The sequence below is a fragment of the Triturus cristatus genome, chromosome 7 (assembly GCF_964204655.1).
Source record: "Triturus cristatus chromosome 7, aTriCri1.1, whole genome shotgun sequence".
NCBI lineage: Eukaryota > Metazoa > Chordata > Amphibia > Caudata > Salamandridae > Triturus > Triturus cristatus.
This window is the reverse complement of record NC_140590.1, coordinates 1,861,131,735-1,861,275,913: the sequence shown is the minus strand read 5'-3', so window position 1 is coordinate 1,861,275,913 and position 144,179 is coordinate 1,861,131,735. Positions and strand designations below refer to the sequence as shown.

The 144,179-nt window shown below is 50.5% G+C and overlaps 1 protein-coding gene across 1 annotated transcript; it reads left to right on the top strand.

The window, feature by feature from the left end:
- The first annotated feature begins 74,607 nt into the window (after positions 1-74,607).
- LOC146813504 (uncharacterized) lies at positions 74,608-143,377 on the top strand. The gene is made up of 3 exons (XM_085620291.1): positions 74,608-74,736; positions 77,693-77,792; positions 138,857-143,377. Exon 3 carries the CDS (start codon positions 139,480-139,482, stop codon positions 141,823-141,825), a length of 2,346 nt encoding a protein of 781 aa, XP_085476417.1. The 5' UTR covers positions 74,608-74,736; positions 77,693-77,792; positions 138,857-139,479; the 3' UTR covers positions 141,826-143,377.
- Positions 143,378-144,179: the final 802 nt, after the last annotated feature.

The following is a 144,179-nucleotide window of genomic DNA, read 5'->3' as shown; positions in this document are numbered from 1 at the left end:
GTCCTTCCCGACCTGGCTCAGTGGCGTCAAGAAGGGGGGCCCACCCAAGAACAGTTCCGCCAAGAGCAGAAGACCTGTCCCTCCCTCGAGGGACTCCGCCAGCAAGCCCTCGCCCAGAGCGCAGGGGACACCACCGGTGCTCACTGGATCTATTGGGACAACGACCTGTTATACAGTGAACAGAGAATCGCGGAGTTAGGGGCCAGTCGAGTGCTGGTGGTGCCCCTCCGTTTTAGAGACTTCCTGCTAAGTTTGGCCCGCGATGTCCCTCTGGCTGGACACCTGGGCCAGGACAAAACCTACAGTCGCCTGGTGACCCACTTTTTCTGGCCGAAGATGAGGAACGACGTCCTCCACCACTGCCGGTCCTGCCCCACGTGCCAGGCCAGCGGGAAGAGCGGCCGCAAACTCAAAGCACCTCTGCAACCCTTCCCAGTTGTCACCACCCCGTTCGAGAGGGTGGGAATAGACATTGTGGGGCCCCTGGACCCCCGTACAGCACAAGGACATCGGTTCATCCTGGTACTGGTGGACCACGCCACCCGCTACCCCGAGGCTGTGCCCCTGCGAACTGTAACAGCCCCGGTGGTCGGCCGGGCCTTAATGGGGATCTTCTCCCGGGTGGGCTTCCCCCGAGAAGTCGTCAGCGACAGAGGCACAAACTTTATTTCGAAATATATGAAGTCCCTCTGGCAACAGTGCGGGGTCACCTACCGATTCACGAGCCCCTATCACCCTCAAGGAAACGGACTAGTTGAACGATTCAACCGCACGCTCAAGGGAATGATTGGGGGATTGGAAGAGCCCCTCCGTCGCCAGTGGGATGTACTCCTTCCGTGTCTCCTCTTCGCCTATCGAGAAGTTCCCCAGAAGTCCCTCGGCTTTAGCCCTTTCGAACTCTTGTACGGGCACCCTGTGCGAGGACCCCTCAGCCTAGTCAGAGAAGGTTGGGAGATGGCCCCCCTCAAAACCCCTCCAGACGTCTTCAAGTACCTCCTGACACTACGCAATCAGACCCGGCGGTTCAGGGAAATTGCAAAAGCGAATCTTGACGCCAGTCAGGAGGACATGAAAAAATGGTACGATCAAAATGCCTCCTCCGTCGAATTCGAACCTGGTCAACAAGTGTGGGTGATGTCCCCCACCGAACCATGTGCCTTGCAGGACAAGTGGACGGGGCCCTTCAAAGTGGTCGAACGCAAGAGCCCCGTCACCTATCTCATCGATATGGAATCTCCCTGGAACCCCCTCCGGGTCCTCCACGCTAACAGACTCAAGCCCCACTTTGTGCGCTCGGAGCTCAGCCTCCTGATGGCTACGGACAGTGGGGCGGAAGAAGACTCCGAGCCTCCATCTGATCTCCTAAGGACTCAGGAGAAAGATGGTTCCGTGGACGGGGTCCGGCTCTCCGATGCCCTCACCCCAGAGCAGCGCCAAGGCTGCCGGGACCTCCTGCTGCAGTTTGCTACCTTGTTCTCCCTCACCCCAGGGGTCACCCCCTGGTGCTTGCACGACGTGGACACTGGGGACAGTCCCCCTATCAGACACCGGGCATACCGCGTACCAGATCGGGTGCGGGCCTGTATCCAAGAAGAAGTATCTAAGATGCTCACGCTCGGGGTCATCGAGCCCTCGGATAGCCCCTGGGCCAGCCCGGTCGTGCTGGTCCCCAAGGCTGCTGCCCCCGGCACCACTCCTGAACTCCGATTCTGCGTTGACTATCGGGGTTTGAATGCTGTCACCAGGACCGACGCTCACCCCATCCCCCGAGCGGATGAACTGATCGACCGCATGGGGGCTGCCCGCTACCTCAGCATCTTCGACCTGACAGCGGGCTACTGGCAGATCGGTCTCACACCCCGGGCCCAAGAACGGTCCGCCTTTTCTACCCCCGATGGCCACTACCACTTCAAGGTCATGCCCTTCGGCATGAAGAACGCCCCCGCTACTTTTCAGCGACTAGTGAACCAGGTCTTGGCGGGGCTCGAGGAGTTCAGCGCCGCCTACCTGGACGATATTGCTGTATACAGCCGCCACTGGTCCGACTACCTCCACCACCTCCGAGAGGTCCTGCAGGCCCTCCAGCGGGCCGGCCTCACAATCAAGGCCGGCAAATGCCAAATTGGTCAGGGATCAGTGACCTACCTCGGACACCAGGTGGGAAGCGGCCTGGTGGCCCCTCTGCAACTCAAAATCGCTGCCATCCAGTCCTGGCAGCCCCCAGTCACGCAGACCGAGGTCCGAGCCTTCTTGGGGCTCACCGGCTACTACCGGCGGTTCGTGAGGGACTATGGCAGCATTGTGGGGCCCCTCACGGAACCCACATCCAAAAACCACCCGAAGAAGGTCAACTGGACCCCAGACTGTCAAGCGGCCTTCGAGAAGCTGAAGGCCGCCCTGTGCACTGCCCCTGTGCTCCAGGCCCCCGATTACAGTCGGGAATTCATTGTGCAAACGGATGCCTCCGACCATGGCATCGGGGCGGTCCTCTCCCAGCTGAACTCCGAGGGCCTTGACCAACCGGTGGCCTTCATCAGCAGACGCCTCCTGGCCCGAGAACAGCGCTGGAGCACAATCGAGAGGGAGGCCTTCGCCGTGGTGTGGGCACTCAAAAAGCTCCGGCCCTATCTCTTCGGTACCCACTTCTGGGTGCAAACAGATCATCGACCCCTGCAGTGGCTAATGCAGATGCGGGGGGAAAACCCCAAATTATTGCGCTGGTCCATCTCCCTGCAGGGGATGGACTTCACTGTGGAACATCGACCGGGCCAAGACCACGCCAACGCAGATGGCCTGTCACGCTTTTTCCGCCTCGACGAGGAGAGTCCCCAAGAGGATGGGTGACTCTCCCCGCCTTCAGCTGGGGGGGACGCATGTTGGACAGGCCACATGAAGGGCTTGCTCCCTCCCCGCATGACAGGGCCCAAGCCCCGGCCCTCCAGGTGTTACCCACGGAAATCACCCGCACCCCGTCTCCCGACGGAACTCCTGCCCCCGGACATCTATGTATCATGGGGCCGAACCACTACCGGCTTCCCCGGCCGGACCAGCCGCCATCTTGGACACTGCACCACGAGGCCGCATGGCCTCAGCTCGACCCTAACCCTGGGCCTGGCCAGGCCCCGACATCCCGGCACCACCATCCACCCAGGAGCTGAACGGACCACTTGGCAGGTCGATGGGAGAAAGAAGTGTCGATGGCTCTCCCCCGCCAGGTGCCGATCGCCCTCCAGCTCCCCCGGGCGCTGGCTCCACCCCCCTGCTGGGTGTCTGGACTCCCTCAACCCGGACCTCCCGACCTCCAAGTGCGAGGGTCCGGACATCAAAGGGCGCCAGACCTATAACTAGGGCAGCTCCAGAGCAGGAAGGCAGTTGTATCCTGGAGTCGAGAGACACCGAGAAGAACTCATCCTTGACGGACTACCGGCGCTGCCGTAGCCCTGCCTTGTGAAACTGACGTCCTGCCTGCTGGCGCTGCCGCGGCCTTCTACATCCTCCATCCTCGTTGGGACCTGCTGGCGCTGCCGCGGCCCGTTGTAACTACTACCTTTGTCGGGACCTGCTGGCGCTGCCGCGGACCGTGTAACCACCACCTTCATCGGGACCTGCTGGCGCTGCCGCGGACCGTGTACCGACCACCTTCATCGGGACCTGCTGGCGCTGCCGCGGACCGTGTAACGACCATCTTCACCGGGACCTGCTGGCGCTGCCGCGGCCCATCCCAGCTAGAACACCGAGCTCGAGGATTGTGAGCTATCCATCATCGCATCTACCAGATTGGTAACCAGACTGTCCCGCTACCCCCTTTCCCAAACCAAGAGACTAGAATCGAGGGGACCCCTGAGTCCAGACCTCCTTGTACCATTCCATCGTATGTACATCTGTGGGGGGGAAGTTACTTGTCTGTACGATCGCTGGAGACGGCTCTCCCCGGAGACCTCTCCCCTTGTCCTCGGCCGACCCTCCCGGTCCGTCTAACACCGTCCGTGGCCTTCCTCCCTTCGGCCACACCGGGCCCGCGTGCCCACTCCATGCACCATGATGGCCGCCCGGCCCCAGCGCGACCCTGGCCTAGAGGCGCCACTCCGGCTGGAGGACATCGCGCTCCCCTTGGGATGAGAGAGGGAGGAGCAGTTTCCATCGCACCTCTGAGCTCCCCTGGGAAGGTGGGTTTCGATCGGCCCTCCGGCCTCCCCGAGGGCTGGCTCCACGCCTGCTGGGTGTCTGGGACTCCTCCCGACCCGGCCCTGAAAGGATCAAAAGACAATGGCAGGAAACCCCGACAAGCGACCCCCAGGTGACAAGACCCCCGCCTGCACAGACTCCAGACATCAAAGAGGAGTCGTCTTATAACAAGGGGTGCTCTGGGACTGTCCGGCAGATTCGCCTTTGGAAACACCTGAGCCCTGCTGAGTGATTCGTGGCTCCCTGAAGATCGTAAGACCTCCGAACCTGTGCTTGAGCCCTGCTGAGTGACTCGCGGCTCCCTGAAGATCGTAAGACCTCCGAACTTGTGCTTGAGCCCTGCTGAGTGACTCGCGGCTCCCTGAAAGATCGTAAGACCTCTGACTTGTGCTTGAGCCCTGCTGAGTGACTCGCGGCTCCCACAGACTCTCTTGGTCCCGCCGGACCCCGACAACGACCGGCGTATCCCCCAGCTCGAGGATTGTGAGCTGTGCGCCGGGTACGCTCCTGCATTTGATCCATATCCCCAAAGACTGTCCCGCTACCTCCTACCCCCCTCCAAGACTCTGTGAGCCCGCGCTCCACTTGTATGCATTTGCCTTGCTGATCATAAAGATCCTACAACTCCTATCTGATAAAGATTTGCTCTTAAGAACTCCCGGTGTGGTGTCTCTTTGTCGTGTGGTGCCGAGTGTACGATCCTAGATACGAGATTCCTCCCCTGAGGAGTCTCCCGCCAGTGCCCGGCTACGATACCTCGAGGGTTGGTCTCAGGATAGCCAGGACCCCCTCCGGGCTCCTCTGAGGTCGCCTTCTAACACCCCGGCCACCTTCCAGCGACTGGTAAATAGAGTCCTGGCCGGGCTGGAAAAGTTCAGCGCCGCATATTTAGACGATATCGCGGTTTTCAGTTCCGAATGGAGTGAGCACCACCAGCACCTCCGGAGGGTGCTAACGGCCCTGCGCCAGGCAGGCCTCACAGTAAAAGCCAGTAAGTGTCAGATTGGGCAAGGTTCGGTAGTCTACCTGGGACACCGGGTCGGAAGCGGGCAGGTCGCCCCCCTACAGCCCAAGATCGACGCCATCCTAGCCAGGGAACCATCCACTACCCAAATGGAGGTCCGAGCCTTTCTGGGCCTCACTGTCTACTACCGGAGATTCATCCGGGGGTACGGCAGCCTGGTCGGTCCCCTCACGGAACTCACGTCCAAGAAACAGCCCCCGTACTCCAGGCCCCCGACTACTCCAAGGAATTTTTGGTACAAACTGATGCCTCCGAGCATGGCATTGGAGCAGTCCTGTCACAGGTGAATGACCAAGGCCTAGACCAGCCCGTAGCCTTCCTCAGCCGAAGGCTGTTACCCAGAGAACAGAGATAGAGCACCATCGAGCGCGAGGCGTTCTCTGTAGTCTGGGCCCTCAAGAAATTACGACCCTATCTGTGCGGCACCCATTTCAAAGTCCAAACCGACCATCGCCCCTCGCGATGGCTCATGCAGATGCGAGGAGAAAACCCCAAACAACTGCGGTGGTCAATCTCCCTCCAGGGGATGGATTTCACCGTGGAACATCGCCCTGGTACTGACCACGCCAACGCCGACGGCATCTCCCGGTTCTTCCGCCTCAGCGAAGAGAACCCCCAAGAGGATGGGTAGTTCTCTCCAGCTTTCAGCTGGGGGGGACGCATGTTAGACCCGGCCTCGTGGCATGGCCATTCCTGTCCCCGCGCCACACACCCTGACCCATGCACATCATTCAGCCCCGAGTACACGGCCTAGCCGGTCCTTCCCGCCAGCACACACACACACCCACCCCGGACTTCCCTGTCCAGGCCCTTCATCTTCCCCCAGTACCACAGAACCCGCGTGCCCACTTCGTGCACCTACAATGGCTGCCCGACCCCAGCGCGACCCAGGCCTAGAGGCGCCGCCCCGGCTGGAGGACATCGCGCTCCCATGGAGTGGGAGAGGGAGGAGCAGTTTCCATCGCACCTCTGACCTCCCCTGGGAAGGTGGGTTTCGATCGTCCCTCCGGTCCCCCTGAGGACTGGCTCCACGCCTGCTGTGTGTCTGGGACTCCTCCCGACCCGGCCCTGAAAGGATCAAAAGACGATATGGCAGGAAACGCCGACAAGCGACCCCCAGGTGACAAGACCCCTGCCTGCACAGACTCCGGACATCAAAGGGGAGTCGACCTATAACAAGGGGTGCTCTGGGACTATCTGGCGGATTCGATTCTGGAACGAGGAGAGCCCTGCTGACGTGGTCGCGGCTCCCCTGCACCCTTAGAACACCTGAGCCCTGCTGAGTGACTCGCGGCTCCGTGAAGATCGTAGGACCTCCGAACTTGTGCTTGTGCCCTGCTGAGTGACTCGCGGCTCCTTGAAGATCGTAAGACCTCCGAACTTGTGCTTGAGCCCTGCTGAGTGACTCGCGGCTCCTTGAAGATCGTAAGACCTCCGAACTTGTGCTTGAGCCCTGCTGAGTGACTCGCGGCTCCTTGAAGATCGTAAGACCTCCGAACTTGTTCTTGAGCACTGCTGAGTGACTCGCGGCTCCTACAGACTCTCTCGGTCCTGCCGGACCCCAACGACTACAGCTTATCCCCCAGCTCGAGGATTGTGAGCTGTGCGCCGGGTACACCCCTGCCTGGATTCATATCCCCCAAAGACTGTCCCGCTACCTCCTAACCCTACCGAGACTCTTTGAGCCCGTGCTCTACTTGTATATATCTACCTTGCTGATCATTAAGAACCTACAAAGCTGATTAGATAAAGATTTGTTCCTAAGAACATACGGTGTGGTGCCGTGTGTACGATCCTAGATACGAGACTCTTCCCCTGAGGAGTCTCCCGCCAGTGCCCGGCTACGATACCCCGAGGGTGGGTCTCAGGGTGGTCAGGTACCCCTCCGGGCTCCTCTGAGGTCGCCTTCTAACAGTCTGCACCCCTAAGTTTGGACTATGATGATTGTTAGACGACGACCTCAGAGGAGCCCGGAAAGGGGGTCCTGACTACCCTGAGACCCACCCTCAAAGTATCGTAGCCGGGCACTGGCGGGAGACTCCTCAGGAGGAGAAATCTCGTATCAAGGATCGTACTTCTGGCACCACACGACACAGAAACACCACACCGTGCGTTCTTAGGAACCAATCTTTATCAAACAGGTTAGCACTGCAAATATGTACAAGGAGAGCACGGGCTCAATGAGTCTCGGAAAGGATAGGGGGTAGCGGGACAGTCTCTGGCAAAAGGTTCAAGGCAAGGACGTACCCGGCGCACAGCTCACAATCCTCGAGCTGGGGGGTAGGCTGGTTGTCGTGGGGTCCGGCGGGACCGGTGGAGTCTGTGGAAGCCGCGAGTCACTCAGCGGGCTCAGGTACAAGTTCGGAGGTCTTACGATCTTCAGGGAGCCGCGAATCACTCAGCAGGGCTCAGGTACAGTTCGGAGGTCTTACGATCTTCAGGTAGCCGCGAGTCACTCAGCAGGGCTCAGGTACAGTTCGGAGGTCTTACGATCTTCAGGGAGCCGCGAGTCACTCAGCAGGGCTCAGGTACAGTTCGGAGGTCTTACGATCTTCAGGGAGCCGCGAGTCACTCAGCAGGGCTCAGGTGGTCTAAGTTCCAGGAGCCGCGACCGCGTCAGCAGGCTCTCGTTGTTCCAGCGTCTAATCTGCCGGACAGCCCCAGAGCACCCCTTGTTATAGGTCGACCCCTCTTTGATGTCCGGAGTCTGTGCAGGCAGGGGTCTTGTCACCTGGGGGTCGCTTGTCGGGGTTTCCTGCCATTGTCTTGTGATCTTTTCAGGGCCGGGTCGGGGAGGAGTCCCAGACACCCAGCAGGCGTGGAGCCAGCCCTCAGGGAGGCCGGAGGGCCGATCGAAACCCATCGTCCCAGGGGAGTTCAGAGGTGCGATAGAAACTGCTCCTCCCTCGCTCATCCCCTGGAAGCGTGATGTCCTCCAGCCGGAGTGGCGCCTCTAGGCCCGGGTCGCGCAGGGGCCGGGCGGCCATCTTGGTGCACGAAGTGGGCACGCGGACCCAGGGTGGCCGAAGGGAGAGAGGCCATGGACGAGGATGTCCGGGTCGGGTGCGTGTGTTCTGGTGGAAAGGATCGGTTAGGCCGGGGGGATTGGGGCTGCCGGCACCAGGTTAGGTGGTGTGGGGACCAGTAGAGCCATGTTACGAGGCCGGGTCCAACACGCGTCCCCCCCAGCTGAAAGCCGGAGAGAACTGCCCATCATCTTGGGGGGTTCACTTCGCTGAGGCGGAAAAACCGGGAGAGGCCATCGGCGTTGGCGTGGTCAGTCCCAGGGCGGTGTTCCACGGTGAAATCCATCCCCTGGAGGGAGATTGACCACCGCAGTAGCTTGGGGTTTTCTCCCCGCATCTGCATGAGCCATCGCAAGGGCCGATGGTCGGTTTGTACTTTGAAATGGGTGCCGAACAGGTAAGGGCGTAGTTTCTTGAGCGCCCAGACCACGGCAAAGGCTTCGCGCTCAATCGTGCTCCATCGCTGTTCTCTGGGCAACACCTGCCGGCTGAGGAAGGCGACGGGCTGGTCTAGGCCTTGGTCATTCATCTGGGACAGGACGGCCCCAATGCCATGCTCGGAGGCATCGGTTTGGACTACAAACTCCTTGGAGTAGTCGGGAGCCTGGAGGACGGGGGCCGTGCACATGGCCTTCTTTAGGGCGTCGAACGCCTCCTGGCAGGCGGTCGTCCACTGAACCTTCTTTGGCTGTTTTTTGGATGTGAGTTCTGTGAGGGGGCCGACAAGGCTGCCATACCCCTTGATGAATCTTCTGTAGTAGCCAGTGAGGCCCAGAAAGGCTCGGACCTCCGTTTGGGTGGTGGGGGGTTCCCAGGCCACGATTGCGTCGATCTTTGGCTGTAGAGGGGCGACTTGGCCACTCCCGACCTGGTGCCCCAGGTAGACTACTGATCCTTGCCCAATTTGGCACTTGCTGGCTTTTACTGTGAGGCCTGCCTGGTGCAGGGCGGTTAGCACCCTCCGGAGGTGCTGGAGGTGCTCACTCCATTCGGAACTAAAAAAGGCGATGTCGTCTAGATAGGCCGCGCTGAACTGTTCCAGCCCGGCCAGGACTCTATTCACCAGGCGCTGGAAGGTGGCCGGGGCATTTTTCATTCCAAAGGGCATTACGCGGAAGCGGTAATGCCCATCTGGGGTGGAGAAGGCGGACCGCTCCTTGGCCCCCTCGGTGAGCGCAATCTGCCAGTATCCGCAGGTGAGGTCGAAGGTGCTGAGGAACCGGGCTGCCCCGAGTCGGTCAATGAGCTCGTCGGCTCGTGGAATGGGGTGGGCATCGGCTCGGGTGAAGTCATTGAGCCCCCGGTAGTCCACACAGAACCGGAGCTCGGGGGCGACACCGGGGGCCGCTGCCTTCGGGACCAGGACCACTGGGCTGGCCCAGGGACTTTCAGATGGCTCGATCACCCCCATGGTCAACATCTTTGAGACTTCTGGGACCCGGTATGCTCGGTGTCTCACTGGCGGGCTGTCCCCGGTGTCCACGTCATGGACACACCAGTCGGTGACTCGGGGGATCAGGGAGAAGAGGTCGGCAAATTGTCCTAGTAGCTGGCGGCAGTCCTCTTGTTGCTGGGCAGTGAGAGCTGGGGAGAGGTTCACTCCCTCCACGGAGCCATCCTGCTCCTTGACACACAGGAGGTCCGGGAGGGGATCGGTCTCATCTTCGGCCCCGTCATCGGTGGCCAGCAGGAGGCTCAGTTCTGTCCGCACGAAGTGAGGCTTGAGGCGGTTCACGTGCAGGACCCGGAGGGGATCCCGAGGCGACTGGACGTCCACCAAGTATGTGACTGGACTCTTCCACTCAATCACTTTGTAGGGCCCGGTCCACCTGTCCTGGTGGGCGCCCGGCTTCACGGGGGCCATGACCCATACTTGTTGGCCCGGCTGGAACTCGACCAGAGTGGCATTCTGGTCGTACCAGCGCTTCATCTCTTCTTGGCTTGTCTCTAGGTTGGCCTCGGCCAGTGCTCGGAACTTCCTGGTCTGGTTCCGGAGGGTCAGAACATAGTGGAACACATCTCGTGGGGTGGTCTGGGGGGCCGCCTCCCACCCTTCCTTAACCAAGCTGAGGGGACCTCGGACGGGGTGTCCATAGAGCAACTCAAACGGGCTGAACCCTAGGGACTTCTGGGGGACCTCTCGGTAAGCGAACAAGAGGCAGGGGAGCAGGACGTCCCACTTACGCCGGAGGGGCTCTTCTAGGCCGGTGATCATCCCTTTCAGAGTCCTGTTAAACCTCTCTACTAGGCCGTTCCCTTGGGGATGGTACGGGGTGGTGAATTTGTAGGACACTCCACATTGTGGCCACAGGGACGTCATGTACTTCGAGATAAAATTAGTGCCGCGATCGCTCACGACCTCGCGGGGAAAACCTACCCGGGAAAAGATCCCCATCAGGGCCCGGCCCACTACGGGGGCCGTGACGATGCGTAGGGGGATCGCCTCAGGGTATCGGGTGGCGTGATCCACCAGGACCAGGATGAAACGGTGACCTTGGGAGGTGGGGGGGTCCAGGGGCCCCACGATGTCGATCCCGACTTGTTCAAAGGGGGTACTGACGACCAGGAAGGGTTGGAGGGGAGCCTTGCGCTTCCCCCCACTCTTCCCGCTAGCTTGGCACGTGGGACAGGACTTGCAGTGGGCTTCTACAGCTGCTCTCATTCTAGGCCAGTAAAAATGGGTCACGAGACGGCTGTAGGTCTTGTCTTGACCCAGGTGGCCGGCAAGGGGGACGTCGTGGGCTAAGCCCAGGAGGAAGTCTCGGAAGCGGAGGGGTACCACCAGCACCCGTCCGGATCCCAGCTCCACCGACTTCTGCTCACTGTACAAAATGCTATTCTCCCAATAAATTCGGTGCGTTCCAGTTTGGTCGCCTGCGGCTTGGCCCTCGGCCTGGCGCCGTAGTCCGACCAGGGAAGGACAAGTGGCTTGCTCCCGGCAAAACTCCTCCCGGGTGGGCCCGCCCTCGTGGCGCCATTGGGCCAACTCGGGTAGATCGCCTAACTCAGGGACTGGGGCGGTGTCGGACAGTGAGGGCTCGTCGCTGGCGGCGGGCCCTTCCGATGGGGGGACGGGAGGACCCTCGGGGGCTACTGCTCTGACTTCTTCGGTCGGGGCGTCTTCGACTTCTCCCAGGGGGGGAAGTCGAGCTGACATGGATCGGGTGGTGGCGCACACCCACTCGGGGAGCCCCATCATCTCTAGGTGGGCCTTACGCTCGACGTGCTTCCAGGGAGAACTCTCCAGGTCGTTCCCTAAGAGGCAGTCGACCGGCTGGGAGGTTCTTACGGCAACCCTCAGTTTACCTATCACTCCACCCCACTCAAACGGCACCAGAGCTACCTGACACATACTCTCTCTATTATCTGCGGAAATTACTGGGCAAAAAACGTTGGGGAGGATCTGCTCCTCGGGGACTAGGTGCCTAAGGACACCGGTGATGCTGGCCCCGGTGTCCCGCAGGGCCTCTATTTGGTGGCCATTGATCTTGACGAGCTGCCCGTATTTCTTCGTGTTGGAGGGCAGGAGGCTACCAGGGACCATCTCCCTATCTCCCAGGGATACTAGGGCCATGGCTGCGGGTTCCCACTCCCCGGTTTCCTCAACCTCCTCCCCCAGAGCTATGTTGGCTATCTGTCTTGCAGGGGTGGTTTGGGTGGCCATGGGGCATTCTGGGTCATTGGCGTAGTGCCCGGGCTTCTGGCAACGGAAACAAGTGACGGTTACCCTGTGTCCCCGACTCCCGGGGGGTCCGGACACTGGTGGGGGGGGGGTGCTGGGAAAGGTGGAGGTTGGGTCTTTGGGGGACTAGGCTGGGACTCTCTCTGGCCTCCCTGGTTCCCCCCTCCTCTCTGGCGGGGTGGTCCCTGACTGGCTCGGGGGTATTCTCCTACCATGCCCCGGGTGACCCGGGTGTTGGTCCAGCGGTCTGCTTCCACCGCCAGCTTCCTGGGATCGGTGAGTTTGCTGTCAAGCAGATGCTGGCGTAGTTCCACAAAGCAGTTCGCAGCCAGGTGTTCCCACAACAGGAGGTCGGTGAGTTCCTCAAGGGTGGTGACTTTGCTGCCCTTGACCCACCCATCGAAGGCCCGACTAAAAAAGTTTACATATTCCACCCAGGTGGTGCCCGGGATTTTCCTGCAGTCCCGGAATCGCTGACGGTACATCTCGGGGGTGAGACCGTACCTTGTGAGTAGAGCCTCTTTCATGTGGCTGTAGGAGGTCTGCAGAGAGAGGGGTAGGTCGAGCAGGGTGTCTCTTCCTTCGCTCAGAAACCGTCCCCACAACCCTGCCCCCCAGTCCTTCTGCGGGACCCGATGGGAGGTCATGGCGACCTCGTAGGCCCTGAACCATTGTTGAATGTCATCGTTTTTATAATATTCCTTGACCACGTCCTTGGGGATGTGGACCTTCTGCTCCGCTGGGGAGGTCTCCTCTCGGTTTCCCGGGGGCCTCCCTTCCTCACTTCTGGCCTTGTGCTCGATTTCTTTCAAGCTGCGTTCGTGTTCTAGTTGGAGCTTCCTTCCTTCGTGTTCCCGTTGGAGCTTCTTCTCTTCTAGCTCGCCTTGCACGCGCATTTGCTCTACTGCTAGCTTTTTCTCCGCTAACTTTAATTCGCCTTCGATTTTGAGTTTAGCTAACTCGAGTTCGTGATTGCGGCTTCTCTCTCTGTCCCCGAGTTCTTCCGGGGATAGGCCCCCGTCTGGTACGATGCCTCGCACCTGATTGCTGCTGCTTTCGCCTTGGGGGGTTCGGCCTCGTCGGGGCGCTCCCCCGTGTCTTCCGGGCGGGTGGCCCCTGTATCCACCCAGGCTTTCAGTGCTTTCTGCAAATCTTCCTTGGTGTTGAGACCGGTGGTAGCGATTCTAAGTTCTTTGCAGAATTGCTTTAGTTCTTTGTGTGTGTATTCTTCTAGTTGTTCCACCTGGAACACCCTGTTGGCGTTGGTTTCTGCGGGGATCATGGCGTTTCCTTCTGCCATCTTTGTCGGTAGTGCGTCCGTCGTTCACGGTACGATCTCTCGGTGATGGGCCCGAATCCCGTCGCTTGCCACCAATGTTAGACGGCGACCTCAGAGGAGCCCGGAAAGGGGGTCCTGACTACCCTGAGACCCACCCTCAAAGTATCATAGCCGGGCACTGGCGGGAGACTCCTCAGGAGGAGAAATCTCGTATCGAGGATCGTACTTCTGGCACCACACGACACAGAAACACCACACCGTGCGTTCTTAGGAACCAATCTTTATCAAACAGGTTAGCACTGCAAATATGTACAAGGAGAGCACGGGCTCAATGAGTCTCCGAAAGGATAGGGGGTAGCGGGACAGTCTCTGGCAAAAGGTTCAAGGCAAGGACGTACCCGGCGCACAGCTCACAATCCTCGAGCTGGGGGGTAGGCTGGTTGTCGTGGGGTCCGGCGGGACCGGTGGAGTCTGTGGAAGCCACGAGTCACTCAGCGGGCTCAGGTACAAGTTCGGAGGTCTTACGATCTTCAGGGAGCCGCGAGTCACTCAGCAGGGCTCAGGTACAGTTCGGAGGTCTTACGATCTTCAGGTAGCCGCGAGTCACTCAGCAGGGCTCAGGTACAGTTCGGAGGTCTTACGATCTTCAGGGAGCCGCGAGTCACTCAGCAGGGCTCAGGTACAGTTCGGAGGTCTTACGATCTTCAGGGAGCCGCGAGTCACTCAGCAGGGCTCAGGTGGTCTAAGTTCCAGGAGCCGCGACCGCGTCAGCAGGCTCTCGTTGTTCCAGCGTCGAATCTGCCGGACAGCCCCAGAGCACCCCTTGTTATAGGTCGACCCCTCTTTGATGTCCGGAGTCTGTGCAGGCAGGGGTCTTGTCACCTGGGGGTCGCTTGTCGGGGTTTCCTGCCATTGTCTTGTGATCTTTTCAGGGCCGGGTCGGGGAGGAGTCCCAGACACCCAGCAGGCGTGGAGCCAGCCCTCAGGGAGGCCGGAGGGCCGATCGAAACCCATCGTCCCAGGGGAGTTCAGAGGTGCGATAGAAACTGCTCCTCCCTCGCTCATCCCCTGGAAGCGTGATGTCCACCAGCCGGAGTGGCGCCTCTAGGCCCGGGTCGCGCTGGGGCCGGGCGGCCATCTTGGTGCACGAAGTAGGCACGCGGACCCGGGGTGGCCGAAGGAAGAGAGGCCATGGACGAGGATGTCCGGGTCGGGTGCGTGTGTTCTGGTGGAAAGGATCGGTTAGGCCGGGGGGATTGGGGCTGCCGGCACCAGGTTAGGTGGTGTGGGGACCAGTAGAGCCATGTTACGAGGCCGGGTCCAACAATGATAGTGCCGTAAAAACACATCACTGACAGCAGGGTCCCACTCCCAGGAAGATAGATGTCTTTCCCCCAATGCATGACACACCACATGTGGATGTGAGGACAAATAACACATGCATACCCACCCATGGTAGATGCAGCACAATACACACCCTGAGATCAGGCCACAAGACTGTATAGTCATGGAACTGCCCACAAAACTAAGAGAGCCAAAGGGAACACACAGTCATGCACATCCCAGGACTCATAGGAATGTACAGGTGCTGGGCCAGCCACCAAGATGTTGTCTCTCATGGAAGAAATAGGGTGGAATTCCCCTAGATACAATGCCCACAATTGTCAGTCAGGTGCCCAAATACCCTGCATAAAAAGTACCATTTGTGTGCTAGGCCGGGATTACACACATGCATAGTGCTGAAAAGGGAGAATTTTCACAATGAATGCATTTCGACATACTCAATACACAAGTACAGTGACTACCAAGGATGGCACAGACGATGCAGCCGGAGACATCGGTGAGCAGGCTTGGCCATAGTTGAAGGGATCCGTCATCCAACAAAGGAAATGTAGATACAGGTCAGCACAACAATTGGGCAACTCTTTCCAGGGAAGATGTCAGGTGCCACAGAGGAAGGAACACTCCTTGGGACAATGTCTCCAATCCAAAGTAACACACACTAACAATGATTCTTAGCAGAGACATTGTAATGGCACGCAGATACCATGGTCCACCTCATGACCATCAGACTAAAACATTTCTCAGAACCATAATACATCACCACAACCCCAATTCATGGAGCCTCCGCACCCACATTAATAACCTGCAATGCAATAGTGTCCAAAAGAAAATAAAATGCTTTTATCAGCAGGAAAAACAAGTGGATTTAAATAAAACTATGTACAAATGCCATATGGCAAGTCCATCACTGAAGTCCATGGGGGGGAAAACATGGGAGACTTTCCCCCTAGCTTGCCTGCACACTGGATCCCTCAGGATCGTCGACCGGAGGGGGGGGGCATCATGTGGGGAAGGCACAGGCACCGCAGGGGCAGGAGGGGGAAGGGTAGGTGTGGTGGGTGCAGGGGTGGACGTATCCAACACAGGGGGGGTGGCAGCGCCAAAGGTGGTGGTCAGCTCTGCGCTGCACACCACACCAGTGTGTCCAGGGGAGCCCCTGCACCACAGGATTGCCCAGGGTCAAGGGAGGGTGTGGTGGGTGCGGGATAGGGCGCAGCGCTCATGGGGGAGGTGGGTGAGGTGGTGGTGGACTCAACTCCCCTGCCTGGGGACTTCCTCGCCCACTTGTGTGGTGGTGGCTCAGCAGGGGCGAGATCCAGCCCAGCCTGAAACAGCTGCTGGGGGGACTGTTTGGCAGGGGATCCAAGGGGAGTTGTTGTGGAGGGACAGGGTTGTGAGGCCTGCGGACTCAGACTGTGGCTGCGTGTTTGCCTTTTAGTGCCCGACCCTGTGAGTGTGCCTACCTCCCCCTGAGTGTGCGTGCCAAGAGGTGTGCGCTTGCCCTTCATTGGTGTTGTGCTGCCTGTGTCTGATGGGGTGCGTGTGTGGGAATGTCTGGGTGTGCTTGGGACAGGTATGGGAGAGGGAAGTGTGGATGGGTCTGGGGTAGGGGGGGGACGGAGCGCTGCAGGAGACTCACTGCTGCCGTCAGTGAAGAGTCTATGGAACGCAGAATCCTGCGTTTGTCAGCCATCGTTGATGACATGCCCTCCATGAACGACACCATCTGTGTCAGCAGATTAGTGTGCCCATGGAGGACAGTCAGCACCGATGCCTGACCAACCTGCAACTGCCGCAGTAAGTCCACAGACTCTTCGCTGAGGCCAGCGATCGTACAGATGAATAACTTCCCCCCCCCCACAGACAGACACCACACAAGGATAAGATTTAGCGTTCTTTATAGGTAATTTCTTAAGGTACGATGAAATGGTACAAGGAGGTCTGGACTCAGGGGTCCCCTCGATTCGAGTCTCTTGGTTTGGGGAAAGGGGGTAGCGGGACAGTCTGGTTACCAGTCGGGTAGCTGAGATGGTATGGTGGATAGCTCACAATCCTCGAGCTCGGTGTTCTAGCTTGGACGGGCCGCGGCAGCGCCAGCAGGTCCCGGTGGAGATGGTCGTTACACGGTCCGCGGCAGCGCCAGCAGGTCCCGGTGAAGATGGTCGTTACACGGTCCGCGGCAGCGCCAGCAGGTCCCGATGAAGGTGGCCGTTACAACGGTCCGCGGCAGCGCCAGCAGGTCCCGACGAGGATGGATGTTGCAGAAGGCCGCGGCAGCGCCAGCAGGCAGGACGATAGTTCACAAGGCAGGGCTACGGCAGCGCCAGTAGTCCGTCAAGGCTGAGTTCTCTCGGTGTCTCTCGACTCCAGGATACAACTGCCTTCCTGCTCTGGAGCTGCCCTAGTTATAGGTCTGGCGCCCTTTGATGTCTGGACCCTCGCACTTGGAGGTCGGGGGGTCCGGGATGAGGGAGTCCAGACACCCAGCAGGGGGTGGAGCCAGCGCCTGGGGGAGCTGGAGGGTGATCGGCACCTGGCGGGGGAGAGCCCTCGACGCTTCTTTCTCCCATTGACCTGCCAAGTGGTCCGTTCACCTCCTGGGTGGATGGTGGTGCTGGGATGTCGGGGCCGGCCAGGCCCAGGGTTAGGGTCGGGTTGAGGCCACGCGGCCTCGTGGCGCAGTGTCCAAGATGGCGGCTGATCCGGCCGGGGGAGCCGGTAGTGGTTCGGTCCCTTGATTCATGGATGTCCGGGGGCAGGAGTTCCGTTGGGAGACGGGGTGCGGGTTGCCCTTGGGGGTAACACCTGGGAGTCCGGTGTTTGGGCCCTGTCGTGCGGGGGGGAAGCAAGCCCTTCATGTGGCCTGTCCAACATGCGTCCCCCCCAGCTGAAGGCGGGGAGAGTCACCCATCCTCTTGGGGACTCTCCTCGTCGAGGCGGAAAAAGCGTGACAGGCCATCTGCGTTGCGTGGTCTTGACCTGGTCGATGTTCCACAGTGAAGTCCATTCCCTGCAGGGAGATGGACCAGCGCAATAGTTTTGGGTTTTCCCCCCGCATCTGCATCAGCCACTGCAGGGGTCGATGGTCGGTTTGCACCCGGAAATGGGTACCGAAGAGATAGGGCCGGAGCTTTTTGAGGGCCCACACTACTGCGAAGGCCTCCCTCTCGATTGTGCTCCAGCGCTGTTCTCGGGCCAGGAGGCGTCTGCTGATGAAGGCCACCGGCTGGTCAAGACCCTCGGGGTTCAGCTGGGAAAGAACCGCCCCGATGCCGTGGTCGGAGGCGTCTGTTTGTACAATGAATTCCCGACTGTAATCGGGGGCCTGGAGCACAGGGGCGGTGCACAGGGCGGCCTTCAGCTTCTCGAAGGCCGCTTGACAGTCGGGGGTCCAGTTAATCCTCTTCGGGTGGTTTTTGGACGTGAGACCCGTGAGGGGCCCCACAATGCTGCCATAGTCCCTCACGAACCGCCGGTAGTAGCCGGTGAGTCCCAAGAAGGCTCGGACCTCGGTCTGCGTGACGGGGGGTTGCCAGGACTGGATGGCAGCAATTTTGAGTTGCAGAGGGGCCACCAGACCGCTTCCCACCTGGTGTCCGAGGTAGGTCACGGACCCTTGACCAATTTGGCACTTGCCGGCCTTAATCGTGAGGCCGGCCCGCTGGAGGGCCTGCAGGACCTCTTGGAGGTGGTGGAGGTGGTCGGACCAGTGGCGGCTGTACACAGCGATATCGTCCAGGTAGGCGGCGCTGAACTCTTCGAGCCCCGCCAAGACCTGGTTCACTAGACGTTGAAAAGTAGCGGGGGCATTCTTCATGCCGAAGGGCATGACCTTGAAGTGGTAGTGGCCATCGGGGGTAGAAAAGGCGGACCGTTCCTGGGCCCGGGGTGTGAGACCGATCTGCCAGTAGCCCGCTGTCAGGTCGAAGATGCTGAGGTAGCGGGCGGCCCCCAGGCGGTCGATCAATTCATCCGCTCGGGGGATAGGATGAGCGTCGGTCCGGGTGACAGCGTTCAAGCCCCGATAGTCGACGCAGAATCGGAGTTCAGGAGTGGTGCCGGGGGCAGCGGCTTTGGGGACCAGCACGACCGGGCTGGCCCAGGGGCTGTCTGAGGGCTCGATGACCCCGAGCGTGAATATCTTGGATACTTCCTCTTGGATGCAGGCCCGCACCCGATCTGGCACGCGGTAGGCCCGGTGTCGGATAGGGGGACTGTCCCCGGTGTCCACGTCGTGCAGGCACCAAGGGGTGATCACTGGGGTGAGGGAAAACAGTGTAGAAAACCGCAGCAGGAGGTCCCGGCAGCCCTGGCGTTGCTCTGGGGTGAGGGCATCGGAGAGCCGGACCCCGTCCATGGAACCGTCGTTCTCCTGGGTCTTCAGGAGATCAGGGAGGGGCTCGGAGTCTTCTTCCGCCCCACTGTCTGTAGCCATCAGGAGGCTGAGTTCCGAGCGCACAAAGTGGGGTTTGAGTCTGTTGGTGTGGAGGACCCGGAGGGGGTTCCGGGGGGACTCCATGTCGATGAGGTAGGTGACGGGGCTCTTGCGTTCGACCACTTTGAAGGGCCCCGTCCACTTATCTTGCAAGGCACATGGTTCGGTGGGGGACATCACCCACACTTGTTGACCAGGTTCGAATTCGACAGAGGAGGCATTCTGATCGTACCATTTTTTCATGTCCTCCTGGCTGGCCTCGAGGTTCGCTTTTGCCATCTCCCTGAAGCGCCGGGTCTGATTGCGTAGTGCCAGGAGGTACTTGAAGACGTCTGGAGGGGTCTTTAGGGGGGCCATCTCCCAACCTTCTTTGACTAGGCTGAGGGGCCCTCGCACAGGGTGCCCGTACAGGAGTTCGAAAGGGCTAAAGCCGAGGGACTTCTGGGGAACTTCTCGATAGGCGAAGAGGAGGCACGGGAGTAGTACATCCCACTGGCGACGGAGGGGCTCTTCCAATCTCCCAATCATTCCCTTGAGTGTGCGGTTGAATCGCTCAACTAGTCCGTTCCCTTGAGGGTGATAGGGGGTCGTGAATCGGTAGGTGACCCCGCACTGTTGCCAGAGGGACTTCATATATTTCGAGATAAAGTTTGTGCCTCGGTCGCTGACGACTTCTCGGGGGAAGCCCACCCGGGAGAAGATCCCCATTAGGGCCCGGCCGACCACCGGAGCTGTTACAGTTCGCAGGGGCACAGCCTCGGGGTAGCGGGTGGCGTGGTCCACCAGTACCAGGATGAACCGATGTCCTTGTGCCGTGCGGGGGTCCAGGGGCCCCACAATGTCTATTCCTACCCTCTCGAACGGGGTGGTGACCACTGGGAAGGGTTGCAGAGGGGCTTTGAGCTTACGGCCGCTCTTCCCACTGGCCTGGCACGTGGGGCAGGACCGGCAGTGGTTAAGGACGTCGTTCCGCATCTTCGGCCAGAAAAAGTGGGTCACTAGGCGACTGTAGGTTTTGTCCTGGCCCAGGTGTCCAGCCAGGGGAACATCGTGGGCCAAAGTTAGTAGGAAGTCTCTGAAACGGAGGGGCACCACCAGCACTCGACTGGCCCCTAACTCCGCGATTCTTTGTTCACTGTATAGCAGGTCGTTATCCCAATAGACCCAATGGGTTCCGGTGGAGTCCCCTGCGCTCTGGGCGCGGGCTTGCTGGCGGAGTCCCTCGAGGGAGGGGCAGGTCTTCTGCTCCTGGCGGAACTGTTCCTGGGTGGGCCCCCCTTCTTGACGCCACTGAGCCAGGCCGGGAAGGTCCTGGGGCTGGGCGACCCCTTCGGGCGTTGGCTCTGGGGGGTCGGTATAGTCGTTGTCCTCTACTGGAGCGACCGGGGGAGGAGGTGCTGGCCATTCTGGTTCTTCTGGTCGGGGGACGGCACAGGCGGCCATGGACCGGGTGGTTACGCAGGCCCAGTCCGGGAGGCCCAGCATCCCCAGGTGCTCTCTTCTTTCGACGGCGGCCCACGGGGAACTCTCAAGGTCATTCCCCAGGAGGCAGTCCACGGGGGCATCATCCCGGACCGTCACCTTCAACAGGCCGGAGACCCCTCCCCATTCGAAGGGGACGCAGGCCATCCGACACAGACTTTCGGAATTGTCGGCTGAGCGGACGGGGCAGAGAATGTTCGGCAGGATCTGCTCTGGTTTCACCAGGTGACAGCGGACGGCCGTCACACTGGCCCCTGTGTCACGTAGGGCTTCGGCCCGACGCCCATTAATGTTCACCCACTGGCCATATTTCCGGGTGTTGGCGGGGAGGGGAGCCCGCGGGACCATGTCTTTTCCCCCTAGGCACGCTAGAACCATGGCGGCCGGTTCCCACTCTTGTTGGGCCTGCTCATATTCTTCCTGTTCCTCGGAGATTTGTTCTCCCCCCAGGGCGGCGGCAGCTACCTGGCGGGGCTTTGGCGTTTGGTTCTGCGGGCAGCTCGGGTCATTGGCGTAGTGGCCGACTCGCTGGCATCGGTGACATGTGACGTTGGCTCGGAACCCCGGGCGCATCGGGGGGTTGCCCCGGCCGGCCGGGGGCGGGGTGCTGGCCGCGGGAGTGGCCGGGATGGTGTCTCTCCCTCGCCCCTGGCCTCCTCCTCCTCCTCGGGGACGGTGCTGACCTTGGTTGTTTCGGTTTTGCTCGTGTGGCCCTCTCCGGCCCACTCGGGTGCTTTCCCATCGGTCAGCTTCGGCGGCGAGTTGCCGTGGGTCAGTCAATTTACTGTCGAGGAGGTGCTGCCTGAGCTCGACGAAGCAGTTGTTAGACAGGTGCTCCCACACCATAAGATTAAAGAGTTGCTCGTAGGTCGTTACGTGGCTTCCCTTGATCCAACCCTCGAAGGCTCGGCTGAAATAGTTGACGTATTCCACCCAAGTTGTACCCGGGATCCGGGTGCAGTCTCGGAACCTCTGGCGGTACATTTCGGGTGTGAGCCCATATCGGGTGAGGAGGGCAGCCTTCATGTGGTCATAGGATGACATCTGGTGATCTGGGAGCTGCAGTAGGGCATCGCGGCCTTCGTTGACGAACCTCCCCCATAGGCCGGCTCCCCAGTCACTCCGATCGATCCGGTGGGAGGTCATGGCGATCTCGTAGGCTTTGAACCACTGTTGTATGTCGTCCTCTCGGACATACTCTCGGACAACATCCTTGGGGATGTGGACTTTCTTCTCGGTTGCTCCCGGGGTGTGCGGTCGCTCAGGCACCCCCGGTTCTTTATTCTGTTTCCGAAGTTCTATTTCCGCCAGTTTGCGCTCGTGTTCGAATGTTATTCTTTTTTCTTCGAGCTCTCTCTGCCTCTGTTTTTCTTCCCGTTCTTCTCGGAGCCGCAGATGTTCTAGATTTAGTTTTTGTTTTTTTTTAAAAAAGAATTTTATTGTTTTGTAAAACAGTGAAAACAGTAGGACATTGAAGCGAGCCTTGTATACATATCCATAAGAAGAGCATCACCCCCTTGCACAGTCCCTCAACCACCCCAAGTTCTAATGCATTTCGAAATACCCTAAGGCCCCATCCCCCCACCGCCCCCCAGGTTCCCCTAGCCATCAGAGTCAGAGGAGTCCTCATCGGAGAGAGGTGGCGGTTCGCATATTTCTCCCCTGTACTTGTTCCATGCCCCCCAGACCTTGGCCCACTTGCGGGGACACCCCCGTCTAAGGAACACAGAGCGTTCCGCAAACATGGCTGCGTCCATGTCTTTGTGCCACTTGGACAGCAGCGGCACCTCCTCTGCACCCCATTTTTGGGCTATATTTCTTTTGGCCGTTATGATGCCCAGCGTCACCCAACCCTGCGTCTGACGATTAAGGTCGTTGGGCTCCCACACATTTATCAAGCAGCGTCTGGGTTCCGGTAGCAGTGATATCCCACACGCCTGTGACATTGTACGCAGCACTCGTTTCCAGAAGTCTTGAATGAATGGGCAGTCCCAGATAGTGTGATAAAAGGTGCCCTCCTCCCCGCAACCCCGCAGGCAGAAGGGATGTGGCGCCCTGCCCAGCTTGTGTAGTAAGCATCTGGTGTAGTAGGAGCGATGCAATATACGAAGTTGCACCAGTCGCAGCCTCGAGGGTATACCCGCCTCGCGCGGCGAGGCCAGTGCCTCACGCCACTCTGGGTCATCAAGGTCGCCAAGTTCGTCAGCCCACCGCTCCCGCAGAGTCCCCATAGGGTCCGGGAGATTGTTGACCAGCTTGCGGTATGTGAAGGAGGTGGCCCTCTTTGGCATATATTCCGTCAGCAACCTGTCCTCCAGCGGGGACGCCTCCGGAACCTTCGCTCCAGGCGCCAACTGTGTCATTAAGGCATGCTTCATTTGGAGGTAGCGGAACCATTCCGAGGGGGCCAGCTCGTACTGCTGCTGTAAGCTCGCAAACCGAACAACCTCCCCCTTGTGCCACACATCGCCTATCGTCGATATTCCAATGGTATCCCAAGCGTCGAAGCCCTTGCTGTCTCTCAGACGTCCCAGCTTCCTGGCATCCCACAGAGGTGTTAGCTGAGTCAGGACTCCTCGCCATCCCAACTTGGCCTGAGCGGCATGCCAGATTGATATAGTCTTACAACAAACAAATGATGGACGGAATGCTGACAATGCATACATTCTCCCCCAGTCAAGAGATCTGGGTTAAATCCATCGTTCTTTTGCCCACTACACCACCCCAGTTTAGACATGGCCATATGCAAATCAGTCTTGACCCTGTGCCTCATGGGAACAGTCCAGCCCGAACTGCCAAGCCATGTCTTCCCTGGACCGGAATCAAGCATCCTAGGACCGGTTTCTGGCTATCAGCCGTCATCAGCCAGGATAGCTTGACTCCAGTGGCGTAGTGAGCACGGGTCCCACGTCTGGGAATACCCATCCCACTTAGGGCGAAAAGCGTTACAACAAACAAATGATGGACGGAATGCTGACAATGCATACATTCTCCCCCAGTCAAGAGATCTGGGTTAAATCCATCGTTCTTTTGCCCACTACACCACCCCAGTTTAGACATGGCCATATGCAAATCAGTCTTGACCCTGTGCCTCATGGGAACAGTCCAGCCCGAACTGCCAAGCCATGTCTTCCCTGGACCGGAATCAAGCATCCTAGGACCGGTTTCTGGCTATCAGCCGTCATCAGCCAGGATAGCTTGACTCCAGTGGCGTAGTGAGCACGGGTCCCACGTCTGGGAATACCCATCCCACTTAGGGCGAAAAGCGTTACAACAAACAAATGATGGACGGAATGCTGACAATGCATACATTCTCCCCCAGTCAAGAGATCTGGGTTAAATCCATCGTTCTTTTGCCCACTACACCACCCCAATTTAGACATGGCCATATGCAAATCAGTCTTGACCCTGTGCCTCATGGGAACAGTCCAGCCCGAACTGCCAAGCCATGTCTTCCCTGGACCGGAATCAAGCATCCTAGGACCGGTTTCTGGCTATCAGCCGTCATCAGCCAGGATAGCTTGACTCCAGTGGCGTAGTGAGCACGGGTCCCACGTCTGGGAATACCCATCCCACTTAGGGCGAAAAGCGTTACAACAAACAAATGATGGACGGAATGCTGACAATGCATACATTCTCCCCCAGTCAAGAGATCTGGGTTAAATCCATCGTTCTTTTGCCCACTACACCACCCCAGTTTAGACATGGCCATATGCAAATCAGTCTTGACCCTGTGCCTCATGGGAACAGTCCAGCCCGAACTGCCAAGCCATGTCTTCCCTGGACCGGAATCAAGCATCCTAGGACCGGTTTCTGGCTATCAGCCGTCATCAGCCAGGATAGCTTGACTCCAGTGGCGTAGTGAGCACGGGTCCCACGTCTGGGAATACCCATCCCACTTAGGGCGAAAAGCGTTACAACAAACAAATGATGGACGGAATGCTGACAATGCATACATTCTCCCCCAGTCAAGAGATCTGGGTTAAATCCATCGTTCTTTTGCCCACTACACCACCCCAGTTTAGACATGGCCATATGCAAATCAGTCTTGACCCTGTGCCTCATGGGAACAGTCCAGCCCGAACTGCCAAGCCATGTCTTCCCTGGACCGGAATCAAGCATCCTAGGACCGGTTTCTGGCTATCAGCCGTCATCAGCCAGGATAGCTTGACTCCAGTGGCGTAGTGAGCACGGGTCCCACGTCTGGGAATACCCATCCCACTTAGGGCGAAAAGCGTTACAACAAACAAATGATGGACGGAATGCTGACAATGCATACATTCTCCCCCAGTCAAGAGATCTGGGTTAAATCCATCGTTCTTTTGCCCACTACACCACCCCAGTTTAGACATGGCCATATGCAAATCAGTCTTGACCCTGTGCCTCATGGGAACAGTCCAGCCCGAACTGCCAAGCCATGTCTTCCCTGGACCGGAATCAAGCATCCTAGGACCGGTTTCTGGCTATCAGCCGTCATCAGCCAGGATAGCTTGACTCCAGTGGCGTAGTGAGCACGGGTCCCACGTCTGGGAATACCCATCCCACTTAGGGCGAAAAGCGTTACAACAAACAAATGATGGACGGAATGCTGACAATGCATACATTCTCCCCCAGTCAAGAGATCTGGGTTAAATCCATCGTTCTTTTGCCCACTACACCACCCCAGTTTAGACATGGCCATATGCAAATCAGTCTTGACCCTGTGCCTCATGGGAACAGTCCAGCCCGAACTGCCAAGCCATGTCTTCCCTGGACCGGAATCAAGCATCCTAGGACCGGTTTCTGGCTATCAGCCGTCATCAGCCAGGATAGCTTGACTCCAGTGGCGTAGTGAGCACGGGTCCCACGTCTGGGAATACCCATCCCACTTAGGGCGAAAAGCGTTACAACAAACAAATGATGGACGGAATGCTGACAATGCATACATTCTCCCCCAGTCAAGAGATCTGGGTTAAATCCATCGTTCTTTTGCCCACTACACCACCCCAGTTTAGACATGGCCATATGCAAATCAGTCTTGACCCTGTGCCTCATGGGAACAGTCCAGCCCGAACTGCCAAGCCATGTCTTCCCTGGACCGGAATCAAGCATCCTAGGACCGGTTTCTGGCTATCAGCCGTCATCAGCCAGGATAGCTTGACTCCAGTGGCGTAGTGAGCACGGGTCCCACGTCTGGGAATACCCATCCCACTTAGGGCGAAAAGCGTTACAACAAACAAATGATGGACGGAATGCTGACAATGCATACATTCTCCCCCAGTCAAGAGATCTGGGTTAAATCCATCGTTCTTTTGCCCACTACACCACCCCAGTTTAGACATGGCCATATGCAAATCAGTCTTGACCCTGTGCCTCATGGGAACAGTCCAGCCCGAACTGCCAAGCCATGTCTTCCCTGGACCGGAATCAAGCATCCTAGGACCGGTTTCTGGCTATCAGCCGTCATCAGCCAGGATAGCTTGACTCCAGTGGCGTAGTGAGCACGGGTCCCACGTCTGGGAATACCCATCCCACTTAGGGCGAAAAGCGTTACAACAAACAAATGATGGACGGAATGCTGACAATGCATACATTCTCCCCCAGTCAAGAGATCTGGGTTAAATCCATCGTTCTTTTGCCCACTACACCACCCCAGTTTAGACATGGCCATATGCAAATCAGTCTTGACCCTGTGCCTCATGGGAACAGTCCAGCCCGAACTGCCAAGCCATGTCTTCCCTGGACCGGAATCAAGCATCCTAGGACCGGTTTCTGGCTATCAGCCGTCATCAGCCAGGATAGCTTGACTCCAGTGGCGTAGTGAGCACGGGTCCCACGTCTGGGAATACCCATCCCACTTAGGGCGAAAAGCGTTACAACAAACAAATGATGGACGGAATGCTGACAATGCATACATTCTCCCCCAGTCAAGAGATCTGGGTTAAATCCATCGTTCTTTTGCCCACTACACCACCCCAGTTTAGACATGGCCATATGCAAATCAGTCTTGACCCTGTGCCTCATGGGAACAGTCCAGCCCGAACTGCCAAGCCATGTCTTCCCTGGACCGGAATCAAGCATCCTAGGACCGGTTTCTGGCTATCAGCCGTCATCAGCCAGGATAGCTTGACTCCAGTGGCGTAGTGAGCACGGGTCCCACGTCTGGGAAATGTATGCATTGTCAGCATTCCGTCCATCATTTGTTTGTTGTAACGCTTTTCGCCCTAAGTGGGATGGGTATTCCCAGACGTGGGACCCGTGCTCACTACGCCACTGGAGTCAAGCTATCCTGGCTGATGACGGCTGATAGCCAGAAACCGGTCCTAGGATGCTTGATTCTGGTCCAGAGAAGACATGGCTTGGCAGTTCGGGCTGGACTGTTCCCATGAGGCACAGGGTCAAGACTGATTTGCATATGGCCATGTCTAAACTGGGGTGGTGTAGTGGGCAAAAGAACGATGGATTTAACCCAGATCTCTTGACTGGGGGAGAATGTATGCATTGTCAGCATTCCGTCCATCATTTGTTTGTTGTAACGCTTTTCGCCCTAAGTGGGATGGGTATTCCCAGACGTGGGACCCGTGCTCACTACGCCACTGGAGTCAAGCTATCCTGGCTGATGACGGCTGATAGCCAGAAACCGGTCCTAGGATGCTTGATTCTGGTCCAGAGAAGACATGGCTTGGCAGTTCGGGCTGGACTGTTCCCATGAGGCACAGGGTCAAGACTGATTTGCATATGGCCATGTCTAAACTGGGGTGGTGTAGTGGGCAAAAGAACGATGGATTTAACCCAGATCTCTTGACTGGGGGAGAATGTATGCATTGTCAGCATTCCGTCCATCATTTGTTTGTTGTAACGCTTTTCGCCCTAAGTGGGATGGGTATTCCCAGACGTGGGACCCGTGCTCACTACGCCACTGGAGTCAAGCTATCCTGGCTGATGACGGCTGATAGCCAGAAACCGGTCCTAGGATGCTTGATTCTGGTCCAGAGAAGACATGGCTTGGCAGTTCGGGCTGGACTGTTCCCATGAGGCACAGGGTCAAGACTGATTTGCATATGGCCATGTCTAAACTGGGGTGGTGTAGTGGGCAAAAGAACGATGGATTTAACCCAGATCTCTTGACTGGGGGAGAATGTATGCATTGTCAGCATTCCGTCCATCATTTGTTTGTTGTAACGCTTTTCGCCCTAAGTGGGATGGGTATTCCCAGACGTGGGACCCGTGCTCACTACGCCACTGGAGTCAAGCTATCCTGGCTGATGACGGCTGATAGCCAGAAACCGGTCCTAGGATGCTTGATTCTGGTCCAGAGAAGACATGGCTTGGCAGTTCGGGCTGGACTGTTCCCATGAGGCACAGGGTCAAGACTGATTTGCATATGGCCATGTCTAAACTGGGGTGGTGTAGTGGGCAAAAGAACGATGGATTTAACCCAGATCTCTTGACTGGGGGAGAATGTATGCATTGTCAGCATTCCGTCCATCATTTGTTTGTTGTAACGCTTTTCGCCCTAAGTGGGATGGGTATTCCCAGACGTGGGACCCGTGCTCACTACGCCACTGGAGTCAAGCTATCCTGGCTGATGACGGCTGATAGCCAGAAACCGGTCCTAGGATGCTTGATTCTGGTCCAGAGAAGACATGGCTTGGCAGTTCGGGCTGGACTGTTCCCATGAGGCACAGGGTCAAGACTGATTTGCATATGGCCATGTCTAAACTGGGGTGGTGTAGTGGGCAAAAGAACGATGGATTTAACCCAGATCTCTTGACTGGGGGAGAATGTATGCATTGTCAGCATTCCGTCCATCATTTGTTTGTTGTAACGCTTTTCGCCCTAAGTGGGATGGGTATTCCCAGACGTGGGACCCGTGCTCACTACGCCACTGGAGTCAAGCTATCCTGGCTGATGACGGCTGATAGCCAGAAACCGGTCCTAGGATGCTTGATTCTGGTCCAGAGAAGACATGGCTTGGCAGTTCGGGCTGGACTGTTCCCATGAGGCACAGGGTCAAGACTGATTTGCATATGGCCATGTCTAAACTGGGGTGGTGTAGTGGGCAAAAGAACGATGGATTTAACCCAGATCTCTTGACTGGGGGAGAATGTATGCATTGTCAGCATTCCGTCCATCATTTGTTTGTTGTAACGCTTTTCGCCCTAAGTGGGATGGGTATTCCCAGACGTGGGACCCGTGCTCACTACGCCACTGGAGTCAAGCTATCCTGGCTGATGACGGCTGATAGCCAGAAACCGGTCCTAGGATGCTTGATTCTGGTCCAGAGAAGACATGGCTTGGCAGTTCGGGCTGGACTGTTCCCATGAGGCACAGGGTCAAGACTGATTTGCATATGGCCATGTCTAAACTGGGGTGGTGTAGTGGGCAAAAGAACGATGGATTTAACCCAGATCTCTTGACTGGGGGAGAATGTATGCATTGTCAGCATTCCGTCCATCATTTGTTTGTTGTAACGCTTTTCGCCCTAAGTGGGATGGGTATTCCCAGACGTGGGACCCGTGCTCACTACGCCACTGGAGTCAAGCTATCCTGGCTGATGACGGCTGATAGCCAGAAACCGGTCCTAGGATGCTTGATTCTGGTCCAGAGAAGACATGGCTTGGCAGTTCGGGCTGGACTGTTCCCATGAGGCACAGGGTCAAGACTGATTTGCATATGGCCATGTCTAAACTGGGGTGGTGTAGTGGGCAAAAGAACGATGGATTTAACCCAGATCTCTTGACTGGGGGAGAATGTATGCATTGTCAGCATTCCGTCCATCATTTGTTCATTTGTTTGTTGTAAAGATTGATATAGTCTGTCGCAGAGGGCCGACCATCCTCGATATCAATCGGGTGTCATACAGTGGGGACAGCATACCCCTCTCACCCAGTACGTCCCTATCCGCCTTGAACGCCGGGTCAGTTTGAGGCGCGTGGAGCCACTGGTTGATTACCTTCAGCTGCGCCGCCCAGTAATACAGCTGGATATCCGGGAGTGCAATTCCTCCATCATACCACCCACAGACCAGCTTAGACTGCGCTATGCGCGCCGGCTTGTTGCCCCAAAGCAGGCTGGACACCTGCGCCGCTATCGCACGGAAGTAGGCCGGAGGCACCTGGAATGGGGTATTCTCCAGTATATAGAGAAACCGCGGCAGAGCCATCATCTTGAAGAGCGCCGCTCTCCCGACCAGGGTCAGGGGCAGCGCTCCCCAGTACTGCACGTCCCGCTTAAGGCGGTCTATCTGAGGGCTGAGATTGCGCTTGAAGAACTCCGTCTGATCCAGCGCGATATGTATTCCCAGGTATTTGAAAGACTCCTCCGCCACCCGGAGCGGGCAACTCGACGGTAACCGCGGAGGTGGGCCCCGTAGTACCAGGAGGACCGACTTCGACCAGTTGATCGTGTACCCAGACGCCCGGCCAAAAATCTCGCAGATGTTCAGTAGCGTTAGGATGGAACTCCTCGGGGAGGACAGATATAGCAGTATGTCATCCGCGTAAAGGGAGACGCGGTCCTCCCAGTCGGCAGACCACCGGAGGCCTCGCATCATGGGCTCCCAACGGATCCAGGCCGCCAACGGCTCCAGCACTAGGGCGAAGAGCAGAGGTGACAGAGGGCAGCCCTGTCTCGTGCCACGCGACAATGGGAAGTCCTCCGACATGTGTCCGTTGGCCGTGACATGGGCTAGGGGCTTAGTGTAGAGGAGCTGGACCCAGGCACAAAATTTCGGTCCGAACCCCAGATGTTGGAGTACCGCGAAGAGAAAGGGCCACTCCACCATGTCGAACGCCATGCGGGCGTCAAGGGAAAGAATGACAGCCGGTTCCTGCAACCGCCCCACGCGGGCCAGCACCCCATGCAGCCGCCTCAGATTGTGAGACGTACTCCTGCCAGGCATAAAACCGGATTGATCCGGGTGTACAATGTCAGATAGGTGAGGCGTGAGCCGAGCGGCCAACGCCTTCGCTAGGATCTTTGCCTCCGCGTTGATCAGTGAAATGGGACGGTATGAGGTGCATTGGTCCTTCGGCTTACCCGGCTTCGGGATTACCACAATGGTGGCCGTCCGCTGGTCGTCAGGGAGTTCCCCCACCTCGAGGCAGTGCGTGAACATATTCAGCAGGTGCGGCGTTAACGTCTCGGAGAGTCGCTGGTAAAGCTCAATTGGTATGCCGTTCGGTCCGAGCGCCTTACCGGGCTGCAGCGCGCCGATAGCCGCCTGGAGCTCCTCCACCGTGAGCTCAGCCTCGAGCATCTCTCGAGCCTCAGGGGAGAGTTTGGGCATCTGCAGGTCCTTGATGTAGGTCAGTGCCGTCTCCACCGTCATGGTCGAGCTGGAGGAGTAGACCTCACGGAAGTACCCCGTCAGAGTGCGCACTATCACCCGTGGGTCCGTGACTGTCATTCCCTCATCAGTGCTCAACTGCGCAATCCCCCTGGCGCCGTCATCGCGCCTGTCAAGCCACGCCAGTAACCTGCCAGTTTTGTCCCCCACATCATAAACTGTATGCCTCGAAGCCTCAAGGCGCTGCCGGACTTGCTCAGCGAGGTGCTCTTTGTATTTCGTCTGAGCCACATAGAGGTCGTGCGAGGCCGCACGGGAGGGAGCCGCGGCCTGGCGGGCCTCCGCCGCCCTGAGTTCGGTTTCAAGCGATTGCAGTTCGGCCACCTGTTCGCGCTTGTGCGCCGATATGGCCGCCATCGCCCGGCCCCGCACCACCGTTTTGTACGCCTCCCAGAGAGTCGCAGGGGAGTCCACCGAAGTCGCATTTTCCTGGAAGTAGAATTTGGTCGCTTGCACTATGGTTTTACTGATCTTTGGTAGGCGAATGTAGCTAGGGCGTAGCGGGTAAACGCGGCGGCGCTGTAGGTGATGACTGGCATATTGCAAGAGGATCGGGGAGTGGTCAGATATGCCTCTGGGTCGAATGTCTATGTTGGCAACATTCTGAAGACAACCAGGGGAACCTAGGAAGTAATCAATGCGGGTAAGGCTGTCATGTACCCCGGAGTGGTACGTGTAATGCTGTGCCGCCGGATGATGCAGCCGCCATATGTCCGTTAACCCGATCGCCGTCGCGAAGCCCGCGAGACGGGACACTCCCCCGGCCCTCCTCCTAGGTGGAGACCGATCAGTGAGGTCGTCCATTACCGCGTTGAAGTCGCCACCCAATAATACCTCCCCCTCCGGTAGTGCTAGCAGGAATTCACTGAGTGCCGGGAGCGCCGAAGCATGCAGTCCGGGCGGGATATAGACAGACACTATGTTGATGGGCCGGCCCTCCCATTGAACGTGCGCTGCAGCGAAACGCCCAGCCCCGTCTGTGTGTACACTCAGCACGATCAAGGGGGACCGACACCGCAGCAGGATACCAACCCCCCGGGACCCAGAGGTGAATTCAGAGTGCGCCACCATCTTATACCCCCATCTGTCAAGCGCTTTAGTGGTGGAGCCAGTAAGGTGGGTCTCCTGGAGCAAGGCCACCGTCGGGGAGCATCTTTTGAGGCTATGCAGGACTAGGCCCCGCTTAATTTTATCTCCCAAGCCCCGTACGTTCCATGTGAGTAAGGAGAGAGGTGGCGCCGAAGTCAGAGCGCCGGCAAGGGGGGGGTCGCGCTGCGCCTCAGACATTACGGTGGTTGGGCAAAGTGACGGAGCATGGTACGGATAGCGGGGCGTGATGCATGTACCATGCAGTGAAGGTGTGATGAGTTTAGATCAAAGGCCCGTGTCCTACAGAACCACAACAGAAAAACAGAACTACATAACATTCCCCACTCCCCCCCCCCTCCCTGCCTCCCTGCCACACGGACTCAGAACTGCCCGCCACCCCAACTCAGCAGAGTGCTCCATTCCCAAAACCCCAACTAGTACTTGCGCTGTAAAGAGCGTGGGGTCCGAGGAAGACCATAGCATCCCCTGTCCCCAGGTCCCATCGTTCACACCCTCTGGCAGCAGGGCGTAGGTCAGTCCAGCATCCGCGGGCACCAGTTATTGGTCTCCGGCTTCACGCCGCCGCTGTGGCATCAGCCGTCGGGTTCCCCCTCAGTCTCCTCCGTACGTCGGTCGCGGCCCTCAGAGTCCTCCTCACTCCCCACGCGTCTCGCCCTGCGGGCCGAGCGGCCACCACCCGCAGCCGGGCGCCAGCCCTCCAGCCAGTCATGGGCCTCCTCCGGTGTGTTGAAAAATACAGTTTTGCCATCCGCCACTACACGGAGTCGCGCCGGGAAGAGCATGGCGTAGGGAAGTTCCCGGGCCCTCAGCTTCTTTTTGACCTCCAGGAAACTGCGGCGCTGGGCCGCCACCGCCGCCGTATAGTCCGGGAAGAAGGACACTGTGGAGTTCTGGAGACGGATGGGTGGCGCCACCCGTGCCGCCTGAAGAATGGCATCCCTGTCGCGGAAATTGAACAGGCGGGCCAGGACGGGCCGCGGGGGCGCACCCACCCGCGGTCGGCCGCCGGGCACCCTGTGGGCGCGCTCCACCGAGAAGAAGGCGGATAGGCCCCTGGGTTGCAACTTGGACTTGATCAAGTCTTCAATATAGAGGTCCATGGCTGGGTGGCCTTCGCTTTCGGGGATCCCTGTAATGCGCACGTTGTTGCGGCGAGAACGCCCCTCCTGATCATCCAGCCTGGCCGCCATGCGCTTGTTGTCCGCCTCCAGCTGGGATACCTTCTGTAGGAGACAACTCGTGTCTTTCGTTAGCGTCTCTGTCACCTGCTCAACATCCGCAATCCTGGCCGACATTTTGTGGAAGTCCGCTCGGAGAAGGGACACATCCGTGGAGATGGACCCCACCGTCGTCTGTACTTGCGCCAGGGCAGCCATGATGTCTTCCAGCGTTACTTTAGGCATCTCCTTGTCCGTCGCCATCTTCTCATTGCGCCCGCCACGGTCAGGCGTCGCGGAGGAGTCCTTATTATAGGCGAACTTGTCAAGTCTGCCCTGCGAGTTCCCCTTGGGCCCCTTCCCGCTCATAGTCGCGGCCGGTGGCCTTCTCCCTCTCGCTCGCCACTGATGCGCAGGTGAATGGCCCTCGTCGACTGGGGAGCGTCCGGCTCAGGCAACCCCACGAAGCACCCAGGTCTCGGAGGAGTTCGGCAACAGGCGGGCGCACTGCCCCTTTACAGCCAGCCAGGGCGGGCAGCACCCCCCCTCCGGTACACACGATGAGCCCCACAGCCGGGGGCGACCAAGGATCACCGGGCCCGATTAGTACTGTTCCGCAGGGCCACTCGTTGCGATATATTACTGTCCTCACCTCTCCACTTGGGTAACGGCTGGTCAGAGGCCGCTGACACCCCGCCTTCGCCTCAGAGACGGCCGCCCTCCATCGTGGGCATCTCCTTCACTCAAGGCCCCGGCTTTCAGCGCCGAGGCAGGCCGCCACTCACCGGGTCTCGTTGTGCACGGCCTGGGCGTCCGGGCAGCTCCGGCTAGGGTCGGCCGGCGCCGCGCCGCCTCCGCCCGTGGTAGCAGGGCAGCCAGGCAGCCTCGAGTCCCGACCAGCGCAGGATGGCAGCACCTCGGTTCCACTTCGTCGGCCCTTCCGTGCAGCCGGGGTCGATCAGGATCGCGGTGCGCGGTTGCGCCACCTCCGCAGGGTCCCTCACAGCAGCGTCGCGTGGGCCTCGCACCGTCGCTCAGGCGCTGGTCCGCCCGGGGCCGCAAACACGCCGCCTCCGCCCCGGAGACAGCCTCCGAGCCCGCCCGGCTCCGATCGGGGCACCTCCGTCACTCGAGGCCCCGGCTTCCCGCGCCGGCGCAGGCCTCGGATCTTCGGACCTCGCTGCTCGCACCCAGGGCGGCGGAGAAACTTCGGAGTCGGATCGTTCGGTGCCGCTTCGGTTCCGCCGTCGATACTGGGACCTTGGAGCCGGATTACCGCTCGGATATTACACGGATGTCAGGGGAGCCGATCTCACCCTCGGAGCCCAACTAGGCTGCGGCCATCTTGCTCAGCTGCAAGCCACGCCCCCCCTAGATTTAGTTTTTGCTCAGCTAACTTTAGTTCACCGTCCATCTTGAGTCGTGCCATTTCCAACTCATGTAATCTGGTTTTTTCTCTTTCTTGGATCTCTTCCTGCGAGAGGCCCGTTCCTCGCTCCTCGGGAGCTGTGGCGTTCCCCTCTGGTGCTACACCGTTTTGGTCGGAGGATCCGGCGACCCCGGTTTCCGCCCACGACTCAAGGGCGTGCTTCAAATCGCCTTTGGTACTCAGGCCGGTGGTAGCAATGCCTAGTTCCATGCAGAATTGTTTAAGTTCGCGATGGCTATACTCTTCCAATTTATCCATTTGGAATTTCTCGGTGGAACCGCTATCTTTGGCTGACATCGTGGTTTTGTCGTGGGGTGAGCTACTCTCTGTACGATTACACGTTGATTCGGATCGCGCCGCTGGCCACCAATGTTAGACGGACCGGGAGGGTCGGCCGAGGACAAGGGGAGAGGTCTCCGGGGAGAGCCGTCTCCAGCGATCGTACAGATGAATAACTTCCCCCCCCCCCACAGACAGACACCACACAAGGATAAGATTTAGCGTTCTTTATAGGTAATTTCTTAAGGTACGATGAAATGGTACAAGGAGGTCTGGACTCAGGGGTCCCCTCGATTCGAGTCTCTTGGTTTGGGGAAAGGGGGTAGCGGGACAGTCTGGTTACCAGTCGGGTAGCTGAGATGGTATGGTGGATAGCTCACAATCCTCGAGCTCGGTGTTCTAGCTTGGACGGGCCGCGGCAGCGCCAGCAGGTCCCGGTGGAGATGGTCGTTACACGGTCCGCGGCAGCGCCAGCAGGTCCCGGTGAAGATGGTCGTTACACGGTCCGCGGCAGCGCCAGCAGGTCCCGATGAAGGTGGTCGTTACAACGGTCCGCGGCAGCGCCAGCAGGTCCCGACGAGGATGGATGTTGCAGAAGGCCGCGGCAGCGCCAGCAGGCAGGACGATAGTTCACAAGGCAGGGCTACGGCAGCGCCAGTAGTCCGTCAAGGCTGAGTTCTCTCGGTGTCTCTCGACTCCAGGATACAACTGCCTTCCTGCTCTGGAGCTGCCCTAGTTATAGGTCTGGCGCCCTTTGATGTCCGGACCCTCGCACTTGGAGGTCGGGGGGTCCGGGATGAGGGAGTCCAGACACCCAGCAGGGGGTGGAGCCAGCGCCTGGGGGAGCTGGAGGGTGATCGGCACCTGGCGGGGGAGAGCCCTCGACGCTTCTTTCTCCCATTGACCTGCCAAGTGGTCCGTTCACCTCCTGGGTGGATGGTGGTGGCAGGATGTCGGGGCCGGCCAGGCCCAGGGTTAGGGTCGGGTTGAGGCCACGCGGCCTCGTGGCGCAGTGTCCAAGATGGCGGCTGATCCGGCCGGGGGAGCCGGTAGTGGTTCGGTCCCCTGATTCATGGATGTCCGGGGGCAGGAGTTCCGTTGGGAGACGGGGTGCGGGTTGCCCTTGGGGGTAACACCTGGGAGTCCGGTGTTTGGGCCCTGTCGTGCGGGGGGGAAGCAAGCCCTTCATGTGGCCTGTCCAACAGCGACTTGGACACAAGGGAAAAAAGGACATACCAGGCAAATTCTTTATTGAGAAATACACTGAGAAGCTAGTGTCTGTGAACAGGTGAGCACAGCAATACAATGAAGTCATGCCACCTCTTGGTTACCCTGAAAGAAACAGTAGTGTTGCACCCAAGCCCAAATGACACACCTCAATACTCAAGGTGTCCCCACACCTTGAGACCTGTAAGTACTGTACAACACAAATTCCAAAACACTTTGATCCCTTGAGACTCACAAGACTTTACACAATCGACATGTTTAGAATGTTAGAATGCGCCATTTTGTCAACATAACACACATGTGCCTGCATGAAAGATGCCTCCCAAGGAGGTGCACACAAAAACAGATTTACACAGTCATTGAAGGATCTGGCAGCTTTTGTAAAGAAGCCACTGTTAGAAATAAATGGTGTTGCTGAAAGTACATTTACATGGGCCCACCGAGCTCTGGATGACTTGACACAGGTACTTTGGTATCACCACCAACAAAGGACGTACACAGAATCCATAACACTGTGGGAACATGAATATGTATAATCTGCAACACCGTTTATTTAGAACAGTGGCTTCTCTACAAATGTGCCAGCGTGTTACATGAAAGTGTCAAAGTGGATTGGTGTGCACCTCCTTTGGAGACATCTGTCATGCAGGCACATTCTTGTGCAGAACCACAAAACATCAAAGTCAAGCATTTAAAACATGAAGAGCTGTTGACGAGAGTTGGGATTGGCAAGGGACAATCATTCCTGACTAACTACTTGAATTATGTCTGTTGGCACATGGGCATCCGTTACCTGATGACACAGTTGTCTACACATAAGACACAATGCCTATTATGTGGAGTGGCACACATGTCCAAACCCAGGTCAATGCATAAGATAATGGGCCTGCAATTGTGTTGTAAAAAAGCATAGCTGGACTGTGGAAACACACTCATGGCAAGGCAGAATGTCCACACAGATGTCAGCACACAAAGACCAAACTGCCTTGCAGCTGAAACACACACAGGTGCCAACAATGCATGAGCAGTAATCATGTTCTTAAACAAATGACACAGGCTGCAAAACACAAACAATAACCCCTGCGCCAACATCACTGGGTCACTGCACGTTGATTCTCTGTCCAGCCAATTCGCACACACAGGTCAGACCTGGCAATGAGAAATCAGGGTAGTCCATGTCGGCCTCTCCCGCACAAATCCCCCATACCTGAGACAATGTGTTTGAGACAGATCAAGAAGTGACACCTCTTAACCAGGGATAACAAAGGGAGGGCGGAGCTTGCTGGCAACGATGGCGGACACGTGAGCACTGCACTCTCCACTGTAGCCCTCGCATAATCCTTGCAATGATCCTGTACTGCGGAGCCACATGGTGGATTTAACGGGGGAATCCTTTCTAATCCTGCCGGAGTGGCGTGCGGACCCCTAAGGCTGGCGGCGGAGCCGTACGGCGCATAAGCTGCGAGTGGCGGCGCACAAGAAGGACTCGGCCGACATCCTCGGACTGCCCTGAGACGCTCACCGGTATACGTAACGCGGCGTGCGGCGGGGTCATCGGCGGACGGACCGGTCTAGCGTGCTCGGCTGCAGACTCTGAGTGTGCCGGTGGGACCGGGGCGCGGACGGCCCTGGAGAGCAGTGCTGACCTGGGCGACTCCACGGTGGACGGTGGGCGCTCGCAGCGTGGGCATCCTCTCGCTCGGCGGAGCCGGTCCGCGGGGCCGCTGCTGACGACGGCTTGGGCTCGGGACGACCCGGGGGCCAGGGCCGGTGGCTGCCTGCCCGTGCGGGGGGGGCCTTGCGGAGTGGACGCTGCTGCATTGGGCCTCTCCTTGGAGCACCGGCACGTGGAGGGGAGTGATTCCGGGGTGCCTACGGTGGAGGTGAAGCCCCTGGCGCCACTGTTGAGCTGTGTTTGGCGCGCCCCCCCCCTACAACAGCCTGGAGAGAGATCCCCGGAGGCTGGCGGGGACGCCGCTGGGCCCGGGCCGGTGGAGAGCTTCGGTGGGGTGAACTCGGAACTGCGTGGAGGTGAGGCCTGCTGGCATCCCCTGTGTTGGAGCCCCCTTCCTAGACACTCGGGGGTTGCCACATTGAGGTGCGGAGCCTGCGGGGGGACTCTCCGGTCGTGAGGAGTGGCCCTTGGATCTGGCCCTTGGGTGTGCACTGGGGCTGGTGCGGGTGCTCGTCCTGGCCTGCCACTGGTTGGGGCCGCTCTGGTTCCTGAGGCTACACGGAACACTGTCCAGACTCCTAAGACGACGGGGCCACAGGCTGCGGTGGGCGCAAAGAGACTCTGGACTCGTGGATGCGCAGACCTATAGCATCACCATGGGCAAGGGCGACAAGACACAGCCTAAACTATCCTTTGACCCACGCAAGGCGAAGGGGTCTACAGTCGCGGTGCCGGAAACGTCCACCGGCGGTGCAACCTCAGAGAGCTCTATGTGTGCGGACATCAGAGAAATGCTGGCGGCGATGGAAAAGGGCCTGCAGGGCAGTCTGACTGCGATCGATGCCAAGCTGGACGCACTCACATACCGCATGGACCGCATATCGGAGCGGGTGGACAAGAACGCGGAGCGACTTGACGATGCTGAGAGGAGGGTCACACACGTGGAGGAAGCGCAAACAGAGTGGGCTGCAGACCGTAAACACTTCAGCAGACTGCTCCAGGTCATCCAGGACAAGTCGGAGGACTTGGAGGCCCGCTCGAGGAGATCGAACATTCGCATAACTGGTGTGGCGGAGTCAACGCACACCGGACGGATGGAACTCTTTGTGGAAAAACTTTTGCATTCCCTACTGGGGGTGGAGGTGTTCTCTCCCATGTTCGTAGTAGAGCGAGCACACCGGTCGCTGGGGCCTCGCCCAAAGCCGGGAGCGCCACCGAGACCGATAATAGCTAAGCTGCTAAATTACAGGGACAGGGATGCGGCCCTGCGGGTGGCTAGAGAAAAAGGGAAGCTGCAATTCGAGGGAATGGACATCTCCATATACCCCGACTTCACGGCGAAAGTGCAAGAAGACCGGAGGCGCTTCGCACCATACAAAAAACAACTTCGCGACCTCGGACTGGATTATGCGATGCTTTACCCGGCGAGACTTCGGATTAACAGGCAGGGCCATTCGCATTTCTTCATGGACCCGAGGGAGTTGCAGAAATCTTTGAAGGAATGGTCTAAGGAACAGAGGAACAGCCCACGGGGGCAAAATGACACTCTTGCGAAGGCCACAAGTTTGGAGGAGCGGGCCTAGTCTGCTGTGGGTGGCTCGGCTTGGTATGCGGCCATGCGGTCTGGGTCGGCTTGTTGGGCGGGGGGTGTTCACGGCTCTGGCGGTGACCGGAGCGCCTGGAACTGAATGGACGGCCGCGGACTGTAAGGCCGCACACGAGGACTACGCAGCTGATATTTGGTGAGATCTTTCTGATAGCTTGAGCATGAATAGTGTCTGTGGGCTTAGTTGCACGGATCAAGTGGGGGCGGAAGTATTGACTCTTACCTGCTGTTAACTTGATTGCTTCGAGCCCTCTAGGGCCGGGGGGCCCTCCATGGACCCGCTACAGACATTCGCTTAGTTGGCCTGTGACTGGGACTAAGAGAGGATGGAAGGGTATGTTGCTCGGGCCTCTCGGGGCCAACAGGAATGTGTTCCTAGGCGTAAGGCTCGGACCCATATAGGGGTGGTGGGGGACGCACCTGGATCTAAAGGAGGTGAAAGGAGAGCAGCTCGTGCAGTATGACTATTCGGGGGCGGGGATGCGGGGGCGCGGCAATACTATGGGTTGTGGCCAGGTGGTGATTGTTTTTGCCAGGTAACCTCTGCCCCAGTGCTGTTGTTTCGCATGGTCCCTATGGGGGCCGGTTTGGGGAAAGTTCAAGGGGTCTGTCGTTGTGAGGGGTGGGGGGAAGGGTCGGGGTCCTGTCTGGCCAGGTTGGGGGTGGTCGGCTGTGGGTGGGGGGTAGTGTCCATGGGGGGTTGTTTTGGGTGGGGGGTTGTTTTGGGTGGGGGGTCGGGGGTACGCATGGTACGCTGAGAGGCACGTCTTCTGCCCTGTCTATGTATGACTGGACTTGGTTGACTGGTGTCTACGAGTGGGTGGCACTTAGCACGGGTTGCATCTTTGCTGTTTCTAAGACACGTCATGGCGGTGATGGCAGACCCTAACGTTACGAATGGTGACGGCAGCACCATGACTCTGAGAGCGTTGACATGGAATGTCAGGGGGTTAAATGATTTTCGTAAACTGAGAAAAGTGCTGAATTATTTCCGCAGGCTCCACATTGATCTGGCGCTGATACAAGAAACACACCTCCCTCTCACGAGTAAAATGCTTTCTGCGAGGGGATTGGCGGGTAATAGCGCAGCGGCAGGCTTCACTATGCACTCCAGAGGGGTGGTTACATGGGTAAACCCACGGTCCAACCTGACACTGACAGTACTGGAAGCGGACTCAGAGGGGTGCTATTTAATTGCTAGATGCGTCGGGAAAGGTCATGACCTAGTGTTCGTTAATGTGTATGGACCTAATTATGATAACCCTGCATTCTACGCCGCTCTGGCCGCGCATTGCAGGCAATACACGCACGCTAGAATGGTGTGGGGGGGCGACTTTAATTTCACATTTGACCCGACCATGGACCGCTCCTCGGGGCCGCTGCGTCGCCTGGCGGCTGCTGCCGCACGCATGCAAGCGGAACTGACTAGGCTTGATTTGGTGGATGCCTGGCGCCATGGACATCCTCGCAAAGGGGGATATACGCACTACTCTGCGTTCCATGACGTGCACACTAGAATTGACTACTGGCTAACATCACAGTCGCTGCTATCGGTGATTAAAGGGTGCGTGGTCTTACCACGTACATTGTCGGACCACTCCCCTCTTCTCCTGATCTTGGATACTCCGGCCAAGCGAATCCCGCCGTTCACATGGCGGCTGCCACCCTATTCGCTGTTGGATGAGGTGTTCAGAGGCGAATTGGCGGAGGATATAGACACCTTCTTCGAAAACAATTTGGGCTCTGTGCAGTTTCCAAACGCTGTGGGACTCGTTCAAAGCATATATTCGTGGCATGGCTATGGCCAAGCACTCCAGTGTTCTCAAATCCATACGGCAGAGGCTGAAGACTATAGAGACGCAACTGGCGCAGTTAGAAGAGCAACGTCGGATATCCGCGGACTCCGATGTTGACGCTCGGATTCGAGCGTTGGTCTCTGAATACAATAGGGAAGCGGATAGGGAAGTGCAGCATATGGGCAAGTATGCTACGGCCCGAACATATGGGGAGGGTGAACGCCCGGGCTCCTTACTGGCGAGGATACTACGTAATACCAGGAGGCCCCTGGTCATTGAGGAGCTTGTCACCTCTGCAGGCACAGTGATTACTGGGGAGGAAGAGATCATAGACGAATTCAGAGAATACTATGCTGGGCTTTATACACCTAAGTCCTCTCAGATGGAAGAGGAAATAGAGGACTACCTCAGTTATATCAAAATGCCCTTTTTGTCCAACTCGCAGAGGGAATTTCTGATGCTGCCAGTGCAAGGGGATGAGATACGGGAGGCCCTGGCGGGAATGAGATCAGGTAGTGCCCCAGGGGCTGACGGGCCTTCAGGATAAGCTCCTCCCGCATCTGATTACACTATTTGACGATATCTGCCAGGAAGGGTGCATGCCAGCTACTATGAGAGAGGCCCTGCTCGTCACTATCTTGAAACCTGGGAAACCCCCTAACCTGTGCGGATCCTATAGACCGCTTTCCCTGATTAACGTCGACGCCAAACTGTACGCCAACGTTTTGGCTACGCGCTTGGCGCTGCTGGTGCCGGAGCTCGTAGCTCCGGAACAGGCGGGATTTATCCCGGCCAGAAATCTAACCTATAATATTCATACAGTCTTGGGAACCATGCAGCATGTGCGCCCAGAGTGCAAAGCCTTAGCCCTTTTTCTGGACATGGAAAAGGCGTTTGACTCTGTGGAGTGGCCCTTTATGGTGCGGGTGCTGCGGAAATTCGGACTGGGAGAACCCTTTTTACAGATGCTTGGAGCATTGTATTGCCGACCCACTGCCAGGCTGAGAATGGGAGACCGGGTTACGGAGGCCTTCGACGTTGGCAGGGGTACCAGGCAGGGCTGTCCCCTTTCGCCCCTCCTATATGCTTTAGTGGCGGAACCCTTGGCTTGCGCGATCCACAGGTTCGAGGGTATTAACTTTCCCACCTATAAGATCGGTATCTCAACATACGCAGATGATACGCTGCTGTGCGTCCGGGACCCGGAGGTGAATCTCTCGTCAGTGCTGAGGGAGGTGGTCAGGTTTGGGGCCTTGTCCGGCCTTAAGGTAAACTGGAGTAAGTCGCTAGCGTTCTCGTTGACACCGGTCACTTTGCCGTTCCCAATGGAATATCCCCTACAGTGGACGACGGATTCGGTTCGGTACTTGGGGATACGGCTTCACAAGGATCCGGAGGTTCTCCTCAGGGAAAACTACGGAGTGGCATACGCCAACCTAGTAGAGGACGTAGAGGTGTGGAATCGGCTTCCCCTGTCTTTGCTGGGCAGAATAGCCATCATGAAAATGGTGGTCTTGCCGAGATTCCTGTTCCTCTTCAATAACCTCCCTATAGTGTTGTCCAAGACCTTTTTCAAGCAGTTAACCCAAACCCTAGTCAGGCTGGCCTGGGGTGGTAAACAGCCTAGAATTCGGTGGAAGGTGCTGACGCTGCCATACGAGATGGGGGGGCTGGGAGCCCCGGACCTGGAATGATATTACAGGGTAGCGCAGGCGGCTCACCTGCACTCGTGGATCCATGTCAACCCTGATGTCCCACATGTCCTCCTGGAGCGACTGTTTGCAGACCCGCTTCCCTTGCCGGCGACAGTCTTCCAGCCGGTTGATCGCCGCATGGGCAGATTGGACTCTCTCAAGGCCACGGCTCATGCTTGGCAGGCGTTAATGAGAGCGCAAGACTGTGCGCTACTGTATTCCCCGCTGATGCTGGTGGAGTGGGCGGTTTGGCTCCCCCCACTGCGAGAGAAAGGAGTGCTACAGGCGCTAGCCGGTTTAGGTATTGCCAGGATGGAGGATTTGTTTCTGGATGGGGTGGCCAAGACATGGAAGCAGATCGGCACGGCACAACCTACTCCCACGCTCCTACAGCGTTTTCAATTTCATAGGGTCCGGAGTGCTCTGTCGGTCCTGTTGGAGCCGGGCATGGCAGAACCCCCGGAAGTCCCGGAGCTTACCTATGTCATTAAAACGGCGACGCCGTCCAAATTGGTTTCGGCCCTTACCAAAATGGGGGACCAGAGCACGGAGCGCCAGTGCACCACAGCGAGGCGAAACTGGCAGATCGACCTTCAAATGGATATTTCTGACGAGATGTGGAAATACTGCTGCGCCAGCACCAAGAAGGTGTCGCTAAATGGCCGGCACAGATTAGTGCAGTTTAAGTACTTGCAACGGGTCTATTATACCCCGGAGAGTTTGCACAGGTACGGGCTCCGCCAAACAGCGGAGTGTGAACGTTGTCACTTTCTCGTGGCGGACTTCATGCATATGGCCTGGCACTGCCCGGGAATTGCTAAGTTTTGGACGGAGGTGTTCCAGGAACTGAGCCAGATTTTGGGAACAGAGATGCTACCCGACCCAGCGTTGGCGTTGCTGGGGTATTCCAGGCCGCTTCCACTGGCTCTGCGTCGCCTGATGGATATAGCGCTATTTATAGCTAGACGAGTTGTGGCGATATGTTGGATGAGAGGGCCACTTCCCACTAGGAAGCGTTGGGCCAGCGATCTGCTGTACTGCAGCACACAGGCCGAGACGTACAGTGAATTGCTACCGCCGAAAAGTCGCCCCAAGAACTTCTGGGGGTTGTACAGTACGTATTTGGCTCCTAGGGTCACCGAGACGGCTGAACAGGGGGAGGCACACAGCGAGGAACCCAATGCGCGCACTTTGGACGAGGGTGGCTCGGGACAGGATCAGGACTCTGAGGGCGTGTGATGGTGAGGGACTCAGGAGTGTCTGTTGGGACGGATGCCCGCACATAGAGGGTGTGGACGGGTGGTTACTTGGTCGGAACAGAACGCCAAATAGGGGTAATTCAGAGAGTGAATGACTAACGCAAGGATGTATGCAGACTGATTGCGGGAGGGTGCTGCCGACGGTCGTGCCTAGACAATCGGACTGCGGCCACGTGTGCATGGGGATGGGAGACGGGCGGAGACAGCCAGCGTACGGTGGGAGGGGTGGGTGGTTGGGGTTAGTGCTAAGATTAGAATTTACAGGACTATGCCAGGAGTGCAGGCACCGGAGGCTACTTTTAAGCTTCGAATTCATAACTGTTGGTGGAGATATAGACTGGGGTCTAGTGCAATCTCCAATCGAAGCTTTGATCATGATTGGGCTTTTGTATATGCTGTATTATAGAGACGCCGCCGGTCCTTCGGGATGTCGGCTAAATGGCTGTGTATGTGATAACCTGCCTGCCCAACGGTCAGGCAGAGTCCTCGTACTGCTATGTTGATTGTAGACGGTTTGCCCTGTACAATTCCTATAAGTCAATAAAGGTTTTTGAAAACATCACCTCCTGAGGCTGGCATTACATTTTTGTGACATACAACCATCAACAGATTGTTGTGAATAGCCACACAGGCACTGCCCAGTGTGAGTATGCACAAGCCAAATGGTGTCTCCCTGTACAGGGGACACATGTAGTACACATTGGATAAGTACAAATGAGGCCAGGAAACAATGCCACAGAGGAAGAACTATGCTGAACACACAGAGAATGGGCACATTTTTGGGGTGACACACATGATTATGAGGCCAGGGTGTCTCAGGGGACTGTGGTGGGCACACTGATCCGTGTGCATGGTATTAGGCTACTGTAACCTGAGCAACCGCCATGGCACTATGCATACCTCCCACTCATGCACATCATGTCTGAGCCCACAACATTGGTCATGCATGCTGCAAAGGTGTTCAGTTGAAACCTCACACTCCTATGTTGAGACTCATCATCAGTGCAAACAAATATGGACCCCCAACATAGTGAACAGGTCAGGGCACAGGCAAGGTACCAACACATGTCACACACCACCCTCCCACATGATGCAGAAAGCAATGTGCAATGGATTAACTGGCAGCCTAGATGACCATGTGCAAATCTGATTACACACAGACAGGGGACACATGTCAAGGAGGGGAAGGGATGAATAAGAGCACCGGTTGACATTGGGGAACTGTAAAGGCAATGCACATATTAACTACGGCAGGGTATCCAGGCTACAGAGCACTTCCAAAAGCTGGTGACACACAACACAACAAACAGCCATGTACCTACCCCCTCCTTGCTGCAGTCTCTCCTGTAACTGCCTATCCAGGTCTGGGAAGACCACCGCCAGGACACGGGTCATGTGGGGGGTCAGGCGTCGGCGCCCGCCTTGGGGGCGAGGTGGTGAGAGCTCCAGCTGGACCCAGGCAATCCGCCGGGTCCAGCACCGAATGTCCTGCCATCGTTTTCTCACTTGGGCTAGGCACCGACTGCGATCCCCACCGATCTCACGGCCCTGACAATCCGCTTCCAGATCTGTCCCTTCTCGTAGGCAGTTACCTGTGAGGATGACAAAGTGAAACAACATCACTACACCAGCTCCATGTCCCAGAGACACACATTTGAACGTCTTTGCTATGTTGAACAGGGCAGAGGATGCAGACAGGAATTGCTGTAATCTCAAATACACATTGGCCTCTGTGGAAGCCCCAATGCACTACATGGCATTGAAAGTACACAGGTGGCAGAAGGGGTGCAACACACTCCAAGATCAGGGCACACACTGTGCTTCACATGCAACAGCAGGCTGATGGACAGCACCTCCAAGCAGTCACATGCCACAGTCCACTGATGCAACGCCAGCAGAGTACACAGACACACCCAGGCAGTGAGCAATCACCTGCCCTTCACAACAGCGGATACAACCCTCACTCTGCACATGTGCCACTTGCCTGTGGGGTGCCACAGGTGTCGGGCTAGCTCTGCAAGTCAGACACACAGCACAGCTCACTTCTCACATCAGATGGGTAGAGCTGTTGCCTCCTCCATGCAGCTGTGGTGCAACACTTCACATACAAACTCACCCACATGACAAAGAACAGACACATCTGTGGGTACAGTCACCTGTCACACCGGGGGGACCACCCAATCACCTCAGGACTGTATTTTTAAAATCTACAAAGGAGTTGACATGCTGAATGTGTCATGCACTATGCAGTGAATGTCACCAGTAAGCACAATGCAAGGCAGGAGTGCACACAGGAACTACATCATGCTCTGCATGAGGGACATAACCCCCCCCCCCCCCCGGACCCACTCTAAACAACATTGCCTGTCTGTCCCTCTTGGACACAATGCCAGAAGTGACAGTCACAAAAAAGGGGCACAGTCAAAGGTAGTTGAGTCAGCACTCACCTGAACCCCTGGTCGCCCATACAGCTGGGGGTACTGTGGGAGGCGGGCATCCAGCAATGCCTCATTCTCCTCCTGGGTGAATGGCTGGGCCCTCTCCACAGACCGTGACATGGTGCCAGAGGAATCCGAGGCTGCAGCAATGTGGTCGACAGGAAAGTTGTGCAGGCAAGTGCCCTCTCAGGGGTGCTGGCTGCCTTATATCTGTCTTGCTCAGGGGCTTTCACTTACAGGAATACATGGTGATTGGTCAGTATCATTAGCATCCTACGTTTACACCAATCCCTTTAAACCTACACCAATGACACGAATCTGCATGATTCAAATTTTGAGCATCATTGCAAGGCAACCACCACTTTGCAACATTGTAATTTTTGGCAAACTGACTCTTCCTGGCCACCTGATGGACACATTGCAACTGAAATCTCTGTATACATGACAACCAGCATGCATTTTGGGCCTAATACTTGTACAATATGAAATTTGAAAATACACACACATGTACGGTGCGTTTCACGCGTACACGTACATGTACGGCACCTCTACAATAGTGATACAGGCCGTACAGCGTATGTCCCACATGTTAAGTCAAGTGACATGTGAGTCTGTTCATATGGATGCATTTCCCTTGGTGCTGAGTGTTGGACAGGCCACATGAAGGGCTTGCTCCCCCCCCGCACGACAGGGCCCAAACCCCGGACTCCCAGGTGTTACCCCCAAGGGCAACCCGCACCCCGTCTCCCAACGGAACTCCTGCCCCCGGACATCCATGTATCATGGGACCGAACCACTACCGGCTCCCCCGGCCGGATCAGCCGCCATCTTGGACACTGCGCCACGAGGCCGCGTGGCCTCAGCCCGACCCTAACCCTGGGCCTGGCCGGCCCCGACATCCCGGCACCACCATCCACCCAGGAGGTGAACGGACCACTTGGCAGGTCAATGGGAGAAAGAAGCGTCGAGGGCTCTCCCCCGCCAGGTGCCGATCACCCTCCAGCTCCCCCAGGCGCTGGCTCCACCCCCTGCTGGGTGTCTGGACTCCCTCATCCCGGACCCCCCGACCTCCAAGTGCGAGGGTCCGGACATCAAAGGGCGCCAGACCTATAACTAGGGCAGCTCCAGAGCAGGAAGGCAGTTGTATCCTGGAGTCGAGAGACACCGAGAGAACTCAGCCTTGACGGACTACTGGCGCTGCCGTAGCCCTGCCTTGTGAACTATCGTCCTGCCTGCTGGCGCTGCCGCGGCCTTCTGCAACATCCATCCTCGTCGGGACCTGCTGGCGCTGCCGCGGACCGTTGTAACGACCACCTTCATCGGGACCTGCTGGCGCTGCCGCGGACCGTGTAACAACCATCTTCACCGGGACCTGCTGGCGCTGCCGCGGACCGTGTAACGACCATCTTCACCGGGACCTGCTGGCGCTGCCGCGGCCCGTCCAAGCTAGAACATCGAGCTCGAGGATTGTGAGCTATCCACCGTACCATCTCAGCTACCAGATTGGTAACCAGACTGTCCCGCTACCCCCTTTCCCCAAACCAAGAGACTCGAATCGAGGGGACCCCTGAGTCCAGACCTCCTTGTACCATTTCACCGTACCTTAAGATATTACCTATAAAGACCGCTACATCTTATCCTTGTGTGGTGTCTGTCTGTGGGGGGGAAGTTATTCATCTGTACGATCGCTGGAGACGGCTCTCCCCGGAGACCTCTCCCCTTGTCCTCGGCCGACCCTCCCGGTCCGTCTAACATTGGTGGCCAGCGGCGCGATCCGAATCAACGTGTAATCGTACAGAGAGTAGCTCACCCCACGACAAAACCACGATGTCAACCAAAGATAGCAGTTCCACCGAGAAATTCCAAATGGATAAATTGGAAGAGTATAGCCATCGCGAACTTAAACAATTCTGCATGGAACTAGGCATTGCTACCACCGGCCTGAGTACCAAAGACGATTTGAAGCACGCCCTTAAGTCGTGGGCGGAAACCGGGGTCACCGGATCCCCCGACCAAAACGGTGTAGCACCAGAGGGGAACGCCACAGCTCCCGAGGAGCGAGGAACGGGCCTCTCGCAGGAAGAGATCCAAGAAAGAGAAAAAACCAGATTACATGAGTTGGAAATGGCACGACTCAAGATGGACGGGGAACTAAAGTTAGCCGAGCAAAAACTAAATCTAGAACATCTGCGGCTCCGAGAAGAACGGGAAGAAAAACAGAGGCAGAGAGAGCTCGAAGAAAAAAGACTAACATTCGAACACGAGCGCAAACTGGCGGAAATAGAACTTCGGAAACAGAATAAAGAACCGGGGGTGCCTGAGCGACCGCACACCCCGGGAGCAACCGAGAAGAAAGTCCACATCCCCAAGGATGTTGTCCGAGAGTATGTCCGAGAGGACGACATACAACAGTGGTTCAAAGCCTACGAGATCGCCATGACCTCCCACCGGATCGATCGGAGTGACTGGGGAGCCGGCCTATGGGGGAGGTTCGTCAACGAAGGCCGCGATGCCCTACTGCAGCTCCCAGATCATCAGATGTCATCCTATGACCACATGAAGGCTGCCCTCCTCACCCGATATGGGCTCACACCCGAAATGTACCGCCAGAGGTTCCGAGACTGCACCCGGATCCCGGGTACAACTTGGGTGGAATACGTCAACTATTTCAGCTGAGCCTTCGAGGGTTGGATCAAGGGAAGCCACGTAACGACCTACGAGCAACTCTTTAATCTTATGGTGTGGGAGCACCTGTCTAACAACTGGTTCGTCGAGCTCAGGCAGCACCTCCTCGACAGTAAATTGACTGACCCACGGCAACTCGCCGCCGAAGCTGACCGATGGGAAAGCACCCGAGTGGGCCGGAGAGGGCCACACGAGCAAAACCGAAACAACCAAGGTCAGCACCGTCCCCGAGGAGGAGGAGGAGGCCAGGGGCGAGGGAGAGACACCATCCCGGCCAGTCCCGCGGCCAGCACCCCGCCCCCGGCCGGCCGGGGCAACCCCCCGATGCGCCCGGGGTTCCGAGCCAACGTCACGTGTCACCGATGCCAGCGAGTCGGCCACTACGCCAATGACCCGAGCTGCCCGCAGAACCAAACGCCAAAGCCCCGCCAGGTAGCTGCCGCCGCCCTGGGGGGAGAACAAATCTCCGAGGAACAGGAAGAATATGAGCAGGCACAACAAGAGTGGGAACCGGCCGCCATGGTTCTAGCGTGCCTAGGGGGAAAAGACATGGTCCCGCGGGCTCCCCTACCCGCCAACACCCGGAAATATGGCCAGTGGGTGAACATTAATGGGCGTCGGGCCGAAGCCCTACGTGACACAGGGGCCAGTGTGACGGCCGTCCGCTGTCACCTGGTGAAACCAGAGCAGATCCTGCCGAACATTCTCTGCCCCGTCCGCTCAGCCGACAATTCCGAGAGTCTGTGTCGGATGGCCTGCGTCCCCTTCGAATGGGGAGGGGTCTCCGGCCTGTTGAAGGTGACGGTCCGGGATGATGCCCCCGTGGACTGCCTCCTGGGGAATGACCTTGAGAGTTCCCCGTGGGCCGCCGTCGAAAGAAGAGAGCACCTGGGGATGCTGGGCCTCCCGGACTGGGCCTGCGTAACCACCCGGTCCATGGCCGCCCGTGCCGTCCCCCGACCAGAAGAACCAGAATGGCCAGCACCTCCTCCCCCGGTCGCTCCAGTAGAGGACAACGACTATACCGACCCCCCAGAGCCAACGCCCGAAGGGGTCGCCCAGCCCCAGGACCTTCCCGACCTGGCTCAGTGGCGTCAAGAAGGGGGGCCCACCCAGGAACAATTCCGCCAGGAGCAGAAGACCTGCCCCTCCCTCGAGGGACTCCGCCAGCAAGCCAGCGCCCAGAGCGCAGGGGACTCCACCGGAACCCATTGGGTCTATTGGGATAACGACCTGCTCTACAGTGAACAAAGAATCGCGGAGTTAGGGGCCAGTCGAGTGCTGGTGGTGCCCCTCCGTTTCAGAGACTTCCTACTGACTTTGGCCCACGATGTTCCCCTGGCTGGACACCTGGGCCAGGACAAAACCTACAGTCGCCTAGTGACCCACTTTTTCTGGCCGAAGATGCGGAACGACGTCCTTAACCACTGCCGGTCCTGCCCCACGTGCCAGGCCAGTGGGAAGAGCGGCCGTAAGCTGAAAGCCCCACTGCAACCCTTCCCAGTGGTCACCACCCCGTTCGAGAGGGTAGGAATAGACATTGTGGGGCCCCTGGACCCCCGCACAGCACAAGGACATAGGTTCATCCTGGTTCTGGTGGACCACGCCACCCGCTACCCTGAGGCGGTGCCCCTGCGAACTGTAACAGCCCCGGTGGTCGGCCGGGCCCTAATGGGGATCTTCTCCCGGGTGGGCTTCCCCCGAGAAGTCGTCAGCGACCGAGGCACAAACTTTATCTCGAAATATATGAAGTCCCTCTGGCAACAGTGCGGGGTCACCTACCGATTCACGACCCCCTATCACCCTCAAGGGAACGGACTAGTTGAGCGATTCAACCGCACACTCAAGGGAATGATTGGGGGATTGGAAGAGCCCCTCCGTCGCCAGTGGGATGTACTACTCCCGTGCCTCCTCTTCGCCTATCGAGAAGTTCCCCAGAAGTCCCTCGGCTTTAGCCCTTTCGAACTCCTGTACGGGCACCCTGTGCGAGGGCCCCTCAGCCTAGTCAAAGAAGGTTGGGAGATGGCCCCCCTAAAGACCCCTCCAGACGTCTTCAAGTACCTCCTGGCACTACGCAATCAGACCCGGCGCTTCAGGGAGATGGCAAAAGCGAACCTCGAGGCCAGTCAGGAGGACATGAAAAAATGGTACGATCAGAATGCCTCCTCCGTCGAATTCGAACCTGGTCAACAAGTGTGGGTGATGTCCCCACCGAACCATGTGCCTTGCAAGATAAGTGGACGGGGCCCTTCAAAGTGGTCGAACGCAAGAGCCCCGTCACCTACCTCATCGACATGGAGTCCCCCCGGAACCCCCTCCGGGTCCTCCACACCAACAGACTCAAACCCCACTTTGTGCGCTCGGAACTCAGCCTCCTGATGGCTACAGACAGTGGGGCGGAAGAAGACTCCGAGCCCCTCCCTGATCTCCTGAAGACCCAGGAGAACGACGGTTCCGTGGACGGGGTCCGGCTCTCCGATGCCCTCACCCCAGAGCAACGCCAGGGCTGCCGGGACCTCCTGCTGCGGTTTTCTACACTGTTTTCCCTCACCCCAGGGATCACCCCTTGGTGCTTGCACGACGTGGACACCGGGGACAGTCCCCCTATCGGACACCGGGCCTACCGCGTGCCAGATCGGGTGCGGGCCTGCATCCAAGAGGAAGTATCCAAGATGTTCACGCTCGGGGTCATCGAGCCCTCGGACAGCCCCTGGGCCAGCCCGGTCGTACTGGTCCCCAAAGCCGCTGCCCCCGGCACCACTCCTGAACTCCGATTCTGCGTCGACTATCGGGGCTTGAACGCTGTCACCCGGACCGACGCTCATCCTATCCCCCGAGCGGATGAATTGATTGACCGCCTGGGGGCTGCCCGCTACCTCAGCATCTTCGACCTGACAGCGGGCTCCTGGCAGATCGGTCTCACACCCCGGGCCCAGGAACGGTCCGCCTTTTCTACCCCCGATGGCCACTACCACTTCAAGGTCATGCCCTTCGGCATGAAGAATGCCCCCGCTACTTTTCAACGTCTAGTGAACCAGGTCTTGGCGGGGCTCGAAGAGTTTAGCGCCGCCTACCTGGACGATATCGCTGTGTACAGCCGCCACTGGTCCGACCACCTCCACCACCTCCAAGAGGTCCTGCAGGCCCTCCAGCTGGCCGGCCTCACGATTAAGGCCGGCAAGTGCCAAATTGGTCAAGGGTCCGTGACCTACCTCGGACACCAGGTGGGAAGCGGTCTGGTGGCCCCTCTGCAACTCAAAATTGCTGCCATCCAGTCCTGGCAACCCCCCGTCACGCAGACCAAGGTCCGAGCCTTCTTGGGACTCACCGGCTACTACCGGCGGTTCGTGAGGGACTATGGCAGCATTGTGGGGCCCCTCACGGGTCTCACGTCCAAAAACCACCCGAAGAGGATTAACTGGACCCCCGACTGTCAAGCGGCCTTCGAGAAGCTGAAGGCCGCCCTGTGCACCGCCCCTGTGCTCCAGGCCCCCGATTACAGTCGGGAATTCATGGTACAAACAGACGCCTCCGACCACGGCATCGGGGCGGTTCTTTCCCAGCTGAACCCCGAGGGTCTTGACCAGCCGGTGGCCTTCATCAGCAGACGCCTCCTGGCCCGAGAACAGCGCTGGAGCACAATCGAGAGGGAGGCCTTCGCAGTAGTGTGGGCCCTCAAAAAGCTCCGGCCCTATCTCTTCGGTACCCACTTCCGGGTGCAAACCGACCATCGACCCCTGCAGTGGCTAATGCAGATGCGGGGGGAAATCCCAAAACTATTGCGCTGGTCCATCTCCCTGCAGGGAATGGACTTCACTGTGGAACATCGACCGGGCCAAGACCACGCCAACGCAGATGGCCTGTCACGCTTTTTCCGCCTCGACGAGGAGAGTCCCCAAGAGGATGGGTGACTCTCCCCGCCTTCAGCTGGGGGGGACGCATGTTGGACAGGCCACATGAAGGGCTTGCTCCCCCCCCCGCACGACAGGGCCCAAACCCCGGACTCCCAGGTGTTACCCCCAAGGGCAACCCGCACCCCGTCTCCCAACGGAACTCCTGCCCCCGGACATCCATGTATCATGGGACCGAACCACTACCGGCTCCCCCGGCCGGATCAGCCGCCATCTTGGACACTGCGCCACGAGGCCGCGTGGCCTCAGCCCGACCCTAACCCTGGGCCTGGCCGGCCCCGACATCCCGGCACCACCATCCACCCAGGAGGTGAACGGACCACTTGGCAGGTCAATGGGAGAAAGAAGCGTCGAGGGCTCTCCCCCGCCAGGTGCCGATCACCCTCCAGCTCCCCCAGGCGCTGGCTCCACCCCCTGCTGGGTGTCTGGACTCCCTCATCCCGGACCCCCCGACCTCCAAGTGCGAGGGTCCGGACATCAAAGGGCGCCAGACCTATAACTAGGGCAGCTCCAGAGCAGGAAGGCAGTTGTATCCTGGAGTCGAGAGACACCGAGAGAACTCAGCCTTGACGGACTACTGGCGCTGCCGTAGCCCTGCCTTGTGAACTATCGTCCTGCCTGCTGGCGCTGCCGCGGCCTTCTGCAACATCCATCCTCGTCGGGACCTGCTGGTGCTGCCGCGGACCGTTGTAACGACCACCTTCATCGGGACCTGCTGGCGCTGCCGCGGACCGTGTAACGACCATCTTCACCGGGACCTGCTGGCGCTGCCGCGGACCGTGTAACGACCATCTTCACCGGGACCTGCTGGCGCTGCCGCGGCCCGTCCATGCTAGAACATCGAGCTCGAGGATTGTGAGCTATCCACCGTACCATCTCAGCTACCAGATTGGTAACCAGACTGTCCCGCTACCGCCTTTCCCCAAACCAAGAGACTCGAATCGAGGGGACCCCTGAGTCCAGACCTCCTTGTACCATTTCACCGTACCTTAAGATATTACCTATAAAGACCGCTACATCTTATCCTTGTGTGGTGTCTGTCTGTGGGGGGGAAGTTATTCATCTGTACGATCGCTGGAGACGGCTCTCCCCGGAGACCTCTCCCCTTGTCCTCGGCCGACCCTCCCGGTCCGTCTAACACTGAGTCTGTATAATAAAGGTGTTCCTCAGCCTCCAAAGTGCCTCATCTCTGTCACTGCCCATCTCTTGCCACTTTGCAGGTGTCATCTATGGCATAGTTGTCATAGATTGTGCATTTGAGTGTATGTGTACTTTGGCAACCTGCATGCAGTTCTTAATGGCTAATAATCTGTATTGTGCATGAAGTCCATGGTTGTGTATGTATTTGTGCAGGTTGCTCCCCCCAACGGGCTGTCACCGCATGCTGAGGATGTGTCGCCTGTGCTCTGCTCATCCTTCTGTTCACAGATCCTGTGTCAGTCATCTTTGATGATTGTTCCTCCATTTTCTCTGAGTGAGACATGAGTTACCTGACACTCCTTCATTTACGTACGCCTGTTGCAGTTGTCCTTTATGGCATCCATGGCTTTGTGTGATAGTTTTGGCCTATTTTCCAGAGCCTGCCGCCTGCTGCTGCAGCCCCTGCAGGGGCCCACCCAATTCCATGTTTCTGAAAGCCACACGCCTCTAAGATGCTCCTCCCTACCTCCCTCCACTCATTCATCATGCTGTCATCAGCTTGTCTGTGCCACTGTTGTGCCAACGTCGTGCCAAATGCACGACCACCAGCACCTGCAACGTGCACAGTGCACGGCCCTCATGTCCTTGCCTGACCCACATCACACAACAGGCTCATGTTGCAGCCACCCTCCAAGCAATGTACACACAAAATTCTGCAGCATGCTCTCAGGCATCCCCTAAGCGCACACACAAACCCTTTGCATGCAGGGTGTGCAACTCCAACTGCCTACACAACGATGCCTCGCCTTCCAGGCCCTGTCACACCAACCAGGTCATGTCCCTCCTACTCCACAGTGTCTCCGTCCAACAGCACGCCATTTGAGTCTGTTACCTCCTCAACACAACAGGGACACACATCACCCTCATTGCAGTGAGCTTGATAAATGCACCCAAAGCACACATCTTCTTCATTGCCATCTCAGACGGATACAAGATCTCCCACAGGGACGTCCCCAAGAATCCCATAGGATGAATTTCATTTTATTCACAAGTCCACCCTCAAAGTTAGAAATCCGGCTTGGCACAAACCCCCTGGCAACCCTCAGGGTAACACTCCTAGATAGATCTCCAGGCTGACATCCCCAATTTGGCAAAGCCATCAACACGTCCATCTTCACGCACGCCCTCACCTCCACAGGCTACATGTGGATGGGGGCCAGTGAGTTCTGGCTGGTGGAGAGCAACACCACCATCCATCAGTGGTCCATCAACATTTACATCCACGTCTCGGACAGGCAACGCACTAACACACACCCCACTACCAATCCCCCAAAGATGCTTGATGGAAGTCACCCCAGACAAGCTGTGTGGGACTGTGGAACCAACACCACCGCCACACCCTGCAACCTCACACACTGGATCAGCAAATGATCCACCAATGTTGCCACATTGACGGACTTTCCTGTGAAGCACAACAACAGTTAATCCACCTGGGACAAGGCAGACCTACTGGACTCACATAGATGTGGCCGGACTCTTGTGCCAAGTTAGCGACACAATGAACAATCCTTTGCCTTCAAAGCCTGTAAAATGGCACAAACAGACATCACCATATCAGCATCAAGGACAATTTGAGATCCTTCAGATAGGGCCGAGGCACTAAAACACAGGACATCAAGGAGCTCATCAGCATTGTGAGTACACTGACATTAGCTCCCAATCCACAAGACTGCCCACCCTTGCAAGGCAGAGGCAATCCCTTGCAACTTTCTAGCACTGCAGGGTCCTGGACTTACACGCAACGCTAGACACGCAGAGGCAGACAGCACTATTATCCGCGTGAACAAACCCCCTCAGGTTCTGGACTTCCATCTGCAGGAAATACAACACCCGGCTCATGTGCCACATCCACTGGAGATCTCCATCAGGCCCCTTCCAATACAACATCTGTTACACATCATTCCCCATCCTTGTAGCCCCCGCCCAGCACGTCATGTATGTATCCTTTGAGTTAGGCACATTCCATGGTAGATGGAGGCATGCAGTGACCCAGGCCCTTATTAGACAACGGACGGCAGACCCGCAGGCTCTCAAGGAACATCACCGTGCTTCCCTACCCAGGAAATGTAGTCAAGAAGACAGTCAACAAGCAACTGACAAACTGAGGCAAACGCTAAGAGCTCCAGGCAACCTGCACAAGAACATCTTCCACAGTAATCACACCACTGCAACCGTCAGCATGGCCACCACCACCACCAAGTTTGCACCACTCAACAATGGTGAGGCCACCCCCCTCGAACTCTGAACAGCATTCTACACAATGTGCTACCAAACTGTCAGCTCACACATCTCCAACACTGGTATCCAGAGTCTGGACCATTATGAAATCAAGTATTAGCTCACAAGCAAGTCCCGGGGAGTCTGCCTGGAGCCTTACGCATGTAGTACACTGTGGTCATCTGGACCATGCCCCAGGGATCATCTCTCAGCGTGTCAATCTTCAATGTGTCCATGACCCCCCTCTCCTCCATCACATGCGCACACAACCTCATCATCATCTCGTATGCCATTGACAGCCAGCTGCTCCTCACACTCACAAAAGACCATGCCATTTCCAGTTCCTAACTTACGTGAGGCATGAGGTGTGTTACAAAATGGCTAAACATCAGCCACCTGAGGATGGACTTGGCCAAGAATTGGGTATTCATCTGAGGATTGTCCCCTTACAGCTGTGCCAACTCCTTGTGTACCAATGACCGGGGCACTGCACCAGCACCCAGTGGCAACGCACACAAGTTTGTGTTCATCATGGACTGGTTGCTCACAATTGCCATGCAAATGAACAGCATCTGTACCTCATGCTGCAACACCCTCCGCATGATGCACATGATCCACAGATAGATCCACTCCAAGGCAAGACCGCCCGTAGCCAAGGTCCCCGACACCAGCCGGGTCAACTACAGCACCACCCTCTACGGAGCAAGAACAGCAAAAATCCTTGCTGACTTGTCAACATCCCGGGTGCATCTGCACAGCTCATCTTCGACTTCGCGCGCCCCAAACACATCACTGTCCACCTGAGATAGCTGCAATGGCTCAATGTCTGCTGCAGGATGACCTTCAAACTCCTCACCCACACTCAGGAGGCAGGCCCCAACCCAAGACCCCAAACCAACCTTGGACGTCTGTCTTCCAAGACCCCATTGTCCAACTCCCTGCATCCAATCTTGCCCTGTCCACCATTCTTCACAACCACAGGACTACAGCATGCAGCCGAAAGTTCTCTCACCTGGCCAAACAGACCTGGGACTCCCTCCCCGGGCCCCTCCACATGACCCATGACCTCTACGCCTTCATGATACTCTTCCACATTGGTCTGTCTGCACAGTATTGCAAGCCCCCCCTCATTAGCTTGAGGCCATCACATTTGAGTATTGTGCTCCATGTCTGTATTGGATAATACATTGCGACCCATGTGTGTCCTGTACCAGACTACGATCCCAGGGTATGCATGGCTGGCGTTAGTTCAACACTCAGGCATAGTTTAACATTTCCCCACACGTAGGTTGTGGACTCATGCAAAATGACTGCAACATCAAATTCCAATTAATGTGTTTTATTGTAGGTCTGGGGTGTGATTTGTGCAAAGAAATAGGTGCTGTACCGGGATCCTAGAATCCAAAGTTCACAAGGGGAGATGGTATCCTTGGCATTTGAAGTCATCATAGTCCAGACCACAGTCTTCGGCATCATTGGTCAGACTGTGACCAGCAAGACCATGTGGCAGAGAATGTCAGTCAATGAGGTGAATGATGTTGCACATGAAGGCTAGGTGCCATGCCAGGTGACCTGGGAGATGTGGATGGCCTGCTGCTTCTCACGGTCTTTTCCGTGGACGACCCAGCTTCCTTGCGGGACCCTCATATTCAGGCCTTGACGATGCTTGGGACGCTCCGTCGGACGAATCCTCCTCCTCCTCCCTCCCTGTGGCTGGTGTTGGTCTTCGCCTGGTGGCACAGGGAGGGTTGCCCATGTTGCCGGTGATCCGACGGAGTCAATGGCTTATGTCCGTTTGCACCGCCAGGAGCTCAGCCAGTCTTGCCTCCATCCATCCTTGGTGTTCTTGTTGACTGGCGTGTTGCTCGGCCTGCTGGTTCTTGATTTCTGTGAGGGTCTCCAGTACCTGGCTGAGGACCCTGGTGTCACGCCAGTATGCGTCGATGATGCTGCGTACGTGTGTCATACCGGTCCCTTCAGCTGGCTGGTCAGGTTCTCGCCTCCGCCTGCCTCCACTCCCACCACCGCTGCCCACACGAGCCTGGCCTGCTGTTGTGGGCACATCGGGTCTCCGGGACCCCTGAGGGATGGCAGTGGTGGTGTTGTCTGCCTCCTCCTGGGTGCCCGGCGAACCTGGTCCCTCCAGGTCAGACTGGCTCAGTTGTTCAGTGCGGGCAGGGCTCCTGGGTGTCTCCTGGGATGTGGCAGGAATGGGGGTGGTGGTTGGCACAGATGTTCCTGAAGCAGGTGCTGCAGGGTGTCGGACACCAGAGGGTCCAGGTGGATCGAGGTCATCCACGGAGTGTTGAGAGGCGTCGCTGCCGGTGGGATCCGGTTCCTCCCGAGCCTGGGACTGTGATTCTTCCCCCCCATTGCTGGGGGGAGATTCATCACGTCGCCCTGTGTGTGAGAGAAAGACAATGTTAATGCTGTATCATGCGACATCCATTTTTCATACATATTCAAGCTGTCACAGTTCCTCCAGGTAGTTGTATGTGCCTAGCATTCTCCTGCATGTTCACTTGTGGATGGGTATGTTGCGGGGGCAAGATTGATATGTGCTCCTGACTCTTTGACCTGTTGGTTTTAGTCTTGGTTGCTTCTGGGGCTATGTATTGGTCTGGTTGTGAGACATGTCCATTGTGAGAGTGTGTAAATACTTTGGCTATCCCAGGGGTGTGTGGTTATATGAGGGGTGTGTGTGACAGGGCCTTCTGGTGGGTGTAGTGTGATTTGGCAGTGGGTCTCCCAGGTGCTGTAGCTGTCCCCCCATGGAGCATGCTGCAATGAGAGTGAGTGTGAGTTCCTGTCCTAGATATCTGAGCTTGTTGTGTTGTTGTTTGAGTTTTAGTGGTCAGAGGAGGGCCTTGTGCTGCCTACATCAGGGCCAAGTGTCAGCTATCTTGTCAGTACTTTGCCAGTTCCTGTGCATTGAGCATGGTGCATGGGTATGTACCTGTGCCATATGGGATCAGGGCAATGGTGTGTGATTGTGAGTTGAAGAATGCGTTTTGTGAGGCCCCCCCCTCCCAGCATGACGTACATCTATTGTTGTGTTGGTGGTTCGTGTAGCATTGGACATGGCTTGGCCTTGCTTTGTGAATGTGGCATAAACATGTTAGTGGCATGAGCGTTGTTTTTGAGTGTGGTTGTGTCCGGTGAGGGCTTGGGGGTAGTTGCATGCAGTTTGTGTAGTTGGGGTGTGGCTGCCATTCCCCCATGTTCCATGAGTTGTTTGAATACTCACCAGGCTCTGGAAGTCCTTGTAGTCCGTGTACTCCCACCGGCAGGAGCAGGGCCATCACCTTCTCCTCCCAGGGATGGTAATGTACCGGTCTGCGGGGCAGCCCACCTCCAGTGATGTTGGTCTGGGCGTAGGCTTCATTCATCTTCCTCTTGACTGCCCTCCGCAGATCGTACCACCTGGCTTGGCATTCGTTCCTGGTCCTTCTGATGGGTGCAACAGCATTGACCCTAGCGACGATCCTCTGCCACAGGCGTGATTTTTCGGCTACGCTGGTCTGTCTGACCAATGTTCCAAAGAGCTGTGGCTCGACTCTGATGACTTAATTGACAAGGATGTCCAGCTCCTCCCTTGTGAACTTTGGATTCTTGTCTGTGGGCATGGTGTGGGGTGAGGGTGTGGCTGGTTGTGGGTGTGTGTGTGTGAATGTGAAGGTGTGTGTGTGAATGTGAAGAGGGGGTATGTGTGAAGGAGTTTGTGTGAAGGTGTATAGGTTAAGATGTATGGGTGCAGATGTTGGGGTGTGCTCTGTTGCTGTGGTGAGTCTGTTCCAAAGGCTCATGGTTAGTGTGTGTGGGCCCTTTTTATTGGTCCATTTGTGGGTGGGCCTGAGTTTGAAATGTTGGTGGGTGTGTTATAAGGGGTGTTTGTGATTTTGGGCCTCTGTTTGCCTGTTTGGATGTGGCCATGGTGAGTGATTTAGATGTTTTGTTGAGTGTAGAGGTGTTTTGTGGTGTCGTGTGAGTCAAATTGAGCCTCCTTGTGCTGTTTTCCAGTGCCCTGGTTCAGTGTGAGTCGTTTCAACCTCGGGTATGTACGGTGCGTACATACGCGATGTTGTTATACCGTGCTGGCATACCCGTGGTTGTTGTAAGGTCCGTACATACGCGATGCTGGGGGACGGTGCTGGTGTACGTGGCGTACTAGTACGGGGATGGTGTACGAGGCGTACTAGTACGGGGCTGGGGTACGGGGCTGGGGTACGGTGCGTACAGGTACAGGGCCGGTGTACGGGGCGTACTAGTACGGGGCTGAGGTATGGTGCATCCAAGTACGGGGCTGGTGTACGGGGCGTACTGGTACGGGGCTGGGGTACGGGGCTGGTGTACAGGGCGTACCAGTATGGGGCTGTGGTGTGGGGCTGGTGTACGGGGCGTACTAGTACAGGGCTGGGGTATGGGACTGGAGTACAGGGCGTACTAGTACGGGGCTGTGGTACGGGGCTGGTGTACGGGGCGTACTAGTAGGGGGCTGGGGTACGGGTCTGGTGTACGGTGCGTACAAGTACGGGGCTGGGCTACGGGCTGGTGTACGGGGCGTACTGGTATGGGGCTGGAGTATGGGGTGTACTAGTACAGGGCTGGGGTACGGTGAGTACAGGTACGGGGCTGGTGTATGGGGCGTACTAGTACGGGGCTGGGGTACAGTGCGTCCAAGTACGGGGCTGGTGTACGGGGCATACTAGTACGGGGCTGTGGAACGGGGATGGTGTATGGGGCGTACTGGTACGGGGCTGGGGTATGGGGATGGTGTACAGGGCATACTAGTATGGGGCTGTGGTACGGGGCTGGTGTACGGGGCGTACTAGTACAGGTCTGGGGTACGGGTCTGGTGTACGGTGCATACAAGTACGGGGCTGGGCTACGGGGCTGGTGTACGGGGCGTACTAGTACGGGGCTGGGGTACGGTGCGTACAAGTAAGGGGCTGGGGTACGGTGCCGACATACAGGGGGGTGTACGGTGATGACATGCAACGTCCCGCACGGACAAAATTCCGTACGACTCGTATCCCGGGCACAAGTTTACCCGTGATTCGGGTCGTACGGAGTTTGGTCCGTACGGGACGTTTTCCATACGCTTGTGAATTCGGGATGCCGGTACGGATCGTACTTGTGCGGTCGGACTTCAGTTTTACGAGTTGTACGTAAAACTGTCCGGGACGTCTCGGGGACTTTTTCCCAATACGATTCGTATGTATTTTTCACATACGAATCGTACTTCACCGGTGGGACGGCCCTTGTACGATTCATACGTAAAAAAAATACGGATACGAGTCGTACGGGGAAATTTTTTACAGGATCGGAATCGGCACCTTAATGTCAAAACAATTGTTATAAATAAAAATAAATACAAACTAATTAATGCACTATAATGTTTGTAAAATATATATTAGATAATAATATATACAATATATATGTATTTAATATAGATTAAAAATAATGTGAAAAATATAAGAAATAAAAAATATAAAAATGTAATAAATAGACACGTATCCTGATTTGGATGTCGGTCAGTACGCCTCCGACCGCTCATCGGAGGCTTACTGACCGACATCCTTGGTTTGAACTCCGACTGCCATATTTCAATGAGGATGGACCACCCGCTATGCATGCGGCGGTCCCGCATATGCAATTTGGATGCGCCTGCCACACAGGCAGGTGCATCCTGTATTTCTAACATTGCAGCGGGCCGTGCTGCCAGCAGCACCCACCGCAAGGTTAGAAATGCAAGTTGTGCATTTGAATGCACAACGTGACAGGCACCGCGCGGTGCCTGGCACGTTGTTCATGCAAATGCAGGGGGGTACCATAGGTACCCCCCATGTGCACCCCCCATCCCCCAACACCCTTGGGGCCCGATATGGGCCCCCAACAGCAAGGACCGATTGCCTTTCCATGGTGGCAATGCCGCCATGGAAAGGCGAAAGACCGCCTGCTACATAATATGGACGGTGGTGTCTTCCAGACACAGCCTCCATGTTATGGGCTTTTTCCACCCGGTCAACGAGTCAACCGGCGGAAAACCGGCTGAAGGTCTTTCCGGCCGCCGGGGTCCCCACCGCCATAGTAATATGGCGGGGGGAAATGGGTGAAGGGCGGTGGATTATGGTGAGCGGATCGCCACCACCATGTGGGCGGTGGCGATCTGCCCGCCATTGTAATCGACCCCTAAGAGTCCAAACCTGCTAGTCAATGTGACTGGCTTCCGATGGGCTCAAGCAGCCCGTCAGCCAGTCGAAAGGACCTCATAATCCCTAACAGACGGCGTTTCCTACGTCGAGATGATGATAGCTCTTTCCAACAGCAGTTCCAGGTCGGCCTTTCTGACATGAAACTGCTGTCGGAAGGTGTTTTTGGGGCCCCTAGCAATCAATCTATCAATCAATCAATGCATTTATATAGCGCACTACTCACCCGGAGGGTCTCAAATAGGCCTGGGCAAAGCACTACGCTACGCTCCCGAAGTTTGCGAAGTTCGCGCTACTTCGCACTACGCGAACTGCACGTAGCACAGTGCGAACACGCGTAGCGTAGTGTTGCGTAGTGCTGCGGTCATTTTTTGCATGCTCGCGGTCCTCAACGTCAAGTTGGCGACCGCGAGCAAGCAAAATGACATCCCGGCGAGACTTTTTCCTTGTTCACGATCAGCAACATCAAGTTGGCGATTGCGAACAAGGAAAATAAACCTCCCGGCAAGATCCCCAACGCGAGGAGGTCAGGTTTCTCATTGCGAGGGGTCGCGTATGCTCGCGACCGCTCGCGATGAGAAACTACCAGTTCGCGTTGAGAAAGCTGCCGCTCGAGTAAAAATCTCCTCGAGCAGCAGAAAACTACAGCTCGCACTGTGCAAGATGCCATTTTCAATGATTGCACAGTGCCGGTTGCTTGTCCGCACTGTGCAATCATTGAAAACAACATCTTGCACAGTGCGAACATGTTACTACGCAGTTGGCGAAGTGCTACGCGAAGTTCGCGTAGTGCGAACTGCACTTTGCGTAGCTTCGCGAAGTGCTACTTCGCGAACTACGCCCACCCTTAGTCTCAAGGCGCTTGGGGAGGGGGGGTCCGCTACTGCTTGAACAGCCAGGTCTTGAGCTGCTTCCTGAAGGCGAGGTGGTCTTGGGTCAGGCGGAGGTGGGTTGGGAGGGAGTTCCAAGTCTTGGCGGCCAGGTAGGAGAAGGATCTTCCTCCTGTGGTGGCTCTTCGGATGCGGGGGACGGCGGCGAGGGCGTGGTTGGTCGATCGGAGCTGGCGTGTGGGAGTGTAGAAGTTGAGGCGGCTGTTGAGGTATCTCGGGCCTTGGTTGTGTAGGGCTTTGTGTGCGTGGGTGAGGAGACGGAAGGTGATTCTCTTGTTGACCGGGAGCCAGTGCAGGTCTCTCAGCTGTCCGGAGATGTGGCTGTGTCGGGGGATGTTGAGGATGAGTCTCGCAGAGGCGTTCTGGATCCGCTGGAGTCTCTTCTGGAGTTTGGCAGTGGTTCCGGCGTAGAGGGAGCTGCCGTAGTCTAGTCGGCTGGTGACGAGGGCCTGGGTGACCGTCTTCCTGGTCTCGGTGGGGATCCACCGGAAGATGTTACGAAGCATGCGCAGGATGTTGAAGCACGACGAGGAGACGGCGTTGACTTGTCTGGTCATGGAGAGGGAGGAGTCCAGGATGAATCCCAGGTTGCGTGCGTGGTCTGTTGGTTTGGGTGCGCTGCCCAGGGCGGGGGGGCACCAGGAGTCATCCCAGGCGGAGGGCGAAGAGCCCAGGATGAGGACTTCCGTCTTGTCTGAGTTCAGTTTCAGGCGGCTGTTCATCATCCATTCGGCTACGTCTGTCATCCCTTCGTGTAGGTTGGCTCTGGCGGTGGCGGGGTCGTTGGTGAGGGAGAGGATCATCTGGGTGTCGTCGGCGTAAGAGATGATGTTGAGGTTGTGTTGGCGTGCGATGGCCGCAAGGGGGCTCATGTAGACATTGAAGAGGGTGGGGCTGAGCGAGGAGCCTTGAGGAACGCTGCAGATGACTTCGGTGGCTTCTGATCTGAACGGGGGCGAGGCGGACTCTCTGTGTCCTTCCGGCGAGGAAGGAGATGATCCATTCTAGTGCCTTCTCTTGTATTCCGACGTTGCTGAGGCACTGCACTAGGGTGCGGTGGCAGACAGTGTCGAATGCCGCGGAGAGGTCCAGGAGGATGAGGGCCGCAGTTTCTCCGTTGTCGAGCAGGGCTCGGATGTCATCGGTGGCTGCGATGAGGGCGGTCTCGGTGCTGTGGTTGGCCCGGAAGCCAGACTGCGAGAGGTCGAGGGATCCGTTCGTCTCGAGGAAGGCGGCCAGCTGCTTGTTGACGGTCTTCTCGATGACTTTGGCCGGAAACGGGAGGAGCGAGATGGGGCGGTAGTTTTTGAGTTCGGTGGGGTCCGCTGATGGTTTCTTTAGTAGAGCGCTGAGTTCGGCGTGCTTCCAGCTCTCCGGGAAGGTAGCGGTGTCGAAGGAGGTGTTGATGATGTCCCGCAGGTGGGGTGCGATGACAGCGTTGGCCTTGTTGAAGACGTGGTGAGGGCAGGGGTCGGTTGGAGATCCGGAGTGGATGGAGTTAATCGTGCGTCGGGTTTCTTCGGTGTTGATCGGGGTCCAGGCGTGGAGGGTGATGGTGGGGGTGCCGGTGCTGTCATGGGGTGCGTTGGCTGTGTGATGAAGCTGTTGTGTATGTCTGCGATCTTGTTGTGGAAGTAGGAGGCGAGGGAGTTGCAGAGGTCTTGTGATGGGGTGATGTCGTTGTTTCCGGCGTTGGGGTTGGAGAGCTCTTTGACGATGTTGAAGAGTTCCTTGCTGTTGTGTGCGTTGTTGTCCAGTCGTTCCTTGAATGCGGTTTTCTTGGTGGTGTGGATCAGTTGGTGGTGTTTTCGAGTGGCGAGCTTGAGGGTGGTGATGTTGTCTAGTGTTGGGTCTCTGCGCCAGGCTCTCTCGAGGGCTCGGCAGTTCTTCTTGGAGCTCTTGAGTTCGTCGGTGAACCATGGTGCTTTCTTACTGCCGGGTCTGCTAGGCAGGGTCCTCAGAGGGGCGAGGTCGTCTGCGCAGTTGCTGATCCACTTCGCGAGGTTGTTTGCGGCCTGGCTGGGGTTCGCTGAGCTGGCGGGGGGGTCCTGGCTCAGGGATGCGGCGAGCTGGTCGGCTGTGATCTTGTTCCAGCTTCTTCGTGCAACCTGTTGCTGGTGGTGATGGACCGTGTTCTTTCTGAGGCTGAAGTGGACGCAGCTGTGGTCCGTCCAGTGGAGTCCGGTGGCATGGCTGAAGGCGATGTCCTTGCTGGATGAGAAGACGGGGTCGAGTGTGTGTCCGGCGTAGTGGGTGGGGGTGGTCACCAGCTGCTTGAGACCGAGGTTGGCGAGGTTGTCCAGCAGGGTGGTGGTGTTGTGGTCGTTGTTGTTCTCCAGGTGGAAGTTGAGGTCCCCGAGGAGGATGTAGTCAGCGGAGGGGAGGGCGTGCGGGCTGATGAAGTCGGTGATGTCTTCGCTGAATTGTGTGCGTGGTCCCGGGGGTCTGTAGATGAGGGTGCCTCTGAGGGTGGTCTTGGGGTCGGTGTGGATCTGGAAGTGCAGGTGTTCGGCGGTTGTGAGGGTGTCGTCGGTGTTGGACGTGATGCGGATGGTGTTCCTGTGGATGATGGCGATGCCTCCTCCGGTCTGATTGCCGCGGTCCCTCCGGGTGATCTTGTATCCGTCCGGGATGGCGATGTCAGGCGCTGAGGAGGCATTCATCCAGGTTTCTGTGAGGAAGGCGACGTCTGGTGATGTTGTGTCGAGCAGGTTCCAGAGCTCTACGGCGTGTCTGTGGACGGAGCGGGTGTTGAGCAGGATGCACTTCAGGTGGTTGCTGCTGGTGCTCGGCTTGGTGGGTGCGGGTGCAGTGCAGGTCCGGATGCAGGTGAACTTGCAGGAGTGTCAGCTGAAGGGTCCGTGGGTGCGTCTCGGAGCAAGGCTCCCATCCCTCCACGGCCTCTGGCTGTGGCCCAGGGGGGCACCTATGGTGAACCCATGAAAATCTCTGCACTGTGTGGAAGGCTCCATGAGGTGCCTGCCACACGGTGCAGTGAATAACACAAACTCCCATTTCTCTATGGTAGCTTATGCTGCGGGCTATTTCCACCCGCAGTACCAGCTACCATAGAGAAATGGGAGTTTGCAACTGCACCAAATGCGGTCGCATCCTAATAAGGTGTGCTTAACCGACGAGCTATGGTTGGTCAATTCCCACTCTGCACATTCCCCCGACATTGTAATGAGGCCCTTAATGTCTATTTACATGCAAAACTGTCTTTTCTATTTTTCTATACTACTTTAAAATATGTATGATTATATTAAATATAACAATATATTGTTAAAGATGTAAATTAAACAATATGAACAAAAATAATATTACTTAATAAATGTGATTTTAAAAGATCTTTCATTACAAATAGTAATAAATGTCTATTTATACTATATTCTCAAAACTGCAATTAATCTACTGGTCATACATCAAAAATATATATATTATTCTATTTATGTTACAATATTAATTAAAAACCAATGGAAACAATTAATAATAAAACCTGATCTATGTTTCTAAAATAAATCTACATTTTTGGTATATTAAAATTACATAAATATTTAAAATACCAAATTCAATGTCTTATCTATATAAATAAAAATTACGTTTGCCAAAAATATATATGTGTTTGTTAATTGAAAATATGAAACACTACACATACATAACTTACTATTCGCAGCTCCAAACTACCTTGAGTCAGGGAAGGTGCTGGACACTAAACATATATAATTTTCTATTCCCACTCCAAACTAACTTAAGTCATAGAAGGTGATGGACACTCTGGAGCTCATTACGATGTCGGGCGAAAAGCCTCCGCCCGACACCTACTCGGATTCGGGACTGACCGACTTGTGGTCAGCAGTTCCGACCACTGGATAATGATGCGACTAAACACGATTCGGTCGGATTCCCATTGTTTCCTATGGGAGCTCGTTTAACGCCTGACAACCGATCGTAATACAGGCTCTTATGGGAAAATGGGGTTTGTGCGAAAAACCCTTAACCTTGTCGTAGGCACCACACGGTGCCTACCACACAGTTCAGGGTTTTAAAGAGGGTCCCTTATGGGAAGAGGATGTAGCCTAATGGCTAGAATGGTCAATCTCAAATCTGGGGAACTGGGTTTGAGTCTCGGAAACGACCCTCAACATCCTGTGATTCTGGCCAAATCACTTAATCTCCCCATGCCTAACAAAAATGAATGTGTCCTTGTGTAAGCAACTGGTGCTCATGTAAAGTGCTCTGATACCCGATACCTTTGGGTCTAGTTTGTGCTATATAAATATCTGGGGGAAAAAAAAGGTGCTTCCTCGGCCACCAACTGAAGACCACAGGGGCCAAAGTCACTGGAAATTGACATCGTAATCCTGACGGCGGAAACGCTGTCCATAGGGATGTACAATGCGTTTCTGCCTGACACAAATATTCCGCGAGTCGGTTGGAAATGATTCGGAATAAATGAGTGGTTTAAATTCTGACCACGAACAACGTAATCGGGCAGTCGGAATGTAAACCGACCTAGTCGGTTGGAAGAGCTCCAACGCGGTCGCAAAGATACCGACTTTAGGGAGGAGGTTTTTCGCCCGACGTCGTAACGAGCCTCTAAACATATTGGATTTACGATTCCCAAACCAAACTAGTTAACGTCATATAAGATGCTAAACAGTAAACATACATATATTACTATTCCCACTACAATCTACCTCTAAACAACAAAGGTGCTGGACACTAAACAAACATATTACACTATTCCCACTACAATATAGCTTACATAAAAAAGATACTGTACTTAAAGCATACATATATCTTAAATCATAAAAAGTAGTAAAAAAAACCCCACAATTTTATGTTAGTACTAAAATATACCTTAATTTAAGTTAGAATTTCATCATTAAACCTATTACTACACCAAAATAACTTAAACCATGCAAAGTGCTAAACAATAAGCAATATTAACATATTGTGAACTCTCAAATATAAATAGTTATATTAATAATTGAAAACATTTAATTCTAAATGTTCTAATATATATTCAAAATAAGGGCTTGATTATGAGTTTGGCAGTCTTCTGACCACCAGACTCACGGTGGCGCAGCAGTGGTGGTCCACCGTCAGCCGTATTATGACTTCTAAAGTCTTTGTGGCAGAGGAACGTTGGCTGCACCAGAGAACAGTCATTCCCTGGTGGTGTCACAGGAGCACCACAAAACAATATGCTAAGAAGGGACTGGCGCAGTCCCACTCAGGATGTTACGAGTTCTTGGACCGCCAGCCTTTTCATGGTGGAGCCTGCGATGAAAAGGCTTGTGGTGCAGGAACAAAGCGGGTCCTACAGGGCCCCTATGGCCACACCGCCATAGGGATACATTCAGGGGGGCACAAAATGTACCCCCTGTCTGTATCCCCCACAAAGTTCTAGCACGGCATGGAGGTGGACATCTATGCGGTGCTGGAACTTTTTTGCTGTTCCCATTGCGGTGCCTGTTTTCCAGGCACTGCCATGGGGAGGTCAGAGAACCGCCGACTGTATTTACGGTCGGCAGTGCTTCCATGGCTTTGGCGCAGCGGAAGCAGTATTGTGCTGTCGCCCCTGTTCCAAAGTCATAATCAAGTCTAAGGGGGTGATTGTAGCGTTGTTTGGGACCGCCGCCAGATATGCGGCGGTCCTACCACTGCAATTAAGATGCGCCTGCCATACTGGCGGGCGCATCCATGGCTTTTAACATTGCGGGCGCACCGTACGCAATGTTAAAAGTGCTTGCACTGCATTCTCCTGCACTATATGGCAGTCACCACGTGGTGCCTGCCACTTGGTCCATGGAAAGGCAGGGGGTACCATGGGTACCCCACAGTGCAGCGACACCCCCCAAACAAGGGGGGCAGCAATGGGCCCCAAAACTCGATCCCCGCCAGACTTCCGATGAAAAGGCCTTTCTAAACCCACATCCTAATTTGGTGCATGGTGTCTTCTAGGCACCGCCACCATTTTAGTGGCCCTGAACGGTCCGCCAGGCAATTGGTGCGATTGCCTTTGGCGGTGAAGCGGCGGACGGACGTTGCGTCTGCCGTGGTACCCACTGCAATCCTAATTTGGCGGTCGGTAAAAGGCTTTGTGATGGCGGAAGGACCGCCACCGCGGGCCCGGCGGTGACGGTCCTTCCGCCATCATAATGACCCCCTTAGTCATCTCTATATAATAATAAATCTAAATTAGTCATAAATGAGTATAATTTTTTCTGTTTTTTTTAAACCTTTAAATTAATTTTTTTATTTTTTCCAATTCAATTGTTTGCAATTAGTCTATTAAAACCATTACAAAAATGTTACATATAAAAAAATCCTACTTAAATAAACAATTTCAAATAAAAATACAAATTAATCAAATACATATTGTTTATTTCTAATTTAAATATTTAAAATGCACAACTACCTTTTTTCAAATTATTGACTAAAATCATAGTATGAAAAGTAAATGCTTTTTTAAATTTTAAATCAAATTTAAATCAACTTATTTTACCAAACACAACAATATTTCACTTTTTTATTTTACAATGTGTTTTTAAATAACAGATGTTTTAGAATTAAGAGCCCGATTAAGATGGCGGGCGGATATAAGAAGCGAGACCAACCAACTAGCCGTCGATGTTCCCCCCATAGGGATTACGATGCGACTGCCGGCGACCAGGGCCTGATTAAGATGGAGAGTGGACATAAGAAACGGGACGGACCAACTAGCCGGCGATGGTCCCGCCACAGGGATTACAATGCAACTGCCTGCAAGGCGGTCACACCTTGTATTCTTTGCGATGGGTTCTGCTGGCTGCAGTACCCGCCACAATGCACATGGTGCAAGGATATGTAGGAGGGCACAATAAGTGCCCCCCCGTGTCCACATCGGAGGGCCTAGGTAGAAGGGGGGCTTGATTCCTGCCTGTTCATGGCGGGTTAATCGCCGTGAACAGGTGGACAGAAAGGGACATCGTAACCCCTATGGCAGTGCCTGGTAGGCACCACCACCATTGTAGGGAATACGGCCCCGTCCGTCACACAGGCGGTCTCAAGGAGCCTGTCTGATGCATCCTCCCGCCATTCAGATTTGGCTGGCAGATATGATGGGTCCGATGGCGGTGGAACCGCCACCAATGGCGGTGGCGGTCTCCCCATCATCCTAATAGGGCCCTAAGTAAACATAATCTGTGAATTTATATAATTTGATTTAATTTTTAATTTTATCTTTACAGAAATATACATAACATTGTTATGAATTTATAAATGATTCGATACTAAATTTAAATTTTATAATAAATATATTTTTTCACCAATCAATTTATACCCAAATTGATAGAAATCAATTGATTTAAAATATTCAACTTTTCCCCAAAACTACCACTCAAATAATTATTTTAATAAAAAAAAAAGGTGCTTCCTCGGCCACCAACTGAAGGCCACAGGGGCCAAAGTCACTGGAAATTGACATTGTAATCCTGACGGCGGAAACGCTGTCCATAGGGGTTGTACAATGCGTTTCTGACTGACACAAATACTCCGCGAGTCGGTCGGAAATGATTTGGAATAAATGAGTGGTTTAAATTCTGACCACGAATAACGTAATCGGGCAGTCGAAATGTAAACCGACCTAGTCGGTTGGAAGAGCTCCAACACGGTCGCAAAGATATCGACTTTAGGGAGGAGGTTTTCCGCCCGACATCGTAATGAGCCCTTAAACATATAGAATTTACCATTCCCAATCCAAACTAGTTTACGGCATATAAGATGCTAAACAGTAAACATACATATATTACTATTCCCACTCCAATCTACCTCTAAACAACAAAGGTGCTGGACACTAAACAAACATATTACACTATTCCCACTACAATATAGCCTACATAAAAAAGATACTGTACTCAAGGCATACATATATCTTAAATCATAAAAAGTAGTTAAAAAAAACATAATTTTATGTTAGTACTAAAATGTACCTTAATTTAAGGTAGAATTTCATCATTAAACCTATTACTACACCAAAATATCTTAAACCATGCAAAGTGCTAAACAATAAGCAATTTTAACATATTGTGAACTCTCAAATATAAATAGTTATATTAATAATTGAAAACATTTAATTCTAAATGTTCTAATATATATTCAAAATAAGGGCTTGATTATGAGTTTGGCGGTCTACTGACCACCAGACTCACGGTGGCGCAGCAGTGGTGGTCCACCGTCAGCCGTATTATGACTTCTAAAGTCTTTGTGGCAGAGGAACGTTGGCTGCACCAGAGAACAGTCATTCCCTGGTGGTGTCACAGGAGCTCCACAAAACAATATGCTAAGAAGGAACTGGCGCAGTCTCACTCAGGATGTTACGAGTTCCTGGACCGCCAGCCTTTTCATGGTGGAGCCTGCGATGAAAAGGCTGGTGGTGCAGGAACAAAGCGGGTCCTACAGGGCCCCTATGGCCACACCGCCATAGGGATACATTCAGGGGGGCACAAAATGTGCCCCCTGTCTGTACCCCCCACAAAGTTCTAGCACGGCATGGAGGTGGACGTCCATGCGGTGCTGGAACTTTTTTGCTGTTCCCATTGCGGTGCCTGTTTTCCAGGCACTGCCATGGAGAGGACAGAGAACCGGCGACTGTATTTACGGTCGGCAGTGCTTCCATGGCTTTGGCGCAGCGGAAGCAGCATTGTGCCGTCGCCCCTGCGCCAAAGTCATAATCAAGCCTAAGTGGGTGACCATAGCGTTGTTTGGGACCGCCGCCAGACATGCGGTGGTCCCACCACTGCAATTAAGATGCGCCTGCCATACTGGCGGGCGCATCCATGGCTTTTAACATTGCGGGTGCACCGTACGCAATGTTAAAAGTGCTTGCACTGCATTTTCCTGCACTATATGGCAGGCACCACGTGGTGCCTGCCACTTGGTCCATGGAAAGGCAGGGGGTACCATGGGTACCCCACAGTGCAGCGACACCCCCCCCAAACAAGGGGGGCCAGCAATGGGCCCCCAAACTCGATCCCCGCCAGACTTCCCATGGAAAGGCCTTTCTAAACCCACATCCTAATTTATGGATGGTGTCTTCTAGGCACCACCACCATTTTAGTGGCCCTGAACGGTCCGCCAGGCAATTGGTGTGCCTTTGGCGGTGAAGCGGCGGACGGTCGTTGCGTCTGCCGTGGTACCCACTGCAATCCTAATTTGGCGGTCGGCAAAAGGCTTTGTGATGGCGGAAGGACCGCCACCGCGGGCCCGGCGGTGGCGGTCCTTCAGCCATCATAATGACCCCTAAGTCATCTCTATATAATAATAAATCTAAATTAGTCATAAATTAGTATAATTTTTTCTGGTTTTTTTAAACCTTTAAATTAATTTTTTTATTTTTTCCAATTCAATTGTTTAGCAATTAGTCTATTAAAACCATTACAAAAATGTTACATATAAAAAAATCCAATTTAAATAAAATAAATAATTTCAAATAAAAATACAAATTAATCAAATACATATTGTTTATTTCTAATTTAAATATTTAATATGCACAACTACCTTTTTTTCAAATTATTGACTAAAATCATAGTATGAAAAGTAAATGTTTTTTTTTATTTTAAATCAAATTTAAATCAATTTATTTTACCAAACACAACAATATTTCACTTTTTTATTTTACAGTGCGTTTTTAAATAACAGATGTTTTAGAATTAAGGGCCCGATTAAGATGGCGGGCGGATATAAGAAGCGAGACCAACCAACTAGTCGTCGATGTTCCCCCCATAGGGATTACGATGCGACTGCCTGCGACCAGGGCCTGATTAAGATGGAGGGTGGACATAAGAAACGGGACGGACCAACTAGCCGGCGATTGTCCCGCCACAGGGATTACAATGAAACTGCCTGCAAGGCGGTCCCACCTTGTATTCTTTGCGATGGGTTATGATGGCTGCAGTACCCGCCGCAATGCACATGGTGCAGGGATATGTAGGAGGGCACAATAAGTACCCCCCGTGTCCACATCGGAGGGCCTAGGTAGAAGGGGGGCTTGACTCCTGCCTGTTCATGGCGGGTTAATCGCCGTGAACAGGTGGACAGAAAGGGACATCGTAACCCCTATGGGAGTGCCTGGTAGGCACCACCACCATTGTACGGAATACGGCCCCGTCCGTCGCACAGGCGGTCTCAAGGAGCCTGTCTGATGCATCCTCCCGCCATTCAGATTTGGCTGGCAGATACGATGGGTCCGATGGCGGTGGAACCGCCACCAATGGGCTGTCGGTGGCGGTCTCCCCATCATCCTACTAGGGCCCTAAGTAAAAATAATCTGTGAATTTATATAATTTGATTACATTTTTAATTTTATCTTTACAGAGACCACACAGGGGAAGACCTTGGAAGCAAACTTTATTTCTTGTACGGCGAATGCATTTCGGCAATTTGTCAGCCTTCATCAGCGCCCAAGTGTCCAGGAGGCTTCCAACATCGCGAATGTCAATCTTGCCGCCCTCTTATTGGCCGAGGGCCCGCTCTATATATATATATATATATAGGTATTAATATACACATATTTATATAGAATTATATGTTATTATTGAAACAAAAAAAGCTTCTTGTGTCCAAATTTAAATACTTGAAACCCATGAATTAGTGAAAACAAACATTTTCCTTTCATATCTGCATGTTATGTTATAAAAATAGATTACAACATATTGCTTAAAACAGTATTTGTGTGCCTCGTCACGCATGCCATAACAGTTTTCGGTAAGGCATAGGCATACACATATTGTGCTTTAGGGGAGGCATAGACAGCCGGGCAGGCGCAGACATACAGGTAGAAGCTGTATTTCTAAGCTTCCCTCTGACATAGCACATCTAGTTAGAACGCGTGAGGTTTATTTTCTACGCATGCGCAGTAGCACAATACCAGCTGAACTCTATGCGCATGCGTTTGTAAGCAGTGTCTTGACTTTCTGGGCATACGCAGTAGTACTATGGCGGCTGCGCGCCGTGTACATTCCCGGTAAGCAGTCTCTTGTTTTCTGGGCATGCGCAGTGGGATTCCGGCATTAAAAGGAGGCGGTCGCGCAGTCCCTTTCTGTCTTGTATTCTGGCCCGGCCGCTGTGAAAATAAATATACATTTATCGCTGAAGGCAAACATGTCCCAGCGGGAGCCAGGTGAGGCGGTGGGCCCTGAGCTGTGCTGAGGTGCAGGGATAGCAACAGACGGGAACTGGCCAAAGCTGCGAGGAGAGGGAGACAGGCTCAAAGATGGAGCCCTCGAGGAAAGGAACTTTAAATAAACGTGTAATGGCCACAGGAGCGCAGACCGTGACATGAATCATTCATGAGGGTCACGGATGCAGAATGATGCACGGAGCTTGAAGTGGGTTGGAAAAACTCGTGGCTTATATAATTAGGGGCGTGGCTTAAAACAACCAGCTTAAAAAAAACCTGTGCTTAGCATAGTGTGCAGCCGACTGGTATTTTGCGGTTTGGTCTTTGCATCCAGATATATAATACAAGTAACATTACAACGACAACAAGCCAGGACGGTAAACAGCGTTTACCACGCATGCGTAACAACAGATGCCATAACAACGCGGTCGTTGTGTTGTCATTTCGCATACCGCTACAACGCAAGTCCGAACGACTTGTGTTGGGATGCAGAAGGTGTTGGACTAGTGTCTGCTCAGACTGGAGTTGGAGTAGTAAATTATACTATTCCAACATCCAGCGCCACCTAACGCAAGTCGTTGTTACGCCTTGCGTTGCAACGGTATGCGAAATAACGCAGTCGTTGTAACGACCGCGTTGTTATGGCATGCATGGTAAACGCATGCGAAGAAAGATCACATATTCAGCCAGGAATATTAACTTTGTCAATGGTTGTTAGCTGCATAATATAAATAAGCAACAACTGTGGCTTTGTTGTAAAAAACATTGAAGATTCTTCAGTTCTGAAATAAGACTAAAAGAACTAAAACGAGTCTCTGAAGTTGCATCAAAGGCTTTGAGCAGTGGTACTGCTCAGTGCTTGAAATGGAAAAATAGAAGTGCAGGTAGTCTCCAATTAAAAGTATTACGTCTCGCTTGAGAAGTGCCGGTACTCTCCTCAAAATGAAATAGTGCTGGTGCTCCGTACCGGGCAGTAACAGCCCATATAAAGCATTGGTACTGCTGCAGAGTTAAGATTTTTCTTCACTCTGAGGGCAAAAACGGAGCACCCGGTAGGGACCCATCCCAGCACCAGCTTTTAAGAGCTGCCGATGCTGAGCCCTGGCAGGACCTGCCCACTTAAAGCCCTGGTGATACATGTTTGTAAGCAAAATGAAGGTCGCCAGGGAAGCAAATTTTAAGACGCAAGAACCAGGACAGGTCCCCCACAAAAGCCGGAGTAAAGTCTTTTGTGCTACTTTTACGACTGGCTTGTCCTGGTTTTTGCGTAGCCTTGTAAATGTATGTATGTGTGTGTAGATATATATATATATATATATATCCACCATACGATTTCTGCACCTACTAGAAATCATATATACACAAATTAGCCTTGTAAATGTATATGTATATATTAGGGTGACCAGGCGTCCCGAATTTGCCAGGACGGTCCCTGTTTTTCACCAGCTGTCTGGGCAGATTTTGAGAAATTTAGCTCATGTCCCTGTTTTTAGAGAGGGTCGACTAAAAACTGGGGGAGGTATTTTTTATGTTTTACAAAGCGGGGATAGTTAGCAGTTGTTCAAAGAAAGCAATTTAATTCACAGGCAAGCTACTGGGTTTAAAAATAGCATTTTATGTATGTTCTTACTGCTGTTTTGTAATTCTCAGCTGAGGAGCGCTGTCATTCTGTGCGCTCGCTTGACGTAAAATATAGTTCTTCTATTTTTGTGATATGTCCAGTTTTTTTGCTTTAAAATTCTGGTCACCCTAATATATACATTTACAAAGCTACTCTACTTTATATAACATTAGCCGTGGCTGGACCTCATCCGTGAGCACCCTGCCCTCCTTCCCCACTCTGCCTTCCTTCTGCTACAAGAACGCAGCCACCCTCCTCCTGCTTTGCCTGAAAGGAACAGATAATTTAAAATCACTTCAGATTGTATAAGCACCCGTTGAAAGGAGATCATAGTTTTCATTCTGCTTTGCAGAATGACTTGACTACTCTCCAAAAGCTGGGAAATGTCTTGGAAATGAAGAAATGCGTCATGACAGCCCTCTGAAAACCTGGACTGTCCGGGGAAATCTGTAACTTGCGGTCACCTTACCAGGGGAGCTTTGCTATCTATGACCAGTGCCTGATAACTACTGTGATGCCCCCTGGGCTGTGATGTGTGTGGGTTCTGTTGTGGATTGTGGGGCTGGAGGAAGCTGGGCTTGGAACTTGGACAGGAAATTCCTCTCAAGAGGTTTTCAAAGCTTCTTTAATACATTCTGCCTCTTAACCCTGTACGCACTTAACAAGAAATACAATAACACGGGAAGAGGTATACAGATGTAAACATATGTAAAACTGTCACTACGGAGGTTGGAACACAAGGTCGGGCATATATTAAAGCCAAGAGATTAAACATTTCTCAGAACTCTGTCACCCCCAGCTTGGTTTACACATTAGTAATGCTATTGATGTGGAATCCTGGAGTCATTCTCCCAGTCCACACCATGCGGGCCTTGCGCAGAGAGGGGCACCTGGTACCTACTATTCCACATTATACACCGAGCACCTGGGAAGTCCATTAGGCACCCCAACATTCCTAATACCACTGATAGCAATCATTTCAGGTACTGACTCTTGTCTATTTTAGACAAACCCACACTCTGCAGGTCACTTAGCCATCGTTCCTAGACGAATCTCTGGCATTTGCTCTGCTACTTGTGATTTTTACTCCTACCACTCGTTAATGGGTTTCCTCATTTTCTTTTAATTTGTGACTCGTTCTCCATTACTTCAGCTCCTTACTTCTCATTATACTTTTTGAAACACTTTTCCTTTTCTTCTTTTAGCTCTCAACTTTCTCTCAAACTTGAACATTTTGTCTCTGTCTGCACTTTTCTCATGCACATTGTCTGCAAATTCCTGTGACAAACGCCTACTGTGAACCAACCTCAGTTTGTCTTTTTTTCTTCTTTCCAGGGTCATAGATTCTACAGGGTTCCAAATCCCTGTTGAAACCAAAAAGTAATCATCCTTGGCAAAAGCAATGTGTGGAAACCAGGATCACCTAAACCAGCAGGTAATGACTAAAAAGCAGCAATTTCTCTCCTTCACAGTGGGCAGTACCGCAAATGAACAGAATCACGCCTGGTTCAAAAGGGCTCGAGAGATTTGTTAACATTTGTTTCTTCTGCATCTGATGTGATAGCAATATAATCTGAGCATTAACCTATCACCATGCTTGTCAAGCTTACCAACCATGGACATTAAGGAAGAATTTTCACCATGAGTTTTTCTGTTGCTAGCCATTTCTAAGCTGAAAAATTAGGAATGTGATGTGATGTGTGTATGAGAATGTTTGGTCTGTAGTTTTGGGATATGAGGTTAGTGTAAATGTGATGATGCTATAGGTACATATTTAATATTGTTTTTTTGATGTTACTTTTATCTTTGCACATCCATGCCAAATGTGCACATTTAACACAATTGTATAGCTTTTGTATTATTTATGATCTGTATCGTTTACATGGACACAGAGAAAACTATGGTGTTTTTACAATTTATAAAGAAAATGTAATTTACATAAATTTAAAAGAAAATGACAGAAATAAATGATAAGATAAAATAATAAATAAATAAATGATTTGATGTATTCTTGCTGACTGTTTCTGACATTGTACACCAAAGGGATAGCGCTATAGAGCTTATTACAGCCAATGCATAGTTAGAGTTGGTCAAGTGGGAGGTGTATGTGTGTATATATATATATATATGTGTGTATATATATATATATAAGAAACAACTCCTGCTTCTGTGCTCCAATTCCCAGGCGGGAGGAAAAGAACAGGTACGGACCACCAATAATTTCAGTGCTTTATTGTTCTAAAGGCATCCACTGCATGACGCGTTTCGACCGGGTCACCCCGGTCTTGATCACATGACGTGCTAAGCCAATGGCATGTCTTAAATAATGCTATACAAAAACGTAAAAGAGAGAACCCCTCCTACTTAATAGACATAGAAGGTACAAAATGACATAATAACAACAAATAGTATCCTGATTAAAAAATCTCTATATTGTATACTCAACCTCTAAGAGTTATTTGCAATAAAGTATTATATATGAGAAAATTACTAGCAAAAATAGAGGTTATACACAGGTGTCATATGGCCAAGTGGCCAAAGTTAATCATACGTAGAGTACCATCAGCGAATACATCATCTCAATTTATACTGCTGTACCAACCATATGTCAGTATCAGTAGAGCGTTCAACAAAGTGCAAGTGCGAATAAGTGCTGTGTGCGACACATCTAGAATTAAAATTTCCAAAAAACAGGGAGTTAGCAGCTGTTTCAAAAGTTACTATATAATATATAGGTTTGCAAAATCCCATTAAACGCATAAATAAAGTAAGTTTAAGTAAATCCAAAATAGGGGAAATCTTGATCACATAGGCAGCCATTAACAGCAACTAAGCCTAGTTATACTATATATAGCGTACCCATGTGTGAAAGTAAAAAAAGGGGTCCCTCAAATTTGCATAATACAATATCAGAAAGTAGCAGCACCTAGAAATGATAAAGTTTCAGATAAACAATATGCAAAACCTGCTCACATAAAAACTGTAAAGGTAATGCTTAGATTGTAGAATCAATCCAGATATGAATGCAACAATATACCCATAAATATATAAATATGAGTATAAATATAAATATAAACATGAGTATAAATACAGTATAAACACATTATGGACTTGATATAAGCTTAATAAATATATGTGCGCACAAATATTGGTTTGTCTGTAATTCATTCGTGATGTGAATCTCTTAGTAACCAACTAAAATCAAGAACTCTAAAATTCCATTACACCAGTTAAAACCAAAATGAATGGTTAAAACTGAACTAAAACGGGGATAGCAAACCAGGTCTTAAAAGTTGGCCAAAAGATTTCACTAATATGTAAAATACGAAAAACCGTGTGCACACATAAAAATAAATCAATCTGCAACCATAAAGAGCCATATAGGGATACCTAACATGGTCTAAAAGAATGTTTCCTAGGCTGAAAATGAGTTTACAGAAAATTGTGTAAATCTTCACCCATGTTGAGCCCATTAGGCATCTTAGTATCAAGTGTTAATATGTATTGTGCTCCATCTGGCGCAACCTCCTTTCCCTGTTTCCTCCCCTAAGTAGTTTTGGTACTGCATCAATGACATAATAAGTAAGATCTTTGAGATTGTTATTATGTACCAAATTGAAATGTCGTGCAACCGGGTAGTTGTGATCTGTGTTGACAATAGCACGTAAATATTGCAGGATACGGTTAAATACCTGCAATTTTGTGCTTCCCACATACCTTAACTGACAATTACATTCTAGTATGTAGACCGCAAAATCAGTGCGGCATGTGAAATGGCCTTTGATTTGTATGGGTTCAGGATCAAAAGCATCTGTATATTCTTGTTTATTAATGCCAAATTTGTAGGCTCTACAAGTGTTGCATTTAAAAAAGCCTGTTTTGGAAGATAGCCAGGTAGTGGGTGTCAATATAACTTCTGGACTAGTTCTCACTAAGTGTCCCGCATAGAACGAGCTCTACGGAATGTAAAGGAGGGGGAATCAGGGAGTATGTGAGAAAGAGTAAGGTCAGTTTTAACAATATGCCAGTTGTTCAATATCATTTTTCTTATCTGATGTTCTTGATCGCTGTAAGTAGTTATAAGTCTTATTATGTTGTGTTCGCCCGGTTTGACATTTGTTGTAATTGGCTCAGTATGATCAATTGTGATTACTGGCAAATTGTGTGCATTAGCCTTGGTTAAAGCAGTGAGTAAAGCCTTACTAGTATAACCTCTTTGTAAGAATCTTTGAAATGCCTCTGCCTGACAGGAATTGCGGTCAGCGTCAGTACTACAAATTCTTTTCATTCTGAGGAACTCCCCATAGGGAATACTACTGATGAGATGCCTTGGGTATGCACTATGGGCATGTAGGATGGAATTACCCGCCGTGACCTTCCTGTGCAATTTAGTTTGAATGGTATCATTAGCAATATACATTTCTACATCTAGAAATTGTACATTCTCATTGCTAATGTGTGCTGTGAATTGTAAATTGGAACTATTGATGTTAATGGCATTGACAACATTTTCTGCCGATTCGATGGTGCCTTGCCAAATTACACAGATGTCATCTATGAAACGCCCCCATTCATTAACGTGTTCATCAAACAGCCACCCATGAGTCTGCCTGAGGACACGCTCCTCCCACCTGCCAACATGTAAACATGCATAGCTGGGAGAGAAGCATGCCCCCATAGCCACCCCGCGCAGCTGTCGAAATACCTCCTTTTTGAATAAAAACAGATTGTTGTTCAGACATGTTTCGATCATTTGTAAGATCGTAGTGTTGTGCTTATAACAATGGATATCTCTAGAATCCAAATAGTGTTTAACAGCTGTTAGTCCATCGCTGTGTCGGATACTAGTATATAATGAGCAAATATCCATCACTATTAGAAGGTAGTCTGGTTTCCATGTTACTCGTCGTAGTTTGGTAAGAAAATGACCTGTGTCTTTGATATATGATGGCAATTTTTCCACAAATATATATTTCTGGCTTCTCATAATGTTCTTCTGATTTATTCTGGATACAAATTCTATTCTTCTAATATTGTATTTCTGGGTGATCCTAATGATTTTTGTCCTGATGATGACCCCTGTTAAAGCAACAGCCACAATCTCTGTCGGAGTGAACCACTAAATTCATCTGTGCTTAACCCCCTGGTAGCTTGGCACAAAAACAATCAGTCTTAACTTAGAGGCAATGTGTAAAGAATGTATGCAGCACATAAACAGTAATAAAGTGAAAACACAACACAAGAAAACCCCCAAACTAATTTAGAAAAATACAGTACATTTTAATAAATAATTTGACAACAAAATGACAAAAATCCAATTAGTAGAACCAGAGTTATGGAAATTTAGAGTTTAAGGTAAAATGAGTGCATAAAAGATCAAAGTGCCACCGTGGACATCTAATTGCTGGGTCAAAATCAAAAATATCGCTGACCGTGATGGAGCCGCAGGTCAGATACAAAAAGTGGATTGGGCCCAGTCGGCGCTTACCTTCAGGCTTAAAAGAAATTCTGAAGAAAATGTTCTGAGTGGGTAATCATCAGCGGGGCAAGGCTGCAGGCGGTGTCCGAAGAGTAAGTGCCGTTGTCAGGAAGCCGCTGAATGAACTAGCGGTGAAGATTTCTTCATTTAGAATTGTTTGGTTTTTTGAATGTCGAAAATCTCCAATGGGACGAGGCAGGAGACTATAGCTGAAGAGAGTTCCGGGATGCCTGATACTCCTTTTGTGAAGGACCGCTGAACAGGATTTGCTGCCCTGGAGAAGAACGTAACAGGAGCTGCAGTGAAGGATGCACCTTGGGTGGATACCCAAGCAAATTGGTCCCTGTCTTCTTTCGGTTCTCAGAGCAGTTTTTAAGCAAACACCTTTAAAGTCCCAAATTTAGAATTTTGTCTATCTGGACACCTTTAGCACCACCACAAAGTGTCCTGGACTGGGGAGGCCCCACTTGAGGGTTAGGACTCACTCAGGCTAGGTCCAGGTGCAAGTTCAAGATGGTGTGAGCCTTTTCTGTCCCTGAGGCTCTGATCAGGAGACCAGCAAATTAGCCCTTGGAGTCACTATGCTAATCCTGTTTTCAGATGATGAAGCGGGGCTCAAGCAGCAAGGCATGCCTCTGTGGGTACACAGCAGTCTCTAGGCAGCAAAGGAGTGCCTCCTGGTGCACCAAATCACTCTTCTATAGTACACAGCAGGCCACAGCTGCAGGCTGAGAGTCCTCCGCAGGTCCAGAAAGTGAGCTGAAGGTCCCCTTTATATACACGGCGCCTCCTTTGAAGTAGGAGAAGTTTTTAGAGAATCCACTTTGAAGTGCTTGTATTTTTCGGATTCACCTGCTATGGCTCCAGGCTGGCTGCATGAGCAATGCAGGGGTGACCAGTCCTTTGTATGAAGGCAGAGCACTGTCTATTCGTTTGCAAGGGGGGTTGTGTTCCGCCCCGCCCCGATCCTGCTGTTTGCTCGCTCATCCAGGCACAGCTAATCCCTCTATTGTGTGACTGCCTGGGAGGATTAAACAAAGTCAAACATTCAGTTATATGTTATCGTACGGGACGGGTAGGCCTCACGGTAGTAAAAAACAAATTTTTGAGTTTTTCACCACCAGGACACGTAAAACTTAAATGTACATGTCCAGCCCTTTATTTACAATGCACCCTGCCCTATGGGATATCTAGGACCTACCGTAGGAGTTTAAGGCTTGGCAAGGGGGTTATATTGCCAGTTCAAAACTGCATTCAGGCTGCAATGGCAGGCCTGCAGCATGTTTTAAGGGGCTACTTACGTGGGTGTCATAATAGGTGCTGCAGGCCACTAGTAGTGTTTAATTTACATTCCCTGGGTATATGGTATACCACTCTACAGTGGACTTAAAAGTAAATTAAGCCGCATTGGTGTAAAACTATCTTGCCATGTTTAAGGGAGAGAGCATAAGCACTTTAACACTGGTTAGCAGTGGTAAAGTGCAGAGTCCTATGGTCAACAAAAACACATTTCAGCAAAAATAGAGTGAAGGCAAAAAATTTGGGGTTGACCTTGCAGCCTGACCCACTTCACCTGTAGAGAGGGCCTGGCTCGACAGTATTTGTTTTTTTCTTGCACCTTATGGAAATTCAAGAAATTGAAAAGATTGCTGGTGACAGACAACCCCGTGCCACATACTTTTCTTTCCCGCTGGAGACACTGTGACAGATTTATGGATGCAAGAAGTGAAGGACTATTTATATATATATATATATATATATATATATATATATATATACCACTGACGATATGTAGTCATAGTTAGGACCAACGTTTCCATAGGAAAGCGTTTGTGGCCAATAACTTTGGCGCCACGCCGTTTGATCAATCTTCACGAAATTGAACAAAAACGTCCCCTTTTTGGTTCAGCTGCTGTGTTGAAAGTTTCAGGGTGATCCGTCAGGCGGGGCCGATAAAAAAGGTCGGACCCAAAATGTTTTTTCCCCATAATATGTCTACGGGGAGTTTTGAACATGACTACAGCTTGAACTGCTGTACTGAATTACACCAAATTTGGCAGAATGCTAGATGTTGGTCCACAAAGCATACTTCTTGTGATTTGGTGTAAATCCATTCAGTGGTTTCAGAGATATTTAGGTTTAAAAAATATAGATATTTGGGGACGCAGGTCCTTGCAGCGGACTCATGAATCCTACTGATATTTGAATGGCTGCCAACGCTTCAACCAGGAAGTGTTGGCAGCTGTCTTGGGACTCAGCTTGAAGCTGAGTCCCACAAAAAAGTAAAAGATAAATAAAAAGGGGGCACGGTAGGAATACCCTGACCCCCCAGATATGGTGGGGGGGTCCCACAGGGACCCCGCCGGGGGCTAAAAGCATTTTTTGAATTTTGCCACAAATTCGCGGGTGGACCTACGCAACATTTTAAAAAAGAAAGACGCGCAGGCTCCCTCATGTCTTTTCCATGAAGACCCTGGGTGGGCCAAATCCCAGGGCAGTGTTTATTAAATATGCTAGGGGTGCCCATGCGGCACCCCCGTGCCCCAGTGACATCCACCTCCCCAAGGCAAACAATAAAATGATGCAGGGGCTATATGTAAAATTAGCACAGAGGAGGCCCGTATCGCCTCCCCCGCAGCCCCGGGGACGACCATCTCGCTGGGATGTTCTTCACAATTTATGCTGGGGTTGCCCTGGGGACCACCACTTCTCCTGGGCAAATGTATTAAGGCGGGGGGCCCCTGAAGCTCCCCGCTGCCCTGGGACCGCCACCTCTCCGAGTCGAAATCTGGCATAAATGCAGGGGGGGGGTGGACCCACGCAGCCCCATGGACTGCTTCCTCCCCTTGCCTAAATGTACTACTAATTCGTGACAAATGTTAATGATCCAGGGACCACCACCGCTCCAGCTCCTGCTATATTCCAGGGTGCCCACCCCTGGGACATAGCTGTTTGCTATGGCTTCGAAGGAGGTTTTCCTCTACCGCCAAGGATTAGCAAACAGTGCTCCGCTTAGAGCAAGTGAGAGCCTTGAGGCTCCCCTGTTTTCCCCATCACTAGAAAGTAGGTGCCATGGGTGAGACCAGGGCAACCACACCAGAGGCCAGGCCCCAAGGGATGGGTCCCCCAGGGCCAAAATTGGCCCAGGAGGAGGGCCACGTGGCCTCCTCCTGAGTATATGAAAAATAAACCAAACACCGCCAAGTAGCCCGAGGCCCTGCGCACATTCTTCAATACTCCGCAAATGTGCCTCCTCAGGCCTACTCTGTCACTTGCCGCAATGCGGGACACGGGGTACTTGGTCAGGAAGCGATCGAGGCGTTCCTCGTCCACCGGGAGAGGGGCTGCATATAACTGTGTGTAATGCCGCCGGACTGCATCTAGGATAGAGACCTGCGTATGTATTAGGGTGTCGCCCTCGGTGTGGATCGCTGTGATCGGTTGAAGGGTTGTATCCTGTTTCACCAACCACGCCAGCAGAGCACCCGCTCTATCACCTTGTCTATGTACACGCGCTGCGTATGCCCTAAAATTATAGCGGCGATCAGCTAGTGCTCCAGCATATGCAGTTTTAGCTTCCGCTACTTGGGCAAGTATGGCTGCATTGGTGTCAGCTGCGTGTGTGAGTGGCCAATGCGTGTTCTGTATCATGTATGTAGCGCTCTAGGACACGGCGTGCCCCTGCGATGTGTTGAAAGCTTGTGCTCCTGATGACCATTTTAAATGTGTTCCATTCCGTGGCTCAAGTGGTAGCAGTGTGTGTGTTGAAATGAAAAATATGCTTATATAGCGCATGGCTACCCGGAGGCATCCCAGCGCTGCGGAGTGCGAGTCAAGGAGACAGCGGATTTATGGAAATAGCCATGTCTTAAGTTGTTTCCTGAATGACAGATGGTTGGCTTCCTTACGAATGGAGAGAGGAAGAGTATTCCACAGTCTCGGGGCGTTGTAGTAAAGGAGTCAACCTCCTGACCGAGCCCTTCTGATTCTGGGGACCACTGCTAGATGAAGTTGGTCTGAGCGGAGATTTCTCGTGGCTTTATAAGGTTTCATTAAGTTTTTGATGGCGGGAGGGTCTTTATTATGAAAGATTTTGTGTGCGATACAGAGGGTCTTGAGATGTATTCTCTCTTGTATTGGAAGCCAATGAAGTGTCTTCAGGGCAGGCTTGGCTGAGCAGCGGCTATTAGTGTCAGTGAGTAGTCTGGCGGCTGAGTTTTGGACAATCAGAAGTTTGGAAATAACTGCTCTAGGTGCGCCCAGATAAAGGGCGTTGCCATAGTGTTCTCGTGGAAGTAGTGCTGTATGTGCTCCGCCTGCATCTGTCAGAAGATCGGGTCCTCTAGGCAGTCCCTGGGTAAACGTCATGTAGGTACCGGTGGTCGAGGCGGGCGCCACGCAAGTGTAATAGTGTGAGCGTCATGATCGGACATGATCCTTCCCAAATAGTATCTGGGGTGCCGCTCGCAGGCGCGGACTCTGTTTTAAACATTTATTTTAGCTGTCATCACCACCGAGGAGTTGCTGGTAACTGCGTGGGGAGAGCGACTGGCGCGGCCATCACGGGAGGCTGCCACTAACAGGGACTGCGAGGACCAGGGTGCATTGGGCTGCAATTAGTGAACGCACCTGATCCTCTTCCCGGACACACCTCCTACTGCTATTCCACTGACTCCATTTCACGCGTGAGCGGGACGCGTGCGGGGCGCAGTCCGGGGCGAAGCCCGGGCAAAGGGCGGGCTCGTCTGAGCTCGTCAGAGATCGGCAGAGGACGGGACGGGCCACTGCTCTTGGCTGTTGTGGTACGTGGATACATATTCGTCCCCTGTTGCCTGTGACTGCTTGTGCTGTATTTGATCCATTGCACTATTGGCCCCACACGATCATTGTCCTTTTTCCCTGATACTGTGGCTGGCGTATTGGGAATGGCAACTGGAGGTGTAGGAAAGGGGAGGAAGTCCCTTACAGGGTCTGGAGTTGTTGGTACGCTTGATAACTTCATTACGAGAGCCTCCTCGGTCTTACAAAGAGAAATCGAGTTAACTGAAAAAAGGCTCTCTCTTGATCAAGTGTTCACTAAAAGGTCGTCCTTGGGAAAGATAGCAACAGTGTTGTCACCAACCAACATTCGCACTCTCAGTAATCCGGTTAATACTCAGGGAAGACTATTGACAACTCCAGCCCTGATTCATAACACCAATAGCTCTACTGAGTGTGAAGAGTCTGTTGACCAGGTTCCATCTTCCCCTCCAAACACTGTGGGGTTCACTAGATCTGGCCAACCGATTCGTTCAGTAGATACAAATATTACTTCAACAAAAAAGACTGTGAGACGAAAGCGGAGTGCCATAGTTTTGTCGAATAAAAGATCGATATACGCCAAGCGGTCTAAACCTGGAGTAACGAACTGTGCAGTCAACACTGAACCGGTCAACTTGGCATCTAAAAGCACAGAGTGTAATCTACCTATGGAAGCTGGAGGAGAATTCTGGTCAAAACTAGAGCAGTTATTTACAGCCACATGTCTTCCACTGCATAATAGACTTGCTGAAATAGAAAAAAAACTCTCTGATTTCGAATTGCGGTTTGCTGATGTTCAGGGGAAAATTGAGGAGGGCACCCATATTAATACCAACCCCTCCCCTACTGTAACAAACTCTGCTGAACCAACTGTATCTGCAACAAAATCCCCTACCCAGAGATCAGGAGTTTCAGTTGATTCTAACATGCAGCGCGATAGGTTTGGTACCACTACCCAATCAACCTCTGACAGCCTTGGGCTACCAATTGTTACTGCAAACGCTGCGAGCAGGGGTAATTCTGCCACCACTAACACACCTCTTGAAGTGAGCACTAAAAATCTGCCACCCGACACACTTACCTGTTCAAATTATGCCACTCAAATGAAACCCAAGCTGACTTGCTTGGACCTTCCCCCTGCATCAGTCCCGTTTGTGGTGGTACTCACAGGTGTTCCGACTCTGGATAAGGGCATAAAGGAGGATTTTAGTATGCTCAAGAACAAGTGTATCCATTGGCTGAACTGCCATAAACCCCTTCCAACTGGGTGTAAGAGCGAAATTCTCTTTGCAAGACGGCTGGATTGGGTGGGCCACAGAACAAAAGATATACAGGGTGATTGCGTGGTAATCAATTTTAGGAACACTAGAACAGTTGGTTACATTTGTAACACGCAGTCACGTACCTTAGCTAGTGCTGAAACATCTATTAAAGCCCTTCCGTTAACCTATTTCTATCCGGGTCCATCTACAATAGGCTGTGAAGCTTCTAGGAGACATGTGGTGATGGGACCAGGTTGGGAACAGGTGGGCTCTACTTCTCGCTGGCCTAACACAATACAAGCTGACATGCAATTTTGCCCACCAGCTCTTGAATCCCTCTTTCATTTCAATAATTATAGTGTGTTAGACCAGGTGGACTGACGTCCGGTCCCCAGTGTTTCTTCTATCTTGACTGGGGCCCAGAAAGAGCTAAATAACACCAAGCTCGATAGGGGGATTAACTGCTTTTTGCCTGAGCCCCCTCTTCTTGCCCACATATTAACTTCCAAGGTAGCTTGTCACACGGAAAGCTCCGTCGTTTACTTGGAAGACCCTCCCGCATTGTCTCTGTCGGGGGGGCCAGCACAGGAAAACGGAAGGGCAAACGTGGGTAAAGATTGTAGCTCCCCTAGTTTCTCTCTTGCTAGCCAGGAGCCTAAGGCTGACGTCAATCTCATTTCTTGGAATGTAGCGGGTTTAAAGAACAAACAGACTTGTAAAGACTGGGGTAGTTTTATGGATACATTCGATATCTGCATGCTACAAGAGACTTGGGCTACGGAAAACTACCAACGAGATGGGTTTGCCTCCTTTGGTATTTGTGCCTCCTCTAGTGGCAGGGGGAGGCCTTCTGGAGGTCTTAGTACCTGGGTTGCAATACACCTCGGTGTTACGGCCAGGCAACTACAAACGGGATCTGATGACATTTTATGTGTTTTATTAGAATTACCTGGGAACAAATACCTAGTTCTTTTAAACGTTTATTCAAGACCCTCTCCAGGAGGTGGTGAATCCAAGGTTATTACAGCTTTGAATGATTTTATTTTGTCTTTAAACCCAGGATACTCTGTTATAGTAGGTGGCGATTTTAATTGTCAATACGAGCCACTTAGCCTCCTTGCACAAAACGACCCTGTGGCGGAAGATACATATTTAAATATTCCCGAACCCATTATCACTCCGGTTAGAGCCTGGACCCCACTAGTGTTGCAAATGTGTTCTCTTTCCCTTTCGTTGAGGGCTTGTAATGGCAGATTCAAATCTGACCAGCCTGGACAAACTACCTTCAACAGAGCTGGGCATTTATCGATTTTGGATTATATCCTGATTGACATAAAATCCTGGGATAAGGTTTTGGATTTTAGGGTGATCGCCCGTGATGATAGTGATCACAATGCTCTCACTCTGAAACTAAAACCTGATCAGTGGGGACTAGCAACCTATGACAATGGGATGCTCTCTCTTCAGCAACCTCTTATTCTCCACAATAATAAGCGGAGAGTTAGATGGCCAAGTATTCTTACGTGTCCCTTGAAACTGGCAGAAATGTATAGTTTGGCACTTCCATGTCTTTCTGAAATGGCTGAAGTTGTGTTGAATTGCTCCTCTGTTGAAACTTTATCTAGCCCAGTTACCATCCACACCAAGTTAGCTACGAGACTTTTAGATGTTTTCTCTAGTTCCTAGGCCCCTAAGGCCCATGTGGCTAACAAACATTCTTGGTATACTTCTGAGTGCAGTGTGGTAAATAATTTAATTACCGGGACTTAGTTTGATACAGAAACATAATAAAATAGCTCAGTAAATAAGAGGCAGAATCCGTGGTATTAGAGGTTCGGAATGGGCTTTATTCCAGTGGTCGATTATAATCGGTGGCTCCAGGTTCCATCACCACGAAGGTTCAGGAAGTGAAGTACATACATTATTAACAATCAATTACTTTTATACAATAGGCATTACAGTGAGGCAAATACAAGAGGCGTAACAATTGATAGTGGTGATAATATATTCGTACGTAGCAAAAATAGGCGTAACTGGGAGTGATTTGAAGAACGTCATCAGATGTGATGTCATAAGAGGGTGGTTACATGAAAGAATTTCGCAATGTCAGCAGAAATACTTGGCAGATATGCGCGCGCAGCAGCATGACGTGTAATTGACGTGCAACTAGGGGGTGAAGGGGACTTGACATTTAGCTCTACATGTGGCGACAGAAGTCTGGAGGGTCAAGTCAACCTAATCCCAAATCATATCTAACATCCTATGTTTAAAGAACTAAGTTATCCAAAAGAGAGGTCTCTTCGAGTAGAATCTTATTCTATACTGACTATACTGACTGTTAGTGCGTGTACAAGCGTCTAAGTGTCTATACTAGATGCGAGGGCGGAATCTTCCATAGTAATAGGGCTATGAATTACTTGCATGAAGACAGAGAAACCGGGCCTTTGCTCGGTAGCTGGCAGAATGTTTACTTAAACTACTAGACAGGAATGCATTGGGCAGGGATCGGAGCAGATAACTTCGAAGGTGAAATACAGTTTTTGGCAGGCAGCAGGCCGATGTCAGGCTTCGTGAGCCGCGCAGAGAATGAGACAAAGTTCATGGTCACAGATGCAGGCTCAAACTGGAGCTTTCAGAGGCAGAAGGCAAGAAGAGTTTGATGACAGAATCAGGGCCTACTTGCCTGGACTGTAAAATGGCATAAGTGAACCATATAAAGCCGGTGGCCTTTCATACTTAGGAATGGAATATCCGGCCTATTCATGGCGGATCTGACAGAGGACATGTTAACGGTGGACGCACATGTATTTGCGTCTTCATAACTGGAACTGGAGGGAACATACATGTACTTGTAACATGCACATAGAACCGTTGGGGTCCAAGATAGGGGACATAACTGACCAGAAAAATCCATATTTCCACATTCCCTCCTTGTCCCCTACTTGCCCGTCAAGAGATATCAATCTTCATTAATCCATTGATCTGTTCATATAGCATCATTTGTTCTTCTTTCTTCTTCCGGGATTTTGAATGAAAATCTTGATGTGGAATGCACGATGTGGCACACAGACCACAAATCGCTGGTCCACATTGTAGACATAGACAGCAACTGAATAGTATGAGAAGGCCAATACCTAGGAAAGATAGGACCTTCCATCCAAAGGTAGATAATACACTCCAAAACCAACCGGACCAAGTCCAGGTGCCTGGATTCTGGTGTATCTGGCTTACAATCTTATGAAGACGAGTTATGGCTTTATATACAGATGGCGAATTTTCTGGTATGAAAATGCAACAGCTAGATCCGATGACCCTACAAGCTCCGCCCCTATCGGCCAGGATGACGTCAAGGACAAGACGATTTTGAAGCACAACAATCCGCATAGCAGACTGCTCTTCCGTTAAATTGCCTAAGGCGGAAATAGTTTCGTTCACTACTGCTTCAAGGGTTCTAGTTAATCTACGTATCAGCTTACTATTAGTAACGGTACCTATATAGGGAAAGAGACCTTTATTGAAATCTGTGTATTTTTCCCATGCTGTTTCAGTGTAATCGACTATCGGGAGATCTCTCCTTACTCTATTATATACTAAATGAATATTTCTGTGATAATCAGCAGGAGCTAGAAAAACAGGTGGCAAAAGGAATCCAATATAGCAAGTACCATCCCAATCTAGAGGTAAACGTACATATGCCGTCTGACCACATATGAAATAGGAATGGCGGGAAGCTCTAAATGTAGACTTGCCTTGATCACTAAATTCTACTACAGTGGTGCATTTACTATGGCCCATGTGTATGGAACCATTCTTTCTTATACATAATTCACCTTTTACTGGAAATATTGACATAGCGGGCAAAATTGAAGTAGCTTCTGATTCGACATTTAGGATCATAAGATTGAGCGTAAAATTACCTAATCCATACACTTCATTTTCTAGATCAGTTCCTGTTCTCTGGGGAAGTCCCTCCTTGTTAGGGTGGCAGACTTTAAGCAAAACTAAGTTCAAATTTCCCCATACCCAGTTATCTTGATAAACTGCAGAATTCGAATCTAGAGAATTAATTAAACTAAACCATGCTCCACAGGAGCCGTTGTGTGTGAACGGGTATGGAAAGAGAGGTAGAATTCCTTTATAATTCTGATAGGGAGGGAGTCGGCCACATATCCAACAATTTGTAGCATTGCTAACCTGATGGGAATGATGCAACATACTAATAAACGTGTTATTGCGCAGTGCAAATCTATAAGACAACTCAAGCGGAGGTAATTCACTAAAAGAATGTTCAGCAGTAACATTGTAAACATGTCTAGAAATAGGATAATATATGTGCAACAATATACTTGCAGTAATTATTAAAAGACTTGAGAAAAACAAAATTAATAACGTCACTATGCAATGACTACGCAGTGATTTACAGTACGCCTGTCGTTTCAACATTTTTCGGGTGCTTTCTCTATTCAGGTCCAAGGGATACATGTCAGAGACAATTCAACCGCTTCACCTTGGAGAGGACTTAAACAATCAAATTGCTCGACTGATTGGGCCTGAGCTTTAATTTATAATGTTCGGAATCACTTTTTTCCACAAAAGGAAGTTTTGAGTCAATGGGTGAAGACACACAAGGTGTGGTATTCACATCTGATTTTAGTCCATGAAATTTCTTGATATGACTTGAATGAATCCATCCTTTTCTGCCTTCGATCTTCACGGCTGTTCTTGTGGTGAGCAACACCAGCTGAGGTGACCTCCACCTAGGTTCCAGCTGAGTCTTTCGATCAAAGTTCCTCACGAGGACCAAGTCTCCCGGAACCACGTCATGGGGTTTCACCTCAGTGTTGTCAGGAAAAGCTGCAGCTACCTGTGAACGACAAGATTGTAGTGCAGACATCAAGGAAGCCAAGTAATCTGTCAGCATGTTACAGTCAATATCAGTTATTTTGCGTGGTATAGGCGTCCCCCACATATTTGGTGGTCTGCCGAAGATCACTTCATACGGGGATAGCCCTGTTCGAGAGTGTGCTACCATTCTTGTGTAAAAGAGTGCAACTGGTAATGCTACTACCCAGTCGACACCTTTCTCTCTGCATATTTTGGATAATCTTATTTTCAGAGTCTGATTATGTCTTTCTACGAGACCTGCTGCTTCGGGGTGTCGGACACAGTGGAATTTCCACTGATAGCCTAACAAAAGTGAAACGTGTTTCATTAATTCGGATGAGAACGGCTGGCCGTTATCTGAGTGAACAACACGTGGTAAACCGTATCGTGGGAAGAATTCTCGAACCAACTGTTTGGCAGTAGTCGGGGCAGTGTAATCTGAAACCGGGTATGCCTCCGTCCAACGGGAAAGAGCACACACAACTACGAGAACATATTTGAATCCTCTACATCGTTCCATCTGGATATAATCCATCTGGAGGACTTCAAAAGGATGATCAGGAGGATGAAATCCACCCTGTTCTACGGGAACGCTTTTTCCTGGGTTGAACTGGCAACAGATCATACAGGTACGAACTTTTTGTTTGGCTGCAGCTCGTAAATGTTTATTAAACCAAATGTGTTGAATGCTATCTAGCATAGCTTTTTCTCCTAGATGTGCTGGACTATGTACAGTGTTAATTATAACTTGGACCATTGAATCAGGAAGGAACCACACAGACTTTTCCTTCATCATCCATCCTTGATCGGTTTGGATCCCTCCTAATTCAGTCCATTTCTTTATTTCGTCTGGTGTAGCATGTGTCTGTATGTCAATTACGTCAAGAGTAGGATCTTTAACCGTCATACAATGTGTTGGCGTCGGGACTATTGTCTTTGTCATGTCGGATGTTTGAGTTTGAGCAGTCTGTTTAGCTGTTCTATCAGCTAAATCATTGCCTTGAGAAATGATATCAGTAACTTTCGTATGAGCTTTACATTTCATAATTGATATTGCAGTGGGTAGATGTATTGCATCTAATAAAGCATGAATGAGGGGTCCGTGCTGAATGTGGGCACCGTGAGAAGTTAAATAACCTCTCTCTCGCCACAGCACGCCGAAGTCATGTACGACTCCGAATGCATAACGTGAATCAGTGTATATGTTGACTTTTTTATTTGTGGCTTGAATACAGGCTTGTGTCAGAGCGACGAGCTCTGCTGCTTGAGCGGACAAGGTATTTATGCAATTTGTTTCAATGATTTCAGTGTCTGTTGTGACTGCGTAAGCGGCCACTAGTTCTCCTGTACCTTTTCTCATACATGAACCATCTACATACAACGTCAGGTCTGGGTCTGATAATGGGACATCGGTTAAATCTTGTCTGGGTTTCGTCGTGATTGTAATAACGTCAATACAGTCATGGGCTAGTGGGTCTGTTCCATTTACAGGTAAAAGTGTGGCAGGATTCAATGTGTTACAACGTCTGATTTCTATATGTGGCTGAAACAGTGTTAGTTCATACCCTGTAAGTCTTGCTATAGTCAAATGTTGTGTTTGCGTTCGATTCACAAGAACCTCCACTGCATGTGGTACTTGTACTGTCAATGGATGTCCTAACACTATGGCATCGCTTTGTCTGATTGCTAAAGCTGTCGCTGCCACTGATTTCAGGCACGCAGGCAGAGCCTGAGCTACGGGATCTAATGTACTAGAAAAATAAGCACATGGTGTGTGTGCTCCTGCTTGTTCCTGTGTGAGTACTGACAAGGCAGTACCTTCGTGTTCTGCAATAAAGAGTGTAAACTGTTTACTGTAACATGGTGTTGCTAAAACAGGTGCTTGACATAAAGCTTTCTTTAAGCTTTCAAAAGCTTGTGTATGTTCCTGAGTCCAAGGGAGGACAGTCGATGTGGCTGCCTCCTGTGTTGTCAACTGAATGAGTGGTTTTGCTAGAAATGCATACTGAGGGATCCACTGCCTACAATATGAAGTGAGGCCTATGAAAGCCCGTACCTCCTTTTGTGTCTTGGGTATTGGCATGTTAGCTATTAACTGAATGCGGTCGGGTGTAAGCTGCCTTCCCTCCTTGGACAGCGAGTGTCCAAGATAAACAACTCGCTGGACACAGAATTGCAGCTTAGAAGGGGACACCTTGTGCCCCTTTTCGGCTAGAAATTGTAAAACTGTCAGTGATGCTTTCTCACATTCGGGTTCGCTTCTACCGGTGATCAGCAGATCATCGACATATTGAAGCAAGGCAGTGTTAACTGGCATGTGGATACTGTCGAGTTCTCGTTTCAGTGCTTGGCTATAGATGCTGGGGCTTTCTGTAAATCCTTGAGGTGCGCGTGAGAATTTGAAGCTACGTCCATTTAAACTAAATCCGAACAAATATTGGCTTTCCGGATCTATTGGGACGCTGAAAAAGGCATTTTTGAGATCAATTACAGTAAAGAATGTTGCTTCGGAATCAATAGCTGTCAATAATGATGAGATATCGGGGACCACAGGGAATTGTGGCACAATACACTTGTTTAATTCGCGCAGATCAATAACCAATCGATATACTGGCGGGGCCTTCGGATCTGTTCGTTTGAGAATCGGAATTATCGGTGAATTACATATATTGGAGTCTGTTTCTACAACCACTCCTTGGGCAATGAGCTCGTCAATGATTTGTAGTAAAGCCACTACAGCATCTGGTGGTAACTTGTATTGTCGCATTCGTGGTAGTACCACTCCTGCCTTTAGTGTAACTCGATATGGTGTAATATTCATGCAACCAACATCAGTAGGGCCTTGTGCCCATAGATGTGTAGGTAAAGTCTGCAATCGGGGATCCATGTCTCTAGACACATAATGACCTTTAAAATCACGTAAAAACAATCTTACTCCTTCCGGAGAACAACATATTATAGCTCCTAGAGCTTTCAATGTCTTTATTCCTAACAGGTTTTCTGGACATGATTTAGTAAGCAATAAATCTGTAGTTCGGGTCAAAGGTCCTATCGTAAGTGGAAGAGGTTGTGACACTTCATTAACAATAGGTTTTCCTGAAAAACCAAGGGAAATATTCTGTGAGCCTGAGAGGGGTGCCCCTGGAACTTCACTACGTTTTATAGTTGTTCGACTTGCCCCTGTATCGAGTAAAAATTTTCTGTCTTGGCCTAATAATTCACTATGTACATAAGGTCCTTCTTGATCTACAGGGATCTCGATAAGGGGTAAGTCAACTTCCCTCTCTAGGCTGGTTCATGCATATCGTTGATAATCAGGATAGTCATACTGTGCGGTCTGGTACAGTTGTCGTGTCGTAGTTTGCGTGGCAGCAACAGGCAGCGCTGGTGCAGCTGGCACAAACTGTATAGTCTGTTGTGGAGCTGGCATGGACTGTGCATGCTGCAAGGCTCCTTGTTCATTCTGATCCTGTCTAAGTGGCCGTGGTCTTTCTTTTGTAATACCCGTGGCGATATTACGCTTCAGGACTGGACAATCGTGTACATGATGACCTAGTTGTTTACAATAGTTGCATGTCCCTTTTACAGGTCCTGCTAAATCGCCAGAATGTGTCGTACCCTTTTTATGTCCTTCAGCTGGAACTGTCTGGGAGACTAGCATTTTCATTTTCGTGTCTTTCATGCGTCTTTGTTCATGATCTTGTTCCTCTCTAATTCTATTGTGATGATACTGTAACATTTGTAACATTTGTGATGGAGTGTTACCTTGCCAAGTACTCTCGAATTTTAATACTCTATTCTTCACTTGAGGCAAGGAATTTTCAACTAATTTTGTCACAAACAGATGTGGGTATGATTCGCTACTTGCTTTTATGCCACTATTTATACCGAAACATTTTTCAAATCGTGCATAGAAATCACTAGTGTCTTCATCTTGCTTTTGTTTACAGGCTGAAATTGCACCCCAGTCTTCCTTTTTCGTGGTTAATAAACGTGGCAGTACCTGTACTAGTAAACCTGGTAGTGCTTTAGTTTTGTCCCCAAGCCCCGAACCTAGACCTCGGGCCTTTTCTTCATTTTCTAATGCTGTCCAATCTATCTTTTGGTCTCCCACCTCCCACTCTTTTTCCTTGAGTTTTTCATAAATGCCAGCAGGCATTAATACCTTTAATATTGTCATAATGTCGGGATAGGTATACTCTCCCATGAGTAACATGTCTTTAATTTCTCGGTGGAAACCCGCTGGGTCTTTGTCATGACTGGGTACCACTTTCTTTATTTCTAACAATTCTATTTTCGATATGGGTGTATATACAAATACACGTTTAAACTCATTGTCCTCGCCTTTTATTGGGTGTACTTCTCGTAAGGGATTCTGTCTGTCCATGTAATACGTGGTTCTTTCCTTAATGGGCAGTGAGACATGTCCTGGACATACAAAAAGAATGTACTGCTTTCTTGATTCTAGTATTTCTTTAATTAGCTTAGTACCTGAACCTCTCCATTTATTCGTGAGTAATTCAGTCAATATATCAGGTAAGGGACCAGGATCTGAATGTTGGCTTTTATATAGTATTAGAAGTTGTTGAATCATATAAATCCCAGCTAAACGCTGTTCATCTGGGGTGAGATTCAAAAATGTGTGTGCTACTGTATCATCACTATACTTCCCGGGACTGTCAACCCAATGGACAGCTGACCTGGCTAATTCTTGTTCATCCATAGAATCGAGAAAATGATAACCCCTTCGTTCTCGGAGTAATTTATCAGCTGCTTGGAATGAATGTTCGTTAGACCTTATATTTATTATTGGTGTTTGAAAATTCCTGTTATTTTCTAGACATATAGGACGTATCGGATCAGTAAGACATCTAGTACTATTACAAGATCTTCCTCTACCTACATAGGCTATAGTTTCTGACTGTCCTGTGGGCAGTCCTGATGCTTCTTCCTCGCTTTGTTCGAACTGGTCTACCGCTAATCTTTCTTCGTGTAGGCGTTCTATTTCTTTACGGATCTTTCGGCACATGGCTATTATACAGTTTTGCTTATCATGTCTCCCTTCTGATATATTCTGGCTCCATCTGGTAAGAATTTGCATTGCTTCCGGGTCTACCCCCGGTCGGTCTTGATTTCTGATCACACAATTTATGAGGAAACGTAACAGTTCCCCCTGTATTTCCACTTTCTGGTATTCCATAGCTCTGTTAATACATTCAGAATCTCGTCCTGTTTGGACAAAATGGTATATATTATCTAGATGCGCAGTCATTCCTGGTAACTTCCCTAAATACACCGCGGCTCGTCTGATACGTAATGATGCTAGGGTCATTTCGTCCTCTTTTCCGGGCACAGGGTCATATCTACAATCTATAAGAAGTTCCTTAAGCGTACGGGCATTTATGAGTTTGGGGGTACGTGAATGTGCTGACTCTTGAAAAGTAAGTTTATTTATTCTAGGTGGCGTAGAAAAGATATTGGTAGCACCTCCGGTAGCCCCGTCTGGGGTATCGGGTGTGAAAGGATTCGTTGAACGTGATACAGCAACTATAGGTGTGGATACAGCTATAGAAGTAGCTGTAGGAACAGATGCAGAAACAGATGTGCTTGCCGGAACTTGTGTCAGAACTTGTTGCTGTAGGGATACGGGTACTGGATCTTGGCGTTGAACCTCCCTGGCAGGCGGTCTATGTGGGGCGGGATTAGCATACTCGGGAGCTGCGTCATCTAAATATGAGGAAAGAAAAACATCTTCTGCGGTTCTAGGATGCCCCTTAGGATGTACCTTTATTGGAAATAATGGGGTTGGCAAGTCTTTTGGTATCCCTGGAGTAGCCTTAGGTAATCCTTCGGCCAGAAGGGGATGCATACCATTCATAAGGGCATTTCTTTGTCTGTCTACTTGTTCTGATTTTACTCGTGCACCTTCTTCAATTAATAGATTTTCTCGGACTTCATTTGAATTCTCTTTACTCTTCTCTTCCTGTCTACGTGCTTTTTCTGTACGTCTATACGATTCTTTACGCCATAATTCAATGGCGTCTTTCTGTGATTGTCTAGCTTTCTTTTTCCATAATTCTTCCTCTACTTTCACGATGCACTCTGCATCCCAGGTCCCAGCCGCGGGCCACCTCTGATTTTCTGGTAATTCCTTAGTGTAGTCTACCCATAAATCAAGAAATAATATAGCGTCTAAGCCATGTTTATGATACATGAAGTGCCCTGGAGTGTCCCTAGGAGGAATAGGAACGGCTTCTTCGAGTTCCCCTTTTCTTGTTGTGATCTGTCTTAATTTCGAAAAGAGCGGCATATTGAAAACTGATCTGATACTTGATTTTGAACAAACTTAATACATTAAACACAATAATGAACAGTCATTCACACCACAATATGCAGAACGTTATTAAAACATTTAACATTTAACATTTAACTGAGCAACGATGATGATGATGATCTAAGAAAAACTTAATCACTAAACATAATACTCGACTTGAACTGAATTATTCTGAATTTATATACTTGATATACTAGATATACTGCTAAACAGTACAGATACACTGCTGAAACAGTGCAGACCGGATTTGTGTACCCAAACCCGTCTGGACCGGCACAACTTATGTGCACGCCAGAACGCCTCCCCAGTAATGGTACTCACCGGGTAGCTCGGAACGGAAGGCCTCGGAAACTGAACTGAACTTGAACCGGACTGGACTCGACTCGAACACTTCGGACACTGGACTCGACTTGGGACTTCGGAAAACTGGTGGGCCTCTGTATACCTCGGATCCTGCTCTCTCAGCTAGGCTCTGGTCGGGATACTTCGCACTTCTCACCGCCTCGTCTGGGTGTTGATCGCAGCCTCAGTCGCCCCCGCTTGACCGGAGGGAGATACAGGAAATCCTGCTGGTACGCGTTATTGTCCGTCCAGCTGTGGCAGGAGACCGGGCCTGCAACGCACCGCCGGCGCGTGAGATGAGAAAGTGTCCCTATTCGGGCGCCATTCATGTGGTAAATAATTTAATTACCGGGACTTAGTTTGATACAGAAACATAATAAAATAGCTCAGTAAATAAGAGGCAGAATCCGTGGTATTAGAGGTTCGGAATGGGCTTTATTCCAGTGGTCGATTATAATCGGTGGCTCCAGGTTCCATCACCACGAAGGTTCAGGAAGTGAAGTACATACATTATTAACAATCAATTACTTTTATACAATAGGCATTACAGTGAGGCAAATACAAGAGGCGTAACAATTGATAGTGGTGATAATATATTCGTACGTAGCAAAAATAGGCGTAACTGGGAGTGATTTGAAGAACGTCATCAGATGTGATGTCATAAGAGGGTGGTTACATGAAAGAATTTCGCAATGTCAGCAGAAATACTTGGCAGATATGCGCGCGCAGCAGCATGACGTGTAATTGACGTGCAACTAGGGGGTGAAGGGGACTTGACATTTAGCTCTACATGTGGCGACAGAAGTCTGGAGGGTCAAGTCAACCTAATCCCAAATCATATCTAACATCCTATGTTTAAAGAACTAAGTTATCCAAAAGAGAGGTCTCTTCGAGTAGAATCTTATTCTATACTGACTATACTGACTGTTAGTGCGTGTACAAGCGTCTAAGTGTCTATACTAGATGCGAGGGCGGAATCTTCCATAGTAATAGGGCTATGAATTACTTGCATGAAGACAGAGAAACCGGGCCTTTGCTCGGTAGCTGGCAGAATGTTTACTTAAACTACTAGACAGGAATGCATTGGGCAGGGATCGGAGCAGATAACTTCGAAGGTGAAATACAGTTTTTGGCAGGCAGCAGGCCGATGTCAGGCTTCGTGAGCCGCGCAGAGAATGAGACAAAGTTCATGGTCACAGATGCAGGCTCAGACTGGAGCTTTCAGAGGCAGAAGGCAAGAAGAGTTTGATGACAGAATCAGGGCCTACTTGCCTGGACTGTAAAATGGCATAAGTGAACCATATAAAGCCGGTGGCCTTTCATACTTAGGAATGGAATATCCGGCCTATTCATGGCGGATCTGACAGAGGACATGTTAACGGTGGACGCACATGTATTTGCGTCTTCATAACTGGAACTGGAGGGAACATACATGTACTTGTAACATGCACATAGAACCGTTGGGGTCCAAGATAGGGGACATAACTGACCAGAAAAATCCATATTTCCACAGCAGGAAGTTAAAATCTGAGTTGATCTTGGCTATAAAAGCTAAAGACAAATCCAGGACTAAATTAGCCCGTGTGCAATATAAAAAACAGATTGACAGGGCCAAGAAATCCTGGGAAGATGATAAGTGGGAGGAGCTGAGATTATCACTACAGCATAAGGATTTTAGGACTTTTTGGGCCATTGTCAGTAATGGTAAGAAAGATCCTGACACCATCACTGGCTCCAACATAGCTCCTGCAGTATGGGAAGGGCACTTTGGGGGTCTATACTCTATAGCAAATTCCGATTCATCCTTCTTAAGTGATTCCTTTTCCAACACAACTTGTTGTGCTGAACCTACCCCACGAATTACGATCCAGGAGGTCGAAAATGCCATTTCCACGCTCATTCCCAATAAAGCGCCGGGTCTGGACAAAATCCCAGGTGACCTTTTTAGGTCCGAACCCGCGATATGGGCGCCTTACCTATGTGTTCTTTTTAATTCCATTTTATTTGGGGCAGAACCACCGTTAACATGGCGAGGGGCTGAGATAGTGCCCATCCACAAAAAAGGTTGTCCCTTACAGCCTTCGAATTATCGCCCGATAAGCCTAATTGATACGACCCAAAAATTATTCGGGCGCATAATTCTGAATAGATTACAGGCTTGGGAAGAAGAAAATAACATCCTAAGCACTTTGCAGGCTGGTTTTAGGAAGGGCACCTCAACTCTGGACCAGATCTTTCGTCTCCAGGTCTTATTCTGGAAGTCTGTGAATGTAGAGGGTGGCAGCCTCTACCTCATATTTGTTGATTTAAGATCTGCATTCGATCTGGTCCCTAGAGAAAAGCTTTGGGCTGTGCTCCAGACGTTAAATGTTCCCTCATATCTTCTAGAGGTCCTGAAAAACCTACATACGACCAACTTTGCCCAGGTTAGATGCGGAAAGTATGGGGAACTTTCCGAACGCTTTCCAGTTAGCCGCGGAGTACGACAAGGATGTGTGCTAGCGCCCACTTTGTTCTGCCTTTACATCAACGGGCTCATAAACCATCTATTAGCTCTAAAAGACACTGATGTTCCCAGGCTTGCCTCGGGCAAGGTACCAGCGTTAATGTTTGCTGACGACACCTTGTTGTCACGCACTCCCATGGGAATTCAACGCATTTTAGATGGCTTTGTAGACTTCTGCAGTGACCGGGGCCTTGAGATCAATCTTGCCAAAACCAAATTTATGATCCTTAACCCTCCTAAACGTACTCGCCCCAACCCAGTTCTAAACGCCATCCCTTTGGAACGGGTGAAAACGTTTACCTATTTAGGGATCATACTGCAAGAAGACCTGGGCTGGGGAGGTCAGGTCATTAATTCTACCCTCAAGCTGACCCAAACCACAGGGGGCATGGCCAGATTATTCAAAGGTTCAGCTTTCAAACCAGCTCTACCAATAGTTGAAATCTTTAAAACACAGGCCAGACCGGCTTCGACTTATGGAGCGGAACTATGGGGTCATTCCAAAATAGGTAGTCTATTGAGGGTAGAAAATTCCTTTATAAGGAAATTGTTGAGCTTACCCTCTAGTACACCGCTAGTCCCCATTAGATTTGATTTGGGACTGCTTCCAATTGAAGAAGTGGTGGCGGCCCGACCTGTGCAATACTGGAAGAGACTTTGGTCCAACCAGGACCTGGAAGTTTATAGAGATGACTTTTTGGAGCTTTGGCCCGTAATAAAACACATGAATATCCCTTGGTTAATCTATGTCAGGGATATTTGCCGCAAGATTGGTCGCCAGGAACTCTGGGACACTCCAGGAATTTCTTGCCCAGCTGTTTCTAAAACCAATCTTGCTGAGGAAATCAGGCATTTTAATCTACTCCGCTTGCACACAAACCCAAATGTAGGTAGGCTGACGGAGCAGTTTCTTTTGGTTAAACCAAATTATGAAAGGGAGTCATTTGTGGATGTGATTTTCCCCCCTGTTGCTAGGAAGTTATACGTCCAATTTAGAATAGGTACCTTACCACTAAGATCTTTTACTTCTAAATGGGACATTAACAAAAGTATTTTATGCCCTGCATGTGGCTATAAACAGGAGGACGAAAAGCATGTGTTTTTCTTTTGCCCAACATACCGTGCACACAGAATTCGCTGGGTAAAATTAATTTGTAAGAATCTTGGTTTTCGTGATTGTGCTAACGCCCTGCGAGTTTTAAAATACGACACCCATCCCCCAATTGTATTCGCTGTCTCACGTTTCTTAAATGCTGTATGGTTGCAGCGGAGGAAATTTGCTACCAATTGTTAATCCTTTGGATATTTCAATTTAATTGGTTTCTGTATTTTGCTTAGGTGGCTGAAATGTGTTGTGCTTTGTACAAAAATTGTTGTTATGTATTGTTGCTTTTAGGGCCTCTGTGGTCGAAATAAAGTTTAAGAATGAATGAAATAGTATCTTCTAGGACGGTAGGGAGGATGAAGGGGAAGCACAGGAAGCTGTCGAGTCGAACCTTAAGATCGTGTGGTACGGAATGAAATGAGTAAAATGTTGCAGTCGGGTGTTTTGAGCACCGAGCATCTGTCAAACACCAGTGGGCTGTCCACGCTGCGAAGTGGTTGGCCTGCACTACTGTCGGGGAAGTGGAGTGTGGAGGGTAAGATCTGTCCAGTGTTGTATTTTGTACACAGTTATAATCCCTTCCCAAGATCGAATGCGCTTGATTGTAAGAGCAGAGTGGCAATGAAAGCGCATCACAGAATTTACCCTGGTATACATTAGGCGCGTAGACGCTCCCCAAAACTACTGATTGGCCATCCCGGAGTCCCTGTAGGAGAGCATACCGCACGTCCGGGTCGATCGTTCTAAGCTGCTCCTGGAACAGAACCCCATGGCGAATCCAAATGAGGGTTCCTCGCGTGTAGGCGGAATTTGTGGTAGCGCAGAGGATCTTGTGCCAGCGCTTATGCAGTTTTGCAACCTCCCCCACGGTCAGGTGAGTCTCTTGTAACAACGCGATTTGCGTCTTCCGGCGTTTTATGTAAGCATAGACTGAGTATTGCTTGCGTGCATTGTGCATACCACGCACATTAAACGTGAGTATGATAATGGTGCCGTGGTGTGCCATTGGAAGCTAGCAGGGTTCGATGGGGTAAGGGGGACCACAGCCGCCAGCCCTGAGTCGTGGCCCATCCTGTCCCCCCCAGGCGCCTACAATAAGTGAGTGTTGCCGTGGCCTATTGGATATGTTGAGTTGGTGACACAGTGTAGAAGGGTAAAAGAACACGGGGGAGCAACAGGGGTAGGGGACCAGCCTCAATACTAGGGACCTACCGCCAAAGGCGGTACGTCCAAACTTACTCTCATGCGAAAAGAGAGCTCGAAAACGTATATGGGGGTGGCGTTAAATGCTTCGGTGTGGTTCTCCGTAGGGCAGTAATGTAATTATTGCGTGCCAACTGGCCTATTACAAATCTGTGTAGTTACTGTGATCGCTATGCATGAACATTCCTACCATGAGTTGCATCTTATTGCTGCTGGCATTGAACCGCGTCTCCGGAGGCTACTAATGTCCAGGTCAAATCATGGATTTGGCGGTCTGAGGGGTGACCAGGGGTGGAGTAGTCGAGTTTACCCTGGACTGCGTTTCCTCGCTGTCATCCTCACCATCTGAGGAAAAGAGTTCAGGGGCCCGGTCCATGTCCTCTAAGGGGGAAGAAGACTGGAGTTCCACCACGGCTTGTAGGGCTTTCCGTTGTTCACGGATGATTTGGTCTAGGTCAGGTGACTCCAGGAGGTGAGGCTGCGCTGTGGAGTCTTTCCCGCTGTGTTGCTCTCGCGAGCGACGTCTTTTGGGTTGCGACGCCTTCTGTCTTCAGGCACGTGTGGCCTCTTCAACCGGACGCTGTCTAAAGTTCTTGTCTGCCTAGTCAGAGGCATCTTCAGCGTCTTCGAAAAAGAGAGTGGAGCCATTGTGGATAATCTTGAGCCGCGCCAGGAATAGCAAGGAGTATTGTATCTTTTCTGCAAGCAGGCGGCGCTTCACCGCCAAGAAAGATGACCTTTTCCCGCTGTACAGCTCAGGAGTAGTCTGGAAACAGCATTATCTGCTTGTTTTCAACACGGATGGGGCCTGCTTGCCGGGCTGCTCTCAGTACCGCATCGCGGTTTAAAAAATGGAGGTATTTTGCAAGCATCGGCTGACGCGGGGCACCAGGCGGGGGTCTGCGCGCTGGGACCCGATGGGCTCGTTCTATGGAGAAAAATGTAGTGCGGTCCGTACTCGGCGTGAAGGATTTCGTCCACGTTTCCATATACTCCACCGGGTTCTTGTCTTCAATCCCTTCCTGAAGCCCCAGCATGCAAATATTACAACGTCGGGAGTTCCCTTCAAGATCGTCGATCGTAGTCATACGGCCCAAGAGGGTTTGCAAGGTGTCCTGGTGCGCCTCGACAGTGGCTGTACAGCAGCCATCTCCTTCTCCCCGTCCGCAACTTTGTCGGCCAGTTTGCGATGATCATCGTGAAGGAAGCTGATCTCAGTACCCAGGGTGCCTAGCCGTTCCTCCATAGACACCCGGGAGTGTTCGATGGCCGCCAGTACCTGATCCTGTTTGTCGGCGATGGTGCTATTGCCTTAGATGTGGATCGGGTGCTTGGGAAATTTTCCAGCGCGGTCTCTGGCACAGTTGCGCTCAACAGGGCTCTCGACTTCCCCATTTTGGTATAAGCAGGGATGGTCTGTATAATGGACGTCACGCGTACCTGGATTGAATGCCGCAACTACTCCAATCTCCGGGGTGCGCTCTTAGCCATCCCGGTGACCCCCATGGATGGCCGCTATCTGCAGAAGTGCGCCGGGGGGGTGAAAGAAGCAACGCCAATGGGAGAGCGCAGAGGTTCCGAGCGCCTGTTCTGTCACTCCCAGCCCTTCCACCTCCTTGGGGCCGCGCGTTGGCAAAAACGGGGACGGGGAGGGGGGGAAACGCCAGTGACCAGGAGCTGGGCTCACAGATCCCCCGCAAACCGCACCTGATCTAATCGGGCCGCTTCTGTAGGCTCACTGGGCACACACTCGGCGGGCACCCCTAATGGTGCCCACGCACTTCGCGTCTACACTCACCCCCTCCTGCCACGTATGGCGTGTGTTGATCCGGGATGTTGCCGTCTCCCCCTCAGGGCCTCTGTTGTATATTGTGTCTTACTTTAGGGGGTCAGGTCCACTAGAATGAGCAAGGGGGAGACCAGCCACAACACACCTCTCCCCTCCCTGTGGCATCCGCTATCCCTCAGTCCCCCCGAGTCAAGTTGCTCCTGGGAGGTCCTGGTTGCATGCTAATTGGTGCCAGGGGTGGGGGAGAAGGCTTCACGGACACAAGTCTGTTATGGGCTTTCAAGTTGCCACGGCCGCCATGTTAAGGTCAGGCGGGCCCGAGGCAAAGTCAGTGAACCGGCACAACCTCCTCACAGTGGGCAACGACCTCTAGATCCGTGACCACAGGGCTCTTCCCACCCCGCGGCGGCCGTGAAAGCAGGCGGGTGCCATCTTAGGGTCAGGTTTCTCTGACGGCAGTAGAAATCGTGGCAGGAGCATGAAAACTGGACATCCCCCCCGATCGCCGATTCCGAGTAGGAAACAGAGGATCCCTCTTCCCTGCCGTGGTGACATGCGGCGCGAGTCGGAGCCCCCGACTGCATCAGGCTCCTACCAGCGGGATGAAGGGGCAGTCTCTTGGTGCCGATCAGGCTCCCAACGCCTCCTGCAGGTTATCTCTACAATCTCCGCCTCCAGCCACTGGGTCCGTGCCCTTCGGTCGCCTGTGGTCAGGTTGCAAGGGTTTTATGGCCAGGTGTGGGCTCAACTGGTCGGGCAGGAGCCTCAGGGGGAGACGGTCGCCATCTTGCGCTCAAGGCCAGCGCCGAACGAAGTCATTTCTTTGTAGGAATCCTGCAGTGCAGTAGGACGCAGCTTCCGGAATCACCCTCTACACACTTTCATGCAGTAGAGTGCCGATTTTCGGCGAGTTGCGCCGCGGTTTAACGGGCGAGTTTCAAGCCCGAGAGCGAAGCCTCAGCAGAGCATGTCTGCCAACGTAGCCTGCTGGGCCATGCCCCCTGGAACTCTTTCTTGTTACCACCAGTAAGTCCCAGGCAGTGAGATTGTTGAGAGCTGATTGAAGGCCCTGCCCCTTTCTCCACCACTCTGGAAACATGACAACTAGTTCACTGAAACAGCCAGAGGTTACAGGGACGTTATAGTTAGGAAATACAATTTTTAAAAACGTAGAAATTCACTGAAGAAACCAAAATTTTCAGGGATGTTAAAGTAAGCTTCAGATTTTATATGCACAAAACCATAGAAAGTCAACAGTTATAGTAATGCTTATCTCAAGAAACTATAAACTCATGCCCTAAGTTAACTAAAACACGCACCCTCACCATTTACTGCTGATTACCCCACATATTACATCACTGTTGACATCTTCCATCAAATAATAATATCACTGCAACTTTTGCAGTAAAATTATTGATGTAAAAACGGGGCATGGTGGGGCTGAGAATTATAGTTACCAAAGACCGTGAGTTATAGTTTCCTGGTTCCCCTGCACGAGATCGATAAGATTTGCAGAGGGCCCGCCTCTTGGTTTTCCTTCAACATCTTCAAAACTACTGAACGGATTTACACCAAATAACAAAAAAGGCTCTTTCTGGACCAAGAGTTAGCTCTCTGCCAAATTTGGTGTAATTCCATTCAGCGGTTCAGGCTGTAACCGTGTCTAAAATTTGTAAACATAGGAAACGCACTTTTTGACCCCTCCCCCTTTTTTCCCAGATCCTGCTTGACAGATCACGCCAAAAATTTCCATGCACAACTACAATTAGGAGGGTACTTTTGGGGTGAAACTTTCGTGAAGATTCACCAAACGGCACCAAAGTAATCAAGTCAAAAAACGCTTTTCCTATGGAGACAAGGTCCTAACTATAACTACCGTCTGCGAGTAGGTAATCTATATATATTATCTACTGGCGGTCGCCAGTAGATAGTTATAGTTAGGACCGAGTTTCCATAGGAAATCTCAAAATTCTATTTTGAATAACTTTGGCGCCGATTGGCGAATCCTCGCGAAATTTTCAAAACTAATGGGGCGCTCCGTTCAGCTCCTACCCTGAAAGTCTCGGGGTGATTCGTCAAGCGGGGGACGAGAAAAAGGGGGGGTCCCAAAACACGTTTTCCCCATGGATTTTTCCATAGGGACTTTAGTCGCAGCTACAGCCTGAACGGCTGAACAGAATTATGTGAAATTTGGCAGAGAGGTAGCCATAAGGTCCATGAAGTGCCTTTTGCAGGTTTGGTGTAAATCTGTTCAGTATTTCAAGAGAAAATAGCATTTAAATCAATATATATATATCTGTACGCGCGCAGCGTGCGCGCTGGGTGCGCGCACTCGGCCGTGCGCGAGCGCACTTCTGATTGGTTGTTAAACATTCGAATCGGTGGAAATCAGGAAGCGGCGGCCGCCATTTTGTCTCTCGCATTTTGAGGGGGTGAAAAACAAAGGCCTCTGGCAGGGTAGCGGCGGCTGGAGGCGTCGCTGTGGTTCATCATCAGAGCTGCCAGAACTGCGGGGAGACAGGCAACAGGAGCCGCGCAGGGGCATGTCTAGCGCGGAGAAGCCCAGCGCTTCCAGCACGGCCCGCTGAGAAGTCCGAGACGTGAAGGAGGGACTGGCGTGCGACACCTCAGCTACTGGGCGGGAGCTGACCTGGCCCGGGTAGTGCCATGTCCCGCCGCCCGTACTGTCCGCGGCACGCCTGACACCCGTGGGCACCATGGAGCGGACACTTTCCCCCCTGGCAGCGAAGAGCGGCGGCAGCAGCTCCTCGTCCTCGCCTAGCCTGTCAGTCTCCTCCTCGGGCTCCGAGACTCTCTCCGAGGGCGGCGTGAAGCACCCGTCTGTGTCGGACTGCAGCGCAGGCTCGTCGGACTCTGAGGGGCAGAGGACCGTCCGGGAAGAGGACCAGAGCCGGGGCAGGGTCTGCGGGGACCTTCGGAGTCTGGTAACGGCACTGACCGCAAGGGAGGGCCCCGGGATGCAGACCCGGCCGGGCAAGAGAAGCAAGAGGAGGTTAGGGCACCCGCGAGCGTATTCACTTCACAGGATGATGGTCTCTGTGTTACTGTGCTCATAACGGTATATCATTATGGGCTGCATGAGCTAAATTATGTGATTGGTGCATACGTCACATGTTGTCAAAGTTCTTACGAGAATCCAGAGCGCACAGAGTTCGGGTCCTACCTGGATTTCCCATTGCCCTGCCGTGCAGTTTTAAGTTGTAGGAGGATATGGTCAACAAGTGGCCTGTAGCACAATCTGAGTGCTTACCGTCCTAATAGTGCATTGTTGGCCCACTGTGTCTCCTGGGCATGTGGTAGTTTGTTTCTGCAGGAATCTTGGTCTTTTGGGTTTGCTGTGCACTTGGCCGTCTATGGCTGCCTGGAGCAAGGCCCTGTGTGGCTGCTGGTCTCATGTCTTTTTAAGGGTGCCTGAAACCTCCTCCTCGGGCTTCGAGACTCTCTCCGAGGTCGGCGTGAAGCACCCGTCTGTGTCGGACTGCAGCGCAGGCTCGTCGGACTCTGAGGGGCAGAGGACCGTCCGGGAAGAGGACCAGAGCCGGGGCAGGGTCTGCGGGGACCTTCGGAGTCTGGTAACGGCACTGGAGAGCCGCCTGACCGCAAGGGAGGGCTCCCGGGATGCAGACCCGGCCGGGCAAGAGAAGTAAGAGGAAGTGAGGGCACCCGCGAGCGTATTCACTTCACAGGATGGTCTCTGTGTTACTGTGCTTATAACGGTATATCATTATGGGCTGCATGACCTAAATTATGTGATTGGTGCATACGTCACATGTTGTCAAAGTTCTTACGAGAATCCAGAGCGCACAGAGTTCGGGTCCTACCTGGATTTCCCATTGCCCTGCCGTGCAGTTTTAAGTTGTAGGAGGATATGGTCAACAAGTGGCCAGTAGCACAATCTGAGTGCTTACCGTCCTAATAGTGCATTGTTGGCCCACTGTGTCTCCTGGGCGTGTGGTAGTTTGTTTCTGCAGGAATCTTGGTCTTTTGGGTTTGCTGTGCACTTGGCCGTCTATGGCTGCCTGGAGCGCGGCCCTGTGTGGCTGCTGGTCTCATGACTTTTTAAGGGTGCTTGAAACTCACTGATGCCTGGCCTTGTAGTCATCTCTTGCTGCTTGCCATGGCATGGCTACCAAACAGTTAGCCACGCTTGTACAGCAGGCCACTTGATCCTGTGCGAGTGCCCTTCTGTGATGCTGTGAAGAGTTTTTCTTTCCCAGTGAGTGATTCCTAAGTGGTTCCGTGCAGTACAATCTTGATGCGGACCCAGTGATGGAAGATTGTTAGGTGCCTAGTGAATTAAATACGACTATTGACTACAGCAGATATATATCTATATCTTTCAGTACCTTCACAGTCCTATCTGAAGTGAACGTACACACTATGTTTAGGTCTAAATATGATTTGTAAACCTGGACTTTTTAGTACATGCATTGTTGATCGCCATATGGGTATCTTCCTGCAAAGGGCAGGTTGGACCGAATATTGATGTTCTATGGGCTTATAAGTATGTATGTGTGTGTGTGTGTGTGTATATGTATGTGTGTGTATATATATATATATATATATATATTCACTGAAAAAACCATGGGTTTCACACACGTTATAGTTAGGAATTAGCATTTAAAAAACCTTGCAAATTCACTTAAAAAACCATAGGTTTCACACATGTTATAGTTAGCAGAACATTTCACTCGTACAAAACCAATGAAATTCCCCCGTTATAGTTAGTGCAGGCAACTATAACTCACGCGACCGCAATCCTCTGCTGATGACGTCAGATATTACATCACTGATGACATATGTGTCTTTCTGAAAAATAAATATTTGTAATATATGTATAGCTAAAGATTAATGGAAGAAGACATGGGTAAATAAGTGTCTAAATACAGTGATGTAATATCTGATGTCATCAGCAGAGGATTGCGGTCGCGTGAGTTATAGTTGCCTGCACTAACTATAACGGGGGAATTTCATTGGTTTTGTACGAGTGAAATGTTCTGCTAACTATAACATGTGTGAAACCTATGGTTTTTTAAGTGAATCTATATATATATATATCCATCCCATAAACTGCATATGACCTCTCTCATGGCATGTCCTGTGACATAACTTATATCACTCATGACATCTTCCAAGGATTGTATGTATGTTTATTTTTTTATAGTTTACATAGTGGCAGGTAAATACCATAATTTTTTTCTACCTAATTTTGCACAGCCGGTGTCCAGCTATTCGGTGTGTTTACAAAACACCTGTGCCCCTACTGCATCAGAGGTGTGTATAGGTATTGAACTCGTTATATATCTTTGTATTCAAGAGTAACAACTTGTGTTCAGCACGTTCTGTACAAGTTTCTTTGGCATCTGGAGAAATGTTTTCCAAAGATTCCATGTACTACATACTGAGGGGTATATCTGAGCTGTTTTACATCGCTCTTGCGCCCCGCCAAAAGTGATGCAAACCTGAAGTGAGATTTACGTCGCGACGCAAGGCCACTTTACATGGCTCCATAAATCTGGAGTAAAGTAACACAGTGAAAATCACTAAGTTGCCTTACTCTGCCCTGGGAAGGCGTTCTATTGTCGTTGCATGGATTTTGATGCAATCCAAGATTTACCAGAATTGGTAAACCTGGAAATGCCCTAAAAAGATACGCCTTCCCAGGAGAGACTTAACGAGAAGTATCAAAATTATAAAATTAAAATTAAATTAAATCTGTTTGAGGCATGAGAACTGTAGATCACATGCTTTGCATAGTCTGCCATCTAGTGTTGGGTCCGGATGTTTGCAGTTTGTTTTTCTTCGAAGAAGTCTTTTCCAGTCACAAGGTAGGTGACTCCTCCTTTCGGTGATAGTGCGCATGGGCATTGACTCCATTGTTTTTTTTCGCCATCGGGTTCGGATGTGAGTTGCGGCAGTCTGGTTTGACACTGTTTCTCAGGTTGGGCCTACCCGCGTCAGGCTCTCTAGCAGTCGATGGAACTGACTCCATTCAAATTCTGCCCCGGGTGTCACGCTAAGTTTCCACGCACCGACTTGCAATCTCTGTCTATCCCCGGAACACGACGAACAAGACTGCAACGCATGCCGATCCTTTCGATCCAAGAAGATGCTTCATGACCGTCGGGCTCAAAATCACGAAATGCACCAACAAAGCGGCTCCGCACCGGATATCTTCGGTGAAGATTCCGACCAGGAAGAATTCCACACACAAGGAGCCAAAGAAGAGGGGGAACACATCTCCGTGTCTGAAGCCGACTCCGACATGGAAGAACAAGAGCAAGTGACACCGGGTCAGCGTACCATTAGTGCAGACACCCCCCTGCCCCAACATTCGTTGAAGAAAAAGGCTCTGGTCCCTCCTCTGCCCTCGGGCCAAGGTCCGCACCGAGAAAACGTTTCGGATGCCACGCCCTCCGGCCCTGCACCAAAACACAAATCAAAGCCTTTCGGCTCAGGATCGAGTCGGCCCCATGTCGATGCCGAACCGAAACCTTCAGCATCGAAATCAAAGCACTTCGTTGTGGCCATTACCTCGCTATCGAAGAGTAAATCTTCGGAGCCAAAAATGTTGATGCCGAAAAGTATGGCACCCAAAGGGGAATCGACTGTTCCATCTAAAGAGCCTCATTTTGACGTTCCGCCTGCAAACATGGATCCAAAACAAAAAGAACTGGTTATCCATCCAGATACTGGACTTTACAAGAGGACTACCACATTCCTTTAAAACACATGTGGGTACTAACCCTTCTCCTCCTCCCATTACAACTCTTTCACCCATTGACCCAAATCACACCCACAAATTCCCCACAACCTCAATCACCTGATACACAAGATGAAGGGGTTTGGGATGAAGATAGGCCATAGGACACTAATGACCCCTCGGAGGACTAAAATACAGATCCGCTCACGGACAACGATCCGGATCTATACCGTTCCAAACCCTCACCACCTGATGACAATATAGGGTATATAGAGCTACTTAATAGGACTGCTCAATACCATGGGGTGGAATTACATAAAGAGGCTCTTGAAGAGGATTTTCTATTTGAGACCTTATGTTCCTCTCAGAGATCAACACAGACACTACCTATGCTTAAAGGGACTGCTTAAACACACTGACGAGATTTTTAAAGACCCTGTGCAGGTAAGAATTATCAAGCCCAGAATAGAGAAAAAGCAAAGCCAGCACCTGCTGACCCCACTTACATCAGGGGTCAACTTCCATTAGACTCCCTTGTAGTCTCCAACAATCGTAAAAGAGTAAACTCACAAACTACAGGAGATGCCCCTCCTCCTCATAAGGAGTCAAAATTAATTGATGCCTCGGGCAAAAGAATAGCATCGCAAGCAGCCAATCACTGGCGAATTGCAACTGCACAAGTTCTCTTTGCTCGCTACGAGCAATAATCAATTGCTCTCGTCAAGAGGTTACTTTAGAGGAGGATTTAGAGGGAACACCAGCAAGGGAAGAGGCAGAGGCAACTCAACACGCACTTCACCTGCAAACACCAAACAGTGACTTCCTTCCCCTACCCCCGATCATTCCACTCCTGTCGGGGGACGTCTCTCCCAATTTCTACCCGTCTGGAATACAATCAGCTCAGACAGATGGGTTTTACAAATTATCCAATATGGTTATTGCCTGGAACTTGCAAACACTTCCACAAACTTTCCTCCAAGATCACACTCAATGTCACAAGAACATCTCAACCTTCTCAAACAAAAAGTTATTTCTCTGTTGCAAAAGGGAGCTATAGAACCAGTCCCATTACAATATCAAGGGGCAGGTGTATACACCCTATACTTCTTAATTCCCATAAAAGACGGCTCTCTCAGACCTATACTGGACCTCCGAGACCTGAATCTATACATCCAATCGGATCACTTTCATATGCTGACACTCTAACAAGTAATCCTGCTCCTTCAGCGAGGTGACTTTCTGTCAACTTTAGATTTAAAGGGCCCCTGCTTCCATATCCCAATACACCCCGCTCACCGCAAATACCTCAGGTTTGTGGTAGTGGGGCTACATTATCAATGCAAAGTGCTCCCATTCGGAGTCACTACTTCTTCCAGGGTTTTCACCAAATGCCTGGCAGTAGTCGCAGCTCATCTACGAAGACAACACATTCACGTTTTCCCATACTTAGACAACTGGCTCATAAAAGCAAGCTTGCAAGCAAACTGTCTACAACATACTCACAAAACAGTGCAGCTGCGCCACGATCTTGGATTCTCAGTGAAGCTTTTGGCTTCGAAAAATGTTGACACAGACACACAGGAGGTGTTGTACATTAATACGTTAAACCTCAATTTCACTGCTTTCAACAATACCAGCAAAGGGGTTTATTAAAATCTTTCTAGTCCTCATTTACCACGTATTTTTTAATATTCACTCACCAATCACTGTAGACCCTACCACTCGCACCCTCTCACACTACAGATAGTGGTTACATCTAGTGCTCCCGCGTACTCGTTGGTTAGTAGCATGCCGCACTCCGTAGAGGAGTGTGAAGACCCCTATGCTGAAGCATGACACCAAGGGCCCTTTTGGTGTGTGAGGAGTATTTTAAGAAACGCAATGTGCCTCCTACCATTGTAGGATACACATCATCCGCAAGACCATACATCTTTTCACACCTTTGAATCCTTGTGGGTGGATTCCATTTGGGAAGGAAAACATGGCAGGAGCAGAGATAAAGAGAAAGGGTAGGCAGGAAAAGAGCGGTGGCTGCAGGGTGTTTACAGGGGGGGCAGAATGCCTGACTCGAGATGAGAATCCCAGGTGAGTAAAAATGTAAATCCAGTATTTATAAAGCGCACAGCTACCTGGAGGCATCCCGACGCTGGGGGCCGTCGGGAAGATTAAGCGAGCTATTGCCCAGAGTCACATGGTGCTGGGCTAACTTGCCACCGGTGCGGGGGATCGAACCGTGAGCCCCCGCGTCCGGTGTCAGTCACCCTGGCCGCTGCGTCACACCTCTTCCTTCTAGTGAAAGGCACAAAAGCAGAAAAGAGCACAGAAAGTGCAAAATGAGCACAGACTAGTTCAAAAAGGGCACATATAGCACATTAAAACACAAAAGAGTAGAATAAGCGCACAAACAGAGCACAGAAGAGTACAAACTGTGCAAAAAGAACACAAAAACTGCACAAAAAAGCACATAATAGCACAGGGGAGCACCAACAAAGCACAAGGAAGCACAAATTAGCACAACGGAGCACAGAAAGCACAGAAGAGAACCGGGGGTGAGAACAGAGGATAGACGGCCAGAATGGGCTAAAGTAGCGGGGCAAGACCCTCGAGACAAAGTTGCTGGTTCTGAAAGGCCCTTTACTGGTCAGAGGATCAGTTGAGATAAGTGTGGGGCTGGGCTGCCATTACATAGGTCCTGGAAGGGGGTAGAGTGCAGGGGCGATAAGTGGGCCTAACACATCGCTGGAAGAAGAGGCAGGCTTGAAAACGTGGCAGAAGAACACATATGGGGTGGAGAAGGCGGGAAAATCACAGGATGGGTGTGGGGGGCTGCAGGGAATGCCACAGGGGGCAGAAATCCTGACTCAAGGTGAAATGGCCAAAGTGACTGAAAGATCCGGGATGCCGTAAAAAGAACCTAGCTCTGGGTGAAAGACTTCCGCTCAATTAGAGTGGGAGAGTCTACAGGCAGGAAAGAAGAATTTCTTTCTTGAGTCCCCTCACTCACCAGGATTTCCCCTTGGTGACATGCTTCATCATAGGGGCCATCTCAATCCGCTGCGGATTGAGGCGTGCAGCCACTTGCAGAGTTACGTAGGAGCACTTTAGTGAGAAAAAAGTGTAGTGTGGTGATGTGGAGTGGGAGAAGTGAATTAAAACACCTAACTAGTGGGCAAAGTACCTTTATTCTAGCTCCTAGTTGGTATATCTAAGAACAGGAGTGACTACTGGGAGAAGAAACTTAACCATAATGAGTTACGAGTCACCAGTATAAGTCAACATGTTTTGAGCCTCCCCAAAGCTCTTCTTCAGGACTACACAGGGACCAGCCCTGTGTGTACCTCTCAAAAGGTGACCAATAAATAAGGTGAATGGATAAATAAAGAAAGCGCTGCACCTAATATGCGTGCGCTAAAATAACACATTAATGACATACATGTGATTAACTCATTGTTAACGTAGTATCTGTAGGATAAAAAGAAAGAACATTGTTAAGGTAACAAAAGCCTACCAGTGTAAGCTGGAAGGCATGGTCAGTATAAACACCAGTTTCTAGCGTATAAATGCTCCTCTATAGTGTGTGAATTTTAGCAGTTACATAGTGTTCCGTCGTGCTATGCAAGAGGAAAACACATATGGCTGAATTCTCAGGTGGAGATAATGAGTGCTCTTTGGAGTGATTTGAGTGTGGATCTCGCGAGAGCCTGTGACCCGGGACTGAGAGCTGGTGAGGTAGAGAGGCCGGACGCTGCTGCTGGCGTGGAGAGAGTCAAGAGTCGAGTGAGCAGGTCACGGGTGACAGGGGGGGGAGCCAATACCACCAAGGCCCCCTGAGTCTCCCGAACGGCACCCGCAGTCCTGCTCTCTTTCACCGTGAGTCGTCTCAGCATTAGCCGCGCCGCGCCGGCCGCTTTAGCAGCTTTACGACGCTGGAGTCAAGTGGTGGTACGTGAGGGGAGCAACGAGCAGAGGGCGGGGAAGGCTGAAGAACTCCGTTTATATGTTCACACCCGTCCCCTGTACCCCCGCAAAACTCCCGTAAGTCCAGCAGTCCCCCTGGATGAGTAATACTAGCCGGGGGGGGGGCGGACAACCAGAGCGAGTGTGCCAGGAGACCAGGAGCTTGGAGAGAGTGAGAGGAGGACGCAGGAGGCAGTGGGAGTGAGCCCTCCACACCGTGGATCGTGATCTGAGCCGCAAGCTGTACTGGGAGGCTCTGTAGGAGGCTGCAGGTAGCACCAGTAAGTCTCGGGAAGGTCTGGGAAGGTCCATTGATCCCCAGTGAGCCGCGTGCGAGCCGGACCGGCAGAATAGAGCCGTACTGTGAAGTACTGTGCCCCCAGGCTCTAGGTTCCAGGCCGGATCTTCCATCAGTTCTCTTGGGAAACTAATGTCTGCCACGCAAGTAGGTGACTGAAGGTGTTCTATCTTGCTTTCTAACATACGTGTTGCAATGGCAAAGCGATTGCGATGCAAGGAGAAAATTGTTGGTGTTACGGGTGGCGTGGCGGGAACATTAGATGCTTTTCTGACACGTGCAGAATCCGTTCTTAATCGTGAAATCCTGATGACGGAAAAGAGACTTTCCTTGGACCCTGTCTCTCTGCAAAGGAGGTCTTCTTTGAGACACATTAGTCGGGCGATATCCCCAGGGCAAGCAGTCTTGGTCTCTCATGAAGCTTCCGGTCATTTCCCTGCTACGGACAGCGCTACCAATGATCTGCAACTTGTTAATAATGGGCCTATAGTTTCTATCTCTCCTTCATGCTCAGCGCAGACCCCTCCTCTAGATGAACAAGTAAACTCGAGGACTGGTTCTTCTGCTGCGCAAGTGGACGAACAATCCCCACCCTTGGACTCATCCCCGGTGCTTTCTTTTTCCCCCCAAAAGTCTTGTGAACTAGTGTCGGTACAAGAGGTTGATGTGTCCCATAGAGTTATGAGGGCCAGGAATTATAAACATAAGATGTCCCCTATTAAACAAAGGGGTGGTACAATTTTACGTGCACTGGCAGTTAAACGGACACTTAAGGTTCCATCTAAGGGATCCAAACAACCCCTAAAGAATAAATCTCTTCTCCCAGCGCCTGTCGTAGAAACCCATATAACTGACAGGGACTTGTCAAATCAAGCAGCGACTCCACCCACACACACATCTCAGGACCCCTTACCTATGGGAAGCAACGACAAGCAATGGTTAAGACTCGAGGCACTTAAGTCTGTGCTGCTGGAGCCTCTGACCAGTAGGTGGCTGAAAATTGAGGAGAAGCTCGTAGCGATAGAACACAGGATAAATGGGGCCAAAGAAAAGAGATCTACTAGTGTCACGTTTTCCCATTTGGAGGCTACCAGTCCACCGACTACATCTGGGGTGGCTAGGTCGGATACTCCCTTGGCGAGGGTAGACGTGGGGGGGGGGGTTACGTCTGCAAGTGCCCCTAATAATGCTCTCACTAATCATGCTCATATTCCCAATAACCTCGAGTCAAATAGCCAGACCACTCCGGGGGTTAGTACGTTAATCTCCACCCACCCTCCCACTGTGCCTCTGATTAGCACAGACTTAAATACCGTTTCCCCCCCTATGATCCCATCTGTAGTATCCCGGATAGGCCACGGGAGACCATTGGCGGGTTCTGCCTGTCAAAATAGCTACATTGCCCAAGGGGTCAGCATTCAATGTTCTAATAAGCAGGGGAAGGATGTGGGGGGTATAAATCATGAACATGCTGCTATTGCTATAATTGATCTCCCCCCTGCATTCAGCCCATTTACCATTGTTTTGGCAGGGGTTCCGGGTGCACAAGGGGAAAACACTCACAAGCTAATGAATAAGGTTCTCCACTGGTTATGTAGACATGCCGGTTTTAACCTCGAAGACCACGCTTCAATACTAATGGCCAGGAGGGTAGCATGGATCGGAAAGAGTACTAAAAGACTTCCGGTGAGATTGTGTTATTGTCACCCTAAGGCATCTAGGCATGGTTCAGAGCATTACTCAACGGTGCAATGATTACATAACTTTTGACACCCAAATAAGACCTTTACCTCTTGCTTACTTCTATAGACCGACGGGCCGCCCTAACTCTATCTTGGGCCTCCCGAGAACGGGTGGAGGTTGGCTGAATGGTCAGGTCTACTATGGTAAACGTTTTGCCCCATTGGAGAGCCTGGAGTCATTAGAGGGTGTAGACTGACTGAGTTCTTGGGTTCTACATCAGTCTTTAACCTCTGCTTACTCATCAGGCCAGACAGGGGTCATTTGCTCAGCCAGTGAAGTAGGAACAAATGTTGGTACTGGAGTTCGATCCCACGATGCCAGTTTGAAACTTTCTCTCTACAACACAGATATAGTTACACCAAGCCCAACTGAGCATCGGGCACTTAATGAAGGCGTGAACACATGTGAACACAGGGGCATTAACTTCATTTCTTGGAACATAGCGGGATTAACCAGAAAACTTCACGACCCACACTGGCTGAGAATGATTAGGAAGTATGACATAATGTGTCTCCAAGAGACTTGGGAAATTGGACATGACACTTTTTTGGAAGGTTATAAATCTTACCATAGACAAGCAGCAAAATCATCATCTGGGAGGGCTAAGGGAGGTTTGATTGTTTTTGTAAGGTTGGGGATGTCAGGCACATGGAGGGACTTGCTGTTGGATTCAGCAGTGATGCAGGGTATCACAATGAGCAGGCACGTCATGTGTCTGATTATCCTAAATTTTTACAATGCACAATCTAACTGTGAAGGAGGCAACTCGCTCTCTGAGCTTAACTCGAGGCTGAGCTCAATACTGGACAAGAATGCAGGTCGAACCGAACTAATCTTGCTGGGAGACTTTAATTGTCATCTGTGCCCAAACTTGAAGATCACCATGGGAGACTGGTCGACATGCCCGGTGCGTAAGGGCTTACATATGGAACACTCGCAGGCAGGTCTAGAACTCACTACTATTACAAATTCTTTAGGCTTAGTAAATATAATGGAAACGCTCTCCGTCACTGGAGATAGTCTAATCCCCCCAACTTTTAAAGGGAGAGGCTGTAATTCTTTTATTGATTTTGTTTTTGCCACCTCTTTGTTGGCAAGCAGAATCCTAAATTTTCACATTATTTCCAGCCCATTCAATGATCACAACCCTCTTGCCTTTTTGCTCCCCACCAACATTTGTGCCACATCACTGACTAGTCATCTTAAGGCCTCCTCCCTCTCAACCACGGGCCAAGGGCGGCGAGTAAGATGGGCACAAGTAGACACGGAATTATTAATTTCTCTTTTTAAAGATGGACAGGAGCATATTATGAATTGCCTAGATCCCACTGTGGGGGGGGGGCTAGAAATAATTACTTCCTTTGAGGCTCTTGCAAATCTGATTAGCACTCTCCTTACTGCCCCTGCGAGGAAAATTAACCCACCGCAAAATAGATGGTTTGATGCCTCATGTTCACTTGCTCTAAGGAACCTCAAAATGGTTATGAAAGAATCCCCGCGGGTAAAGGCAAAAGTGGCTGAATGTCGGAAACAGTATAATAGGGTGTTAAAGGAGCGCAAGAACCAAATTCAGCGCACGGCCTGGGAAGATTTAACAGTGGCTGCAGAATTACACGACACTACACGCTTCTGGCAGGTGATAAATAGTCCCTGCTTTGCAGATCCAAATAAGCCAGACATCTCAACAGTAATTTTACCGGATGATTGGCAGGTGTATTTTAAAGGTCTTTATAATCACCCCACAGATCAAGTGGCCTTTCTGGCCCCAGTAGCCCCAACGGTTTCGACACAGTCACTATTTTTCTCTATGGAGGAAGTCAGTGTAGGTATTGCCGCCCTAAGCCGTAACAAGGCCCCGGGTCCTGACGGTATTCCGCCAGATCTTTATCATAGCAATCCTGAAGTGTGGATCCCGCTTCTGACTAGAGTTTTAAATGCTGCTATCACAAGTAAAATGCCAGCCTCATGGTCCTCTGCAATAATTGTCCCGATATACAAGAAGGGGGATAGGGACAGTCCACACTGTTATCGTCCTATTTCGTTAATAGACGCCTCCATGAAGGTTTTGGGCGGGGTGATTTTAAATAGACTAGAGGACTGGGCAGAACTTAAGGGGGTGAGCACCGACACTCAGTACGGGTTTCGGAAGGGAAAGTCCACAGTGGATCAATGTCTCAACCTATATTTAATTAGTGCCAAATACACCATCGCCAAAAAGGGATCATTATTTCTGGCCTTTATGGATCTCTCAGCTGCGTTCGATCGTGTGAATCGCAGCAAATTGTGGGCACTGCTTGGCGATATGGGGATTGACCCAGCCCTTATAGGCATATTGCACACTCTTCACTCTGACACCTCAGCCGTAGTTAGGTACTCGCCAGCGGGGGAATTTAACCAAACGTTTTGAATGCTCGAGTGGGGTGCGTCAGGGCTGTATCCTCGCGCCTTTTTTATTTGTGTTATATATAAATGGGTTGGACTCCACTCTTAGCAGTATTGCGACAGATTTCCCTAGGATTGGTTTATGTAAAGTCCCTGTCCTTTTATACGCAGATGATACTGTTCTCCTGGCCCGCACTCCCTCTGCACTGCAAATTTTAATAGACGGTTTTACAACTTTTATGACTAATCTGGACATGTCTACTAATCTCACTAAATCATATGTGATGACGGTAGGGGAGAAACCACGAAGACAACAGAACTTTACTATTGGTACACATATACTAGGAAACGTACCCTTGTTTACTTACTTAGGCATAACCTTTGATGCAAAGCTGAATTTTAAAAATCTAATAGATGAAAAATGTCTCAACATGTCCAGGATCACAGGGTCCATCAAGGGATATGCCCCACGGCTGGGGTATTGGACGCCCGGCCTTTTTTAAAATTGTATAACTCCATCTGTTGTTCAGCGGTTCTATATGGTAGTGAAGTTTGGGGCTTCATAGAAACGTCTAAACTTCAAACTGTTGAAAAAAAATATTTGAAAAGCTTGCTGAGAGTTCCGCTTAGCTCACCTACTTTCAGCATACATGAGGAGTTGGGGGTCAGCTATCTCTCTGACCTGGTGGCCGTCAAACCTCTTCTTTGCTGGCTTAAAATTTGGCTCAACGAAGACTCCGGATTAACAAAATCTGTCTTATTGGACTGCCTGAAACTGGATCATAGCAGCAGGATCCTGTGGCTGCGATACGTCAAATCCACATTCATGAAGTTGGGACGTGAGGAACTGTATAGTGCACCCGAGATAATTAGGTCCAGCGACAAGGGGAGTATAAAGATCTTGCACTCTAACTTTCTGGTTAGCAATCGTGAAAAGGCGGAACTCTCAAAGCGGACTGTGAGAGAACATGCCTTGGCCAAAACAACCACTGGTATAGAACCCTATCTGTCTTTTGTACTTAATCCACATGAAAGATTCTTAATGACCCTTTTTAGATTTGGTCTTATTCATTTTTTATTAGCAGTGCCAGAGGGTTTTACTGATAAACCTAGCGATAAAGGGCCCTGCGGCTGCGATCGTAGATCTCCGCAGGATACCCTTCATTTTATATTTTTATGCTCTTTTTATGCCGGGCCAAGGAGACAGTATCTGAAAGACCTGCTTAAGAAACTTCAGTTTAAACATGTAAGGGTGGCATTACTGTTTTTAAAAATGTCTACCGATCAATTCACTTTATTCTGTGTTTTAAACTTTTTGAAGGCAGCAATGAGACTGCGTAAAACTAGAGGAGTTGTATATTAATTCATTGTAATGAACTTGAATACTGTGGTAAACAAAATTCTTTACCGGGACTTAATTTTGATACGGAAACATAATAAATATAGCTCAGTAAAATGAGAGGCAGAATCCGTGATATTAGAGGTTCGGAATGGGCTTTATTCCAATGAACGATTATAATCGGTTGCTCCAAGTTCCATCACCACAGAGGTTCAGGAAGTGAAGTACATACTTTATTGACAAGAAATGACTTTTATAGTACATACATTACAATGAAGCGAATGCAGTAGGCGTAACAATTGATAAGAAAAATGACGATTCATATGCGTAACCGAAAATGGGTGTAATAAGGAGTAAAAAGGAACATAATTGGTTATGATGTCATATATAGGTGGATCTATAAGATAATACTTGGCATAGATGCGCGCGCAGCAGCATGACGTGTGATTGACGTGCAACTAGGGGGTGAAGGGGACTTGACATTTAGCTCTACATGTGGAGACGAAAAGTCTGGGGGGTCAAGTCAACCTAATCCCAAATCATATCTAACATCCTATGTTTAAAGAACTATGTTATCCACAAAAGAAGGACTCTCGGACAGAATCTATTCTATACTGACTGTGCGTGCGTGTACAAGCGTCTAAGTGTCTACACTAAATGCAAGGGGGTAGGAATATTCCAGGGTAACAGGACTATGAATTACTTGCATAAAGACAGAGAAGCCGAGCCATTGCTCGGTAGCTGGAAGGAATGTTTACTTAAACTACTAGACAGGAATGCATCGGCTGAGGGGTGAAGCAGATAATTCGAAGGTGAAATACAGTTCTTGGCAGAGAATAGGCTGATGTCAGGCTTCGTGAGCCGCGCAGAGAATGAGACAAAAGTTCATGGTCACAGATGCAGGCTCAGACTGGAGTTTTCAGAGGCAGAAGGCAAGAAGAGTTCGATGACAGAATCAGGGCCTACTTGCCTGGACTGTAAAATGGCATAAGTGAACCATATAAAGCCGGTGGCTTTTCATACTTAGGAATGGAATATCCGGCCTATTCATGGCGGATCTGACAGAGGACATGTTGGCGGTGGACGCACATGTGTTTGCGTCTTCATAACTGGAACTGGAGGAAACATACATGTACTTGTAACATGCACATGAAACCGTTGGGGTCCAAGATAGGGGACATAACTGACCAGAAAAATCCATATTTCCACATTCCCTCCTTGTCCCCTACTTGCCCGTCAAGAGATATCAATCTTCATTAATCCATTGATCTGTTCATATAGCATCATTTGTTCTTCTTTCTTCTTCCGGGATCTTGAATGAAAATCTTGATGTGGAATGCACGATGTGGCACACAGACCACAAATCGCTGGTCCACATTGTAGACATAGACAGCAACTGAATAGTATGAGAAGGCCAATACCTAGGAAGGATAGAACTCTCCATCCCCAGGCTGATATCACACTCCAAAACCAACCGGACCAAGTCCAGGTGCCTGGATTCTGGTGTATCTGGCTTACAATCTTATGAAGGCGAGTTATAGCTTTATATACAGATGGCGAATTTTCTGGTATGAATACGCAGCAGCTTGATCCGATGACCCTACAAGCTCCGCCCCTATCAGCCAGGATGACGTCAAGGACAAGACGATTTTGAAGCACAACAATCCGCATAGCAGACTGCTCTTCTGTTAAATTGCCTAAGGCGGAAATAGTTTCATTCACTACTGCTTCAAGGGTTCTAGTCAATCTACGTATCAGCTTACTATTAGTAACAGTACCTATATAGGGAAAGATGCCTTTATTGAAATCTGTGTATTTTTCCCATGCTGTTTCAGTGTAATCGACAATTGGGAGATCTCTCCGCTCTCTGTTGTGTACTAAATGAATATTTCTATAATAATCAGGAGGAGCTAGGAAAACAGGTGGCAAAAGGAATGCAATGTAGCAGGTACCATCCCAATCTAGAGGTAGACGCATATATGCAGTCTGACCACATATAAAATAGGAGTGGCGACAAGCTCTAAATGAAGATTTGCCTTGATCACTGAATTCTACTATAGTAGTGCATTTGCTATGGCCCATATGTATGGAACCAACTTTTCTTACACACAATTCACCTTTCGCTGGGAATACTGACATGGTTGGTAAAACTAGTTCAACTTCGGATTCGACATTTAGAACCATGAGATTAGGAGTAAAGTTACCTAATCCATATACTTCATTTTCTAGATCAGTTCCTGTTCCTTTGGGGCGACCCTCCTTGTCAGGGTAACAGACTTTGAATAAAACTAGGTTCAGATTTCCCCACACCCACTGGTCTTGGTAAACGGCTGTATCTGAGTCTATGGAATTGATTAAACTAAACCATGCTCCACAGGAGCCATTATGTGTAAACGGATGTGGAAAGAAAGGCAGGACTCCTTCATAATTCTGATAGGGAGGGAGCCGGCCACACACCCAACAATTAGTTGCATTACTAGTCTGATGGGAATGATGTAACATACTAATGAAAGTGTTATTGCGCAGCGCAAGTCTATAAGACAATTCATGTGGCGGTAGGTCACTAAAAGAATGTTCATCAGTAACATTGTAAACATTTCTGGCAATAGGGTAATATATGTGCAACAATATACTTGCAGTAATTATTGAAAGACTTAAGAAAAACAAGATTAATAATGTCACTATGCAATGGCTACGCAGTGATTTACAATACGCCTGTCGTTTCATCATTTTTCGCGACTGTCCATGATTCAGGTCTAGGCGATACATGTCGGAGACAGATTCAACCGCTTCACCTAGGAGAGGACTTAAACAATCAAATCGTCCGACGGCCTAGGCCTTAATTTTAGTTTATAAAGTTCGGAGTCACTTTTTTCCACAAAAGGAAGTTTTGAGTCAATGGGTGAAGACACACAAGGTGTGGTATTCACATCTGATTTCAGTCCATGAAATTTCTTGATATGACTTGAATGAATCCATCCTTTCCTGCCTTCAATCTTCACGGCTGTCCTTGTGGTCAGCAAGACCAACTTGGGTGTCTTCCACCTGGGCTCCAGCTGAGTCTTTCGGTCGAAATTCCTCACAAGGACGAGGTCCCCCGGAATTACGTCATGGGGTTTCACCTCAGTGTTGTCGGGAAAGGCTGCAGCTACCTGTGAACGACAAGATTGTAGTGCAGACATCAAGGAAGCCAAGTAATCTGTCAGCATATTACAGTCAATATCAGTTATTTTGCGTGGTATAGGCGTCCCCCACATATTTGGTGGTCTGCCGAAGATCACCTCATACGGGGATAGCCCTGTTCGAGAGTGTGCTACCATTCTTGTGAAAAAGAGTGCAACTGGTAGTGCTACTACCCAGTCGACACCTTTCTCCCTGCATATTTTGGACAATCTAATTTTCAGGGTCTGATTATGTCTTTCTACGAGACCTGCTGCCTCAGGGTGTCGGACACAGTGGAATTTCCACTGATAACCTAACAGAAGTGAAACATGTTTCATTAATTCGGATGAGAACGGCTGGCCGTTATCTGAGTGAACAACACGTGGTAAACCGTATCGTGGGAAGAATTCTCGAACTAACTGTTTGGCAGTAGTCAGGGCAGTGTAATCTGAAACCGGGTATGCCTCCGTCCAGCGGGACAGAGCGCAGACAACTACTAGAACATATTTGAATCCTCGACATCGTTCCATCTGGATATAATCCATCTGGAGGACTTCAAAAGGGTGATTAGGAGGATGAAATCCACCTTGTTCCACGGGAACACTTTTTCCTGGGTTGAACTGGCAACAGATCATACAGGTACGGACCTTTTGTTTGGCTGCTGCTCGTAAATGTTTATTGAACCAAATGTGTTGAATGCTATCTAGCATAGCTTTTTCTCCTAGATGTGCTGGACTATGTATAGTGTTAACTATAACTTGGACCATTGAATCAGGAAGGAACCACACAGACTTTTCCTTCATCATCCATCCTTGGTCCGTTTGGATCCCTCCTAATTCAGTCCATTTCTTTATTTCGTCTGGTGTAGCATGTGTCTGTATGTCAATTACGTCAAGGGTAGGATCTTTAACTGTCATACAATGTATCGGCATCGGGACTATTGTCTTTGTCATGTCGGATGTTTGGGTTTGAGCAGTCTGTTTAGCTGTCCTGTCGGCTAGATCATTGCCTTGAGAAATGATATCAGTAACCTTCGTATGAGCCTTACATTTCATAATTGATATTGCAGTAGGTAGATGTATTGCATCTAATAAGGCATGAATGAGGGGTCCGTGCTGAATGTGGGCACCGTGGGAAGTTAAATAACCTCTCTCTCGCCACAGCACGCCGAAGTCATGTACAACTCCGAATGCATAACGTGAATCAGTGTATATGTTGACTTTTTTATTTGTGGCTTGAATACAGGCTTGTGTCAGAGCAATAAGCTCTGCGGCTTGAGCTGACAAAGTATTTATACGATTAGTTTCAATGACTTCAGTATCTGTTGTGACTGCGTAAGCAGCCACCAACTCTCCTGTATTTGTTCTCATACATGAACCATCTACATACAATGTCAGGTCTGGGTCTGACAATGGGACATCGGTTAAGTCTTGTCTAGGTTTCGTCGTTATTGTAATAACTTCAATACAGTCATGGGCTAGTGGGTCTGTTCCGATTACTGGCAGAAGTGTGGCAGGATTCAATGTGTTACAGCGTCTGATTTCTATGTGTGGCTGAAACAATGTAAGTTCGTACCCTGTAAGTCGCGCTATAGTCAAGTGTTGTGTTTGCGTTCTATTTACAAGAACCTCTACTGCATGTGGTACTTGAACTGTCAATGGATGTCCTAACACTATGGCATCGCTTTGTCTGATTGCTAAAGCTGTCGCTGCCACTGATTTTAGGCATGCAGGCAAAGCCTGAGCTACGGGATCTAATGTACTAGAAAAGTAAGCACATGGTTTGTGTGCTCCTGCTTGTTCCTGTGTGAGTACTGACAAGGCAGTGCCTTCGCGTTCTGTAACAAAGAGTGTAAACTGTTTTCTGTAACATGGCGTTGCTAAAACAGGTGCTTGACATAAAGCTTTCTTTAGGCTTTCAAAAGCTTGTGTATGTTCCTGGGTCCAAGGGAGAACAGTCGATGTGGCTGCCTCCTGTGTTGTCAACTGAATGAGTGGTTTTGCTAGAAATGCGTACTGAGGGATCCACTGCCTGCAATATGACGTGAGGCCTATGAAAGCCCGCACCTCCTTTTGTGTCTTGGGTATTTGCATGTTAGCTATTAACTGAATGCGGTCGGGTGTAAGCTGCCTTCCCTCCTTGGACAGCGAGTGTCCAAGATAAATAACTCGCTGGACACAGAATTGCAGCTTAGAAGGGGACACCTTGTGTCCCTTTTCAGCTAGAAATTGTAAAACTGTCAGTGATGCTTTCTCACATTCGGGTTCGCTTCTAGCGGTGATCAACAGATCATCGACATATTGAAGCAGGGCAGTGTTAACTGGCATGTGGATACTGTCAAGTTCTCGTTTCAGTGCTTGGCTATAGATGCTGGGGCTTTCTGTAAATCCTTGAGGTGCGCGTGAGAATTTAAAGCTACGTCCATTTAAACTAAATCCGAACAAATATTGGCTTTCCGGATCTATTGGGACGCTGAAAAAGGCATTCTTGAGATCGATTACAGTAAAGAATGTCGCTTCGGAATCAATAGCTGTCAGTAATGACGAGATATCTGGGACCACAGGAAATTGTGGCACAATGCATTTGTTTAATTCGCGCAGATCAATAACCAATCGATATACTGGCGGGGCCTTTGGATCTGTTCGTTTAAGAATCGGAATTATCGGTGAATTACATATATTGGAGTCTGTTTCTACAACTACTCCTTGGGTAATGAGCTCGTCAATGATTTGTAGTAAAGCCACTACAGCATCTGGTGGTAACTTGTATTGTCGTATTCGTGGTAGCACCACTCCTGCCTTTAATGTGACTCGATATGGTGTAATATTCATGCAACCAACATCAGTAGGGCCTTGTGCCCATAGATGTGTAGGTAAAGTCTGCAGTCGGGGATCCATGTCTCTAGACACATAATGACCTTTAAAATCACGTAAAAACAACCTTACTCCTTCCGGAGAACAACATATTATAGCTCCTAGAGCTTTCAGTGTTTTTATTCCTAACAGATTTTCTGGACATGATTTAGTAAGCAATAAATCTGTAGTTCGGGTCAAAGGTCCTATCGTAAGTGGGAGAGGCTGTGACACTTCATTAACAATAGGTTTTCCTGAAAAACCAAGGGAAATATTCTGAGAGCCTGAGAGGGGTGCCCCTGGAACTTCACTACGTTTTATGGTTGTTCGACTTGCCCCTGTATCGAGTAAAAATTTTCTGTCTTGGCCTAATAATTCACTATGTACATAAGGTCCTTCTTGATCTACAGGGATCTCGATAAGGGGTAAGTCAACTTCCCTCTCTAGGCTGGTTCATGCGTATCGTTGATAATCAGGATAGTCGTACTGTGCGGTCTGGTACAGTTGTCGTGTTGTGGTTTGTGTGGCAGCAACAGGCAGCGCTGGTGCAGCTGGCACGAACTGTACAGACTGTGGTGGAGCTGGCATGGACTGTGCATGCTGCGGAGCTCCTTGTTCATTCTGGTCCTGTCTAGGTGGCCGTGGTCTTTCTTGTGTTTTACCTATGGCGATATTATGTTTCAAAACTGGACAATCGTGTACGTAATGACCTGGCTTTTTACAATAATTGCATGTCCCTTTTACAGGTCCGGCTGAATCGGAATGTGTCATACCCTTTTTATGTCCTTCAGCTGGAACTGTCTGAGAAACTAACATTTTCATTTTCGTGTCTTTCATGCGTCTGTGTTCATGTTCTTGTTCCTCTCTAATTCTATTGTGATGGTACTGTAACATTTGTAACATTTGTGATGGAGTGTTACCTTGCCAGGTACTCTCGAATTTTAATACTCTATTCTTTACTTGGGGCAGGGCATTTTCTACTAATTTTGTTACAAACAGATGTGGGTATGATTCGCTACTTGCTTTTAGGCCACTATTTATACCAAAACATTTTTCAAATCGGGCATAGTAATCACTAGTGTCTTCATCTTGTTTCTGTTTACAGGCTGAAATTGTACCCCAATCTTCCTTTTTCGTAGTCAATAAACGTGGCAGTACCTGTACTAATAAACCTGGTAGTGCTTTAGTTTTATCCCCGAGTCCTGCTCCTGCAGTTCGGGCCTTTTCTTCTGCTTCTAATACTGACCATTCTATCTTTTGGTCTCCTACCTCCCACTCTTTTTCCCTGAGTTTCTCATAAATGCCAGCAGGCATCAATACCTTTAATATTGTCATAATGTCGGGATAGGTATACTCTCCCATGAGTAACATGTCTTTAATTTCTCGGTGAAAACCCGCTGGATCTTTGTCATGACTGGGTACCACTTTCTTCATTTCTAACAATTCTATTTTTGATATGGGCGTATATACAAATACGCGCTTAAACTCGTTGTCCTCGCCCTTTATTGGGTGCACTTCTCGTAAGGGATTCTGTCTATCCATGTAATACGTGGTTCTTTCCTTGATGGGCAGTGAAACATGTTCTGAACATACAAAAAGAATGTATTGCTTTCTTGATTCTAGTATTTCTTTAATTAATTTAGTACCTGAACCTCTCCATCTATTCATAAGCAATTCAGTCAATATATCAGGTAAGGGACCAGGGTCCGAATGCTGACTCTGATACAGTATAATGAGTTGTTGAATCATATAAATCCCAGCTAACCGCTGTTCATCTGGGGTGAGATTCAAAAATGCGCGTGCTACTGTATCATCACTATATTTTCCGGGACTGTCAACCCAATGGACAGCTGACCTGGCTAATTCTTGTTCATCCATAGAATCGAGAAAATGATAACCCCTTCGTTCTCGGAGTAGTTTGTCGGCGGCTTGGAACGAATGCTCGTTAGACCTGATGTTAATTATAGGTATTTGGAAATTCCTGTTATTATCTGGACATATCGGACGTATCGGGTCAATAGGACATCTATTACTATTACAAGATCTTCCTTTACCTACATAGGCTATGGTGTCTGACTGTCCTGCGGGCAGTCCTGACCCTTCCCCCTCGTTTTGTTCGAACTCGTCTACCGCTAATCTTTCTTCGTGTAGGCGTTCTATTTCTTTACGGATCTTTCGGCACATGGCTATTATACAATTTTGTTTATCATGTCTACCTTCTGATATATTCTGGCTCCATCTGGTAAGAATTTGCATTGCTTCCGGGTCTACCCCCGGTCGGTCTTCATTTCTGATCACACAATTTATGAGGAAACGTAACAGTTCCCCCTGTATCTCCACTTTCTGGTATTCCATAGCTCTGTTAATACATTCTGGATCTCGCCCTGTTTGGACAAAATGGTATATTTTATCTAGATGCGCCGTCATTCCTGGTAACTTCCCTAAATACACCGCGGCTCGTCTGATACGTAATGATGCTAGGGTCATTTCGTCCTCTTTGCCGGGCACAGGGTCATATCTACAATCTATAAGAAGTTCCTTAAGCGTACGGGCATTTATGAGTTTGGGTGTACGTGAATGTGCTGACTCTTGAAAAGTAAGTTTATTTATTCTGGGTGGCGTAGAAAAAATGTTACTAGCACCTCCCGTAGCCCCATCTGGGGTGTCGGGTGTGAAAGGATTCGTTGAACGTGACACAGCAACTATAGGTGTGGACACAGCTATAGAAGCAGCTGTAGGAACAGATGTAGAAACAGATGTGCTTGTCGGAACTTGTGACACGATCTGTTGCTGTAGGGATACGGGTACTGGATCTTGGCGTTGAACCTCCCTGATAGGCGGTCTATGTGGGGCGGAATTAGCATACTCGGGAGCTGCGTCATCTAAATATGAGGAAAGAAAAACATCTTCTGCGGTTCTAGGATGCCCCTTAGGATGTACCTTTATTGGAAATAATGGGGGCGGCAAGTCTTTCGGTGTTTCTGGAGTAGCTTTAGGTAATCCTTCGGCCAGAAGGGGATACATACCATTCATAAGGGCATTTCTTTGTCTGTCTACTTGTTCTGATTTCACTCGGATACCTTCCTCAATTAATAGATTTTCTCGAACTTTATTGGAATTCTCTTTACTCTTCTCCTCCTGTCTACGTGCTTTTTCTGTTCGTCTATGTGATTCTTTACGCCATAACTCAATGGCGTCTTTCTGTGACTGTCTGACTTTCCTTTTCCATAACTCTTCTTCTACTTTCATGATGCACTCTGCATCCCAGGTTCCCGCTGTGGGCCACCTCTGACTTTCTGGTAATTCCTTAGTGTAGTCTACCCATAGATCAAGAAATAATATGGCGTCTAAGCCATGTTTATGATACATGAAGTACCCTGGAGTGTCCCTAGGAGGAATAGGAACGGCTTCTTCGAGTACCCCTTTTCTTGTAGTGATCTGTCTTAGTTTCGAAAAGAGCGGCATATTGAGAACTGATCTGATACTTAATCTTGAACACACTTAGTACAAAAGCACAATAATGAACAACCATTCATACCACAATATGCAGGACGTTTAACACATTAAACATTAAACATTAAACATTTTTTAACCTTTAAAATAACCAACAATGATGATCGTCTGCATAACTAATCACCAAGCATAATTCTTTGACAATAACTAGATACTTCGGAATACTTGATATACTGCTAAACAGTACATATACACTGCTAAAACAGTGCAGACCGGTTTTGTGTACCCAAACCCGTCTTGACCGGCACAACCTATGTGCACGTCAGAAATGCCTCCCCAGCAATGGTACTCACCGGGTAGCTTCGGAAACGGAAGGCCTCGGAAACTGAACTTGGACCGGACTGGACTCGACTCGACTCGTCCGAAATTGGACTCGACTTGGGACTTCGGAAACTGGTGGGCCTCTGTATACCTCGGATCTTGCTCTCTCAGCTAGGCTCTGGTCGGGATACTTCGCACTTCTCACCGCCTCGTCTGGGTGTTGATCGCAGCCTCAGTCGCCCCCGCTTGACCGGAGGGAGATACAGGAAATCCTGCTGGTACGCGTTATTGTCCGTCCAGCTGTGGCAGGAGACCGGGCCTGCAACTCACCGCCGGCGCGTGAGATGAGAAAGTGTCCCTATTCGGGCGCCATTCATGTGGTAAACAAAATTCTTTACCGGGACTTAATTTTGATACGGAAACATAATAAATATAGCTCAGTAAAATGAGAGGCAGAATCCGTGATATTAGAGGTTCGGAATGGGCTTTATTCCAATGAACGATTATAATCGGTTGCTCCAAGTTCCATCACCACAGAGGTTCAGGAAGTGAAGTACATGCCGGACTTCACATCACAGCTTCTGATTGGTAGCCAACCAGCACCGATTCATCAGGAAGCATCTTGATTTAAGGCGTTGTATCTCGACCCCCAAATACACAAAGGTATATTTCTCAGCCGACAAAACCCGGTTCTGTTCCGGGCCAGCGCTCCATCGCGATCAGCCTGAACTTGTGACTTGGTCCTGTGCGAATAGATAACTGCAGTGATTTGTGCTTCTTGGTGCTATTTTTACTTAAAACTTTTAACTTTCATAACTTCAGATCTATGGATTCGATTTATGTGGTTTTGTGTCATTTTATTTATCAAAAGATAATCTAATTTGCTAACTCAGTTTGGGATTTTCCTTTTTTTGTGTTTCCACCTCTCAGTTAAGCCTAGCTGCTTGTGCCAAGGTACCAGAGGTGAGCACAGGTTCATCTAGTAACTGTTGTGGTTCTCCCTGATGAGGATTCTGGCTGTTGCTTGAGAAGGGTTCACACACCCCTTAACCTACAAACCAATATTTCACAGTTACCCCAGGGAACCTTTTTCCTATTGGTTAAAGAGGGGCCAGGAGTCTTCTCGACCTACGGGCTAGTACCAGGCACAAATGTGGCACCACTGGGCACCAACTTCAGAGCCCTACTGGCCTGTGGAAGTCAGAAGAAAGACTGCACCTGTTAGTGAGACATATGAGGAGATTAGAGAGGCTGGACCTGCTCCCACTTGTACCCAGGACAAAGACATGGACTCTAAGGGTCAGTTGGTTGATGTCCTGCATGGCTACAGGGAGACAACAGACTGTTAGAAGCACCTTTTCCTTAAAAGCCCTACTGACCAGTTCCAACTGAGCTTGCTCTTGACCCTGCTGGTGGCTTCTGCTGATGTGGTTCTTGACCCCCCTAGGGCTGTCCGTGAGGTCCTGGGGCAGTTGACCGTATCAAAGGGTCAAACCTGCCAGGTCAATCCAACGAAGGGTCATTGTGCTGGCAAAAGATTCAGGTTGCTAAAGCTCTGCGCTTTTCTGCTGTAGCAAATCCATTTCTACTGAAGGTCACGGAGAAGGAGTAAGGCAACGTGGAGCCCTGTTTGGCTCCAGCTTACAGCCTTGCTCTGCTGGAGGAATCCGGACTCCAAAAAAGTGACCTAAGCCTGAAAGAAGTCAGCAAAGGTATCTGGCCAGTGAGTACCCTTCCTTGGGTGTGAATTTGAATTCCTCCCGCTCTTCACTTTGTCTCCAAAAGATAACGGCTTCATCAGTACTTGTGAAGCCTTTCTCGGCCACAGCTTGCTGTCTTTCATCTTAGAGACTCAGTCAGAGGCTAAACCTTCCAAATTAGATGAACCTGGTTTTTATACCATTGTCAGGCCTTAATTTGAAACTTGAAAAATTCATATCTCGGATTCAGTTTTCTATCCCATGTGACTAGGATAGTGGACTGCATCCTCATTTACTGTTAACGTATATCGCTGTGAGAGCTAATACGCTTCTCTCGTTTAATATATTCTTCTTCTGTATACTTACATGTATAACGCACAAATGCCAGCCACACCACCAATTAAAGCATTCCATCCCTCACCTTTTTATATACTTCAGTATGTCACGCTAAGTGGAACAGGTATGCCCAGACGTGGGTCCCGTGCACACACTGGAATCAAGCTATACCTGGTTTATGAGCCATCATTTGGGCAGAACCAGTCCCGGTTTGCTAGTTTTGTGATTCAGGGAGAATCTGGCCTGGAAGTTCGGAAATGAACTGTTTCCATTGGAGCAGGGTCAAGACTTATTTGCATATGCTCAGGTCCAAAATGAGGTGGCATGGTGTGCAAAATAATGGTGCACTGGTATGTGGCCTGAGTAATACCAGTGGTTGAGATTAATTCAAACATTCGATCCATCCCTTTTTTAGGTCTCGCCTGAGACAGCGCTTTAGCGCTGCTCTGGCGAGACTTATAGTAAGCGACTTTTGGAAGTGGAAACAAGTGCATTTCAGGCCGCCAACTACAGTGCATGTGCTCCGGGCGCGCGCACCATTTGGCAGCCTGAAAGCATTCGTTTTCTTTCAGTTTCGAGGCCGCACGGTCGCTTTGATGTTTAATGGCGATCGCTATCACTTTCACATTCGCGGCCGCACGGCCGCTTCCCTTCCTCCCTCCATGAATGCCTCTCCTTTACTCATTGAGTCTTAATTTATAGTTGTAGTCTTGTTGCACAGTGCATTTTATATACGTTTTTCCTTCCAGCAAGATACCAATTTCGACAACGCCCGTAGATTTTCATTGAAAACCCCAGGCATTGAAGTAACTAGGCTGACAATTTACCCCTCCTAGTTTTGTGGGTATTAATCCCCTTACATATTAAATTTTTTGGTCCCCCTGTAGCTCTGTTCGCGGTGTACATTGTAATGACCAGGAAGTCAGATTGGCTTTTAGCGGACCGCTGCAAACGGACAGGAAGGGGGTCTTTCCGGAGCTTGGGATACACAGCCTTTCCTGCCATTGTTTGTTCTGTGAAATGTTTGGGATTGTCTCTGAGCCGTGCACTGTTTTGTTCTTGGTTGGCTTTCGCTCTTTTATTTGGGTAGAGGATTGTTTGCTGTCACACACCTACCTGAGGTGAAGATTTTGGAGTTGGATGTCTGTGAAGTTATTACTGGAATGTGCATGGCACGGCCAAAGTATGGAGGTCTGATGTATTTTTATTTTCTTTCACGGCATATTTCACACAATGGATTAGTGCCCAACAGGTTCCATTAAAGACTAAGTGCCACACACACATTTTTGACATTTTGCAGAAATGTCTCTTTACGCGACTTAGAAGCACTCTATGATTGCTTGTTTTATTTTTATTTTGCAGGGGTGGGTTTCAGCGTGCAGCGCTAACATTTATCTGTTGACCCCCATGCATGAAATTAAGGAGTGCAGGGAATGGTGAGTGAGTTCAAAGAATTAAAACAAAAACAAGCTCGCAAGTTAAGGCTCTCAGTCCGCAATAGTTTTCTAAGCAGATCAGATGGAAGGTTTTTTTTAGGAAACGGGGGGGGGGGCGCAGAGGGGGTTGTGGGCTACCAAAAGTGTTTGCTTACGATGACCCGTGTTTATCCCTGCGCATGTTGTCACCTCCTGCAAATGGCGATTCATTAAAAGGGATTAGCAAGGGCCTTCCCTTTGATGTCAGAGCGGATCCCCCCTGCAGTCCACTGAGAGCCCCCTCACTCTTCTCTTGAAAACACAGCCACACCAATAAACTCTCGCATCGCTCTGGGCTCCATGCGGGTAGAAGCCACCAGCGCATTTGGCCCATTTGGTAGTTTCGTAGCACTTTGAAAATTAGCATTTGTAATGCAATCGGTCTCGCATTTACGCGAGTTTAAGCTACTGGCATTGTAAATGACAATGTGTTTTATTTATGTTCCAAAACCAAAACATAAATAAAAGGCATTGTTATTTACAATGCCAACAGCTCAAACTCACGTAAATGCGAGACCTGTTGCATTGCAAATGCTTGTTGTATACTTTGGTATGCCTCACCACCAGTGTCACTTCCTCTTCTTGCTGTGCAGAATTCAAATGAAATTGTTTTTCTCTGATGAGTGCTCAAAACCAAATGTAATGTGTGCTTTCCTAGTTTAACTTTTTCTTAAAATGTGAGGCATTGTGCAGTTACTTCCAAGCCTGAGCCCTTTCCAAGCTTTGAGAGGGGCGGAGCTGTAGCGGTAGTACAGCTCTGGTCTTGGTAATCTCGTGTTCTGCTTCCATTAACGTTCTGAGTAAGCACCAGAGGTCTCCCCCAGCAGCTCTTTCCTTATCTCTCAGAAATGCATGCACCCTGAATTGAGCTCCTAGCGTTCCATCGCTGTCTCCATTCCTCCTGGATGTAGAATGTGTTTGCACCGAAGGTCTCTGGGTGAACAGGTATCTCTCTGCCTCAAGATAGGATTCACTTTGTGCAGCATCATCCTTGCTGGATTACAAACCATCTTTGTGAGAACTGACGGCATCTTTGTGAGAGCTGATGGCAGCATGGCAAGAGCAAATAGACTGCATCTCAAGGCACTGCATGGGTGCGTTTGCTCCTTTACTAGCAGGTGAAGGAAGATTTGCCCCTGGACATGGGAGCCCACCCCAGCCCGTCCAGCTACAGGTGCTAAGACCTGAAGAATATTTAATGAACAACTTGAATGTTCAAACCTAACACCTGAAAAGTGCAAACATACTGTGAAACTCTTTAAAAACATTTTAACAGACATTAATTGGGGGCTCCCACTTTCCCTGAATCCATTTTCTTCAATCAAAATAAAGGTTTACAGTATGAATACACATTCCACTGATATGCCAGTATGAGGGGCGGTAAGCTGACCATGCAATTAATTTTAAGTCCTATATATAATTGTTTTGAAAGGCAAAACAGGTTGCAGGAAAGTAAAAGCATTTTCACAACACGGCCATTGAAAAACTGTTTAGTAGTTCCTGATGTATAATTCTTAAGTACAATACATAGAGGTATAAATACATATGTTGGGGATAGGGTAAGCCACAGTTGCATGTATTAACTTTAATTTGTCTTTCTAACAGCAGTGTGTTTCTGAGCAGCATATCTGCAGTGAAGCTCATACTTTATTTAAAATCAATCAGACATTCTAGATAAATACATGTTGATTTTCTCCCCTAAAAAACCTCTAAGTGACATTCATCTCTTTTCAATGGACCTTAGAGTGCTAATGCATCAAACATGATTAGTACACTTTAAAAATGTCGCATTTCCTTAGTCTTAGGATTCATTAATCTAGCAATCAAATGATAATCACCCAGTTTGACCTTATTTATTATATAGGTACTTAGGGCTGGTGGGTCCCATAAACGGATGGCTGGAATATATGATTCCTTTATGACATTAATTTGCAAATTATGGATTTGCCTTTGGTGAGATGGAAACTGTTTGGTTTGGAATCCTTTGTGATTGTTCTCTTTCCAAACCCAGGTCCAGAATGTTCTCTGTTGGTCCTGTTTGTGGGATATTCCAAATGGAAAGTGTTTGATTTGGAATCCTGTACCCACTATGAATGTGTGTGTGCATGTAGCACACCCTAGCTTGTGGTGTCTAACTGTATTGTTTTTATGCACTGTGTTTCTTAGTGTACAAGGAAGCATTACCTGAATGTGCATTTGTTGTCTGTGTATGAATGTGTGACCGTCCCTCCTACCTTCTCTCGAGGACCCACCTTCATTAAGTATCCCCACTGACCCACCCTCAAGTTACGCATTGATTCTTTCCCTGCATTCAATAACTCACCCTTCCATATAACCCCACAGAAACACATATAAAAGCTTCAATCAGTTAATAGTCAATTTCACTATTAAAAAGCTAGGCCTATCAGCTTTGCCAGTACTGTTGTTTTTCTTTTTGCAGCAATAAGCATTATTAAAGCCAAAATGTCAGCTAATGCCTTAGAATGGGGCGATACATTGATGAGACCAGTGTTTGTTCCTTCTGCTATCTACGCCTGTTTTGGGGAGATAGTACCCAGCTTTGTGTTCTATGTCCACTGGTTGGCTACAGAGATTAGTTGTCCTTAACTCAACATCAAGGAGCAAACTACCCAAGATCATCTGTGTTGCTCATTCCTATGAGAACAATTCCTGAAACAATTCCTCCAGATCATTGTTTTCCTCTCTGACTTCAGAAGTGTTTTCTGGAAGGGAGGAGTTTGGGTTTAATCTCTCAGTGACGGATGTTGTGAGATTGCTGTGTTACCTGTGTGGTGTTGGTAAGCACCAAGGGTCGATGACTTCAGACATCGATGGCTAATCACTATCCTGTCTTCTGTGCAGCTCAATGACTGGGGGCTACTGGGGTGCACATAGTATGCATGCATCCTGCATCCATAGAAATTCATGGCCTTGGTCTTCACAACATGAAAAAATAGATATCTCTATGCCAGTGAAAAATACCCTGTACCATGTAGATAATGCTGTGTTAACATGAATAACGCTAAAACTATACCACTCTATTTAATTTATAGGTGACTGATATGTGAGCTGAAAAGCAACAATTAACATCCTGTTGAGTGCTTTGAAGATTCACACTTCTGGCAGCCTAATTCACACAAAAAAGTGACATTGCCAATTCAATGTGCCAGCAAGTCAAAGGAAGATAGCATCTTACACATCAGACTCACAAAGGAAATCCGTTGATCAGAATAATATCGTATTTCTTCACGATGAAACACAGGGATTAACGATCATATCTAAGACAAGTATAGTAAAAAGAAATTGAGCATTTGCAGAACAAATGTGCAATATGTAATATCAAAGAAGTGAATTTTATAAAAGCTTTGCGGAATGGATACTTTTAATGTACTAAATATGAATATAGCTTCAATGAAGTGAAAGTGTATCAGGCAACCCATACCAATGAGAAACCTGACCTACATTTGACCCTCCACCAGAGACTGCATGCAGACAAAATGTACATACAGAAAGTGACAAATTCATACTTGGAAAGATGTCTGAGCACCATAAAACTCATTTGGGTATGAAACCTTATTAGAGCACTACATATGAGGCAACTTTGAATTAAAAAAATACACTTACTATTCATCAAAGAGTGCACACTAAAGAGAAACCATACCAATGTATTGAATATATGAAAAGTTGTATTCAGAAAATATGTTTAACTTATCATCAAAGAGTGCACAGAGACAAGAAGCCTTATCAGTGCATTGAATGTGATCAAAACTTCAGCCAAAAAGGAAATCCTACTGGGCATGAGAGAACACATACTGGTGAGGACCCTTATGAATGCAGTGAATGTAGCAAAAGCTTCACTCCAAAACAAATCCTTAGTATGCCTGAGAGAAAACACGCTGGGGAAAAAACATATCCTTGTTCTGAATGTGGGAAAAGCTTTAGTCAGAAAACAAATCTTTCTGTACACCAGATAACACGCACAGACATGAAACCCTATCAATGCACCGAATGTGGAAAATTCTTCCGGTGCAAAAAAACTTTATTTAGGCACCACAGGACACATACAGGAGTAACTTTTTATCAGTGCTCAGAATGTGGAAAAGAGTTCAATTTGAAAAAAGGCCTTATTATTCACCAGAAGGCACACCGAAACGCAAAATCATATCAGTGCTCAGAATATAACAAACGGTTCAAAAGGAAAGCAAGTGTTACTCATCGCTACAGATTACACTCAGATGGGAAAGCTTATCATTGCTCAGAATATGGACAAGGGTTCACAAGAAAGGATTGCTTTACTGCTCATGAAAAGGCACACATAGTCAAGAAGCCTTATCAGTGCTCAGAATGTGGAAATGAGTTTATTACAAAAGAAAAGTGTACTGTTCACCAGAGAACACACACAGGTGAGAAACCATATCGGTGCTCCAAATGTGGAAAATGGTTCAGTCTGAGAAACGTTCTTCTTTTTCATTATAAAACACACATAAATGAGAAGCCGTATGAATGCCTGGAATGTTGGAAATGCTTCCGTACAAAAGCAGCTCTTACAATTCATCAGAGGAGCCACACAGGCGAGAAACCTTATCAATGCAGTGAATGTGGGAAAAGGTTTTGTGTAAAAAGAAATCTTACTGATCACCAGAGTATACATACAGGTGAAAAACCACATCAGTGCTCTGAATGTGGGAAACGATTCTATTATAAACAACGTCTTAAGACTCACCAGAGGACTCACACAGGTGAAAAACCATATCCATGCTCAGAATGTGGGAAAGGATTTATTTCAAAAGCAGGTCTTACAGCTCACCAGCTGATACACACAGGTGAGAAACCATATCCGTGCTCAGAATGTGAAAAAATATTCATTTCAAAGACAGGTCTTACAAATCACTACAAGGTACACACAGGCGAAAAACCATATCCGTGCTCTGAATGTGGGAAAAGGTTTATTTCAAATGCAGGTCTTACAACTCACCAGCTGATACACACAGGTGAGAAACCCTATCCATGCTCAGAATGTGGGAAAAGATTTATTTCAAAAGCAGGTCGTACAACTCACCAGCTGATACACACAGGTGAGAAACCCTACCCGTGCTCAGAATGTGGGAAAATATTCATTTCAAAGGCAGGTCTTACAACTCACCAGCTGATACACACAGGTGAGAAACCATATCCGTGCTCAGAATGTGAAAAAATATTCATTTCAAAGACACGTCTTACAAATCACTACAAGGTACACACAGGTGAAAAACCATATCCGTGCTCAGAATGTGGGAAAAGATTTATTTCAAAAGCACATCTTACAACTCACCAGAGGATACACACTGGTGAGAAACCATATCAGTGCTCCGAATGTGAAAAATGCTTTGCACAGAAAACAGATCTTATAATGCACCAAAGAATACACACAGGTGAAAAACCACATCAATGCAGTGAATGTGGGAAAAGTTTCAGAGCGAAAGGAACCCTTACTGTACATGAGAGGACGCATACAGGGGTGAAACCTCATCAATGCTCAGAATGTGGGAAACGTTTCAGTAGGAAAGGACTTCTCACTGAGCATCAGAGGACACACACAGGTGAGAAACCTTATCAATGCACTGAATGCAGGGAAAGCTTCAGTAGGAAAGGACTTCTCACTGAGCATCAGAGGACACACACAGGTGAGAAACCTTATCAATGCACTGAATGCGGGGAAAGCTTCAGTATGAAAGGAACACTCACTGGTCACCAGTTGAGACACAGAGATGAGAAATCCTATCAATGCACTGAATGTGGGAAAGCGTTCAATGTGAAAAAAAGTCTCACTGACCACCATAGGACACACACAGGTGAGAAACCTTATCCATGCATTGAATGTGGGAAATGTTTCAGTGCTAAAGGAAATCTCACTCATCACGAGAGAACACACACTGGCGAGAAACCTCATCAATGCTGTTTATGTGGGAAAAGGTTCAATGAGAAAGGAAATCTTAAAGTACATGAGAGGAGACACATAGGCAGGAAACCTTATCAGTGCTAAGAATATGGGAACAACTATGGTGGTAATGAAGTTCTAAAATTCACATTAGGGTACTCAAAGATGCGAAACTATATCAATTCTCAGAATATGGTAAAAGGTTTATAATTAAATGAAGTATCACTACTCACCAGGTGGTACATCTGGACAGAAGACAGGACTACATCTTATTCTTTCACGGCTGATCTGATCGGTTTCACAAAATATAAACAGTTGTAGTGAATCTTTAACATATTTCATTAAGACAACACCACTCTCACTGTATCCATCATATGAAGCGCCCACCTCCAGCTCTGGGCATGTGCTTTGTTGAGTAATTTTTCAAACCTTCAGTTTCAATAACCAGTCTATTGAGATTAGTCCAACGTAAATCTAGATGGTTGCACCGCAGAAGTCTGAGATAATAGTTCAAAAACATAAAATGGAAACCATATGGGTACTGACTGTGTACTGCTCATGAAGTTAACACGATCAGCACACTTCAACCTTTTCTCCAGAACATCACCCGGCAAAGCCCTCCCTTTTGAAATAAGTTGCTCTAAGCTTAACAAAAGCAACTGCAGGAGAAAAAAAGGTCTACTGTCCAACTGTGATTAAACTTACTCCTAAACATCGAACAGTGAGCCCCAGAAACAATAGTAAACGCTAAACGTACTTCTACACTGTATTCAAATAATTTTCATCCACAGTTTACATAAACAAGCATTTGCAATGCGACAGGTCTAGCTTTTACGCAAGTTTGAGCTATTGGCATTGTCAATGACAATGCCTTTTATTTATGTTTTCGTTCTTGAAACATAAATAAAACGCATTGTCATTTACAATGCCAATAGCTTAAACTTGCGTAAATGCTTGACCTATTGCATTGCAAATGCTTGTTATACAGGTTAACGCCATCTGGCCAAAGGGTTCTACTCATTAGTACCAGTTTAACATCGGAATACAGCTATAAGCTTCAGAAAGGGGTCCAATCAACCATTGCAAATTGGCGTCCAATGTGCAGCAACACGTAATGCCGTGTTTTTTTACTAACTTTCAGCTAGAAACAATTTATTTTTCTTAAAATCTGAAGTTTATGCGCATATTATCGAGTATTGTGGCAAATGCGTAAAATACATAATTATTCTGGAAACGCCACACCCGCAACATCGCATAATTCCAGTGGCACTGATTATTGTATCTACTGTCAATTTCTAAAACGCTCATTCCGTCCAGGAACAACTGCTTCAAAACAATTATATAAGACAGCTAAAAAGTGTTACTACGTGTCCTTTCGTTTTCCTTTACGATCCACGTGGCCCACTGAGACAACAACAAAAACAGCAACAACAGTTATATGGTTGACACCTCTAGAGTGACGAAGGGCGGCTGCCAGCAAGTGACTATTAAATCCGGATTGAAGGCTATAAAAACGAGTGTTTACTGTAAAGGACGTGAGCACATGTACATTTGTTTCAGAAAGGGACGAGCATCATCCATCTTCTTTTTAGCCAGACTACTGCAAACAATTTAGAGCCATTTTGGTAAACAAGACACATTAAAATGAATTATAGAAGCCCGTATTGATTTGTTGAACATGATTTAAAATCTTAACAAACACTGCACAATCCGCACAGAGACCCCCACAATGGCTGCATGCAACTAGACATCTTAATTTAACAACTAGGCAGACATTAAACAGCATTAATAGCCAGGCACTTAATAGATCAATTCCACTGTTTGTGTAATGTGGAAATAAAAAAGGCTTATTAAAGGGCAAGTTTTCCCTGGTTTGGGCTAATTAATTATAAACGGCTTCTGAATGCTAATTTAGTAGGGAATGTGACACTGAGACGCAGGTACTGCGTGCACTGTCCCTACCTCAGTGCCAAGAGCACGCCCCTCAGCCTCGAAAACGGGAAGCGCTGGGAGGGTGTTGCTTTGCGACTAGGTTTAGCGCCACTACCTGACGGCAGTTTCTCCTTTTATGGAGTATTTGAGTGAAAGCGCGAAGCCCACTGAGCAAGAGCTGGGAACCTCCCTGGGCTGGCTTCGGAGGACGGGGTCATGTGCTCCGGGGCTGACAGAGAAAGGCATGGTATGTGCGTGACAAACAAAGCGCAGTGCCTGGTATGTATGTGGCTGGGAGTGAATCATGCGCCATGTAAAAAAATAAGTAGGGAAAACAAAAAAATCGAAGTAAAATACCTTTTCCACAATGCGCTGGTGATGTCAGCAGCTGGCTTGGAGGACTCAGCGCGCATCATCCGTGCCGCGCGAGTCCTTTGGAAACATACCGGGTTCTGGCAAACGACTCTGGTCACAGGTTTCCCAGCAAGAAAGGCACACCAAGGATGCCTGCTGGTGCCCCGGGGGGA

What these genes read in the sequence shown, in the direction of transcription:
- LOC146813504 (XM_085620291.1), top strand. Translation starts at nt 139,480, where the DNA reads ATGAAAAGTTGTATTCAGAAAATATGTTTAACTTATCATCAAAGAGTG.